This window comes from Aplidium turbinatum, chromosome 6, assembly GCF_918807975.1.
Source record: "Aplidium turbinatum chromosome 6, kaAplTurb1.1, whole genome shotgun sequence".
Classification (NCBI taxonomy): domain Eukaryota; kingdom Metazoa; phylum Chordata; class Ascidiacea; order Aplousobranchia; family Polyclinidae; genus Aplidium; species Aplidium turbinatum.
Genome location: NC_137477.1, coordinates 28,894,287 through 29,005,344, shown reverse-complemented (window position 1 = coordinate 29,005,344; position 111,058 = coordinate 28,894,287). Strand labels below are relative to the sequence as shown.

Genomic DNA, 111,058 nt, shown 5'->3' with positions numbered 1-111,058 from the left:
TTGTTGAAGTGACAAACTAACAAACGTTTCTCAAAAGTCGAGTTTAGCAACAATAGACAGCGATAAGTAGGCTACTTTTTTTGCTCATGGATCGACTCATTAGCGGTGTGATCTAATCTTTGCTTATTTCTTGTAATTTTGTGTAAACTTTATCTAAAATAAACGTTTGTTTTCCTTTTGGTGTGTATTTTAAAGCGCGGGAACATTCTATTTTTCGGTATCGTCCTGTTACATTTTTTTGCGTCTGAAGTGACAAAATTATCATTTCTGTAGGGTGGCAATCGATTAGTAGACCATTTGGTCATTTCGTTGTCTCCCTGTGCTATAGGCCTACAACTTGCATATTTCGACCATATAGGCCTACTGTTTCTGGCAAATAAATCAATCAATCAATCAATGTTTTATTTGTCAGTAACAGGAACATAGGTACCCTACATGTTTGAAATATGCAAATAATATACACACTGCAAAAGTTACACAAGTTCCCATATCGACAGGGAGACAACGAGACGACCATACCTCGGCAGCAATGGCCGAGTGGTTAGCGCGTTGGGCTCGCAGTCGAGAGCCTGCATGTTCGACTCCAGCCACCAGCACTTGCTGTTGTTTTTCTGGGCAAGAAACTTTACGATAATTGCCTCTACCCAGTGATCGATTTCGAGTTATGGGTAGTACCAAGTCAAGTCAAGTCAATTTATTTTGTTTTAACAGCGCCATATATTAACAAATAATCAGAGCAAAATGTAATTGTCAAAACAATGCATTGTACAACTGTTGGTTAGATTATGGCGCAATCAGGATGGTAGCGAAAGACCATAAGCAGTCATCTAGTCAGCCACCACCCCATCACAGTAAATCTAACTACACATTCATACACACTAGTGTGCAGAGGCAGGCACACTACTTCATTGAATAAAAAGAGTTCGCCACTGAGATTGAAAAACAACTACTGTTGGTTTGAATCTGCATTCTCAGACTGAGTAAGCCGAGGATGAAGATTCAAACCAACGAGCAACGACCAAGAATTGACCAACCACCAATAATTAGTGATTGTGTGCTATAATAGGATTATAAGTCATAAATAAAGTAGACAACCGGAAACAGACATTGCCGTCGGCTGCAGCGTGGATCAGGTGTACGTCGGAAGGCGTACACCGATGCATAGCGCTCAAGTCCGCTTTCCCGCAATGCAGGATAAATATAAAACAAACAAAACAAACAAACATACGGTCTACTAGTCAATTGCCACCCTACGGAAATTATTGATTGATTGTGTAATTGATTGAAATAATTTGAAATCATTGATTGATTGTGTAAGCGATCAAAAGCTTTGTGGCATGAATTAATGGTGTGTTACTGATAAGTCAATTTATTTTGTTTTAAGTCAATTTGTTTTGTTTTAACAGCGCCAGTGGCGGCTCGTGCCATGGGGCTGCAGGGCTGCAGCCCCCCCTGAAAGAAAGAGAAAAAAGGGAAGATATGTTTTCCTCTGTGTTTGTCCGACCCGATTACTTTTTTCACTTATGGATTGCGGATTGAAAATTAAAATATTTAAAAATTTGTTTGGAAACATGGCTTTGGGACAACATTCTTTGCAGCCCCAGATTTTGGATTTCAAGTGCTCTGATTGGCTAAAAAATATCCTTGAAGCTCCACCTCTTTTGGTATTTTACAGAATACATACGTAACAGCAATTTTTGAATCTGTTGGGGCTGCATGGAAAACAGCCCCCCCCCCTAACCGAATAATTCTACAGACTTTTTAAAGTTAAGTTTTGTTTCGCAGAGTAGCGATGAGACATGACTGTAAATGTGATAGCTGTAGGATTAGGGTATTCAACAGGTTATAGGATGTACCGGTACTAGGGCAAGAAAACAACAGTGCTAGGACAAGAAACAATAGTGCTAGGACAAGAAACAATAACTTACACTGGATCTCGAACCTCAATCGTCTTAGGCTACTGTGTGACTGTGATGTGCAGTCTGACCATAAAAAGAGCTCAACACCTGCTCTCCTGGGCCACATCGAAACCTGCTTTTGCCTGAGGATGGGTTTCTTTTATGTCCGGTTTTCTTTATCCATCCTATTATTGTTATTACAAAGTGGCTATTTTTACACACTTGTTGCCATAGTTACAATCAGGTGTTGCCAGAGTTAGGATTAAAGTTAGGTAGGGTTAATTAAGGTAAGGGTTAGAGTTAGGAATAAGGTTAGGGTTTTGATCTTTGCCCAGTTTTGATCTTTGCATGTGACTCCATGCTGCTGAGGGTTGGTATAGTATTTTCTAGGGCAAGGAACGATAATTGTTTCCACTCAGTGATCCGTCAGGAGTGATAGATAGTTAAGTTAGGTGCTTCACTAGTGTCTGCCCTCTAGGTCTAGTACCGGTATGCTACAGAAGTGCATCTACATGAATGATTTATCTTCTGAATTAAACGGTCTTTCTGTTGGCTGCTGCATTGGCAACTCCTGTCTTCAATCATTTAATGTATGCTGAAGGCTTGTGTTGTTTTGCATCAAGTGTCAAGGGACTCCAGAAACTCATCAATGTTTGTCAAATGTATGTAGTTTCTCATGACATTATATTTAATTGCAACAAAACTGTTGGTGTTTTATATAAAGCCTAGATGTTGAAATTTGGCTATAATCCGATCATATATAATACGGTATTTAAATAAAAATCGTATCTGCTTTGAGACCCTTGAAATATATTGGAGTAATAATTAACGCTTCTACCTGATGATAAAGACATGAAACGACAATTACGGTCATTGTATTGTTCTGAAAACATGTTAAAAGCAAGGTTTTCCAAACGTTTGATTGCTGTTAAAAATGTGTTGTTTCGTTCCTATTGTATGCCTTTATATGCCTGTCAACTATGGTGTAACTATCTTCTATCCAGTAGTAATCGCTTACGTGTTGGATACAATAATTGTTACAGAATGTTGTTTAATCTGCAGAGACGATGCAGCATCACCTCTGCATTCGTTGATAACAATATCACCATTTTTCAAGCTTTCATTTGTAAAAAATTATATCAGTTTGTAACCCGCTGTAACTTGTCTTCCAACCAATGGATATATGAACTAATGCGAACAGACTGTTACACTCAATCTTTGTATTTGGTACATTACGACTCAGCTCTTTGGAGTTGAGTATCTGCTTTGTTTCTACTTTCATCTTGAGTCTGATGCAAATAAATAAAAAAAAAATATCATATATATATGGATACTCTTATTTTGACTCTGAATCTACCTTCATTTAAAAAAATTGACAATGATTTCATTTGTCTTAACAGGTTTATGCTATAATAATTTACACTTTAATTGGAACATTTTGCGATTTATATACAATGGATAATTCTGTAATGTCATTGAAAAAAATTAGGTTTTCCCAGTTGTCTCTGCAAGAAAAACTTAGCATCAAAGCACAAGGAAGACCCACTCCAAACCTTGACATTTCCCAATCATCCACCAGTAGAGGTAACCCTTATGCAAGGAAGTTTAACAGAAATGTGTATGATGATCATGACTGGCTGTGTGGCTGCAACAGTGAAAATGCTTTCTTTTGCTTTCCCTGTTTACTGTTTGGTGGAGATCAAGAACATTCCTGGACCAAAGTAGGTGTGAAAGACCTGAAACATCTCAGTAGAAAGACAGAGAAGCATAGTAGATCAACTTTCCACATGAACAATACTTTGAGTCTTTCAGTGCTTGGCAGAGTTAATATTGCTACACTTATAGATTCTGGATATCAACTCTCCATTACTAAACATAATGAAGAAGTAACGAAGAACAGAACAGTATTGTCAAAGATTATAGATTGTATAAAATTTTGTGGCAGATTTGAATTGCCATTAAGGGGACATGATGAAAGTCAAGGCTCAAAAAATCCTGGTGTGTTCATGGGGTTAATTGATTTTGCTTCCAATCTTGACTCACGCTTCCAAAATCATTTTAATTCTGCAAAGGTATTCAAAGGTACATCCAAAACTATTCAAAATGAGCTTTTGGAAACGATTCTTGAGCTTTGCAAAAGCAAAATTAAAGAAGAAATATCACAGTCTGAATTTGTAGCAATCATGTGTGATGAAACTACTGACATCTCAGAGAAGACACAGATGGTGATTGTACTACGGTATGAAAGTCATGGGAAGCCTGTTGAAAGATTTTGGGGTTTTTTTAATCCTGCTAACCAGACAGCAGAAGCTCTGTCTTCAATCCTATTTCAGGAACTTAAAGTTTTGCTTGGGAGCAATACATCCAAACTTGTAGCACAAACTTATGATGGTGCTGCTGCTATGAGTGGTGCAAGAAATGGTGTGCAATCAAGAATCAAGCAAGTATATAGCAATGCACACTTTGTCCATTGTTATGCACACCAGCTAAACTTGGTTATACAAAAAGCCACTTCGCAGAATACCAGTGTCAGAGTCTTTTTTAACAGTCTTTCGGGAATCCCAAGTTTTTTCTCCAAATCTCCTCAAAGAATGGCTGCTTTGGACCAAGTTGCTCAAAGGCGTATTCCTCGCCCATCAGCAACACGATGGAATTTTAAAAGCAGGACGGTGAATGCTGTATCGGAGGTAAAAGACGCACTTATAGAATGCTGCTCAACTTTGGAACAAAGCAACTCTTCGGTGACTGGCTTTGCTGCTGCTGGTATAAAACGAATGCTCATAGATCCAAAATTTGTGTTTTGGTTAGATTTCTTTTCGAAAATCATGCCTCATGTTGACATACTGTTTGCTCAGCTGCAGTCTGTGGAGCTTGAGTCATTCAAAGTGCAGTGCTCTCTGGATAATTTTCTGTCAGCAATACAAAGAATAAGGGAAGGCATTGCTGCAGACAATGAGTCACCTTCACCCACACGGAGAATGCCTGAATCCCAAATCATTGATGCTAAAGAAGTATGTGATGTTGTCTTAATGCAGTGTCAAGAAAGGTTCAAGTTCACCAATCATCTTGAAGCAAGCACTTTATTTAATTTGAAAAATGCTTCACAATATGCAAGACAGTTTCCAGAAAAAGCTTTAGAAAAATGTTGTGAAGCATACCCTATGTTAATCAAAGACAAGCTCAAACCGGAGCTGTCTGTTCTCTATTCTAGAAATGACATGCATTCAGTGAGTGGACTTGTGCAGCTGCTTTCGTTGCTAAACCTGGAAGGAATGCAATCAACTTTTTCTGAAGTAATAAAGCTAGCTAAAATTCTACTTACCACTCCAATGTCAACAGCAGAACCAGAACGTTGCTTTTCATCACTGAAAAGGATTAAAACCTTTTCCCGCAGCACCATGTGTACAGAAAGACTTTCTGCATTAGCCATGGTGTCAATAGAAAATCGCTTAATAACTGAAACCAAAGATTTCAACGAGAGGGTAATTGACCATTTTGCCATGGCAAAAAGTCGCCGAATGGAATTCATCTATAAATAAAGGTCCGCTGTCCTTTATATGTGATGCTCAGTAATGTGTAGCAAAGAGTAAATGTGGCACCTATGGCTTGAGCGAGATCAATGGTTATAATTACAATATGTGTGTGTGTATTTGTTTGTTTTTGTAATGTTAGGTTCAGTCGTGTTCTCATTGCTTTAAGAATTGGCGCTCCAATTGTTTCTGGAATGAGGAGGCGACTGATTCTTAACTAATTCATCTACTTGTTTTAAAGTGTCAGGTTTGGTGGCCGTGCTTAACTATATTTATCGATGCATATACCGCAATATTAGATCCTTTCATGCACGTCTTAAACCATTAAGGTTTTGCCACCTTTTCCTTTTGTTGGTTTTGTTACTGTATTTCTTTTTTACAATATCATTTCTTTTGCATTCTGTCAAAGAAAAATAATTTGAATTGAACTGAATTATACTTGCCATCCAGTGGGCATTTATACTTGTGATAGAATTGAGATTTTGTCTTTGTCCTTCTGTATTGTGATACATGCAGGGTTGCTAGCTGGCTTCAGCTGGCAAAAGATCATTTTTGTAGGAAAGAATAAAAAATGTTATCTTCCAAGCATTTTTAGTTCTGGAGCAGTGGGTGCATACATGCAGGGTGCTCCAAAAAAGATGTAGCTACGGTTATACTACATGTATACTGCAATATACTGTGTGTGTGCGAAGATTATGTACTTTGTAATGAGATCGTTTTTAACTGCAAAAAGTCGTTTGCTATGTATTTTCTAACTAATCACTTAAAGTTAAATTTAAATCCAATTTCACGGCTCAACGGAAGTCAAATCAAATCTGTAGATAGCGTCAGATACTTGGGTGTATTTCTTGACACGGCAATGTGTGATGACAAGGATATAAACCGACAAGTACGATCATTATACTGTTTTACCAATAAATTAAAATTTTACAAGAGCTCCAGTGAAGTTAAAAATGTTCTCTTCCGTTCATATTGTACCCCAATGTATGCATGTCACCATGGGAAAATTATCACCAACGTGAATTAATCGCTTGCGTGTTGCATTCAATAATGCATTTAGAATTATTCACCATTTGCCCAAACATTATAGCGTAGGCTACGTGAACATCAAGTCTTGTGTAACATTGTATGTCATATAACATTTGATGCATTACAACGGAAAAGGGCCTTTTTTTTGTTGGGTAATGTGAATCATCGTCAAACTCTATTGTTGATTCCCTGATAAGGTATGACTGCTATCGTAACTCAAACTACCTCCTTCATTATAATACCACTATGTAGGCTATGCCGTTACCTAGCCTTGATGGCTGCTATGGCACAGCAGTGATATCAACATTCATCGATTGATAAAGTTTAAATTTCTTTTTATAGTTGGGTGTTTGAACAGATTAAGTATGATATTTCATTTTGAATATTGATTTTTGTTTCGCATGTTTAATTTGTGTGATATGGATCGCATGATCTGAAATGGACGATTGTTTAATAAATTTATTGCTTACTTCAGCGTCATTCCTGTGAATGTACTTCTGTTTGTCTTTTGTTTCTGTGTATTTTTTTGTGTGGATCGTATGTGGACAATCGTGTCCGATGCCGGCGATCGACAATAAATATTTGCAGACAACAAACTGAGCGAACTATTGAGAAAACGACGAAGTGCATAGAACATAGTTTGATTTGTATTTAGCACTGATTTTGAATATAAAAATTTGAAATATTAGTATTTTTCAAGCTCTACAGCAGCATTTTTGACTGTTATTCCACTCCCAAATTTCTTTTGAAAATGCTCTCAAAATGCACCAAATTAAATGTAATTGTAAAAAATTTTCTGGGGGAGGCCCCCCAGACCCCCCGCCGTGGGTGTCGCCTTTGGCGACACGCCCGCAAGGTTCGCCTGATATCGCCCTCCAACAATTCTTGGATATGCTGCCTTGCAGCCCCCCCAATTCAGGAGGCCACCAGCCGCCACTGAACAGCGCCATATATTAACAAACAAGCAGAGTACCTAAATGTAATTGTCAAAACAATGCATTGTACAACTGTTGGTTAGATTATGGCGCAATCAGGATGGTAGCGAAAGACCACAAGCAGTCATGTAGTCAGCCACCACAAATAATATTAGCCCAGATAAGCCCAGTGGTAAGATAAGCTCATAGTGTCATTGGCGAAACACGTGTCTTCGCTTTCAATTTTTAGTGGACTTGATTGCCGACAAATATTTGTTGTTTGGAAATGTCTTCATGGATATCATGGAGGCAACATTGGTATGGTTAGCAAATCACAATGCGTAATTTTGCAGTGAGTACGAATGTACGATACCGTACTTATCCTTGCCTATGTTAGGTAGATTGCTCCTTCTCCATAACCACCGTCATTCTGGCAGAAGAGTTTTTCCGCTTTCTGCCTAAAAGAGTAATCCGTGAATAAGTGCGAGGCACAAAGTGCGACATGACATACCTTCGAAAAATCTTAAATAAAACTATATTCGCAACACGTGCCACTTAAATTTTACATGCATCGGATTCAGTATTAAATTACCCTTTCAGGAATGTGCATCAATAGGTGGGCATTTGGGAGGAACGTCCAGCAGAACGGTTCAAAGATGGAGGATATTTTTACGATATTCAAAAAAATAATACGATTTTGCATAAAAAACATCTCTCCAAACATCTTCAAATAGAACTATATTCTGTAACACGTGCCACTTAAATTTTACATGAATCGGATTAAGTGTTAAATTACCTTTCCAGGGATATGCATCAATAGGTGGGCATTTGGGAAGAACGTCCAGCAGAACGGTTCAATGATGCTGGAGGATATTTTTACGATATTCAAGAAAATAATACTTTTGCATAAAAAACACCTCTCCAAACATCTTCAAATAGAATTATATTCCGCAACACGTGCCACTTAAATTTTACATGCATCGGATTCAGTATTAAATTACCTTTCCAGGGATGTGCATTAATAGGTGGGCATTTAGGAGGAACGTCCAGCAGAACGGTTCAAAGATGGAGAATATTCTTACGATATTCAAGAAAATAATACGATTTTGCATAAAAAACACCTCTCCAAACATCTTCAAATAAAATTATATTCCACAACACGTGCCACTTAAATTTTGCATGCATCGGATTTAGTATTAAATTACCTTTCCAAGGATGTGCATCAATAGGTGGGAATTTGGGAGGAACGTCCAGCAGAACGGTTCAAAGATGGAGGATATTTTTAGGATATTCAAGAAAATAATACTTTTGCATAAAAAACACCTCTCCAAACATCTTCAAATAAAATTATATTCTGCAACACGTGCCACTTAAATGTTGCATGTATCGGATTCAGTAATAAATTATTTTTCCAGGGATGTGCATCAATAGGTGGGCATTTAGGATGAACGTCCAGCAGAACGGTTCAAAGATGGAGGATATTTTTACGATATTCAAGAAAACAATACGACTTTTGTATAATTGACACTTCTCCAATAAATCTCGAATAAAAGTATATTATCGATGTGATGTAGCCTACAAGGTTTTCCTACCGCGCCATTGAGGCAACCTCATGCGGTCGCTAGGTTTTTTGTTGAGGCAGGACCTATCGGCAGTAGCCATATTCTACCTGCCGGGAGTGAATCTTTTACAGAACAATGACGACAACCATAGTCATAGATACGTGATACGTGAATTAATTGTCATAGATACGTGACAATTAATTGTGTCAGGATTTGCATTAAACTTGATTTTGGCGAGGTTGTATGCAAGTGTAGTTTCTACTAATGATCCTATATCGCTCTCATTTGCAGTTTTTACAACTTAGGCCAGGGGTGTTCAAACTTTGCCCCGCGATAAGTTTTTCTATGTTCGCGCCTGTTCTTTCACATGGTGTTATCTTTGGCCCACAGACCCACATTAATCATACCAATCCACCTTGCAGGGCTAAAAAAAATTAAGACAACGTTTTTTTCACAGACAATAAAAATGGGTTATAGGCGAATTCTTCGTGAACAATTCTTCGTAAAGCAATTCTTCGTAAGCAATTCTTCGTAAAACAATTGTTCGTAAACAGTTGTTGGTGAAATGAAATCCGTAAAAGAATTTTTCGTAAAGCATTTCTTCGTATACATTAAATCTCCATTGCATGCACGAATAAATGCTTTGGGAAGAATTGTTTTACAAAGAATTAACTTCACGAAGAATTGTTTTACGAAAAATTGCTTACGAAGAATTGCTTTACGAAGAACTGTTTACGAAGAAAACGTCGGACACCATAAAAATGCATGCGAAAACGATTAAAATCGATATTGCGTCATAATTTCGTATTCAATTATAATTGTTCCAAAGAGTATTGAGAATGGGTAGGAAGATTTTTTTTTGCAACCTAAAAAACTCAAAAAGGTGACTTTAATTTTGCGAAAAAGTATCCAAAAAATAACTTTATTCATCGAAAGCAAGAAAGCGAAAGAAATCTCAGCAATTCAATTTAGAAACGCCATAAGTCGGTTGTGGCAGCGTAAGTAAAATTGGTATCGCGAGCAAAAAAGTTTGGGAAGCCCTTCTCTAGACTAGACTACCGGTCCTCGCTTCAATACGCCTGTAATGTGCAAGCTCACATCAGTGGTGTGATGGCGGACTGGTAAACATGTTAAATTGGCACGCTTGAAATTCTTGCTTCGAATCTTCTCCAACGCGATTGTAGGTTTAGCGTTCTAATTACATTTTGTTCGCATTATTAATGGGGTTGGGATGTGAGGATTAAGGATTAGAGGTAAGGGAATAGACAGTAGCGTACCTAGGGTGTGGCAGGCATGGGTCGAGCCATGGGCGCCACATTGATAGGGGCGCAAAAATCGGTTGGTAAAAATCAAAATTTGTGGCAAACACTTTCTTTAAAATCTAATTTGCGCCCAATACAATGATCAAAAAGGAGTCTCTTTCTTTTACTGTAAAAAGATGAGTCCCATACTTGAATCCAAGCATCGGGGGATGAGATAAGGTTCTCATTATACTAATTTTAATAACATTAATACCTTCGGCACTAACGAGACAAGTTTAGTAAAGTCGCTAAGCAGCAATTAGTTGAAGCTTAGAAGTAGCAACAGAACTTACTTATTAATTTTTATAAGAATTTATAAATCTAATCTGATTGACTTCAATTTGGCCTGACCAGAGCACTCAGTCTGTTCTAGGAAGAAATTAGCAATAAAGTATTATTGAGCCTATAAGCATGATTATATGAAATTCTGAGGCCAAGAATTAGGCTAGGTATGACTTACTTTTACTTGCTATGCTGGCACTGCCTAGCAGTCTGAAGTTTTGAGGTTCATTCACAACTTCACAAGCTGTAGCCTACTTTATGAATATAGCCTACGCCGGTATCGTACTTTTACCTAACTTCCTTTCAATGGAATAGTGTCTTTCGAGCGCCAGTTACTATCATAATATACCACATGCAACAAGTAACTTAATGTAACATACCTTCCAAAGTAAATGTGCTTCATTTACAAAGAAATTACAGTTTTAATATGTTGTAGGCTATAGGCTATAATTTTCTTGTAAGATTGTCAATTTGGTTTGCCAATTCTACCGTATGATAATGTGCTTATTTGTAGATGTTATGGTCCTTATGAATATTTCATACAATGATTTTAGTTGCTGAGAAGTTTTCCTTATTTTGTTGTTTAGACGGAATACATTTTATTGCGGCCACGGTCAATCGAGGGTTAAACCATGGTTAAACCACGATAGGCTTCGACCCTTCGTTTGGGGCAAGTAGATTGACGCGCTTTAACTTAGTTGGTTTGTAGCGGTATGGCCTAATCTGTATTTAAAACAAGACCAGTATGAGACACTAGCAGAAAATTGACATTAACGATACATACGACAAGCCAACGATATTAGCAAACAGTAGTAGGCCTAACTAGAAGGTCATAGCAAACTTATGTCCAATAATTCACTTGGTAATAGACTACACTACAGTATACACAGCGTCAGATGAAAAATAATAATAATGTTATGGTTTTATTTATTGTTGCTCTACAACAGCTAAGGTCTTTTAGCGACAAGGCTCATATTTTAATTTTTAATATCAGGTTTACGATGTTATCACATTATTACCCGATTTATTCTCACTGTGTTATGCAAGAAAGAACACAATCGGTACCGTTTTTAAAGCCTTCGGTTTGACCCGACCTGGAATCGATCTCAGATCTACTAGCACCAGAGGGGAAGGCGAAACCACTCGGCCACTGAGCTGGTTAAATCAGATGAAAAAGAAAGGGGAAGCCTCGTTAGCTAGTTTTTATGTGGGAAATCACTTGGAAAGAAGGCACAAAGCGCAGCATTCTATCAAATTGATTGGCTCCGCAGAGAGAACAAAACTTGCACGACGAAACATTCTCACATGACTGCCTTTGAACAGGTTAGGCTATAGGTGAATTGTTCGTAAACAGTTTTTCGTAAAACAATTGTTCGTAAACAATTGTTCGTAAAAGCAATTCTTCGTAAAGCAATTCTTCGTATACATCAATTCTTCGTATAGGTGAATTGTTCGTAAACAGGTGATAGGTCAATTGTTCGTGAACAATTTTTCGCAACAGCAAGGTTTGTCTTGCAATTTCCGATGAAGGTGCATAATGCAAATTTTCCTGAATAACCAAGTTACGAGACATAAACAAATAAGCACAACGAAAAAGCGCATTTTTTGTTATTTATTGGAATACAACAATTGTCTGTGTTTAGAAATTCTTTGCTTACACTACCAATACTGTAACTTCGTACAAATTGTCCACAAGCCAAGTTTAGTATGAAGTATTGTGTGCAATTCCACGCAAGTAGGCTAATCACAAATTTCATCATCTTGAAAGTCTTGACGCCAGGTTCGGACGACTCTAGTTAGTCTTTCTGCACTGTCCTTGTACTTCTTCTTTGGAGGGAGTCCTGCCTGGCCACTGACATACTGTTCAATGCGAACCTCATTTAGGTTTTGCTCTCGCTTGATTGCAGATATGAACTTCCAAATATCTGGATGATTTGCAGATACCTGGAACATGAACCCTCTGTGCCATCCTTCAATGCTATTATGAGTTTTGGGAAGGCCACTGAGGACGCCATCATAGCAGTTCCACATTTGAATTGCAAACATTGGAGGACGGCGCCCTTGACGACGATCTGGGTGCCCAACCCAAGTGTCTTCAAAGTAGTCAATTACTGGCTGAGCAACATCTGGTAATACATTCCCATTATTTTTCTCCAAATGCACTGGCACAAATGGAAGAACCAGCCACGGTGAGTTGAAAGTGGGTACTCTCTGCTTACTGCATTGACCATGGCCATCTCAAAGTCAGTCATGATTGTCTCTGGAACAGCAACAGCAGGTAACATCTCCATGAATGTATGTCCCTCTCCTTTTGTCCCCCAGCAGGGCATACACCTGTTCCAGACGGTTGTTCGCCTGGTCAAACGTCATATAAAAACCGTTCAAGTCTACTGAATATTACGTCATGGAAATTCCTAAAACATGAGCCAAAATTGCGCCATCGTTCGTAAGACTGTGTCAAACCGGTTTAAACCTGTTTCAGTTTGAGACCTGTTTGGACATGAAATATTGCGTCACGAACTGCTCTCGTGCCTTTGAGTTATCACAAATTTTTCTGATTCATTCTCGAAGTTGTTTGTTGGAAGTCGGTCGCACATTTAACTGGTTTATTTGGTGCTTGCTAGCTGGACAAATTCTCCGTCTTTTATCCAAGTAATCTGTATCGTAGTGACAGTTTTAGAGGTGTATCGCGTTGCACCCCATTTCGATAGCCGCGGGCTAATTTTACAGAAATACACTGTTTGAAAAGAAGTTCAAGTGTGTGTTTCTTCGGTCATTATATACAGACGAACGGATTAGGGAACTTTATGTTACAATCTTCCCACGAAGAGATTATGGTTTACCGCTGTGACCATAAAAAATAAAAGACGAGTTCTTGTCAGTTGGTAGGTCAAGAAGAAATTAAAGCAAAGAAAAATAAAAAACGAATTTGTTAGCTGGTAGGCCAAGAAGCACTTGAAGGCATAAAAATAAACGACGTGTTTGTTGTCAGCTAGTGCAGAAGAACTACTTAGAAGTACAAGAAATAATAAAAGAAGATTTGTTGGTTGGTAGTCTACACTCTTACAGAAGCAAAGAAAAGTAAAGACATTTCTTCTCAGTTTGGTACAGAAGAAAAATAACTTTGACATTCATTGGCAAGAAAGAAGATTAAAAGACAATCCATCTGTGCTTGTAAATTCAAGTGGAAGAATCCAAGCAAGTTTTGTGGACTTTAGGACTTCATACCCGTACAGCTACGGTATCGTGCATTTAAATTCTTTTTTGTATTTTTACGGTCTTTGCAGTTAAGTTTTTTATAACTACTGTAGCCTAATAATTTGTGTGTTTGTGTAACTTAATTTTTTTTAATTGTTAAATTTAGCCCCAACATTTAATATGTCTACACTCGGTGGCGACAAGGACTCGACCGCCGTAGACTCGACTGAGTTTAAGCCTGATGATGTTCTTTGCGGTCGGGCAGGCCATTCTGGGGAGGGACCCATTAACGATGAGGCTAAGTCAGTTCGAGAGGCCCGGCATCTTAGACGGGATATTTTGACTCAAATTGGGAAACTTTCTGTAGCCCTAGGTTCTTTGAGTGATAAGCAGGAACTGTTAATTTTTAGATCTAAGTTATCTACTTTAGAAGAGGAATTACGGCATTTCCATGCTCTTTTGACTAAAATCTTTAACTCTACAATCTTGGCAGAACTTCGTGATAGGGTAGATCCCGAATTTAACTCGTTAAAAAATAACTTTGAACAAAAAGAAAGTGAGTTCTCAGATATGTTGGATGCTGACATACATCCTGAGGATAGCGCCTCAAATGTAAGCACTGGGATGTCTAGGACTTCGTCTCGGATAGTGGCACAAATTAACCTGCAGCTAAGACGAGAGGAGCTCCAGATACAAGCTGAGGCCATTCGAGCTGAGGCTGCCGCGAGAGCTGAGGCCAAAGCGAGAGCTGCTGAGGCTGCCGCGAGAGCTGAGGCCATTCGAGCTGAGGCTGCCGCGAGAGCTGAGGCCGAAGCGAGAGCTGCTGAGGCTGCCGCAAAAGCTGAAGCCATACGAACTGAGGCTGCCGCGAGAGCTGAGGCCATTCGAGCTGAGGCAGCCGCGAGAGCTGCTGAGTTCGCACTCAAAGACGCTCAGTTGAGGGCTGAACAACGTAAAGAGGTAGTTTTAGCTGAATATCGATCAGAGGTGGGCTCTCGGCGTAGCTCTAAGAAGGGCTCTTCTAGGCATTCCAGAAATGAACATCAATCGCAGTTTAATTTACATAACCTTTTCCAAACGCCCGTTCAACCTGTGAGTGGACCAGGGCAATCCACACGTTTTCCAGCTGTTTCAGGAGGTCTCGGGGCCGCGGCTAAGGGTCTTCCGAATGCTGTAGAGCCAAGGCCTGCGAATTACAACCGAACTACTCCCCCAGAGCGTACAGGTCACGGGGCCGCCATTAGTAGTAATGGTTTGCCCCCTTCACAGTTTTCTGCGCCGCTAGGTTTTGATCGCCCAGCTACACGTAATTTGGGTGGTTGTGAGAGGCGTATTGCGTCTCCTGATTTTAACGTGTGTGAGGATCGTGATCGGGCTGTGCATGTGACTCAGCCCCTTAAGGGATATAGCTTGTCTTCTCCCGCTAAATCGAGTTCTCAACAGCAGGATTGCTTTTTTGAATACCAAAATAGTAGGACGTTTTTCGATAAGGCGGCCTTGATTGGTTACGATGGTAATAATATGCCATTTATCTTCTTTAAAAATCGTGTTACGGCCTTGATGGCAGCTTCGCCCTTTAAGGGGACTTGTTTGACTTTGTTACAAGCAGCTTGTGTTAGAACAGCTGCGCAAACGATTGCTAATTTGGTTTCTGACACCCCTGGCTTGTCAGAGGAAGACAGGATAGAAATGTCGTTAGCTCGCTTGTCCCAGCGTTTTGGGGTTCGTGGAGGTCTTTTCGCAGAACCAGAAATTAGAAAGTATCGCTATGGTAGCAAATTGACTTCGACCTCTTCCAGTGATCTGAAAGAGTTTAAAGATGAATTGTCGCAGTGTTTGCTTTACGCGCAAGCTTATGGTCAGCGTGATAAATTAGAAGGACGTTTTGTTTTGGATTTGGCTAAGCGACTCCCGTTTGACGCTAAGCAGCGTTATCTTGACTTTTTAGGTGATCAGTATGGTGGCACTGATGAGCCTACTTTTCAAAGTTTGTTTGAATTTGTAGTACGGGAGGAAACGCGTAAGTCGACTGATTTTAGCATTATGCTAATGGGCGATTCTGGTGAGTCGCAGCAATTTAAAAAGTTTGGCAAAGGAAAATTGCCTTCATGTCCGGTTAGGCAGACGTCTGTAAAACCCCATGATGATGTGATGTCAGGGAGTTCGCAGTACTCGACTGTTGTTGGCGCACCGCGCGGTGGTGAGGCTAGACGTAAAGACCTGCCGGCATGCATTTGTTGTTCGTCACGTGGTCAAGTTGAATATCATTTTTTGTCTAATTGTAAAGAATTTTTGCGCTTGACACCTAAAGATCGGAGAGATGTCATTGTGAAAGCTGGCAAATGCTTGAATTGTTTGCGCCAACATATGGTTAGGGATTGCGTTCATGCAAATAACTGTCGTAAGTGTGGGCCTAACAACGATAGGAAACACTATTTTCTTCTGCATGATTTTTATGTGACGTCACGTGATTCTCTGGATTCGGTTGGGAAAGATGATGCTCGTGCCAGAGTTCCTGTGCGTAATGTTAAGATTGGAAATGTTAAAGCAGCTTTTAACGGCGTTACTGCTGCTCGTGTTTTGAATCCAATGACTGGCAAATCGAAGTTGGTGTATTGTCAGCATGATCCTGGTTCGCAGTTGACGTTTGTTTTGAGTGATTTGGTGTGTGAACTTGATCTTAAACCGTACGATAAAGCGTCGTTTAAAATGGATACCCTGGCTGGTCAGAAAGCTACTTGTGCTGACCTTGTCAAACTCAACATCCAGTCGTTAGAGACAGATGAACTGTTTTGTGATATAACTTCGGTGGTTAACCCAGCTTGGGCTGATGATGTTAAAACTTTACCGCATAAACAAGATTTAAATAGTTTCCGTCATTTTCATGACGTGAATATGTTTCATTTGAATGATTGTAGTACTGTAGATGTACTGATTGGCAACGACAACTGGTCACAGCGGTAAACCATAATCTCTTCGTGGGAAAATTTTAACATAAAGTTCCCGAATCCGTTCGTCTGTATATAATGACCGAAGAAACACACACTTGAACTTCTTATCAAACAGTGTATTTCTGTAAAATTAGCCCGCGGCTATCGAAATGACTGGTGCAATGCGATACACCTCTAAAACTGTCACTACGATACAGATTACTTGGATAAAAGACGGAGAATTTGTCCAGCTAGCAAGCACCAAATAAACCAGTTAAATGTGCGACCGACTTCCAACAAACAACTTCGAGAATGAATCAGAAAAATTTGTGATAACTCAAAGGCACGAGAGCAGTTCGTGACGCAATATTTCATGTCCAAACAGGTCTCAAACTGAAACAGGTTTAAACCGGTCTGACACGAGTCTTACGGACGATGGTGCAATTTTGGCTCATGTTTTAGGAATTTCCATGACGTAATATTCAGTAGACCCGAACGGTTTCTACATGACGTTTGACCAGGCGAACAACCGTCTGTAACATAGCGACCCCTAGTTATGACAGTCTGACATGGCATAACTAAAAAAGAATTGACGACAATTGTGAGCCAATGAATAAAAACACATGATACACAAATTGTTTGAATCACTCACGTTTAAGTTAATACGCAAATACAAAGGGCATGCAAAGAATGAACAGCAATAAGAATAAACACGACGATACATGAAATTGGTACCATAGGTAGTAGGTACACGCAAAAAATGACGCTATATACAATGGTTGCGATAATAACCGACTGTTGTGGGCTCAGACAAGTGTCGGCCACCGCAGACAAAACCAGGCTCAAACCCTAACACTTAGGTGTTCTTTACGGGGGCGAGGCACGAAATATCCCTCAACACATAGTCTACTTTCACTTTCCCCGTACTCTCATCATAGTTGCAGACTGCAACTTTAGCTCTACGAACCACAGGCTTCCCTTTCCTAATTTGTGGAACTACCTCATGCACCCTCCCAAGTTGATACTTCCCACGTTTACCAATGTCCTGGAGAGAACCTACCACTACAAGTTGACCAGGCTCCAAATTCTCGGCCATTTTTAGCCATGTTTTCCGGCCCTGAAGACCTGGCAAGTAAAAATCGATCCATTTACTCCAAAACTGCTGAGAAAGTGACAAATTGAACCGATAATCCCTTCTTAATTGGTCACGATCATGTGGTTGCCCAACAGCACAGTATGGGTCTAAGTATGGGGTCAAAAGTGAGGCAGGGGTGATGACAGTAAAATCCCTAGGGTCGTCACTCAAAGGTACCAAAGGGCGTTCGTTCACGATCCGAACGGCACTGCCTGTGTATGTAAGCAGTTCAATAAAATTGGGCTTACGAATTGAAGAGTCCAAAATGTGAAAAAATGCGATTTTAAATTGTTTAACCATTGCCTCCCAGGCGCCACCTTGCGCCGGAGCATACGGAGGTATAAATTCCCAGTTTATCTCTCTCTGTCTCAGGGCGTTGTGAAATTCAGCTGATTCTATCAACTTACTCGGGTAACTTTATTTGAAAGAAGCATCTAGTCACATCAGCCATGAGACCAAATCTACCAAGCCGAAATCTAGCCAAGACATCTACCAGAGGGTTTAACAAGTCAGGACCCGAAAACGTGTTAATGATGTAATGTTTTCGGGTCCTGACATCATTAACACAAGTTCCTCGAAATTCAGACTTGCCATCGTAAACAATGCGCTTTTTTAATTGTGACGTAACAAAGTATGGTAAATACCATTCAAATCCCTTGACATTTCCTGCTTCACCAGTACGCTCAATATAGCCATTTGATTTAAGATCTTTCATGGTGTCAGTAAGGAAATCACGAAGTTCAGGTTGTTTTAAAGCTTTCTTTCTTAAAGCAGCAGCTCTATCTGACGCCAACACAAAATTGTTAGGTAGATCAATATCTTCCTTCAACGGAACAGGTATCTCAAATCGACCATCTTTCAACTCAATATTCGGTTCAACAAGTTCTCTAGCCAACTTATCATTGCGAGACAATTCACAGGTTTCATTTTGCAACGTCAAATCCTGAATGACTTTATTCAGGTCTGCTATTTCCATATCACGAGACTCAATTTTACGCTGAAAGCCAGAGATGACATCCGACTCTGAAGACGTCTGCACTCTGCACACTTTAGCAACGCTTTCATCTAAGGGTGACTTACCACCACAAGCCAACCAACCGAGAGGAGTGAGCAAAGCATGTGGTTCACTACGATTTTCACCAACACGCTCTTTTTTTGCACACATCAAATAAGCGTTGTCGTTGCCAATCAGTACATCTACAGTACTACAATCATTCAAATGAAACATATTCACGTCATGAAAATGACGGAAACCATTTAAATCTTGTTTATGCGGTAAAGTTTTAACATCATCAGCCCAAGCTGGGTTAACCACCGAGGTTATATCACAAAACAGTTCATCTGTCTCTAACGACTGGATGTTGAGTTTGACAAGGTCAGCACAAGTAGCTTTCTGACCAGCCAGGGTATCCATTTTAAACGACGCTTTATCGTACGGTTTAAGATCAAGTTCACACACCAAATCACTCGAAACAAACGTCAACTGCAAACCAGGATCATGCTGACAATACACCAACTTCGATTTGCCAGTCATTGGATTCAAAACACGAGCAGCAGTAACGCGGTTAAAGGCTGCTTTAACATTTCCAATCTTAACATTACGCACAGGAACTCTGGCACGAGCATCATCTTTCCCAACCGAATCCAGAGAATCACGTGACGTCACATAAAAATCATGCAGAAGAAAATAGTGTTTCCTATCGTTGTTAGGCCCACACTTACGACAGTTATTTGCATGAACGCAATCCCTAACCATATGTTGGCGCAAACAATTCAAGCATTTGCCAGCTTTCACAATGACATCTCTCCGATCTTTAGGTGTCAAGCGCAAAAATTCTTTACAATTAGACAAAAAATGATATTCAACTTGACCACGTGACGAACAACAAATACATGCCGGTAGGTTTTTACGTCTGGCTTCACTACCGCGCGGTGCGCCAACAACAGTCGAGTACTGCGAACTCCCTGACATCACATCATCGTGGGGTTTTACGGACGTCTGCCTAACCGGACATGAAGGCAATTTTCCTTTGCCAAACTTTTTAAATTGCTGCGACTCACCAGAATCGCCCATTAGCATAATGCTAAAATCCGTCGACTTACGCGTTTCCTCCCGTACTACAAATTCAAACAAACTCTGAAAAGTAGGCTCATCAGTGCCACCATACTGATCACCTAAAAAGTCAAGATAACGCTGCTTAGCGTCAAACGGGAGTCGCTTAGCCAAATCCAAAACAAAACGTCCTTCTAATTTATCACGCTGACCATAAGCTTGCGCGTAAAGCAAACACTGCGACAATTCATCTTTAAACTCTTTCAGATCACTGGAAGAGGTCGAAGTCAATTTGCTACCATAGCGATACTTTCTAATTTCTGGTTCTGCGAAAAGACCTCCACGAACCCCAAAACGCTGGGACAAGCGAGCTAACGACATTTCTATCCTGTCTTCCTCTGACAAGCCAGGGGTGTCAGAAACCAAATTAGCAATCGTTTGCGCAGCTGTTCTAACACAAGCTGCTTGTAACAAAGTCAAACAAGTCCCCTTAAAGGGCGAAGCTGCCATTAAGGCCGTAACACGATTTTAAAAGAAGATAAATGGCATATTATTACCATCGTAACCAATCAAGGCCGCCTTATCGAAAAACGTCCTACTGTTTTGGTATTCAAAAAAGCAATCCTGCTGTTGAGAACTCGATTTAGCGGGAGAAGACAAGCTATATCCCTTAAGGGGCTGAGTGGGCTCAGTCACATGCACAGCCCGATCACGATCCTCACACACGTTAAAATCAGGAGACGCAATACGCCTCTCACAACCACCCAAATAAGTGTAGCTGGGCGATCAAAACCTAGCGACGCAGAAAACTGTGAAGGGGGCAAAGCATTACTGCTAATGGTGGCCCCGTGACCTGTACGCTCTGGGGGAGGAGTTCGGTTGTAGTTCACAGACCTTGGCTCTACAGCATTCGGAAGACCCTTAGCCGCGGCCCCAAGACCTCCTGAAACAGCTGGAAAACGTGTGGATTGCCCTGGTCCACTCACAGGTTGAACGGGCGTTTGGAAAAGGTTATGTAAATTAAACTGCGATTGATGTTCATTTCTGGAATGCCTAGAAGAGCTCTTCTTAGAGCTACGCCGGGAGCCCGCCTCTGATCGATATTCAGCTAAAACTACCTCTTTACGTTGTTCAGCCCTCAACTGAGCGTCTTTGAGTGCGAACTCAGCAGCTCTCGCTTCGGCTCTCGCGGCGGCCTCAGCTGCTCTCGCTTCGGCCTCAGCTCTCGCGGCGGCCTCTGCAGCTCTCGCAGCAGCCTCAGCTCGTATGGCCTCAGCTCTTGCTTCGGCCTCAGCTTGTATCTGGAGCTCCTCTCGTTTTAACTGTAGGTTAATTTGTGTAACTATCCGTGACGAGCTCTCAGACATCCTAGTGCTTACGTTTGAGGCGCTATCCTCAGGATGTATGTCAGCATCCAACATATCTGAGAACTCACTTTCTTTTTGTTCGAAGTTATGTTTTAAAGAGTTAAATTCGGGATCTACCCTGTCACGAAGTTCTGCCAAGATTGCAGAGTTAAAGATTTTAGTCAAAAGAGCATGGAAATGCCGTAATTCCTCTTCTAAAGTAGATAACTTAGATCTAAAAATTAACAGTTCCTGCTTATCACTCAAAGAACCTAGGGCTACAGAAAGTTTCCCAATTTGAGTCAAAATATCCCGTCTAAGATGCCGGGCCTCTCGAACTGACTTAGCCTCATCGTTAATGGGTCCTTCCCCAGAATGGCCTGCCCGACCGCAAAGAACATCATCAGGCTTAAACTCAGTCGAGTCTACGGCGGTCGAGTCCTTGTCGCCACCGAGTGTAGACATATTAAATGTTGGGGCTAAATTAACAATTAAAAAAATTAAGTTACACAAACACACAAATTTATTAGGCTACAGTAGTTATAAAAAACTTAACTGCAAAGACCGTAAAAATACAAAAAAGAATTTAAATGCACGATACCGTAGCTGTACGGGTATGAAGTCCTAAAGTCCACAAAACTTGCTTGGATTCTTCCACTTGAATCTACAAGCACAGATGGATTGTCTTTTAATCTTCTTTCTTGCCAATGAATGTCAAAGTTATTTTTCTTCTGTACCAAACTGAGAAGAATTGTCTTTACTTTTCTTTGCTTCTGTAAGAGTGTAGACTACCAACCAACAAATCTTCTTTTATTATTTCTTGTACTTCTAAGTAGTTCTTCTGCACTAGCTGACAACAAACACGTCGTTTATTTTTATGCCTTCAAGTGCTTCTTGGCCTACCAGCTAACAAAAATCGTCTTTTATTTTTTATGGTCACAGCGGTAAACCATAATCTCTTCGTGGGAAAATTTTAACATAAAGTTCCCGAATCCGTTCGTCTGTATATAATGACCGAAGAAACACACACTTGAACTTCTTTTCAAACAGTGTATTTCTGTAAAATTAGCCCGCGGCTATCGAAATGACTGGTGCAATGCCTACACCTCTAAAACTGTCACTACGATACAGATTACTTGGATAAAAGACGGAGAATTTGTCCAGCTAGCAAGCACCAAATAAACCAATTAAATGTGCGACCGACTTCCAACAAACAACTTCGAGAATGAATCAGAAAAATTTGTGATAACTCAAAGGCACGAGAGCAGTTCGTGACGCAATATTTCATGTCCAAACAGGTCTCAAACTGAAACAGGTTTAAACCGGTCTGACACGAGTCTTACGGACGATGGCGCAATTTTGGCTCATGTTTTAGGAATTTCCATGACGTAATATTCAGTAGACCCGAACGGTTTCTACATGACGTTTGACAAGGCGAACAACCGTCTGTAACAACAACGCTTATTTGATGTGTGCAAAAAAAGAGCGTGTTGGTGAAAATCGTAGTGAACCACATGCTTTGCTCACTCCTCTCGGCTGGTTGGCTTGTGGTGGTAAGTCACCCTTAGATGAAAGCGTTGCTAAAGTGTGCAGAGTGCAGACGTCTTCAGAGTCGGATGTCATCTCTGGCTTTCAGCGTAAAATTCAGTCTCGTGATATGGAAATAGCAGACCTGAATAAAGTCATTCAGGATTTGACGTTGCAAAATGAAACCTGTGAATTGTCTCGCAATGATAAGTTGGCTAGAGAACTTGTTGAACCGAATATTGAGTTGAAAGATGGTCGATTTGAGATACTTGTTCCGTTGAAGGAAGATATTGATCTACCTAACAATTTTGTGTTGGCGTCAGATAGAGTTGCTGCTTTAAGGAAGAAGGCTTTAAAACAACCTGAACTTCGTGATTTCCTTACTGACACCATGAAAGATCTTAAATCAAATGGCTATATTGAGCGTAGCCTACTGGTGAAGCAGGAAATGTCAAGGGATTTGAATGGTATTTACCATACTTTGTTACGTCACAATTAAAAAAGCGCATTGTTTACGATGGCAAGTCTGAATTTCGAGGAACTTGTGTTAATGATGTAATGTTTTCGGGTCCTGACTTGTTAAACCCTCTGGTAGATGTCTTGGCTAGATTTCGGCTTGGTAGATTTGGTCTTATGGCTGATGTGACTAAATGCTTCTTTCAAATAAAGTTACCTGAGTCGCAAAGGGATTTGTTTCGTATATTGTGGTTTGAAGATGATGACCTTGAAAATGGTAGGATGGTACCATTTCGTTTTTGTGTACACCCTTGGGGAATAAAGAGTAGCCCGTATATCGCTTGCTTGGCTATAAAGAAAATGATCGAGCAGAATCCCAGCAGTGCTGGTGAATTGACTCTCTGCAATATTGCAAATAATATGTACATGGATGATTTTATATTTTCGGCTGATAGCTTAGAGGAAGCTCAGCAAATCACTCATGAATCAATTGCTTTGTTTGATAGCCGTGGGTTTAAACTTGGTAAGTGGTGTGCTAACAAGGAAGCTATGATTGTCTTGTCAAATTTGGATAATGAGATGCTTTCACCTTTGATTCGTGACATTGACTTTCAGACTGAAAATATGACTTTGCCATCAGCGAAGACATTGGGTTGTGTGTGGCAAACCGAGTCTGACGAGATGCGTATCGCATGTTCCTTAAAGCCCTTAACTAAACACACGCGCCGAAGTATGCTCAGTCAGCTTGGACAAAATTTTGATCCGCTAGGCTTTGGAGCGCCATTTTTTCTAAAAGCACGCCTTATACTTCAGCAATTGGCGATAGACAAGTTTGATTGGGACACCGAGGTCCCTGATAGCTTTGTTAAAGAGTGGGAGTCGTGGCTTCGCTCTTTGGACCTGCTTAAGGATTTTTCGTTACCGAGATGGTATTTTGCAAACTCTGGTGTGTGCAGTCCGGATGATATTGTTTCATATCAATTGCATGGGTTTAGTGATGCTTCGAATCAAGCTTTCTCTTCTGTTGTTTACTTACGTAGACTGGTTAACGGAGTTCCGAGTGTGTCTTTCGTTCTGGGTAAATCTACCATTGTTGTAAAAAATCAGTTTTCTTGGCCGATAGCTAGGAAAGAGCTTGTTGCCGCTTTGAATACAGCCAGACTCGTGAAGCAGGCCTACGAGGCATTGAAGATGCCCGACTGCCTTAAGTATTTTTGGTGTGATTCTCGTAGGCTACTGTGTTGCAGTGGGTTAAAAACCCTGATTTACGTTTGAATAAGTTTATTACGCGTCGAGTTGAGCATATTTTATTGTTGTCTGGAGCCCAGGATTGGCGTTTTTGCCCTACCGATATGAACCCAGCTGATGTTGGCACAAGGCCAAATCTTATTACAAAGAAAGAATTTCGAGAGTTGTGGTTAAATGGTTCTAGTCTTCTCTACCAGTGTGAGGAAATTCCATCTGTAGAAAATGCCACTCCAGTACCTGTCCATAGCCTATATCTTCGTGACGAAGAGGAGTCGCTTGACGTTGGACAGGGTGGCCTTCACAGATTGATCGAGGCCGCACCTTCTTTGTATGTTATGAAAAAGAGAATCGCTTATTTGGTTGCTTTTGTTGAATTTTTGTGCTGTAAAACGAAAAAGCGTAGCTTTATGAAGCCAAAACTTGACGCCTCTTATCTTAATAGAGCCTTAGACTTAACTGTGAAGTTTGTTCAGAAAAGCGTGTATGGCGATGTGTTACATTTAATGACCAAACGATCGCCGGATGCACTTGAGGAAGTGATAAAGCGGGGTAGTGTTGGCGCTTCGCAACGTGAGAAGGAACGCTTGAAAGAATTACGTTCACTTAAAAAGTACAGACCTTGTGTAGATGACGCTGGTGTAATCCGCATTGAAGGGCGCTTAAGTAACTCTCCCGAGATCTCTTTTGAAGCAAAGCATCCGATTGTTTTGCCTTCGAAGCACCCCTTCACTATAGGCTTGTTGTACTGTCGCATCATAATGGAAATGCGCACTGTGGAGTACAGCACACTTTGTTGTCTACACGGCAGAAGTTTTGGATCGCTAATGGTAATGCCTCCGTGAAGAGGTATCTTAATGACTGTGGTGTATGCGCGATTGAGAAAGCTCGACCCATAAGGCAGCTCATGTCTGATTTACCTTTGTCTCGCACAACTGCGCATAGGAAACCCTTTTTTGATTGCGGCTTAGACTATCTTGGACCTTTAACTTTCGTTGAAGGTAGAAGTCACAAAAAAGCTTGGGGACTCTTGTTCACATGTATGGCATCTCGCGCTATTCATGTTGAGCTGGTTACGTCATTGTCGCTGAGTGATTTTTTACTTGCCTTTACAAGGTTTACAGATTTACATGGGCAGGTTAATGCTATCTATTCCGACAATGGAAGTACCTTTCAGGCAGCATTTAAGAAGTTACCCGAGTTGATAGGATCAGCTGAATTTCACAACGCCCTGAGACAGAGAGAGATAAACTGGGAATTTATACCTCCGTATGCTCCGGCGCAAGGTGGCGCCTGGGAGGCAATGGTCAAACAATTTAAAATTGCATTTTTTCACATTTTGGACTCTTCAATTCGTAAGCCCAATTTTATTGAACTGCTTACGTACACAGGCAGTGCCGTTCGGATCGTGAACGAACGCCCTTTGGTACCTTTGAGTGACGACCCTAGGGATTTTACTGTCATCACCCCTGCCTCACTTTTGACCCCATACTTAGACCCATACTGTGCTGTTGGGCAACCACATGATCGTGACCAACTAAGAAGGGATTATCGGTTCAATTTGTCACTTTCTCAGCAGTTTTGGAGTAAATGGATCGATTTTTACTTGCCAGGTCTTCAGGGCCGGAAAAAATGGCTAAAAATGGCCGAGATTTTGGAGCCTGGTCAACTTGTAGTGGTAGGTTCTCTCCAGGACATTGGTAAACGTGGGAAGTATCAACTTGGGAGGGTGCATGAGGTAGTTCCACAAATTAGGAAAGGGAAGCCTGTGGTTCGTAGAGCTAAAGTTGCAGTCTGCAACTATGATGAGAGTACGGGGAAAGTGAAAGTAGACTATGTGTTGAGGGATATTTCGTGCCTCGCCCCCGTAAAGAACACCTAAGTGTTAGGGTTTGAGCCTGGTTTTGTCTGCGGTGGCCGACACTTGTCTGAGCCCACAACAGTCGGTTATTATCGCAACCATTGTATATAGCGTCATTTTTTGCGTGTACCTACTACCTATGGTACCAATTTCATGTATCGTCGTGTTTATTCTTATTGCTGTTCATTCTTTGCATGCCCTTTGTATTTGCGTATTAACTTAAACGTGAGTGATTCAAACAATTTGTGTATCATGTGTTTTTATTCATTGGCTCACAATTGTCGTCAATTCTTTTTTAGTTATGCCATGTCAGACTGTCATAACTAGGGGCCGCTATGTCCCAGACGGTTGTTCGCCTGGTCAAACGTCATATAAAAACCGTTCAAGTCTACTGAATATTACGTCATGGAAATTCCTAAAACATGAGCCAAAATTGCACCATCGTTTGTAAGACTGTGTCAAACCGGTTTAAACCTGTTTCAGTTTGAGACCTGTTTGGACATGAAATATTGCGTCACGAACTGCTCTCGTGCCTTTGAGTTATCACAAATTTTTCTGATTCATTCTCGAAGTTGTTTGTTGGAAGTCGGTCGCACATTTAACTGGTTTATTTGGTGCTTGCTAGCTGGACAAATTCTCCGTCTTTTATCCAAGTAATCTGTATCGTAGTGACAGTTTTAGAGGTGTATCGCGTTGCACCCCATTTCGATAGCCGCGGGCTAATTTTACAGAAATACACTGTTTGAAAAGAAGTTCAAGTGTGTGTTTCTTCGGTCATTATATACAGACGAACGGATTAGGGAACTTTATGTTACAATTTTCCCACGAAGAGATTATGGTTTACCGCTGTGACCAACACCAGAGGCACTGAAGTGTTTTCCGTCAGTCCGTGTATTGTGTAAAGCTGTTCAAACAGTGAAAGCACTGTCTTGAAGGTGCCGTCAGCATACCAGCGCTTTGAACGGGCAAGGAGCTGCAGATTTCTTTCAGTGGCACAATTATGTGTTTAAGCACAATTAGCACATCTCTAGCATATAGGCTACCAGTGGCGGCTCGTCTATAGAAACTGCAGAACTGCAGCACCCCCTGCACATTTCAGAATTTATTTTTTCTATTAATTTTACGTTTTTTTTTATTTTCTCTATAGATCCTACCGACTAGAAGTTTCATAATTTCTGTATTTTAAAAATTATTATGATTTTTCAAGTTTTATATTTGGAAACTCTAAACTGCAAGCTCTGCAGTTGCGATCTTATAAAAAACAAACAAACGGGCAAGGTTGCCAGGTCCGCGGTTTTCCCGCGGAATTGGGCTAGTTTGGTTGAAGAGTTGCGGGAAAAATTGAGTAGTCGCGGGTTGCGGGTTTTTGGGCTTGTTTTTGTTTTTTACTGCGGGTTTTTGGGCTTGTTTTTGGAGCAATATTAAGCATAAAATAGCAAAAAATCACAACAGTTTTCAATGAAATTCTATAAATTTCGCTTTACAGTGAATGAATCAGAGTGAATTTTAGGTGAACTTTTTTCTGTTAAACTGGATTACGTAGCGCCTTAGCGGAAAAGTGACGAAAACGTCACGTAAAGGAGCAGTGCCGGATTAAACAAGCGCCGGGCCTGTAGCAGATTGATTTGATGTACAGATAATGACTGGGAAGTAATTGAATATTTTATAGATTTGATACTTTTTGATTATAGTGTAGCCGCTCTTGCCCCATCGTGTTTCGCAGATAGGCTAGTTTTTAATCAACTTCAATTTTGAAAATGATCTCTTTCCTGTAGCCTACAATTAGTATACCATCATACATAGATAAATGCATAACAAATTGTCAGTTAGGAAACGTGGTGTCAATGTTGTTTTCTTTAATCGAAGTGAAATACTGTAGTTAGATGTTGTATAGAAGGTTGATCAGAACAGGCAGTTGCCTCCAGCGGAAATTACCAGTTTTTAAAGTTTACAATAATTAGGAAGGGATAAGACGTTGGGACTAAGTAATTTAATCCTACAACTATAATATTCTCCCATGCCATTCCAGTTTGCAAGCCAAAAATTACTTACCAACTATGTTCGACAGCTTTTTTGCAAAAACAAATGTTTTGCTCACCAAGCGCGGGGCCCGTAGCACCTGCTACATCTGCTACTATAGTTAATCCGGCACTGTGAAGGAGGAATGGTATGGCTGCTTGTTTGATCTATTAATTATTACCTGCTCCCAGTGCTCTGTCTTACTGTCTACTACCAGAGTGGCACAATTTGTTCTCTCCCTGCTTCCATTGCCCTTCAGCAATGTAGCAGTTGAACGCATTGGGGTATTTGGGGTTATATGGCTCGTTGTGGTGTTTATTGCAACAAATTTCAACCGACACGAGCCATGTATTGTTTGTTTACCTTGGATATGTACACCATTGAAAGCGACTCCCAAGCTAACACTAGTGATTTAGAAACTAATGCAGACACTGTTTTTGAACTGCTGATGTGATTTCCAAAGTGTAACAATTTAATGTGTTAGTTTGAGTGTAAATCGTTGCATTTATGTGTACTTTTACAGTATTTAATACAAAGGTCGAAGACTCGAAGGTAGCATCAAACAACATAATATTCCAGCAACTAATCTGTTGAACAATCATTTAGTGGTACAAGCAATTAGGCAGAAGTAAACAGAATGAAAAAATAGTTTCAATGTTCCCTTCATCATTGTTTTTTTTGGGCAACGTTTTTGTTATTTCTTGATACAATTAATTTTAAATCCTTATTGTATATATCTTGCATTATTGCACATTTAGGACTGTGCCTTGCTGTTTAGGTGTTTTTTTAAGTGTGAGAAATAAGATCTTTGATGATTGATTGTGTTTCATCAATTTGGACTGATTTTGTGAACGAATTCTTCTAATTTTGGGATAGTTTATACAAGCAACAATATTGGGCTATTTTGGGCTAGTTTGAAATTGCTTTTGGGCTGGAAATTTTGAAAACATCTGGCAACCCTTCAAACGGGAATGGTGACGTTATATTTGGCTGAGGTTGCTTTAAAACTGCACAATTCCAAACTGCAAATTTTGCAGTTGCCTGTCAGGCTAGCTATTGTTGCAAGTATACTTGATCGTTTTCAAGGACAATGTTAGGTGGCTGCGACTGATGCTGTTACATGGTTAGACTAATGTGCTTTGCTTTCTGAACTAAACGATAAAGCTTAGACTAGGTTATCATTATCGTTCTTACTTAATTAAATTTAAGCTAGGTTCATTGTTTATTTGTGATATAAGTTAAGGTCAAAAATCTAGGGGTGTAACTGTAAGAACAACGCAACTTCTTAATTGGCTAGATTTTTTATCAGCATTTTGCTGAGCAGGGTCTGCTATATTTACATTAATTCCACATCGCATTGTTATTTTCAGGCTGTGTGTTGATTGTTTATTAGTGCTAGTCTACTTGTGCAGCAAGTTGTAGACTGGTAGAAGGATAGGTCATGACATGGGAGGCTGCAACGTGGTGCTGTCAATGTGAACTTTCATATATGAACAGTTAATAAAGTTTATGAACATTTGGAACCTTTAAAATTCTGCCTTGATGAAATACAGTCAACACTCAACATCAACCATTGATCATACCATTTCAGAAGCAACAGGTATTTTGCATTACCTTACCTACAAAAATTGCTGTGTTGGTTGCAGCTGTTTCATCAAATAATGCCTCATGTTGAAGTGATTTTCAACCAAATGCAATCTCGAGATATTGATGTGTTGAAAGTACATGAATATATAAGCAATTTCAAAAGTGCAATTTCTGTGATAAGAAACTCAAAAGTACTGTGAGAATTCTTCAAAAACACTTATGGCTGAAGCGAAGGAGGTGTGTGACTGCATATGCGTTGACATAATGGCTAGATATTCCTTCCCCAAACAATTAGTAGCTGCAAAATTGTTCAACAAGAGAAGCTTCAATAGCTTTAAGAATAAACTGCCCATACATGAGGTGGCAGTAACTGTTGAAGCATATCCCATCATTATAGAAAAAGAAAAGTTTGAAACTGAACTTGCGGTATTCTGCAGCAGGTCAGACATGCATGAATATTCCACGTTATTTGAATTGTTGACATTTATTCAGAAAAGTAATTTAAATGATGCTCTCAGTGAAATTTCCAAACTGGTAAAATTCCCCCTGACCATTCCTATGACCACAGCAGAGCCTGAACGCTGCTTTTCAACATTAAAAAGAATCAAAAGATTTTTGAGGAGTACCATCAATCAAGAAAGGCTCTAATCACTAAATGCTCTTGCCATCATTTCAACGGAGAAAATTTTTTTTATCTCCCAGACATTAATGACAAAGTCATTTACCTTTTTGCTCAAAAGAAAACAAGAAGAATGGATTTTGTCTATAAATAAGCTTGGTTCCAGTTGATATGGAGCAGTTTATTTCTAAGTAACTTATGTTTTGTAGTTTATCCCACTGTTTACCTAAGTTGTATCCACCCTAGTTATAGTGCATGTGCAGCATCCACTGTAGGAACTTTGTGTCTTTTGTTTATTTGTTATTCATAGTAATGAAATAACCCATCATAATAAAATTTGTCAGACAATCCACAAGAAATCTTGTATTTCAGCTAAAGAAAAACTTTGCTGGATCATCCATGGCCTTAACTGAGTAACTCACTACTTAGCGGAAAGCTCAACTTGTCAATGATGCAAAACACCAATTTGGGAAAAGAAATGTCCGGACAATCAATGGCAACAGTTTTGTATTTATATATTCACAGACACACATAATCAAATCTTCAGAAGACATCCTAAAGTTAAGTATGTACTGATTAATTAATCTTTTAATGTTTCGGGTTAGGCCTATTAATAGCCTATCTAATTTGTTAAAACTGGTAACTATTTACAAAACAGTGCTTATATGTATATATATTATATATATGATACGGCAAATAATTTTAACCAATGTATATTGTATAGGCTAGATTGTCACTCTCATGTTGGACACTTCCTTGTTACTTGTAAATTAGGAGAAAAAGTCTGCTTTGAATTCATCGTATTTTTTGTCTCAACAATGATAGTTGTAGCAAGATCTCGATATCAATTGAGCAATTGTGTTCAAACTGGAAATTGGTGTTTTTGTGTTTAAATTTCACAACAATTTACTACCAGATTGCTTCTCCAACCGTTTTAAATATGTCAAAGAGGTTTACAGCCTGTGTACAAGAAACCATGATAATGATTCTCTAAACATTCCTTACTTCTCAAAAACGCTTGTAACTCAGCATTCAATAGAATTCACAGGTGTAAAAACATGGAACGAATTTCCTTCTTCAATTAGAAAGAGTGATACAAAGTCACTTTTTGTCCACAAACTATAGCAATGTTCATTTAAGCAAACAAAACGGATACGCAATAGAAAGACAACGTAGAAAGGCTGTTTTTGCATTCTTGTAAAGATTCCAGTTGAAATCCAAATTACTTTACAAAAGATTAGGCCTACCTAACAATAATGTTGACTGCTTGTGCTGTACTTTTATGTTTGTAGATATTAACAGCAAACGCAACACTCCATAACTAACACGACACCAAAGGAGATGAGAGCTTCATCAACACCATCAGGACATCATCATCTACCAGCTCATTCATTCCATCACACACCAGGACAAGAAACAATAACTTAAACTGGATCTCAAACCTCAATCGTCGACTCGTCGTAGGCTACTGTGTGGTGTGCAGTTTGACCATAGAAAGAGCTCAACATCTGCTCTCCTGGGCCACATCGAAACGGGCTTTTGCCTGAGGAATGAGGATGGGTTTCTTTTATGTTCGGTTTTCTTTCTCCATCTTATTATTATTATGATTACTGCTGAGTGCTCATTCCACATCAATATTGGAACTGACAAATTCAATCCACAACACTTTTCATTAGGATGTCATTCATTACTACATTTGTGCTTGTTTATGTTTTATTTTTTACTGTTTGTTTTTTGGGTTTTGTGGCCGTGCTAACTAGACATAGCCTATACTACATGATTTTCTATTCAGGCACGTTTTAAACCTTTCAAGGTTTTGCTACCTTTTTCCGTTCATTAACGTGCTGGTAAGCCTATATCGACTATTGTAGTTGTACAGTAGTTAGTAGTATCTTTTTGGTCTCGGATGCGTTAATGACAAAAAATAAAATGATTTACTGATATTCATATTATGAGCAAAATGTTCTCATCTATTACTTCAGATTTCCTATTTTGCACTAACCTTTAAGAAAAAGCAATTTTTTTATTGCAAAGTTCTAAAAGTCCACATTTTCAACTGCTCAAAATTTTTATTTTTTGTCCTGAAAACACCAGGAATGGCATTTTAGAGCATATAAAAGTGCAAAATTTTCTGGGGGAGCATGCCCCCAGACCCCCCTAGGAAGCTCGCGCCTTCGGCGCTCGTCTGTTCCTGTTACATTGTGATGTCATACTTGCCATCTAAATTTGCAGCACCCCCATCACCAAAGCTCACGAGCCGCCACTGTAGGCTACCCTAATTGATTATTCGTAAACAAATGTAACTGTTTTTAAAAAAAAAAGTTGTAGCCTAACTTTTATGAACATTTGTTTACGAACAATTAGTATTACGGTCAATTGCATGCCCGAAGAATTGCTTTACGAAGAATTGCTTTTACGAAGAATTGCTTACGAACAATTGTTTTACGAAAACCTGTTTACGAAGAAAACGTCGGACACCCTTGGAACATTATAAAACGGCAATAATATACAGTGTTTATTTTCTTTCTAATTTGTTCATAAAAGACTGGTATGCAATATTTAGGCCTACCATATTTTCATCGCCTAAAAAGAGGACACGTTTCGCCAGGGAGTAAAATACAAGTAGAAAGTTACGTACGAAGATTCTTTTACATCCTTTTGGATAATTATATAGACGAATGCAGCAAAAGTTACAGCAAAAAAACAGACAAGTTTGTTTGTTTCTCGAAAGCCGATTTGTTAGATTTGTGTGACAAAATGAAAATGTGATGTGATAATGTCATAAAAATGTGACAAATCAGGCAGTATCTGCAGGTAGCCATGCCTTAACCTTTTTCAGAAAAAAAAGGATCAGCTTTAACGAAATCATAAAATTACTTGCACGCAATATAATTGAAGTTGTATACAGCTGTTAATGAGATGCAAAGAACAGACTCAACTAAAAGACTGTTTCTTTCCTTGTACTATTGTGGCTGCATCATAGATTAAAGTCATTCTACATTAACACTCGCATAAGTTGTAAGTATCCATGCCAGGATTTATTTTGAAATAGGCTGTATGTCATGCATAGTGCACTTTGGATTATTTTTCGATTTGCTTCCTTGACAAATTAGCCTAACTATTAAGTTGGTAACCAGCAACGTTTACAAGCGCTGAATCAATACAAAATAGATCTGGGTAAAATAATAATTTATTGTAAAAGTGTGAAAAACTCAAAATGTAAATATATCAAACTCTTTTGCAAGTTTTTGCGTTTTTTAATGTTTCATTTCTTTGTGATTTTCTCCATTTTTTAATTTTCTTATTTTTTTAATTTGTCTAATTTTTCATTTTCATAAATTGGTTGATGAAATCTCCTCAAGTAAGGAAATTTCATCCCAACTGGATTTGCAGTTCCACTCGCACTCATCGCTGACCATTATTTGGCTTTTAAGACAATCGCAAAGCAACCTAGTATGTTTCAATGAACGTCTAAGGTTGTTTAGAACACCAGATCAAATAGTACGTCAATGTTTTTTTGAAAATCTATAAATCAGAATGTTGCATTGGTAGGCTACAGAAATGGTTGGAAATTGCGAAAAAGTCACATAACAATGAAATCTTGTTGAAAATATGAGCAAGAAAACTGAAAATGTAAAAAAAGAGGACATTTGAACATTTTTGGGTGTCCTCGGAGGACAATTTATTTTTCTTCAAAAAAGAGGACAAATCCTCTTAAAAGAGGACATATGGTAGCCCTAGCAATATTTAACTTCAATTGTTAAAAAAGACAAACCTAACAACCAAAAGTGCACTTAAAGAGCACATCGCCTCTTGTGAAACTTGCACTGACAATTTAAAATCATTTCTCGAGGCAGATCTGATTTTCAGACTAAGATCATGGAAGCCTTAAGAATCAAACGTAACGATCCATCTCTCAACTGGCAGTTATTCGCATGTGGATCATCGTTCCTTTTGTGTGTGTTCTGATTGTCCAATGTCCAATGCCTGTAGTTTACACCTCATGTGATCTGTTTCCCACCGTATAATTTATTCGTAATCATTCTTGTACCAATTGTTCAGTTTGTGCTTTTCAGTCGAGAGTGTCGTTACAGTTATAGCATAGTCTTTAAACTGTGGTTATAGTGCAAAGTCAAATTTATCTTACAATTTTTTATTTTATGTACATTGCAGATTTAATTCGTGATGAGGACACACGTACGTGTCGAAAACGTTAGAGGCATTATGTTATATATTTTGCTTTGTGTGTAATACATTATGTTAAACCGACTATAAGGTTACTTTGTTTTGCTTGTCAATTGTTAAAAGGGGCGCAAATTTAAACTTTGCCATGGGCGCCATTTTGCATAGGTAGGCTACGCCACTGGGAATAGGACTAGAGTGCTAGGACGGGAGTTGAACTGGGAGCCGGGACAGTTTTGTAAACACACTGCCTTCAATCAAATGGTATAGCTCAGGGTTACTCAACTAATTAACCTTAACAAAAGGTCCAGTTTGACATGTCGAAAATTTTTAAAGGTTCGATGAATAAGTTATTTCACAAGCAACTACTAAAGTTAAATTATCTGTACCAAGCCACTTTGTAGGTAGCCTAAAATGTTACTCGAAAAGACGTATTATTTTCTTGAATATCGTAAAAATATCCTCCATTATTGAACCGTTCTGCTGGACGTTCCTCCCAAATGCCCACCTATTAATGCACATCCCTGGAAAGGTAATTTAATACTAAATCCGATGCATGTAAAATTTAAGTGGCACGTGTTGCGGAATATAGTTCTATTCGAAGATGTTTGGAGAGGTGTTTTTTATGCAAAATCGTATTATTTTCTTGAATATCGTAAAAACATCCTCCAGCATCATTGAACCGTTCTGCTGGACGTTCCTCCCAAATGCCCACCTATTGATGCATATCCCTGGAAACAGGCGCGAATCTAAGAGTTTTTTTCGGGGGGGGGGCAGAAAATTTGAAAATCAATTAAAAAGAAATAAAAAGCTAAACAGATATGAACAATGATACTGTAGCGATCCATTATTTCAACATATAAGTTTTCCTGCCTTTTACTAAAGTTTCTGTAATTTTCCATGCAACTGCTCCCAAAGAAAGTAGAAAAAAGGGCGCACACAATAAAATGGTTTGTTCGTCTTTTGACGAGAGCTCTATCAAATCGGACCAGCTCTATCAAATCGGACCAGCTCTATCAAATCGGACTAGCTCTATCACATCAAACCAGCTCAATTAGACAAAGAGCTCTATAAAATCGGACGAGCTCTATCACATCAAACCAGCTCAATTAGACAAAGAGCTCTATCAAATCGGACTAGCTCACATCAACCCAGCTCAGTTAGACCAGTTCAGCTCTTAGAAAAACATTAAATTGATTGTTTAATTAAAATGTAATAACTCGTGATAATGTTTCACTATCCTGTAATTTCATTATTCTGTACTGTTTGAATTCAAATTGTGTTATAGACCTACAACATTATACGAACACCTTCTGATAACTTAAAATTATAATTCGAATAACAATTGTGTGGAAATTATTTCATGGAGTCAGATAGCCAAACTAGATAAATTAGATAGATAGAGATTTCATCAGGCAGTTAGACAGCCTTCATCTTAATTCAACTTAGGCTATAAATATAAGCTTAAACCATTCTCATACTTAAACATATACTTAAATAAAATACAACCTAAATAAATGTAACCACATTGGTTACCCCGCACGTAAGTAGGTTTTTAAAAATAAAAGTAAGTTTCACAAGATAACCAAAATATGGAGACTCTGGTAAGTACATTATGCTACAAAACTTTTATTTCTACGTCAATAATAAAAAAAAAAAACACGAGCTCACAATTATTTTGTAAAGACATGTCACCTTTTATGATTTCACGCGTTGGTTTGCCAACAAATTTTCTGCAGTTCATTGCAGACTACTTTTTAAAGCACCATGCCGGCAATTTATTGCTTGTTAAACGTAACTGATTTTTCTTGTTCGCTCAATAAAGCGAATCATTCAACGGCAGACTACTCATTTCAGCAGCCGATGTCGACAAATTAATTTTATGCCGAAGCGCTACTCGCCAATTTTTGATCTTGGTTGTTAATGAATATGATGCAAGATTTCTGAAAAAGGTAAAGCAAATTGATTACAAGTTCAACTTTGAATAGACATTAAAACAACCATTTTCATCAATTGTGATGCCGAGGGACTAATATCAGCTGTTTAGAAGCATATCAAACCATTTGATACGGAAACATACAATTTTACACAAAATTTTGGGGGGGCCCGGGCGCGAAATATTTTTTCCCACGAGATTTTTGTCTCATTTACATATTTTGGTAAAAGTTTGTATTAAAACCGTGTGAATTCAGCGTTTTCTCGTTGGCACTGTTGGTTCAGTGGTTTCAACATTGCCTAGTGATCGTGAGAACGAGGGTTCGACGCCCGTCGAAGTCAAACTTTTTTTTTCTTTAAAATAATTTTTGCGGTGCACAAGAGCTTTTCAAAAAAGTAGGGTTAGGGAAAGCTTATATTTTATTATGATTGCAGAATTTCATTGGCAAATAGTTATTTCGCAATCTGAATCAACCAATCTCTCAAAACACTTTCGGAAAATCTTACTTTTAGAGTGACTAGAATCAATGAGACAAAAATCTCGTGAGAAAAAAAATTTCGCGGCCCGGGCCCCCTGGCCCCCCCCCATAAATCCGCGCCTGCCTGGAAAGGTAATTTAACATTGAATCCGATGCATGTAAAATTTAAGTGGCACGTGTTGCGGAATATGATTTTATTTGAAGATGTTTGAAGAGGTGTTTTGTATGCAAAATCGTATTATTTTCTTGAATATCGTAAAAATATCCTCCAGCACCTTTGAGCCGTTCTGCTGGACGTTCCTCCCAAATTCCCACCTATTGATACACATCCCTGGAAAGGTAATTTACCACTAAATCTGATGCATGCAAAATTTAAGTGGCACGTGTTGCGGAATATAGTTCTATTCGAAGATGTTTGGAGAGATGTTTTTTATACAAAAGTCGTATTATTTTCTTGAATATCCTAAAAATATCCTCCATCTTTGAACCGTTCTGCTGGACGTTCCTCCCAAATGCCCACCTATTAATGCACATCCCTGGAAAGGTAATTTAATACTGAATCCGATACATGCAAAATTTAAGTGGCACGTGTTGCGGAATATAATTCTATTTGAAGATGTTTGGAGAGGTGTTTTTTATGCAAAAGTCGTATTATTTTCTTGAATATCGTAAAAACATCCTCCAGCACCTTTGAGCCGTTCTGCTGGACGTTTCTCCCAAATACCCACCTATTGATGCACATGCCTAGAAAGGTAATTTAATACTAAATCCGATGCATGTAAAATTTAAGTGGCACGTGTTGCGGAATATAGTTATATTTGAAGATGTTTGAAGAGGTGTTTTTTTATGCAAAATCGTATTATTTTCTTGAATATCGTAAAAATATCCTCCAGCATCATTGAATCGTTCTGCTGGACGTTCCTCCCAAATGCCCACCTATTGATGCACATCCCTAGAAAGGTAATTTAACACTTAATCCGATGCATGCAAAATTTAAGTGGCACGTGTTGCGGAATATAAAGATGATGGAATATAAAGTTGCGGAATATAAAGATTGATGCACATCCCTAGAAAGGTAATTTAATACTAAATCCGATGCATGTAAAATTTAAGTGGCACGTGTTGCGGAATATAGTTATATTCGAAGATGTTTGGAGAGGTGTTTTTTTTATGCAAAATCGTATTATTTTCTTGAATATCGTAAAAATATCCTTCATCTTTGAACCGTTCTGCTGGACGTTCCTCCCAAATTCCCACCTATTGATGCACATCCCTGGAAAGGTAATTTAATATTGAATCCGATACATGCAAAATTTAAGTGGCACGTGTTGCGGAATATAATTCTATTTGAAGATGTTTGGAGAGGTGTTTTTTATGCAAAAGTATTATTTTCTTGAATATCGTAAAAATATCCTCCAGCATCATTGAACCGTTCTGCTGGACGTTCCTCCCAAATGCCCACCTATTGATGCACATTCCTGGAAAGGTAATTTAATACTGAATCCGATGCATGTAAAATTTAAGTAGCACGTGTTACGGAATATAGGCTAATTTTATTTAAAGGGCTAGGAACATGATTTTTTCGATTGAGGTTTTTTGTATTATTTTTGTAGGGAACAGTATCATGAACAGCCCCTATCAACAAAATTGGCTAAAACAAGCTGGAAGTGTGCGTTTTTATTTTTTGAAATCACGAATCCAACACATAAGGTTTTTGTAGCCCCTTTCCGAAAATGTCTTCGGGAAATTCCCTTTCTACGTCACACCGGTGAATTGACGAACGATTGTATTTTCACTATTCAGTTCAGTTCGGGTGTTTTTATTTCTAACCATCAAAGCAAAAGGAATACACGACAACATAAAGACATATACTGCAAGAAGACAGTTGAAAGCAACGTTTCATTTGCTTAGTTGAGGTGTAGGCTACAAAGTAAACCGTTAATTTGTTCATAAAAGTTATTTGTTGGAGCAAAAATGCCTGGAAGATGTGTGGTTTGGGGATGCAGCAATAATCCGAAACCTGGGATAAGTGTTCATCAGTTTCCCAAAGATTCAAACCTGTTTAAAAAATGGCAGAAATTTGTTCAACAAAACCGAAAGTACTGGAAGGCTAAAGCAAGCTCACAAATTTGTTCCGTACACTTTGATAATGACCAATTTGAAGAATCGAGTCTACAAGTACAATTGGGGTTTTCAGGCAGGTAAGTTTCTACAGCCTAGCCTGGGTTAGACTGCATTTCCAATAGTGCTCACTGCTGCATTGCTATACTAAACTACCATAGTGTTATTAAGCTAGACTACCACTGTCACACATTAATTGGGTTAGTCTGCTGTCGTAATTTCAAAGTTGACCTAATTGTTAAGATTTGCAGCAGGATAAGAAACTTTTTTTTTTTGAAATAATCTTGAGAGGTAACTGTAAGATAATTAAACTTTCAGTAAAAGGATTCTCAAGAAAAATGCAATTCCGTCGATTCTTAACCTGCGGCAAAACGTAGCTTGTGCGTCTAAGGCGGAACCACACGCAAAGACAGAGAGGAGTGCTGTCAGAAAGCGCCAAGTTCGACAAGTAAATAGGCTACCATAGCTACCGTAGCTTATTAATTGCGAACCTACCGGTACTAGTTATATTCTCTCATACTATTCAGGTTTTGTGTTTGTAGTACTTGAAGGTTAGTAAATTATCTCGTATATATATTATATAAAGGTGTTAATGATCAATTTTCTTTTACTCAAAAGACTGCCTTAAGTACCATACTTTTTCTTTAGTTAACACGTATGTTAAGTGCTGTACTAGCATGTTAAGTGCACTGCTATACCAGTCTACTCAGAGAGTATTTTACGTGGTGCTAATGCCAAAAAAAAATGTTTCAGCTCTTGCAAGATGAAGTCACTGCAGTGCATTCAAAAGAAGCCCAAAATATTGATAGCGGCCTTGTAGATCAACAAGTAGTGTCTGTGGAAACAGAGTTAACTGCTGGTCAAAACCCAACTTTTACAAAAGAAGCAATTGATGAACAGGAACAGCCTTTGATGATTTATGAAGCCATGTTTATAAATCCACAATGCAAAGTTGCAATGACCCAAACCGTTAATGTTTGCAATACCAGAAGTATAGGTAATAAACTTGTTAAATAGGTTACTAGATGCTAGCCTATCGATTTTAGTCGATTTCATAATCATGCTACACTCATACACTGCCCAAGGTTTAAAATAAATTCTTTTTTCCTTCATCAAGTTGTAAATAACTTATATTATAGTACTGCAGTGAAGTAGCCTATATTGTATGTAGGCTACTGGTAATGGTAAATTGTTCCACAATCCAGATGTGCTAAAAGTTTTCAATGATCCACTAAAGTTATTTTAGTGTTATCAAATAGTTAACATTGCATTAAAAGTGTCAATGATTAATGTGAGTGTTACAATGAAAAGAAGCAAATCCTTCATTGAGACAATGCCACAATCATAGTACCGTAAACATTATTTAACATAACATACATATATACTAGTTAACATAATTTCTGACTAGTTGTATCAGCCACCTTTGATTTCTGCAATGTTTTAGGTATTCAATGCAATGTACCGATAAGCTGCAGTGATGCAGCAACTCAATGTGTATAATAATACCGGTAATGGATTTTATTCAGTCTTCTACTCCCATCCATAGTGAAAGTGAAGAAGACATGCATGAATGTTTGGATGAGGATTACAATGAATCTTATGATTCCATTTCTTTCGAATGTAATGAGTAAGTGATACATAATATCATTTCTGGCTTGTGTTGACACTTGCAATGTCTAACTGGAGTTCATAACTGCCTATTGAGCTGAAGTAGGTCAGGTCTTTATCAGCAGAATACCTCAATTTGTCCAGCTACATCCACTTTGAAACATGTATTGATATTTTTTTTGTATTTTCCAGATCAGAAGCTAATCAAAAATCAATACCGGAAAAGAAATATGTGATTTTCCATAGCATGCTCATGAGTTTGTTTTTAATCTGTCAAATATGTGGTAAGGCAGGAGCAACAACTTCCAGTACATGCAAGGGAACCCTGTTGGCAGTTAAACAAATCTGCCATCACTGCCATCAGTCTTACAAATGGTTTAGTCAGCCATTTGTCGGTGGAATACCAGAAGGAAATATTTCGTTAAGTTCCTCTATTTTGTTCAGTGGAGCACTACCTACAAAAACTTTACGTTTTTTACGCTTTTGGGGTGTTCAGTGTTACGAAAAACATACCTTTTTTCGACATCAAAGAAAGTTTTTAATACCTACTGTCAACCATGTCTGGAGTATGAAGCAACAGAATGTACTGCAAGAAGCAAAGAAGGATGTTAATCTTATTTGTGGTGGTGATGCAAGGTGTGACTCTATGGGCCACTCTGCTAAATACGGAAGCTATACCCTGATGGATGTGAAGCAAAACCGTATTTTAAGCATGGAAATTGTCCAGGTAAGTTTACATGTTGTTACGATGCTACTTGCAACAAAATTGTGTCTTGAATTGTAACGTTACGTTGTATTTTCATCCATCAAATGGATATATATAATATTACATGGACTTACCCACAATTCTGGTATCGTAATTTTGCTATTTCCGCAAATCACAAATGTAGTGGAAAGCTCCCCAAAACTTACATGAACAATTGAACATTGTATATAAAGAATACATGTTTTCCCTCAGTAGTTACTACTGTTCTGCCTAATGTAAGATGTGTGTTTAGAGTAATGAGGTGAAGGGAAGTTACCACATGGAATTAGAGGGATTGAAGAGGTGTCTCCGTACCCTTTCTAGTGGTGGAGTCAACGTATGCACATTGATTACGGACAGACACCTGCAGATACAGAAGTGGATTAGGGAAGATCATGAAGAAATGACGCATTACTTTGATATATGGCATGTTGCAAAAGGTAAGCGCTAAACATTGAAGCAGAGAAAACCATAAAACTATTAACGATCTAAATGACAAGTTTAACTCTATTAGTCTACTCATTTTGTATGTAGTTTAGTTTGTGCCAAAAAAGATCTTGCCAAATGTAGTAGTTATTGCAATGGAGCATTTAGTAATCTAGTCATTTATAAATCATTTTAAACTGCAGGCAACTCGCTAATTCTGTAAATTTCCTTTGGTCTTTCGAAAAAACTTGTTGCTGTAGAAAAGAAGAAAGGATTTGAGCTTGTTTCGAAATGGCGACAAAGCATTATAAACCATCTGTATTGGTGTGGTTTGACAAGTGATGGAAATGGTGATTTAGCTTTAGCTAAATGGGACTCTCTGCCAAATCACATATGCGACATCCACACTGGACACAGTGAGTTGTTTCCTTCGTGCTTACATCCGCCACTTGCGAAAAGGAAGTACTTCACAGCAGGTTCGTACTGTACTTATTGTCTTTGTTTACCTCAATTGTGATTGCAGTGACATAAAAGAAGGCTGTTTCAGAAGCATGCTAACTGCTCATATTCGCTCAGTGTTGGATAAAGTACCTTGTCCAATTTTCGACTAGACTTTTAAGTGTTTTAAGTTGACATGTGCAATTTAGCAGCAAGACTCTTTATTTTCAGGGTCTGAATGTTATGAAGCTTTGACAGGATTGTTGGGAAGCAAGAATTTACGAAAAGATGTTACGAAATTGTCCCCGGAAGGGCAGACGTTTTCCATCGAGGCCTACCACAGTCTTGTCAATCAATTTGCACCCAAAATGTTTCACTTTGGTTATGCTGCCATGAAATGCAGGTAAGCAATTCAGCAAATATTCTGCCTATCCATTGTTAAACAGACTTTTAAGAATGTAATAAGCCCACAGAGTTATAATGCAATGAGGTTGCTAAAAAACAGCTTGTCATCATTAGTAATCAATGCTTATATTTAACTTTAGATTGTTACTTGCTGCCCTCCATTACAATGAAAATAGCAGAAAGGAGCAAGCTAAAACAAAAGATGGAAATTTGCAGTTTTCTCTTTCCTTTCCAAAAAGCAAAGGAGGTTCTCACACCCTAAAAAAGATAATGCAAGAATGTACCTTCAGTAAGGATATATGTCTGCTAAAATTGAAATATGTGCTAAAGTCTACTTAAACAACCTAATAGTGCGTTTATTCGTTTCTAAAACTCGTAAGCATTTGTTAGTCCCTTAACACTCAGTCAACTATTCCTCGACAGTTGCAGCTGCTTGCTTCGGTTAAATTACGCGATGAACCTTGCCTAGAAATATATTTTATGATCCTTGCTTTACAGGTTACGTTGCCGAACTTATTGCTGAAGTAACTTCAAGAGTTGAAGATGCTAGTAATGACATTCCAGAGGAGTTGTCATGGGATACCCCTCCTCCTTTATGTCACAATCTCAAGCGTCCAGATAAACAGAGTGTCGTCAGCAATCATATGTCGCGTTTTTTTACAAGCGCACCAGTTAATAACAGTGAAAGTTTGTAACCTTATAGATGTACTTCTGTGTTTTTTGAATGTACGCCGTACACTATAATATAGTATTTCATATTTCGCTTTCGTTTAGGATTGGCGGTCGTATTAGTTTATCTTTCATTGATTTCAGTTTTCACCATTGCCATTTCTTTGACTTATTGCTTTATATCATCGCGGACATACTTAACCGCTATAAAATAACTTACAATGCAACATAGCAGCCTATTGTACCATATTTGTATTAAACTAGATACCGGTAACACACATTGGTGCGCCTTGTAAAAGTACTTTATTAATGAGCGAAACATTGATAGTTGATATGGCTTCTTCAGGTATCTACAGTTTAAATCCAACGAAATCATCCTCATTGTTTTGGAGTGAGAAGTGGGTTCTTATGCAAGTCACTGCACATGCTGGAAGAACCACTCTAAGGTTTCGACCAAGGTACCCCCAACACCAACGGGCTAATTGCCTATATGCAATGTGCCTATGGCGCTTATGCTCAGGAGCCCCATCAACCCCATACTGCTGCTTGTATTGCAGCCAGGCAATTTCCAACACATCCACATTGAGACAGGCTGCCTGAAACCCAGGGTGCTCTGTTATGCACTTTATTTCGCAGCCATACGTCTCCCGTCCTTGTCTCACTTTTCGGGCAATACACTCTATCTCGGTGCAACACCTGCATTCGGCCACTGTTGGAAGGATGGCGCAGTTGTCGCACTTGCACCTGTAAGTTTTTGAAAAAAAATTCAAATTGCAGTAGCCACTTGTGTAGTGTGTACTGTAGTGTTAAAATAAACATTGTTTTGATATCGATGAAGTGGTGGTCTGCTTCAATCCAAAGTCTCAACCAGGGAAAAGCTGTGAGCCTTTTTTAAACAAAACATTCTCAACCAACAGTCTCATAATTTTTGAAGTAAGTTTTTCATTACCCTTTGTCTATTTAGGCTAAAAGACCTCTCGAAATGCACAATTTGACAACTGGTCATGACAAACCTGGTGGGTAACGTAGTCCACTACCGGTAGGCTACTTGTAGAATTGCTTGGGCTGAATACCGTACTGGCCGCATCGATTGAAAAGGAATATTTATAGAAGGCTACATGTTGTTAAATATTACCTTCAAAGTAAACTGAGTAGCCTATTGCGCAATGCTTCACAGCAAAAAAGTTGGTTTGGTTTTGGTTTGGTTTGGTTTTTGAATCTTTATCCTCGGACTGACAAAGCCTTGATAGGTTATTCCTGGTACTTGTTCGCATACTTGTAGAGGCTCTTGACGCAGGGCCGGTTACCGAGATTGGCAGAGTGAAGTTTTCTGATTGTTGAAGTGTTGTTGCAGCGGAATGGTTCCATTCACTAGGTGCCGCTGAATGGAGAGCAGTCCTGAAATGCGTTGCTCAAGCGCACACCCCGAGAGTCGAACCAGCGCCGCGTGATCTTGAGCCCGACGCGTAACCACTGAGCTAACGGGGCGGACACTGAGCTAACGGGGCTATTGCCTTTCCCACAGTTTACGCCATTTATAGGCTGCAGACAAATGTTTGTTTACAATTGGTATCCTAATTGTATATAGTCTGTAAAAATACAAACGCTGACAACATACCAGTTTAAGCTGCTCGTTCGAAGCTCAATATCAGAATCCATTGCTTCACACACTGCAATCTCCTCTTCTGAGCTGCTTGCCAAAGGCTCGAACATGTACGGTTGAACATGGTCGTAATCAGATTGCATCGGAAGATGTTCATTTCCAAAGTCACAAAATACTTCAGCATCTTCATCAGAACCGCTGCTAAAATCTTGCAATGCCTCCATACATACAACGTTGTTGAAACAAAATAACTTGACTTGCTGTTTGTCCGAATTACTATACTTATTTCTGCAGTGCGATCTGACATCTACGCGAGAGAATTCCCGGTGAAACGTCATCGCTCAACAGTCGCCTTTACGCAGTCACGCGTGTCGGATCGTCAACTCTCCGAAATTGAAAATAAAAGGCCCTCAAAGCACCCCAAATACAGCTCAAAAAAACTTTTTTTTTTCAGGCATTCTTATTGACCACGTATAAAATCAGAAAATCACTTTTGTAGAAAAATTTTTTTTTCATGTTCCTAGCCCTTTAAGATCTTTCGAAAGTATGTCATGTCGCACTTTGTGCCTCGCACTTATTCACGGATAACTTTTTTAGGCAGAAAGCGGAAAAACTCTTTTGCCAGAATGACGGTGGTTATTATTTTTGCATCGAAAAAATAACTCAACAACCACTATGTACAGTAGGCCTAACTATTATTTTTTTTATTGATCGACTTAAAATAACATTTGACATTTTTTCTTCTGGTTTGGCATTTTTTTTGAGGTACGTTAGGCTTTTTTTGAAATTTGGATCTGGCAATCTTTCCAGGGCCCAATGGTTATAAATAGGGGAGCTCTACATTTTTTGCTGTGGATAGATCGGTTCAGCAGTTGGTTTTCAAGCGACAAGACGCGGATGTTAAAACACAGCCCTGCGAATTACCGTACTGTCTATTATAGCCTATTTGATATAATTCACTCTGCTTAACATTGAACACTTTTTGTAGTGTTGATAGTATTGTTTAAAATGCTACTAGATAAAAGTCAGTTTTTGGCCTCATCCAAGATGTGCTCCATTTGGTCGGTATACTATTGTCTATGATCTATGAACATTTCACTAAATGTCTATGATCTGGTCTGTGATCTGTGCGGCCTACTTCAGTAGTACCGGTACCATGCAATAGTCAAATTAATCAATTTTCATTCATTAGGTTAAATATCAACAAGACAAACAATCATTCTAATTACGTATCGAAATAAGACAGTAGATTTATCTGTATTGTTTCACTTCTGGACGTGTTGGTGTGAGTTTCTTACACTGGAGTGTGAAAATGGTCCTGAATCGCATTCCTCTCCCAGAAGGCAGATATGAAAATGAACTATTAAATTTTCTCAAAACTTCTGTTCCCAAAGTGTTAATTTTGGACAATTCATGGACGGTTGGTGCTTTCAAGGACAATGATGTTTTGAATGGAATTTTGGACCAGGTCTCATGGTATGTTTTTACAGTACCGTAATCGGTTGATCTTCAAAAAATATGATTGTCTATTGAAAAGAGGATTTGATGCAGTATTGTGTATATTTGGTGCACAGAATTTTTGTGGTTGTTTGTACATTAAAAGCATAAACATTTGAAAGTCATTTTGTGTTTAAGAGTTAAGACTATAATTCCTGCTTGAAGAAAACATTTCCTGAGCTTCTCAACGCTCTTTAAGTATTAAAATCAGTGTGACATTATGCTATCACAAAACATAAATTAACAGCTGATCTAATATTATATTATTATTCATGATTTAGACTGATTTTGATCTCACAAGTAAGTATAGTATTCAAGATATTTAGCTCGTGCATTGATAAAAATGTACGATATGTGCTTGACGGCTTAATGCATGAAACAGGCCTAGCACATGAAGAAAAATTTTTGTACTACCGGTACTTAATTTTGTTCAGGTGGTTATTTGGCAATGATCAGGAAGCTGCACTTGTTGAGTTGGAGAAATTAAATGATCCCTCTAACATATGTGGCCATGTATTTAAGCCAGGAGAAGCGACATACACTTGCAGGTTAGTTGAATAAATCATTGTCATAAGAAATATATAGTGTCAAGAAAACGTAGTTGCAAAAAATGTGCAAATTCTTCATCATTATTATCCCTTGGGTAATGGGTATCGTTGTTATGGTCCTTCCAAGTATTCTTGGGCCTCATCAGCTTTGGTATTTTACATTTCTGCACCTCAGTGTCCTGTCGTAAATTGTTGGGAAAGGTTTTTGCCTGTTGACAGTTTTTGTTACTATCACAGAATAGTTTCTAAAAAAAAATGTTTAGGACTTTTCAACATTAAATTCTTAGCCACGGGTGAAGCCAGATGCTTCCTTTTCTTATGAATACACTATGATATATTCTATTCCATTCAATATGTTTCTTACATACAGGTACTTTGCTAACTTTTAGCTTCTGAGTTTATTTCATGTCAAATTTGGTGCTTTGAAGATAAATGCATCATCCAGTTAAACATTTTGGCACTAATGGAATAATTTTTACATTGATTCTTTGAAGTTGTTGGCATGGCAATTGGTGTAGTACTTTTTAACTGTACTGGTATTACCTTCCGAATATTTTATAGAGAGTGTGCTGTTGATCCAACCTGTGTTTTGTGTCAGGCTTGCTTTCGTAAAAGTCCACATCTTCATCATAAATATAAGGTAAGGATGTATGATCCTGTTGTGTAAACTAAAGTTAAGAGAAGATAGCTTTAACAGTTTATATTACTAACGCTTTTACAATCACACTGATTCACTTCATGACTTGTTGTTTAATGAAACATCTTTCATGTCATAAACCACAAGCACGAACTTTTTTTTTTATTCTCTCGGGGTAGTGGGGAAATGGTGCCAATGAGTGAGAAAACAATCATGACAAAATTTGAGATTCATAACAAATTGTCTTCAGCCTTTCATGGGGCCCAAAAATCAAAAAATGGGGTCAAAAACGCAATTTTTTTCAGAAATATTTTTAGTTTGGGTAGATACAATATTGTTTAGACATATCTAGAGAACCTAAAAAAAAAATTGAAATCATTTGAACTATTCTTTCAGCTTCCTCACAGCTTCTGAAAATTTTCATTTTGCTTAAAATTTTTAATTTTTGTTTGTGGTTACATAACTACAAACTGCGTCAGTGACGTAAATTCAAATAAAAGACGTCACTTTTTCCTACCATGTAACCACCCACAAAAATACGAAATTTTCAGCAAAATGGACATTTTCAGAAGCTGTGAAGAAGCTGAAGGAATAGTTCAAATGACTCCAATTTTTTTTCTTAGGCTAATTAGATATATCTAAACAATATTGTATCTACCCAAACTAAAAATATTTTTGAAAAAAATTGCGTTTTTGACCCCATTTTTCGATTTTTGAGCCCCATGAGGAGGCTGAAGACAATTTTTTACAAATCTCAAATTTTGTCATGAGCGTTTTCTCACTCATTGGCACCATTTCCCCGCTACCCCAAGAAAATTTAAAAAAAATTTCAAAAACGAGCCACCCTACTACAGAGTACAGAGTAGTCACTATAGGCACAGATTAGGGTAGACTACAGAGTAGGGGAAACTACGTCACCATAGGCCCTGCAAGCCTGCAGGGGTGTGGCGTACCCCCTGCTCTTATAGGTATTTTAATTTTTTTAATCTTATTCTTCAAAATATATCTGTTTCAAATTCACACTAATGTAGTTCGTTTTCTATGCAGCATGCTATAACAATGCCTGAGGTTTAGGGTCCATTAATAACTGTACACTGTACAGTGTTGTGATTGGAAGAACGCAACAATGTCGTTGAACTTCGTGAAGACGACACCTTACCAACCATGTTTCTGAATGTGGCAATTCTCATACGATTTTACTTGACTTTACCATGCACGTCTTGCAAGGCTGAACGTTTCTTCAGCACACTCAGACGGATCAAGACGTATTTGAGGTCAACAATGACCCAAACCAGGCCAAACCACGTGTGTGTGCTTAATGTACACAAAGAAAAAGTCGATCATCTCGACAAAGAAAAGCTGATTGCAGAATTTATTGCGAAAACATCAGTTTGAAAAAATAAGTTTTGTGGTTGAATTGTCGTATGTTAGTTTGTTTCGCTGTTTTCAGTTCTTTTGTTGGTTGTCATTTTATGATGTTTATGCTTTATGATTATTTGGTGTTTGATGATTATTTGATGTTTATGCATGTGATGTTCTGACATAACTGCACCCCCGGTGCCGGTAATTTCTAAAACTCTACACTTATGTACGTCACCTAATCTATTAATCAACTGATTTAACAAAATTTTACAGCAATAACACTTAAACTCAACAGTCAACAGCCTCAAGCCAAACAAACGAACCACATAAAACAATGACACACTGACTTTAACACCATTCGTCATAGCACCACATGACTAGGGAACTGTGTTCCAAAAGCTAGTGCATATCGCTATTACCACAGCGAACTCCCAGCATCAGGCTAAAACAAGTCGTTAATATCTACATTGTGAATTAAGTGGTTTACTTTTGTACTAAGCACATACGCTATTACTTCATGTTTGAAGGATGCACCAAATGCTTGTTGGCTGCAATACAGTCTTCATCGAGAGGTAAACTCAGTGTCAAATTAAGAAGTTTTTGTTTAAATTCTAGGAAATCTGTAGTTATAAAGTCCGCATGAACAAAGCTTTTTGTTTTTGAAGCTCCATTCATCAAATGGTGGGGGTTGCTGTGACTGTGGTGACCCTGAAGCATGGACTCAGCATCCGGCCTGCAATATCCATACTGTGGACATGAGCAACCCAATGGTAGAGGAGCAACTACAATTATATAAATACTTTTTCATGTTTTGGTGGATGAATTTAAAAGTGTAAAATGGGTTGTACAAGCCCAGGTTGAAATGATTGCACCAATAGCTTTCAAAGTATGATAACAACGTGACATAATGTAAGCATGTAAACAATCGTAATTGCATGCATTAGTATTCGCTGTTGTGTGTGGACATGTAATAGGCCAGCTTATTCTATTGCTGATCAATTCTTAAAAGAACAATTTGGTCGGCAGCTGCTAAAACACCAATAGGTGACTGAAGTATTACTGAAAAACTAAATTGTGTATTACAGCAGATAGATACAATACATGACGCAGTGCTTAAAAGAACTAAGAGAAATTTAATTATGTTCTAGTTGAGCTCACTTTAAGTAGCAAGACAAACGCTGTGGTTCAATCATTTTTGAACGCCTTTGCTAGTACAGTCAATGTTGCAGGTTGATGCTAGAACAAGGCTGCCCAAGGAGCTGCGGGAACGGGCAGAACACTTTTTTAGAATCCTCCTTGATTATGTTGTCGACTTACTAACTGTCGATAGATTACATCACAATGACCTACCCATTCAGCTTACTGGGTAAATAAATTGTTTTACACAATTAAAATAAATACATTGGGTTGTGATAATAATAATGATGGTAATGTTTATTTTTATTGTTGTTTTCTATAACAATCGAGATGTTCTAGTTACATCCTGTTGTGTTTTTGCATGCTTATTGTGTCCGGTTATTCCAAGTTATTGCTTGAGCAAACAATAAATCATTTATCCTTTGATCGATGAGATGTTTTATGATGAAAAATATGTTAAAATTCCCATAAATCGTCCAACTAAACCGACACTGTATACTGCAGAAGATACGATGACACTTACCTCACTGTGGTGTTCAACGATGAGTCGCATACCTTTGATTACGTCATCAGTGTCTTGCAACGGGCTGTGCAGTGTTCTCCAAGCACCGCTGCTGACTATGCGACAATCATTGATAGAGAGGTACTGTTCTGGTGTTTCATTGCTGTAACGTGGTCGTGTATATTGTTGTTATTTAACTATCTCTATGATTTAATGTCTCGTGTTATAAAAATGCTCAAATAGTAAATTTGTGTTTGAATATGCTTCACTTGTTCAACATGGTGCTCATGGACAGTATTACTGTACACTGGTTAAGACAGGTCAATGATTAGCTTCATAGGAGTTGGATTTAGAAGCAATGTGAGGAGCTATTTTTGCATCCTATAATAATAATAAAGTGGTATCTTATACAGGGAAGAACTGTGGTTTTGATTGGAACCGAGCAAGAATGCAAAGAATCAAAAGACATTCTCAGTGTAAGTTTCATATAGAAACGAATGCACTTTTCTGCCTGTGTGTTGTGGGATTGCATTATTTTATGCATCTCAAATAATTTGCCTTCGATGAATTCTGACCTGAGCTCATGAATAATATTACTTTTAAATATTATAGAAAAACAGTACCTTTCTTTTCTTTTTCCCAATATTTGGAATGAGTTTGTGATGACGTCCACAAATTGTTAAATTTTCAAATTTGAGCTTGTGTTTTTTGCACTTGAGGTTTGGGGTTTCATTGTGAAATCAGTTGTCATTTTCGCACCATAGTTTTCAGTCATGCATTATGATGGAGAAACATTTTGTAAGATTTTACTCATATAAGTACAAATTGTATTATTCTGTGAGTAAAAAAACCGAAGTTGGGAAGCATAATGTTCGACTTACGAACCTTCTTCCACCAGAGCACTTCCCCTCTAACAATATTAGCTGGCAACAGAAGAAGGAGGGCGCCACTAGTGACCAAAGTCATGCATTCGTCTGTGGTAGCCCACGAAGAGTTCGCGCTCGCTCTTCTAAACTGGATTTCCGACATAGCGAAAAGATCTGGTGCGTGCCAATTACTGAAAACAAACTAATTTCAACTTTTCTGCCTCAGTACTCTTGTAGTATAAATTACGAAAATTAATGGGAAAACCCCTTTTCTAAAACTTTACTGCGCTTGCAAAGCATTGAGAGCACTGCTTTGCCTTCGAACAAATATTTACATGTTTAAGCACGTGTGTTGGTTTGTATGCAAACTTGTTTTGACCATGCGGTAATATCTATTGACTTTCACTCAGCACAAGTGCTTGTTTTCTAGACGGCCTTCGACTGATGATCTCACATGCCTTACTTGCAAGCAAGCCCGATGAAATCGGTGACACGTCTCCCGCAACCAAGTTGATGTTAGCAGATACCACGTTATGGAAAGGTACGCTTATTTTGCACGTCTGCTTTGAGAATTTTGTACTTTTTTTTAAACTTATTTTTACATTTTTCAAACGTCAACTTTAATGGCTTTTTCCTTCCGCAAACCAGAACTAGCAGCACAAGCAATCACAATTATATAGCTTACACTTTGCAACTCTAGAAGATTAGAATATTGCTGTTGAATGCTCGAATACAGACAGGACTAGACACATGATCAACTCCTTTTCAGTCGCTCGAAGCTCGTACCAGCAACTCTTCATGTCTACGTTGCTTTTGCATCCTGACACAAAAAGGTCGTTTGGTGTTATTTATTCAAGAATATACAAAAAGTTGATAGACAACTACTTGCTTGACGACCACGATCACGGGGACTCGATCACCTCCATTTCAGTTCAGCTTTTCACTGTTCCAACCGTGGTGAGAATAGCATTTTTTGACACTATAGCTGTTGCATTTTGTTGCTGTACAATAAGTCAAACAAATGTAACGTGCATGCAATTGTACTCTATGTTAGCTTGATCAGTTCTTGAATTTTTTGTCTTGACAATGTCCGCATTTGACAAAGTCTACGCTAAAGCTAAATTTTCATTGTAGAACTGCTTTAGTGTTACAAGCTTTGAGCTCTCGGCGTTAGCTTACTCTGTTTTATGGGTGCATAGATTAACTTTACGTAACATTAAGATACAATGTAGTTTCGGAAATGGCAATATCCATTCTTCATGGAAGACATTCATGGTAACACTCAGGTATTAGTTACCTAAGACTCTTCCTAAATCTAGAGTATTTACAATCGGCTGCCAGCATGCATCATCGTGTTGTTCCCTAGGTGTGGTACTTGGTGGTCGAAGTGGATTTACTTTGCGTTGTCCTCGGTACAATCATTGATTCGATGTGCAACGAACTCAAGGAGCCTAATAAGGATCATTCCGATTACGAGATCGATGCAAGAAAGCTCAAGAAAAGCTTCCGTAGATTTGTTTTTGTCTTTTATGATTTGAAGTAAGTCTGCTTCGAAAAATGTCATTTCCAGCTCGGCAAAAGTTATTTTTTACATTGCTTCAGGTTCTTGTGACGTTGAAATGATGCAAAAAAACACTTTTTTGCATTTAATACAATTAAACACATTTTTATTGTCACAGCGAGGTACATTTCATTGCAGGTACGTCTTGACCAACGTCCCCAGCTCATGGGACGAGCATTTAAAAGTCTATTTCAAAGCGTTTTTTCGCATGTTCGTGTCGTACTTGGCTGCTCTTGAAGTAAGTGTTCGCAACGATTTCGTGTTTGACGATTGTTATCACTTTTAATGTTTTTTTCCAACGTCAAAAATATTATTCTGAGATTGTTATCAAACCACAGACACACCATTGAAATGAATTGCAAAGCAGAAATTTCTTTCAGTGTAATTTTTGTAAGATTGCTTACGGTAGTAACATACATTACGTAGATATAGTAGTGGCAGGTAAAATGCGAAATTACTCTACTGTACCAGCCTACTGATTTCCGAGCAACTAGAATACTACAACCTTGGGAGTAAAACAATATACAGCGATTACTGGAAGTTCCGGGCGGCTTCACAGACTGTGTGTTTGAACAAACATCGTGCGTTGTTTTTCCCAAAGGTCCGACAGAACGTTTGTTGTAAGTTATGTTATATTTGCGGAAAGAAAGCTCCTTGTGTTGGCTAAAAACGTATACTGTGTGAAGTTTTTTTTTTTTAATGCGAAATCACACTTAAGGTAACTGTTCGCTTTTTTGAAGGGAATGAACTCTGTCATCCGACAAACGAGTCAACATCTCGAGCATGAGCCCGAATGGGAGACAGGAGTCTCCCTCCAGTTACGGCTCATCCCGGTCATTGGGAAACTGCTCCTATGGTGTTCATCAGACGTACGTAGTTTTGTTTATGTCATTTTTTTTCTCTTGTCTCGGGTAGCTGAATCATTTTTGTATACTTTTTTATTTGAGAATGTTAGTGGACGTAGAAATATGTGTGGCCGTGGTCACTGAAATAACTGGTTTAGCGTATATTGAACATGAACATTTTAGAGCAGGGCACATTTTTACCATAAAAAATTTTATCTTCTTTTTTAATATAATTTTTTTCTCTTATTTTTTCACGTTGCTTTCAATGACAAAGTACCCAACCCCATCATGTCGTTCGCATTCCAGGAGGAAATGCTGATTTATTGTCTGGAAGAGGTCACCACGAAGCTGGAAAGTCTTCATAAGAAAGAAGGTTTCACTCGGATAGTCGAATGCTATCCCTTCAGAGAGACTGGCTTTGAATGCATTAACTATGACATCACAACTAAAGCTGTCTCTGTACACTATCCTTTAACCCGTCTCTCAGCTGCTCTTCTGGTCAAATTTGGAGTTCGCAACATCCCTTTCTCCCCCAAACTCACCAACTGTATCCTTGATGTTACTGAGCGTGCGTTTCGGGCTGTGTCTCTCTATGCCCAAGTGACAGCAGGCGCTTGGAGGCGCAACGGCTTAGCTCTTGCCAATCAGGCGTTTTATTTGAGAGACTATCAGTGCAGAACAGAATCATTCGACCGTGACATCCAGCTGATGCAAGCATGCGCGGCCGTGATAGACCCCGATCACTTCTGCATAGCATTGCAGCAAAAGATGAACTTGAAAGACTATGCAAGGTTTAATGAGGTAAGATACCACACACATCTATTGTGCATATGTGTGTTACTCGATGAAATCCGAGTGACTGGCACGCTTTCATCTTCGCTAATAACCTAAAAAAGTGCAGCTTTCAAATGCTGATTGAGAAATTTATATTGAGTGTCTTGTTGTCTGCGCTGCACGCCTATAATGCTTGAACAGGAGGAAATGTCAGTGCTGTCATTGAACCATCATTAGGGTGCTTTGAACCCCCCCCTAATGAAAAAAATTTCTCATGACAATATATTAATGTTGTACTACCCCTACAAAAATCAATTATGTAAAATATTCTAAAATTTGGATGAGCCTAAGGCATAATATGACATCTTTTCAGCAAAATCTGAGAGGTGTCGTTTTCGAGATATTTTTATCTTGGCTGTTCATGTGAAATGATCCTATTTTTCGTTTTTCTCAAGCTCGACGTGAACCCGGTAGAGTTCATCTAAGTTTTGTAATATTTTACACAATTGATTTTTTTAGGGGTAGTACAACTGTAATATACTGCCATGAGAAATTTTTTTCATGAGGGAGGTTTACTCTAACCATCATATTTCTTTGTTTGGTCAAAACAAAGAATTCCCACATTTTGGTCGCATTCGCTTTCTGTTCGTATTTTATATGTTTGTTTTTATAACTTTTGCCTTATGTGTTCGTCTGAAACAAGCTCCAATATTTGTATGGTTTTGTATCAGAGCAAATGGATTACATGGAAACAACTCTTTAATATGTTGCATTAAGTTTTGATATTGGGAACAACATAACCCACATACAACATAACCCTGACGTTAGATGGGATCGCCAGCAGAGATCGTGGTTTTTTACCACACTCTGTCTAAAACCCCCATTGATCTTTTCATCTCCAGGTTCCTTTTCATCCTCCCTTTGACCTTGCTCTCTCCCTCTTTTTATCCCAACATCTTTCATCTTTTCATCTCCAGGTTCCTTTTCATCCTCCCTTTGTCCTTGCTCTTTCCCTCTTTTGATCCCAACATCATTCATCTTTTCATCTCCAGGTTCCTTTTCGTCCTTCCTTTGACCTTGCTCTCTCCCTCTTTTGATCCCAACATCGTTCATCTTTTCACCTCCAGGTTCCTTTTTATCCTCCTTTTATCCTTGCTCTTTCCTTCTTTTAATCCCAACATCGTTCATCTTTTCATCTCCAGGTTCCTTTTCGTTCTTCCTTTCACCTTGCTCTCTCCCTCTTTTGATCCCAACATCGTACATATTTTCATCTCCAGGTTCCTTTTCATCCTCCCTTTGATCTTGCTCCTTCCCTCTTTTGATCACAACATCGTTCATTTGTAATAAACTACATATACACTTTTATGAAACTATGTTTCAGTACTTAGTGTCCTTCTACGAAGAATATCTATCACTGATCCTCTATGTTGCTGCTGAGCGTTATACAGAAGGTATTGGCCAAGTGTCGTATGAAGAGAGGGTCAAGAGAGAGGTCATTCACATACTGGCCAGTGGTCCGAAACCTCACTCAAAAATACAGAAGCTTTTGAGCGATGAGGTATTTGATGATTTGTATGCTTATGCTTTTTATTGGGATGGCACAACGGATAAGGCGTTGGCTTTACAATTATGCAAACCTGGTTCGACTCCCGGCTTCAGCTGGTTGTTGAAAGCAAACACCGCTCACCTCTACCCAGGTGTAATAAATTGGGTAGGCGTAGTTGCTGAAGTAAGGGCGGCCGAAGTAAAGGAACTGGCCACCCTACTCTCCTTAGTGCCAAAGGTTTTGTACAATGAGAACTTTATCTTCTCATACTCGACACTTGAACCAAGTATGGGACCCCCTTTACCTTTTTATATGGTTATATTTGATGATTTCTATGCTTGCATAATATGCTTATGGATAATATGTTTGTCGATAAAAGTTAATAGTAAATTTATCGTCCAGATATGCAGTTCATGGCTTGATGGGTAGTAAGGTGTTACCTTCAAACGAGGTGTTACCCAAAGGTCAATTTCAAGCTTAGCCTACGTCAAATCTATCACTCGTTTTTCCTTTCATGTATACTTTTTCATAAAGTGCAAGTTTAGTAAAATCTTAAGTGCAAATCTGATTGATATTCTGCCCAGATGTCCAGCAAGCCAGACTGGGAATCCGTTCTAAACGAAGTTGCCGACTATAGACCTTCCACAAGCATCAAAACCAGTGCCAAGTAAGAATTAGACATCGTAACAAAGTGATTGATGTTCATACAAAATGCTGCACGTTGTGCCTGTTTTGTGAGGGTTTGCTCTGATGGCCATTGGTCAGCTATACAATTATACATATAATGCTACTGTGCTAATAACAAAATCTTCGTTCTGGCAGTAGCAACGTTTTTGCTTGAGCATGACGAGTTAGTTTTCTTTTACATATTAAAAGTAAAGGTTTTTTATACAAAGCGGTATAAGCAGAAATGATTGAGGTTTTAATATTCTGTGTTTTCCGCAGGTACGAATTGAAAGCGGATTATTTGCAGAGTGTCTCTCCCTGCTTCTACCACTACAGGACCGTAACAGACCAAACTAACGCTCAGAACGAGGTCATCAGAAGGAAGAAAGCTAACCACCAAAGTTGTGGTATGTTGTTGATTGTTGATGTTGGAATAAAGTTTAAAATGTCTTTAAAAATTCAATCATTTGCACCTTGATATGATATAGTTAAACATTCGATTTGTATTTACAAAGCCATGAAAAAAAAAAATAGTGGAATGCTTTTCATGTTTTTGTTTAAGAATCATGTCAGGCGCAAACATGCACTTTTTTCGCATTCTGTTTCAGTGCTATCGTCTCAGGTTCTATTCGAGATTCCTGTCTTTTGAATTAAATCAAATTTCTTCCAGTTTTCACCCCTCGTCCATCTCCACCCTTCACAAAGCAATTCGTACAAGCGGCAGACATCCTCCAATGCACTTACTTCCTTTCCTTTTTAACGAGCACCATAAAGAGGTTGATGCCCAACGCAGACGAACGTCTAGAATGGTCCGATAAACTTTTTGAAAAGGTAATTTGCGGATGAGAGTTCTTTAAAAGTAACGTGATTTTAAAAATACTAGATGGTTACTTTAGTTTTGTATTATTCTGCGAGGTTAAATGTCAACATATAGACTGAATTGCGTGTTTTTTAACAAAACTTACCATTGATTTACCAAAGTTTTATTGCCCATGTTGTACAACCATTCAAGCAAGTGTCACTTTTTTCAGATTTTGTTTGTAATCGGATTCGGGATAGTGGAAGAAAGAGAAAGAGTCAAACAAGACCTCAACAGTCCGTTCAAATTTTGTGAAAGGGCAGATCAGTGTAAGAGAATGATTCATTGTATTTTCAACATACTTTGATGCCTGTAAAAAGGTACCAAAAATATCGAATTTTCAAAAAAAAGAAAAATTTGATTTTAGAAATGAAACATCAAAAATGTTGTAGCTTAGTTAACCAGTCATCGTTGCTGACCCTCCCCAAGTTTCATATTACGTCACTGCTGTTGTTTGTACAATGAGACTCCAACTACTAAAAAATGAGCGTCATTTTTGATTGATCTTATGCACTGTTGATGCAGTGAACTCATGATACTCCTCCACATATACCAAGGTCTTCAAATCAGTTACGTATTGGTCGACTCATGGCTGAGTGACGCGTCTGATGCTTCAACGGGCTTCCGTTCGAGGCCGAGCGGCTTGCTTATGTCTTAACAAGATATGCGTTGGAGTAACCACTAAGATTGGCTTTACTTTTCCATCTACTTCTCTAAACCTTTAGCCGCCATTGGTTAGCCTGAACATTGCTAGTATTGATACATTTGTGAATAAATAAAGATCGTGCTGCAAAAACGAAACTCAATCCATTGCATCACTATTAATGTCGGCTGCATTGCCGAGTGGTGAGAGCCCTGGAACGACACTCGAAAGGGCGCCGATTCGACACCCCTCACGAGCATGCAGCTGTGTCTTTGGCAGGACACTTAAAGGCACGCCTGAAGGTGGACACGAAGATTGGCTTCCTTGTCTTCCCGTCCACTTAATCAAAATCTTCAACCACCGGATGTAAGCCTGGATACGACAAACAAACTATTAATGTTAGTGATCACTTTCAGATGGCGTTCTGGAGCAGCTTCGAAAGTGTGCTGAGATCGAGACCGTGACCATCCACAGGGAGAACATATGCTGGATAGAGAATGCCGTCAGCGACGTCTTGAAGAGACGGTTGGGAATAATTAAAGAGGAAATCGATGGTCAATCCTCAGCTTCAGCCAATTCCAAAGTAATTTCATGTCTTTTGGTTCATAAAAGAAAATGTCACTGTATTATTACCAATCGACACCTTGATTGTTTCACCCTTGATGAGATCTTCAAAAGGTCAAATAGTATTTTGATGTATTTTTATGTTTCACGTATGTATATTGCAGATGAAAAGTAAGTCCTGATCAGGACACAAAGACGTGTCGAAAACGATTGAAACTTTATTTTAATTATGTTGTATGTTCTTTGTATGATAAAATATGTTAAACCCATTGAAGTTACTTTGTTTTGTATGTCTGTGGTTTCACGTAAAAATAGTATAAAACTATCTTGTATTGTTGTGCTCAAAGCAACTATGTACATTGTACAAGCTTTAACCCTACTCGATTGGTATCAACCTCACGTGACCTCCAGGTTGACAAGGCGCTAGCGGCCGAGCTGCACAAGAAGAAGAAAGATGAAGCTAACAAACGACGAGCGGACATGATGGAGCAGATGAAGGTAATGCAGCGGAAATTTTTAGAAAAGAATAACATGCAGATGGAGGAAGAGGAAGAAGAGATGAATTTATCACAAGAAGAAGAAGTTCCCGAAAAGTGAGTTGCAATCAACAACCAAGAAATAAAATTTCTTTGAAACGGTATGATCTATTTTTGCACGTATAAAAACTTGCATGGGTTTTGTTGCTGATCGCACTACATTGTTTGAATGATCAGTAACCTGAAGATATTGTTTTAGTAGACAAACAACTTTTACTGTCAGTGCACGTTTCACTGTGGTTTTTCCACTTCACAAGTAACGTCCCAAACAGTAAAATCTGTCGTTTTTACATTGATTCAACGTTGAATCAATGTAAAAATAACGGGTTTTGCTGTCTAAGATAATATGCCCCCCTAGCCTTGGTCGGTTGCATTGTAAAACGTTGACAAGCAGCCAGCCCTAAATTACTTCATCGCAGTCGGATTAACGCACTAACACATCGCAGTCGGATTAAACCAGAAACGCAAATGATGTTGAGATCAGAGAAAAATTTTCATAGATTTTTTCTTGTGTCAATGCATCATTTTTTACCAAAAATTCTTTCGTTTTCTGGAGTTATTTCATTACAAAGTATATGAAGAAACAATTGTAGCAATTCCATCTCCTGTCAATGTGAAGATGTTCCGTATACAAGATATCTTTTTGTAACGTACAAACTCTAAACGATTTATTCTGAAGTTTGGTTTACATCATCTGACCAAAATACACGGTTTATGTCAGCAAATTTCCAATTTTGGTGTGGTAGGAGTGGTAACGGAATGTTTAGCCTCATTTCAAACGCAAAAGTTAAAATTTTACTCAAAGTTTATAATTTCAGTAATTTTTTTCCAAAACTTAGTAAAGTACCAAAGGTAAAAGCAAGCATATAACTCACAAACTGTTTTAAAATTTAATCACGTTTCATGGAACTAAATGTGGAGCAAACACGAAATTGGCTTCTCTATGACCTAATCGTAATCTTTAAAACACCTGGTAGAAATGACGACATTACAATTTTAGAAGAAAAAAAAACAATGTTACTTTGCAGTCATAGCGAGATGCCAGTTTGTAGTTCGCTGGAGTGGCAGCTGCGTTCGCTGAAGCCAACAGAGGAGACTTCCGTGTGCCTGCTGTGCCAGGACGATAGCCGGGTGCATGAGGGCATGGTGTTTTCCGCGTTCGTGCAGATGTCCTCTGTCATGTCCAAGCGCCGCGTTCAATGTCAAGAAGATAGAGAAAATTCATGCGACATAAGCAACCCGGTTGGTAAGTAGTTGGGCTTCATCAGGTTCTGATGTTAAAGCGATGATTATAGACGTTACCATTGCATCGAATTGAGAGAAAAATGGAGATAGCAGTTGTGGCAAAGCATCCTATGAACTAGCCGTCAGTGCAGCACAAATGATAAAGCATACGTTTTCCAAAATCAATTAGAATCGATTTAACTCACATTTGTGTTAAATTGGTATTTAGAAACGTTGATAAATCGTAAAATATGATCAGTGTTTGATGCGAAGCTATCCTCCCATGCACAGTAGAATGGAGTGAAAACTATTTTTGGGGTTAAACTTCATAACCGCATGACTTAACAACCGTACCTGCTAGAAACTTGAAATTGGTCTTAAAAGATTCAAAAATTACATGTTTCCATCTGCTCTAAGAGCAATTTTAACCTTGTATGCAACAGACAATGATTTAAATGAAAAAACCTGATATTGTGCATTGCACAGGTATCCACATGAGCACATGCAGCCATGTCATGCACTTTGATTGCTGGACTCAATACTTTGAATCCGTCAAGGAGAGGGATGAGCGGAGACCTTATCGGATGCGACGATTCATCTCCAGCTTTTCTACATCCAAGAATGAGTACCTGTGTCCTCTGTGCAGGTACGTAAAGCAGAGGTGAACTCGCAATAAGAAAAGTCACAACTACATGATTCCGATGCAATGTCAACTCAGGAAGAGTGAAGATCTTTCAAATCTGTTGATCATCTTTGATCTCATTTGACAAATTATGAAATTGAAGCTTTGAAGGTCCAAAGGTTAAAAGGCTGAGAAAATGTTTTATTCACCTGTGGGTGTTTGATTTGGTTGAATCTTTGTTTATTCTTTATCCTCGGACTGACAAAACTTTGATAGGTTATTCCTGGTAGTTGACGCAGGGCCGGTTACCGAGATTGGCAGAGTGAAGTTTCCGATTGTTGAAGTGTTGTTGCCGGGAAATTATTCCATTCATTAGATGCCGCTGAATGGAGAACAGTCCTTAGAAAACGTTGCTCAAGCGCACGCCCCGAGAATCGAACCAGCGCCGCTTGATCTTGAAACTTCTTCGTTCACGAAGTCACGCGCTAACCAGCTGAGCTATCGGGGCGGGTGTGAAGCACAGCAACAGACACGAACTTCTGACGACTGTGACCATAAAATTTCTTTCACATAACAGCAAAAATATAGTTTCCCAAAACTTCAACTGTGCTTTATCCCGTGTCGATTTCTTTTTGTATAAATTTACCCCACTAGTTAGTTTCCGATGAGAACCTGCAAAAATGAAAACTCTTGCGTTTGTCTATTTGAGTTAAACGACTGAATAAATTGATCGTTTCATCACTTTTTCACAACAACATCTTTTGCAAACTTAATAATCATGAATACTTTTTAAAATAAATAATTTCTCCAACAAATTCAGCCGTTTGAGCAATTGCATCATCCCCCGTGTCTCACATGGAGCTGTTGCCAAGCATCGTGGTGTGTCCTCTTCTACTGACGAAGGAATGTCCACGACGGAGTGGTTGAAAATTATTACTGAGTTAGTTGATCCTCCGGAGCCAGTGAAACAGGAAGTTGTGATTAAACTCCATCTGGATGACCCACCAACATCGCCAGATCAGGAGGAATGGCACGATGCTCCTGACTCTCTTCCGGAAGGCATGTTATCTACTCCAGAGCTACGGACCTCCCAAGAGTACATGGAGACAGATGAAGATAACGCACAAGGAGCATATACAATTATGTTTGAAGTGAGTAATAGAAATATAATAGGGTGTCCCACTTTTAGGCGACTTTTCAGGAAAATTAGGTTCGGGTCAAATTCTGACTGGATTAAAAGTGGGACACCACCCTAATATACAGTATATTAGTTCTTTTTTTTCTTTTTTTTCTAGCGATAGTAAGATTCTGTGAGGAAAAAGGGTTTCAAGTTTGTGATTTGACGTGCGTGTGCAATTTTAAGTTTTCTCGTGTCTTCCTAACGACTTTGATCAAGTGTTATCTTTTTTATTACAAAATCGAGTCCTCATCAGCAAACACATTATCTACAAATAATAATGCAATTGGGATTTCCCGCTTTTTATTTGAAATCATCAATTGTCTTATCGTATTTGATTTCGATTAAAAATAAACTCTCTTGATCAGAGCATGAACAAAAACTGTCCGTTCGATGATACCATAGGCGACAGGTTATTATTGTGGCAAGCTGTGGTCACCACCTTCCAAGTGGCTGAAGCAGTGTCAAGGTTTCAAGAGACCCCGTTGCTAACCCCACCGTCGGTACGGATGAAAGAAACCCTTTCCAACGTGATCCGGGTGTCTTTCATGGTTCCAAAGTACACGCAGCAGGTAACGTTGCTTTCTTTCGCTTTTTAGATTAAAAACAGTGAAACAAGCGAGCATAAAGCTCTGTGCGTGTAATCCAATAACTTTATGGCCTTTGTTTCTTTCGTTGTTTTAATAAAAGCATTCGGTTAACAGATTCATAGGAAGACGCTGCCTTGTCGTTGCAAGGAATTTTGCTTGCTTGTATTTTCTTAAACTCTAGACAAGCAAAGGACTTTTCTAGACTAGACTTTTCTTAAACTCCCTTCGTAATCGTAACATAGACGAGACAGGCTGCACGCCTGTACGTTGTACAGGGATTGCCGTTTAAGTGGCTAACTCGTTAGTCAATGAGGTTTTATCTTGGACCCGGATTGTGTTGATGATCTTCACAGTGCTTATTTTTGTCGATAAAATTATCATCTCTTTAAATATCTTCCATTTTCAATATATTTTTAGGATGTAAAACTTTTATGACGTACGATACAAGAAACGGATGAAGGAATTTTGTAATGTCGCGTCACAAAACTATTCGTCGGAGCAAAATAACAAAAATATCTGTTCTCTCCAGGCCGCGGAGAACCAAATTTATGAAAACACGCTCCGGACTCTGCTTGGTATAGGAGGTCCGCCCTTGTTAAACATGAATATCTTCCATGTGTTTGTGAGGTTGATCTTCTCCTGTGAGGGTCTTCGGTCCACCACTAAAATCTCTGCTCCAGACAATGACCGGAATGTTCTGTTTCTTTGCGCCCTAGCACAGGTTGGTACCGTCACGATGTGTTAGGTCTCTGTGATTGTTGTAACTTGTATTGTTGTTCTGCTGTTTGTTGTATTGTTCTGCTGTTTGTTGTAAGGTACGTTTGCTTCTTCAAGCGGTGAATCATTAATTTTAAAAATAACATCAGCAAGCAATCGATCTTTGAGACGGACATGAATGAAATCGTTCACCATGCTTTTCTTGGCGTCTTAAATCTGAGATGAGCCGTTGGGTGTGACTCCCTGATCTGAGTTCAGGACAGCTGCACTTTTGTCCGCTCACAGATATTTTTGAGTTGTTTTCGCGGCTTTAGAGTTTTGTCTTACAGTTTAGTGTCAATGTAACGGAGTACTAATTCTCTTCTTTTTTGCATAGATCGTTCAAATAATCATCTACCTGGACATGAAGGAAGTGACATCTGACAAGAAGACTACAAATCCTAATTCACCCCTTATCCAACTGTTTAATCAAGTGCGGCGAAACTATGATTTTTGATAAATTTTGCTTTAGCTGCACGTAATTCAACCGCCATTAAACATCATTGTGAACCGCCATTGTCTCAAGCATTTTACATTTTCTTTTACTACGTTATGATATCATGCTCTTAATTAAAAACACATTTATGTTTCCGTGCAAAAAAGAATCTGTGATTTCGCTGGGATTGAACCTGGTGCCTTATCGACTCTGTTTTGAGAGCGATACCACTCGGCCACTAAATCATTTCGCGTTTCATTCCGCAGGTTCGATCTTACGCTAACCTTGTTCCATCTGAACATGTAGACGAGGAGAAACTGAAGGAAAACATCATCTTTGCGTTCTCACCTTTCATAAGGTTTGGTTTGACTTACGTTTATCACTTCATAAAACAAACATTTTGGGATCTACTTTATGCAGCACAAATCAGAAGACAGTTTGTACGCCAAGCATAGTTTCAAGTGGAATTGTATGGAGCTAGAAATGATAGAGATAATTATCGACACTCACTATAGAGATAATTATTGGGAACTTAAATATGAGCACTTTTTGTAATATTAATAGTTTTCATTCATCATCATCATAATCCATCGTCGGTTTGTTCCCCACTAGTGGGGGTGGCCGATTGTTTCCGCGCAGCAATTGTTTTAATTCCTTTTCTCCATTTCACCCTGTCCCTTGCATCTTCCTCCTTCAGTCCGACTTTTTTAAATTCATCCTTCATTTGTTGTTTCCACGTTCTTCTTGGACGACCGCGTTTCCTCTTTCCATCCACCTTTAGATCTAGTGCCTTTCTAAGAAAACTTCCTTCCTCTCTCCTTATCACATGTCCATACCATCTTACTCCATTTGCCCTTGCCAGTTGGTCTATGGTCTCTCTCATCTCTAGCATATCCAACAATTCTTCAGTCCTTTTTTCCCTTCTCGTTTTCACCCCACACATTGCTCTCACCATTGACCTTTCCGTTCTTCTCAGGATTGCCAGTTCACTCTCTCTCAATACCCATGTCTCGCTACCATATAGCATTGCAGGCCGCACACTGCTCTGATATACTTTTCCTTTCATCCTTAGTGAAAATTTTCTGCCATGCAACATTTCCCCACATTCCCTGAACTTTGCCCAGCCCAATCTTGCCCTTGTTGTCACCGCTGCTTTACATCCACCACTTCCATTTATCCGATCACCCAGATAACAGAAGTCTGTCACTGTTTCGATGCCATGGCAGAACTCATCATCATGGCCTTCCACTTCATTCCTTCCTTTACTGCATTTCCCACAAACAAAACACTTCGCCAATCTTGTTGCGGCTCTCTTGACATTAGCACATCTTGCATGTACCCACTTTCCGCATTCCTTGCATTGCATTGAATTTCTCATCACTCTCTTGCCACATATTCCACAGGGATCTACTTTGTTCTCAACAACTGTTCCTTCTGCTCCACTCACCGTCACTTTTGTTTTTTCAAGATTCACCTTCATACCCTTGGTTTCAAATGCTTCTTTCCATTTCTCAAACTTTCTCTCCAGTCCCTCCATACTATTACTTGTCAAGACCAGGTCGTCTGCATACAAAATTTCACTCAATAAGCCCTCTCTCACTCCTTCAGTTACAACGTCAACCACAATAGCAAATATCAGAGGTGACAAAACTGATCCTTGGTGTACACCAACCTTCACAAAAAACTCGTTTGAATAATTTGATCCAACTCTCACTTTTGTTCTTGCATCCTCATACATAGACATCACAGCTCTCACTAATACCTCCGGTATACCTCTTTTCCTCATTGCCCACTCCATCACTTTCCTTGGTACTCTGTCAAATGCCTTTTCTAAGTCGACGAAACACATATATAGTTTTCTCTGCTTCTCTCGGTATTCCTCCTGCATTCTTCTCAATATAAACAGAGCATCCGCTGTACCTTTTCCTGGCATAAATGCAAACTGCATAACATTTAATTTCACCAATGTTCTCAACCTCTTCTAGTATTCGCTCCACAATTTTCATTCCATGCTCTAGTAGTTTTACACCTCTATATGCACTGCAACTTCTCACGTCCCCTTTTCTCTTGAACAGTGCAACAACAGTACTATGCTTCCACTCCTCCGGCATTCCCTCTCCATCTAATACCCTTTGGCTAAGTTGTAGCATTACTTCAATTCCCAACTCTCCACTTGCTTTTATCATCTCTACGCTCACTTCTGATGGACTGGCTGCTTTATGCAGTTTCATTTGCCCCATTGCCTCCACCACTTCATCACGAGTAACCTTTCCCACTGGACCCTCCACCAGATCAACCTCTGTCACATGATCCCATACATTCTCCTTATTCATAACATTTTCCATATGTTCCTTCCACACTTCTCCTCTGCTTTCCGGGCTGAAATGCAACTTCCCATCTCCACTCCTTATACATCTTCCCCCTACAATATCTTTCCCATCCTTTTTCATTTGCTTTATGAGTCTGAATACTTTGTTTTGGCTTTCCCCCATTTTATTAAGTTCCTCCTCAGCACCATTCTTCATAGCTCTTGCAACAACCCTCTTTGCCTTCTTTTTCATACTCTTATACTTCTTTTTATTCTCTTCTGACCCATTTTTGCGCCACTGCTTGTATGCATCTCTTTTCTGTGAAATCGCATGCTTCACCTCTTCATCCCACCACCATGTGTCTTCACGATCCCTCCTCACTTTCTTTTTCCTACATACTTCATCACATGCTGCTAGGACACCTTTCTGAAATGAAGTCCACAAGTCCTGCGCACTCATGTTTACCAGCTCTTTTGGTAAACATGAGTGCGCAGGACTTGTGGGCTTCATTTCAGAAAGGTGTCCTAGCAGCATGTGATGAAGCGTTCATTGTTTTTACTATATAATATAATGCGTTAATTGGCTTTTTTCCTCACTTTGGAAAGTTTGGAAATTTATACAGTAGAATTCGCCTATAGTTTATAGACATTGTCTAAAGACACCTGAAAGGACTTTTGATAAAGTGTCACTATTGCCGAAGACAATAACCCAATTCCACCTGTAGTTTCAGAACAGTACTTCGCAACAGATGCCACTATAGCGGAATGTCGCTGTGGCTGAATTCTACTGTACTACTCTTTTAAATTAAACTTTTTATCATTGTTTGCGTCGCTCACTATTCTTACAGGTGCTGTCTCCTGTTCATGCGTCACTACACGAACGTCGCACCCCCGGAATCCCTTGAAACCCAAGACAACATCAATGACATGCTGGCATACCTGGGTCTGCCCAACGATATTTTAGCCTATTTTGATGCTTCCGGCACCACCAGCTTTGAACCGTATGTCCAAAGGTTGGTGACCTTCCTCGTAATGTGCAGTTAATGATTAGCTGCGGGCAATGTTAACATAACGTAACTGTGCATCGTTTCAATTGCAGGTGGTGTTCCCATCATTTGGTGGTGTCGACTTTGAACGATCCGACCAAACTCTTGACTTTTCCTGACTTGGCGAAAGTTAATACATTGATCGCTACAGACGATGACTACAGGTAAACCCTAACCATAACTGCATCTTGCAACTGGTGTAGTGATATATCGTTGAAACGTCAACACCCAGACGCAAAAGTTACAACTTTTAGCATCGTTTTAACGTCGATAGACGATTTAAATCTTGTAAAAATATCAACTTTTGTCAGCTGGCTACAATAAAAATAAGTCTAAAACTATCACTGGACAATACGTTTTGTTTCTTAGCAACGTGATAGCCCAAGCCTCCCAGTTCGTGTGTCCAAGGTTCGGGGGTGACGATGACTCTGTTTCCCCCGCGCTTTGTCTTATCTGTGGTGCCACGTTGTGTTCGCAGGTCGGTAGGAAGTTTGTATTTTTCAGATTTTCAAATCTACCTAATTGAATTTATTAGTCATATATCATATTTCGGTAGAGTTCGCTTTTTTCTACCACAGGCATGCAAGACGCAATAACACCTGGTAATCGGAAAGAGGTTAAACTTTTGGATATGGTTATTATTATTATGATTGGGTCGTATTTATCACAAAAAGTAATTTCTTCCTGTTGTGCATTATGCAACATCTGTTGTCAACTTTAACTTCTTATACCAGAAGGCGGTTTTGCCAACTCATTCCCAGTTAGAAACACGCATCAATAATTTGTTGTTTTGTGCAGAGTTATTGCTGCCAGCAGGAACTGGATGGAATCAAGGTTGGCGCATGCGCGTATCACGCCCAACAATGTAGTTATGGATTCGGGGTATTTCTCAGGTGGATTACGACACTATTGCTGGACGCTGATGCTGCTTAATGTGATATCAATCTAGAGATTGTTCTTAATATATGGCAACGTTATTTATATCGGCGTTTAGCTAATAAATATGTTTTCTCACGCGTTAAAAGCTAAAGTTAATGTGGTGATTAGATCAATGTGGTTGTGGATGCTTTCCCACAACTCGGAGTCATTACTTAATATTACATTACTTAATATTGTTTTAATTTTACCTTTTTTACCATCCGGCCATTTTTCAGCTTTGTAACAGAATCTTGCGTTTCTTTAACGTTGCTCGCTTGTGAGTCAACGCTAGTCCACATTTTTGACTTTAAAATTATCTTCACCCTCTTCTGTCAGGGGGAGAGCGTGTATGATCATCCTACATAACCAGACGAGGGGATCATATCAACCAGCTCCGTATGTGGACGAGTACGGAGAAACAGACCAGGGTCTGAGGTGCGGTTCATAATAATCGACTTATGTTGAAACTATGTAACATATAGCTTCTTTTTGTTTTTTACGTTTTTCTGGACCATCAATGTTTCAACCTAGTTCGATATATGTGCAGTTAGCCAGTTATGCATCTTGTTTAAAATGTTTATATTAAATCTGCTCCAAGCCTCAAAGTAGTATTGAATGTAAACTAGCAATAATTCTTGGTTTACATTCAATTATTGCACCTTGTCGCTGTGACGTCAATAAGGCCGATGTGTCAAATATTTAGTGTTTGCCTGTAGGGCCACGCTTTGTCAACGACGTAATTAGACATATGAGTAGCTTCACAATCTGTACCTCACCTGACAACACAATCGCGTTGAACTTGTTGTTATTATTTTGTAACAAAGGCGAGGAAACCCATTGACCTTGGATCGATTCCGAGTGAAAGAGCTCAATCTTTTATGGCTGAACCACTCAACAGCTGAAACCATCGTCAGAGAAATGGAATCCAATCGAGCTCTTATCAACATCGATTGGACTCATTACTAGATTGATTGGCTGGTTCGAGATTGCAAAGTGGCTGATAACATTATTGCAATGTTTACATAAAGTTATGGGGGAATGCAGAGGAACTACCCTTTACCTAAATGATTTTATCTTTTTTACTGACTTCGTTTCGTTATTCACTAAATAAGATATTCTGTCTCCTAACTGACTTCACATCATGAGGTGAGTCTTACATCCAGTTTCCATCAGGGACTGGTGCGAACTTTAATCCATTCTAAATGACCCAATCAGTAAAAACCGTTTCGATACTTCGGAGCTAGAAAATAGTTGTTGAAACGAACCTTTGTCGGAACAGTGCCATTTTATAACAGCTGAGAAGCTGCATTGGAAGATAACACAAGATATGAAATCATGTCCGCCCCATTAGCTCAATGATTACGCGCCTGGCTCAAGATCACGCGGCGCTGGTTCGACTCTCGGGGTGTGCGCCTGAGCAACACATTTCAGGACTGCTTTCCATTCAGCGGCACCTAGTGAATGGAATAATTCCCCGGCAACAACACTTCAACAATCGGAAAACTTCACTCTGCCAATCTCGATAACCTGCGTTAAGAGCCTCTTGTCTGCAAGTATGCGAAACTACCAGGAATAACCTATCAAGGCTTTGTCAGTCCAAGGATAAAGATTCAAAACCAAACCACTCGCTGTTTGGAGTGACAAACTTTATTTGCGTCTAGGACACCACTGTGTGTTGTTTTACATAAACTTTTGTTGTCAATTTACATTTCACCATAGATGTCGCCGACTTATAATTTGTTGCTTTTTTGTTGTTTACAACGTAACTAAAAAGTTCTGAGGATTTGCACATTTTGCAACTGCTTCTTTATACCAAACGGGTTGCTGTATATACTGTTTGTAAAAGCAGCTCTACTTGGAAGTACTGGGAGGAATCGGTAACTTATGAGCATCGCTTAACATTTAAACAAACAGGTTCGTTAAATTAATGAAGGCGACATTAATGTACTGCAAGACTCCGGCATGCCAAGCTTTTCTGCGAATATTACGTCTTTATTACTAGTTTTTTTTACTGTGCAGCTGGTTCCCGCGTTGAGGAATTAGCTTGTGTGATATTCACCCAGCAAATCAAACTTCATGGGCATTTATTGCATATCGCCGGAATACGTAATTTATTGAAGCAACTGACTGCATTTTTTGTAAGCAGTTGAATACGTTTTGGTGTCAAGATTGTGCGAATGTGCGTGTTTACTATATCCACAGTATAAATAAAACCTTTCTACGCATACAACACGGAAGGAGACTTTTCACTTACAGGAAGCTGCAAAGTGCAGTTAAATCAAAAGCATCCATAAACCATATAATTGAGATTGAATTTTATTGCGAATGTGATGTAGATGATGTATGTACAAAGATGGAACAAACGTTTGCGAGATTGCAGGATCGCCTGCGTTTTGCGGGCAAAATAAATAAGTTATTCAAAAGCTATTATAACGTATGGTATGAATAAACTGAAAGTTAATTAACTCGTTAAAAATAGTAAATTTGCCTAGATCGGTTGAGAAAAACACAATTGGCATCATCAAAACTTTAAAATTTCACAAATCATTGATGCACTGCAATTCATATTTTGAAGTTACTGCGGTCGAGCTCCAACAGCACAACTACTTCGTGTATTCGACATCACTGGACGGTAAAACTTGGTATAAATACCGCATTTCATCAGTAAAATATGAGTTCATCTCAAAGAACGCATGAAGTGAGGCAGAGGAGGTATGTTATAGCTCCCGGGCTGCTGGTACATCGATGGATAAAGGGGTACTGACGGGTGTGTGTAATACTGCCCACTAGGGGCAGGAACATGGTAGGGCATCATGACACGAGGAGGCAGCATTGGGTCCGGAGAAAAGTAATCGAATCTGTGACAAAATTGTAAATCAGCAGTTTATTTAAACCCAAACGTGCCTGAAACGCAAAGTTTTATCTGCTTCATTGCACAGTTAACTTTAAATAATCCAACCGCAAGTTACGAAACTAATTCAGTGATCAGAGCCAAAGACACGAAAATCTTATACCTTGTAGCAGGCAATAGGTGAGGTGGGGGTCTGGTGAGCTCTGTCATTAGTTGGGCGCCATCGTTACGACTCCCATTCAACAAGCTGTTATCCTCCTTCATGAGCCTGCTGGTACTCCTGCAACGACACAAAACATCTCAACAATGCGCGTTCCAAGACGTCTGCACAATTGTTCAGATGTTACTCTATTCTGAAAGCGATTTTGGGCGCCCGCGAAAGAAAGCCACACACGACTTTATTTAAAAGTAATTTTAACAATTTCAATATCAGCTTGATCAAATACTCAGGGTAGCTGAAGTGGGTAACCTGTCATTTCAATATCGTCTGGCCTATGACCTCCGAAAGAATACTGGTATTAGAAAGACAACTGGCTCATGGTAAGAAACATTCGGGAAAGTTAGAGGAAAATTGTTACCAGTAAATAAGTTTCTGCGCACCATGGTCTCAAAATGAAACTCCAAACAACCCTCGACAGTGAGTTTAAAAGAATTAACAAAAATAGTATCTTCTCACTTCTCCAAGGACAAAGAACTTAATTTATAAGTGAATAAAAAAATAACAGTTAACCTCTCAAGTACATGTAGCTCCACACAGAGTGAAATTTACATGCCTTTTGACTCTTTTTTATTTCTTTAAAAGTATTATTGACTCAAAAAGAATGTCTAAAAAGACATCACGAAAAGCAACTACGGACAAAGGCCAGTGTTTCGATCTTCCGATCTCTTCAGCGTAGTAAAGTGAAAGTAGAAAGTTGTCTTGAAGCGTTGGTTGAGATGATGGTTTGAAACTTGAGTGATTGTTGTGAGACAATGAGACTGGATTTAAGTTTTAATTTTGGACCTCAGCGAAACGTAGTTTTACAGCCTATTTGAAGATGTGATTTTTTTAAGAGAATTTGTGCTAAGAAATGGCAGGAATTTGTTAAAAATTTGGAATTTGTTAATTTTTAACTTAATTTATGTCTGTGTTTAGAAGACAAATATCAATGGATTAATTTGCTTACGCTTCCTCCAATCTTTTTCCGAACAGCATAGACATGTCGTTCCAACCTGTGTAAAAATTCATAACTTACGTCAAAAGAGATTTTACACGAAACTGCATAACAGCTAATACACAGGTCTGAAATATTCGTTTTGTACGTGTTTCATCTAAATTCTAAACGGAAAGAAACCAAATAAAATAATTTTCTGATTTTTCCACTAAATACACAAATGCGAACCACGACCAGCTTACACGCCGGTCGCTTGCGCAAAGATGATTCGAGTTCACAACATTATACGACACGTCTCTGTCACAAATGCATTAAACAGCTTAAAACGTGATCGCTCTGCTTTTTGATGCAGTGAGTTGGATATCACACTCGTTTCAACGCTAAAGTGAGATGTTATTCCCGAAGTGTGAAACTGACGAAGGCATTGATGCTCGGTTTAAAAGTTGGTGTCATAAATTATCCTCAGTGTTAATGGATGGTTTAAGATGGCGGTAAAGTATCCGCACCTGCCGTAGCACCACCTAATCCTCCAAAGGAGCTGCAAGATGTTGCATAGGATGGTTGCTCCAAGGGATGCGCAGGAGGAACACGGAAGGATCGCTCCGGTTTCAAAAATGCACCCTTGTGTTCTTTTTTCTGTAACAGAAACACTGAAGTTGAAACAGGTCTTCTCAAAAGCCACCATCATGTTTTGTGCTTCACCAATCCCAAACACATTGTCGCCTGTTGCTTCTTCCGATCAGACAACAGCCACAGAAAAGGCACATATCGTTGTTAAAAGTAAACAAATGATGCAGCCCTAGATGATACCATATGCGCTCTTCAAAAATTGAGAAAGTATCTTGGCAAGCTTAATCCTACTAGTTACGTAGGGTACTGGCCGAGGCTTCCGGTTACCCCAGATAAACTTCCGGTTATACAGACAGACGCAAAGACTAAGCATAGTTTAACATACGGCGAAGTCGCAGTTGAGCACCACACTTGAAGAGTATCTCTTTGTTTACCACCTATTGTGAATAGTTTACCAGAAACACACTTAGTGACAGTAGTTCTGCATTTTGAAAGCTTGTGGCTGATTACATAACCCATCTCATCACCAAAACAAACATATCTTCAAACATGAATACTGAATATATTTCTTCATGTGAAAGGCGTTGGTGGATAATTGCTGGAGTTTGCCGTTCGCATTATTACAGAATCAGATCTTCACAAGCAGCTTACCTTGACTTGGTGGTTGTAGATCAGCCAAGCGATCTTGACGTGGTGTGCGCACCATTTCCCTGGTTTCTGCAAGGTATGTGTGCTGATGTTATTTGATGAAAGTGAATGACATCACGTAAAGCTTGAATGTTAAAACTAGTGAAAAGATCATGCAGCTGATACGCACCAAGGAATCAAGACCTTGATTAAAATCGTCAAAAACAAATGTTTAAGATCGTTGACATCATCTATTCTACAGAGACTATTTTGGAATCAAATTCAAGCTTCGCTATTTAGAAACTTTATTTATTAAAAACAAATAAATTGTGGCGTCGTGAAGGAAACAAAATGCTACCACGTGCAACCGTAAGGAACTTCCATGCTCTCAACATCCGAGACACCCACAAACAAATTAGTCCTTTTTTACATTGTTTCAACGTCTGCAGGACTGGTTTGCTGGCAGGGTATATGAACTGTGTAAACTACAACTTTTCAGGAGGTGGCGACAATTGCCATCAAAAGATTTAACAAATTTCTCACATGGTGCTTCCGGTAGCTGGGTATGGAAGGTTGGGTATCTTTCCTGTAGGTGTTTTGTGAAACAACCCTAGGTTGGGTAGGATAAACGGGGTTCGTTTTGGGTTGAAAAGCACCATAATTATACATCATGTTGTAAGGATTAACCTAAAAACACAACATAAAGGTTACGTTAGACATATGCGGTGGACTTTGAAACGGCATTTTTAAAAGAAAATATTGGAGCTTTGTTGAAAAGTTTGGTTTGCTGTGTCACTTCTGTAAGTCTAAATTTACTCTATGAGCTAAGGGAGAACATAGTCTAACATGCGGAAGTTAAAACATGGTTTACTATGCTACGACTTTACTTCAAGAGAAAATTTCGTTACTAAAACGTTTCATTGCACTAACCCATTACCCAACCTTGAATTCATCAATGATCCTTGAATGAATACATGGAGCACTAACAGAAAGTAACACATTCAATTAATTCACTAAGTTTTTTGTAGAGCTTTCGTTACAGGTGTGTGGCTTTATCACTACATTTTCTTATTCAAATAGAATGAATTACCAAAATATTTGTACTAATGAAGCCACAGATGTGTGACAAGAACTTTACAATAAAACTGGTTGAATCAATTTTGATTTTAGCATCTGCTTTTTATGGTCCGTTTGTTTATCCGATTCATTTCAAAATATGTAACTAGGCATGTTATCTAGATATATGGAAATATAACGGCATGGTTTTATCCACGAAATCCAAAAACTGTACGCAAAACACACAGCGAATGCATAGCCCTTACGCAGAACAAACGTGATGTTATGTGACGCAGCCAGAATGCTACAGAAAAAAACACGTACAAAATATGGTCATTTATCACGATCCACTGACCACTACGAAAAACGACATCCTTTTACAGCACCATTTTACCGAATCGACTGTACCACGTGTTAATTGTTTTCGGCTGGAGAGAGCCTTTCCTAATCCAGGAAGTCTCACATGACCAACTTGCAGAGAGAGTTCTTATTGACAAAGCAGTTAAGTTATTGAATTAAAGATAAATGTGCTTTAGCTTTTGCCTTTCTTTAAAGTATGCGTAGGCGGTAAGCATCATCGATGGTCAAGAAACTCGTTTTTAGTTTTTTTATGGTATTTTTTCACACGTGCATGCGCAATTGGTCAAAAATAGCTACCATGTTGTTTTCATAAGGATTTGATATTGTGTGTTGGTGGGTGTGTTGATGCGTGTGTTGGTGATACTCAGTGCACTGTTGGCGGCGTGACGCAGCCAGAAGCTGGTTGTTCCATTCCGTGTGCAGGTAGCTCTGTTGACCTGAAAACGAAAAAGATTGAAAATTTTGTTGTGTTGATCCATAACTCTGCAGTGGAATATATGTATATGGTACAGTTGACGAAGCGCATGTCAAAGGCCATGAAAGCATTACGCAATTTTAAATCTGTGAATGAAATCCAAAATAACATAATGCGCAAAATTGGCAAGTAAAAACTTTTATTAGACCGTCTTATTAAACTAGCCGAAACAAATTAAGAGGGACATGTTTGCTTTGTGACTTGACAGACTAGAACTGGACAAAATGAGTTGTTAAAACTCTTAATTTTTTTTTGAAAAACAATCATTTTAGAACTAATCACTAATTTGTAACAGTTTTAGACCGACTCAATAGCCAATACTACCAGACAAAAATATCTCCCAAAACCCTTGCAAGACGTACCTAAGAAACTTTTATGTGGATTGATGGTTGGAGGGATGGCTGGTGAAACTAGAGAGGGATAACGACGCGAGGGTGGAGGATGGGGCTGTACTGGCGACATGCTTTTGTAGGGGGTGACAGCATCCTGACGAGACGTGGGCTTTACCACCTTTGCCATCGGCATAACAATGCTGCTGTTTCGAGGAGGGGCTTGGATGGTCACAGTTGGTTGAACGGAGACTTGCTTTTTCTCCCGAGGCAAGGGAGCTGAAAAAGTGTGAAACTTTTGATACTAACTGTAGTAAACCTGAAGTTGCAAGTGTCACTTTTCTTAACTGAAAACAATCAGGACAACAAAAAGTTGAAAAAATGTTCTTTCATTGTAAAGGCAATAGAAAGACAACTGGTGCTGCTTCATGTTGTAAAGAACCAAAAAATCAACTGACATTTACGGAAATAACTCAAAAACGTTTTCCACTTCCAAGGAGTCCACATTAAGAAGTACAGATAATATGCAATACATGTTAGAAAGTAAACCTCACTACATACTAGAACTTAAGTAAAATGAAAACTACAAACTAAACTTTTAAAAATTGACATTGTGTTGTTCTGAGGTATCGTTTGCAGTCATATACACTTATACAGTCTTCTAAGATTTAATTTCTGTCACTTCTCTTTTCAAGTTTTGACAAAATATCTGGAAGAAGTTTTCTGGTATCCAGTCCACCAAATTACACTTACACCTTGAGAAAAAGTGAATCTAAATGTTGCAGTAAATGTCACTATGAAATGTTCATTGCTCCTTAAGGTATATTAAGAAAGTTAGAAATCAACAGGGTCTTTTTGCATCACATATCCGCTTGGACAAGTAGGCCTACAACCAGTTGAATAAGCTTAGAAATTCCTACCAGTCTAATAGGCCAGCAACCACTTTGAAAGTTGAGGCGGTTTGAAGCATAAACTTATGATATTCAGTATTCACCCACCTGTTTTGGCAACTTGTATAGTTTTGGTACGTATTTCTTTTCCAACAGTGATGTTTGTATGAGTTCGAACAGCTCTAAAGAAGCTCTCACCACTTGATTTCTGCAAGAATACATTTAGGACTGCAGTGATCTCGTTCTGCCCTCTCAGAAAGGTTTGGATAAGCATTCACTCGCTGCATTTACGATAGTGAAAGCTCTATTTAAACACTCGTTGTGTGGCTGATTTCCTTTCTTTATCATTATGAAGCACTGCTTTTTTGTTTTGTACCACTGAAGATGAAGACAGTTTGTTTGCAACTCTTTGTTCGCATGAGTTTGTTTTGTTAACCATAGTTCAAAATAACTGTAATAAACTGAAAACCACTTACTGTATTATTATCCTCTCCATCGCTTTTTTCAGACTCACCCTGCAAATGCACAGATTCATCAAAAGCAAATTAACAAGTCACACAGCAAAGCATAGAATTTGATAAATCTCTGACGCTGAAAGCATATGGTACCTGCTGTGCCAACAAATAACAGAACAAGCAAAATTAATCATTCAAAATCAATAAGGTTAAAATAAATAACTGGTCAAAAATGGTTACACTTACCAGATAGCCACCACATGCTGTACTGACCGAACTTGCCTGTAACAAAGAAATGTGTCATTATGGGGTTCTTAAAGCTGGTAAACCTTACCAGCTGTGGCACAAGATTTAGCCTATTTTCTGCAAATGATGAATGAGACACTTATTTATAAGAGTGATACCTACCGTAGTTACTTTTGTAAGATAAAAATAATCTATCAAAATGCAATCTATCTTCACTATTTAATGTCTCCTGTTCCACGTGTTGTGAGGATTGGACGCCAATGAATGTCTGTTCTGTCTGACAGCATTTTTCAATGACACCTGATGCTGAGGGCCGACCGGATAAGATCTGTTGACCACAGATATTCATGGGTGTTGCCGAGCCAATGCTTCTCAGGATGTCTTTAAGGGTATTCCCATGGACTTCAATAAACTGAATTTTGTTTAGTCATGCCACTACTTCCATGCATTGCATGGGCCCTTATCAAGGCAGCCTTTTCCATCTTATGACATTTCATCTGCTCAAATGGCATGAGACAATTGTAAGTGTTGTCACACAATACTACACTAGTACAGTGTCCATTCGAAAGATTCTGCATCCACATTCACAAATCAAATCACAAATAAATAAACCTAAACTCACATCTGATTCTTCATGAGCATTTGTTGAACTGGTTTCTGTACTTTCTTCCTTTTTCTTTTTTGGTGGTTCTTCTGAGTTAACAATGTCATCACCACACTGCTTTGACTGCATGAGAAGTGGGTACGTCTTAAAACTTTTTATGCAAAAGCCATCGATAATGTCTTCGTTCACATCACTTTCTTTTTTACGGCGCTTCTTGCGAAGACGTCTCGGTCTATCCATATGCTCGTCATCGGACGTTACTAAAAAAATTGGAAGATTTAGTTATGGAACAATTATATATATCAATTAGATTATAAAACAAATAAAGAAATAACACTTATTAAGAGGTAAACTTAATTAAATTATTGAATTTTGCTATTATTAAAATTATAGCCTATACAGTACGGTATCAATAGAGATATAGCTAAATCACCACATTTCAAGCATTATTATTAATATGTCTGCCAAGACAAAATAATGGTACCAGCCACAACAAACCAGCATTGCAGAACACATAAAAACAATTAAATGTATAGGTATAATACAATTTAATTCTAACATGGATACAACAATTTCTTGAACAATAAAGATAAGCTTAGGCCTATATGCATATATCCAGAACTAGTAAATGTATAGTACTGTTTCTTGAAAACAGTTTGGGCACAAGCAAAATCCACTTAGGTGGACAAAAGTTTTTGTCTCAAAAATATGCCAGCTATTCTTACTATCCATATTCTTTACATTTTTATAGAATACTGTATTTAAAATATGAAAGCACTTAATTTCTTACAAAATAAAACTACTGACCTGGCACTGGTGTACGAGCTTCCCTTGCAGCCCGTCTTCTTTTTAAGATGTTTTTTCTATTATTTTTCATTTTTTCAAATTGTGAACAACTTTAACTATTTTTTTTACTTTATTAAGACTACAGTAGCCTATGGAACCTGAAACAAAACGTATCTTGACAATGTAAAATATACCAATATTTTCTTTTCAAGACATGAGAAAACAATTTAGTGGTGCCACGCTGATAGACATGTTAAGTTTATTACTTATTTGGTTTCACAGATAGTTGATAAATGGCATCACAGCAGTTTAATTGATAGCAATTGAATAGCTTAGCCTAAATTATTGCACACTGGTTTTGTTGAGTTTTTTTTTATTTCCGACCATCACAACGAAATTAAATACATGCCAAACATAGCAGAGGTCTAGAAAGTGATAGAGGTCTGCTTTTCAGACATAAGTCTGCTTTTGTTTGTTGTTAAAAAATGTGCAACTCACACAGCTAAACAAAGTCAATTGATCACAAAATTTATGAGCAAGTGACTATGAAAATATAGCCACAGAGGCTGTGGTTCCTGTTATGGTATCAATAGTCACAAAGTTAAATAAGTATGTAGCCTTGTGGTTTGACAACACAAAAGTAGTTGTGAACCAAAGCTATGGTAAACTCAAATCCCTATCACAAAAACTGAGAAAAACCCACAGAATCTATTCGTTTTTTACTGACCAATGAAAGAATGACAAGGTAACAGGATGCCTACCCTTCTTTTGACAAAAAAGAAGATCAATTATATACCGGTATACTCCAAAGAAAACGTACCGGTATTGAAGGCTAATTGGCAAACTCTTAGCAAGAAAGCACATGACATTGACAGTAATCTTACCAAATCATATTTTTGTGCAAAAAATGGATGACTTCTTGCAAAGTAGTCTACTAGTACATTCAGCTATTAGACTACAGTACCCAGGTCCTACATTATGATGTGCTGAGCTTCAACCATTTTACTATCATACGGTCATACCAATAATTCAAGTCTGACCACAACCACAACACCAGACGCGAATCGCGACAACTTGTGGGGCTTTTGCCAATCCCTTCCTTAATCCTTTTGTGTTTGCAGACAGTGATGCCATTGAAAAAAACTTAGGCTACTATTCAATTCAATTCAATTTATTTTTTGTTGCTGGCGCAAACATGTACAGAACGGCAAAGTAAACATACGAATTTGACACCAACAAAAGGGAAAGATGGCAAAACCTAAAGGTTTAAAATATACATCGATAAAACAGTGTTACCACTATCTTAAAATTGCACAGCCACCAAACCTAGAAGCGAGATAGAAAAAAAAACTTTTTTTTTGTGAAAATATAGCCTACTACAATTACAATAAACACTTGCAAGTGCAAGGGCAATTAAACTTTATGACACAAAGAAGAAATCTAAAAGCTGACAAGTTTCCTAAACTTTTGCTTTGAGAGTCTTAAACGCATTAAAAAAAAGTGATGGCATAAAAGACTCAGCAAGGCAAAAATTACAGGAAACCGGCTCAGTATGACCGCCGCACGAATTTAGAAAAAATTAATCAAAAGCAAGGATACGATAAAATAAAAAAAAAATGCATGCATAGCCTACTGCTCTTTTTTTCTCAGTTTCTCTCTGTTTTACAAAAAAAAAACGTGCGTACAATGTTATTACCACTTGCAATAAGGGCGATTAAAACTTTAGAAAATTCAAGACCTGAAAAGTTTCTCAAACTTTGAAATTAGGTACTACAGTACTGTAATCTTAAAGACAATAAGCAAAATTAAATTGTGATGTCATAAAGGAATAACTCATCAAGACAAAAAGTTTCATACAACCGGCTCAGTGTGACCATATATGAGTTCAGAAAAATAAAATAATAAAAAGTGAGATATATCTAAGTGTAATAAAAAAAAACTTAGGTGATATTTACTTTTTAGATAAAGTTTGATTAATCAATTTCAATTCAAAGTTTCAACAGCTTAACGAAAATCACAAATAAAACAAGTTTTAGCAATTTAAATGGATTTGCAATGTCGCCAAAAGGGAGGCTTAAGCGATAAAAAGTTAAAAAAAGAAGTATTTGAAAGCAAACAAAGAACAAGGATTATTAATGTAACAGTTGGCCTTAAAAATTAATGCTACAAAAAAAACAGTTTAGATGATGCGAGTTTCAGTACGGTACATTATAATTAATCTAAGCACGTCTGGCAACACTACTTTAAAAAAACACTGAGACTAGCACTAGCAGTCAACTTTAAGTTTAGTGACAATTTAATGATAAAAATTTAGTATAATTGAAAGTTCAATTTTAATCATCATCAATTGCAAATTAGTCTAAAACAGTTTACGTTTTATAAGAGTTAATTTCCATTCGTAAGCCGATCTGAGCCGACTTCTTGTTTCTTTCCACTTGTTGGTCCAAACATGTGCGGTATATGAAACTGATGAAAATGAAGTCGAATGCCTAATAAACAAACTAGATGTTAAAAAATCGGATGGACCAGATGACATCTCTTCTCGAATGTTAAAGTTATCAAAAATTATTATTGCACCTCATTTAACTAAACTTTTTAATGCATGCTTGAAACAAGGAATATTTCCTGACGCTCTAAAAATTGCAAAAGTTATTCCTATTTTCAAGAAAAACGCAAAAGCAGATCCAACTAATTACCGTCCTATTTCCTTGCTTTCAAATATCAGTAAACTTTTAGAAAAAATTATTTACAAACGCTTGATGAGCTTTCTTGACAAATTCAACGTGATTAATGATCAACAATTTGGATTTAGGGAAGGTCATTCTACTACGTTAGCAATAAGTAATCTTCATGAAAGACTAATTGAACTCAAAGAAAAAAATCATTACGTTTACCTGTTATTTCTTGATTTAGCAAAAGCGTTTGACACCGTTAACCACCAAATACTTCTAAAAAAGCTGGAGTTTTATGGCCTGAGAGGTTTAATGGGAGGCCTTATAAAATCTTACTTACACAAGCGCAAACAATATGTTTCTGCTGATGGCTTCAAATCAAAGCATGAAAATATCACATGTGGTGTTCCTCAAGGATCTGTACTTGGACCATTGCTTTTTCTGCTTTACATAAATGATTTGCCTCTTATAACAACTTTCGATTCTCAGCTATTTGCTGATGACACTGTTTTTTTTACTTCAGCAACATCTATTTTGCAATTGCAGCAAAGCACTGAAATTGAGATGCAGCGTATCACTGATTGGTTCAATGCAAACAAATTATGTATCAACTACTCCAAGACATTTTACATGTTACTTGAACGAAAAGGAGGGTCAACTTCAAAACTAAATGTAGTCTTAAACAACACAAAAATTCAAAAAACAAACAACATCAAATATCTTGGCATATTTCTTGATGACAAACTAAGTTGGAATTATCACATTGAAGATCTATCTGGGAGATTGGCAAAAATATCTGGAATATTTTATAAAATTAGAAACTACACAAACAAACAAAGCATGTTAACACTGTACTATGCTCTTGCACGATCAATAATACAATATGGCATTTTATGTTGGGGTTCAAGCACACAAAAACTGCTCAAGAAAATTTCGACAATGCAAAATCGAATCATTCGCACAATAACTGCACAAATGCCTGCAGTTAGCATGCTTCCTTGATTACTTCTGCACTCCTTTTGTCACGTGTACTCCGCGAGGCAGTACTCTGTTTTATTCGTATCATTTCATTCTGGCAGGCTAGCGAACAACAGCTTCTTTTGTTCTAGTTCTAGTGTTGAGTTTAACAATCTTACGTTGTGTATTTTGTTGCAGAAATTGCGATTCGATCATTTTTCTTTTGTTAATACATTTAAGAAAAATAACCGTCTTTGTTCATGATCGAATCGCAATAGGATAAGGTTAATTTAAAGAAATTTGTGGAATGGTGGTGATAACATGCGCCTTTCCCAACTGTAATTTTGAAACAGCCGACGTGCCCGAAGCGGTTGCTTGTGTGGTGCTGCAAAGTCACACGTACAGTCATGCTGCTACGACGCGCAACGCTCCAGCGCCCGTAAACCTTGGCCCGAAGCTAAATCGACCTACTGTAGATATTGGAGTTTCTCCAGAAGAATGGAGCGTGTTCACCAGAAGATGGAAGGCTTTTAAAGAAGGTTGCAGCATTCCTGATGAAGCAGCTTCAGTCCAGTTATTTCAATGTACCGGCCAAGCCCTAGGGGACAGCCTTCTCCAAGCTGACGCTGAGACAGTGAGCAAACCTGTAGATGAACTTTTGCTTGCAATGCGACAACTGGCCGTTATACCTGTCGCCACAGGGGTGTTACGGTCGGAGTTTATGGCGATGCACCAAATGCGCGACGAAAAATTTCGCGCTTTTGCAGCTCGTGCTCGAGGAAAAGCGGATATATGTGCGTTCACTACGAAATGTTCCTGCGGGCTGAAAGTTAGTTATACAGATCACATGATCCGCGACACACTACTCAGTGGAATTTCGGACAGTGAGATTCGTCGCGAAATGATGGGAATGGACAAAGTATTGTCGATTCCCATCAACGATATCATCGCCCTTGTCGAGATTAAAGAAATGGCTCGCAATGCGGTACCATCTCATGACGTTTCGGCAGTGTCGACGTTCAAGCGCAAGAAAAGCCAAAGCCCTATTCCAAGAGACCGTGGACACATCCAGGCAGCACCTTCCTCTCCCAATTGGTCACAAAAAACTCACTGCCCTAAATGCAATAGATTATTCAATCGTTACAGAGAAGGCCCCAGAGGTTGGAACACTACGCCTTATTCCCTTTGTCTCGAATGCTTTCGGTCATCTCGTCATAAAAACAAATGGGGCGCTCCTCCTAAAGATGCATCAGTCGGAGCACTCTGTGTAGCACCTACTGTACCTCAAATAGGCACATTTGCCTCAACACAAACTGACATCGCAGCCCGAGACCCAATGTTCTCAACAATTCGTGGTCCTCACCACACATTCCAAAAAGGGCATTGGACACCATCCCGCATGCGAGAACATCCCACAGTTCGGGTAGACATATCTATGGATGACTCATGTCATCAAGGCAGGTACACTAGCGTGATAGCACAAGTAACAGCAATCGCAGATACTGGTGCCCAAATAAATGTATGGTCACTGAAGAACTTTGTGCAATCCGGCTTTGGACAAGAGACCCTTGTACCCGCACCAAACCTAATAGCTGCAAATCGCTCTACTATTTCCATTACAGGAGCATTTCGTGCCATCATTCGGGGTACAGCGCACGGCTGCAATGTTGAACGTCGGTGCATGATTTACATCAGCCCAGACGTTGACAAGTTATACTTATCTCATGACACACTATTGCATTTAGGTGCCCTATCCCCGAAGTTCCCAACTCTAGGGGAACATCAGATCAAGCAAGAAATGGCGCACAATCTTATCGAACCAGAAATCAACGTCGTCAGACTTGTCAACGGTGGATGCACAGTACCCAGCAAGCAACTGGAGTCGTGCACTTGCCCTCAACGTGGTGCAGTTCCAGCTCCCCCAACCAAGCTTCCGTTCCCATGCACACCTGAAAACAATGACAAGATGGCAAACTGGCTACTCCAGAGGTACGCCGCATCCACTTTCAACACTTGCCCGCACCGCGCGCTACATTGTATGGCTGGTCCTCCCATAGAAATACATGTTGACCCCAACGCGAAACCAGTGGCCGTTCATACACCAGCGTCTATCCCCTTGCATTGGCAAGAAAAAGTACACGCTGATCTCCTCCGCGACGAGGCTCTGGGAATCCTTGAAAAAGTCCCCCACGGCGAACCCACCACATGGTGTCATCGCATGGTTATCACACGCAAAAATGATGGCTCACCACGCCGTACTGTCGACCTGTCCCCCTTAAACAAATTCTGCCAGAGAGAAACCTTCGCCTCCGAAGCTCCATTCCAGCTGTCCCGTCGTGTCCCCGGAAACACTTGGAAATCGGTGACTGACGCATGGAACGGCTATCACAGTGTTCCACTGCGTCCTTCTGATCGGCATCTCACAACTTTCATCACTCCCTTTGGAAGATGGCGCTACACTAGGGCACCGCAAGGATTCCTATCCTCTGGGGATGGCTACAATCGCCGTTTCAATACCATATTAACCGATTTTGTGCGCAAAGAACGCTGTGTCGACGACACAGTGTTCTATGATAGCCAACTGGAGGAACATTGGTGGCGAACCATAAAATTCCTCACCTTAGTGGGACGGGCGGGCATTGTCCTTAACCCGGACAAGTTTCAATTTGCCCAACGCACCGTAGATTTCGCTGGATTCCGTATCTCAGAAGCAATGGTCGAGCCCCTCCCTAAATACTTGCTCGCCATCCAAGAATTTCCAGTCCCGAATAATATCACAGACATACGCAGCTGGTTCGGATTAATCAACCAAGTAGGAAACTATGCTCAACTGCGTGACCTAATGGCACCGTTCAAGCCGTGCCTTAGCCCAAAGCATAAGTTCGAATGGTCTCAGGAGCTGGATTCCGCATTTGCCGCCTCCAAATCGGCAATCGTTGATGCTATTCGCCATGGGGTAGAAATCTTTGACCCCTGCCGTCGAACATGTTTGCGCCCTGACTGGTCCAACAAAGGCATCGGATATTTCCTTCTCCAAAAACATTGCGTATGTGCTTCCACTATACCGGACTGCTGCTCATCAGGTTGGAAAGTGACTCTTGCAGGATCCCGATTCCTCTCATCGGCCGAACGACGTTATGCTCCCATAGAAGGCGAAGCCCTAGCAGTTGCGTGGGGCCTAGAACAGACAAAGTATTTTACGCAAGGCTGTGATAATTTGGTTATTGTAACGGATCATAAGCCATTGGTAAAAATATTCGGTGACCGTACGTTGGACGAAATCACTAACACTCGCCTGTTTCGTTTAAAACAGCGTACACTAATGTGGCGCTTTGATATCGCACACTTACCTGGCACAACCAACTGCGCAGCCGATGCTGCCTCACGTCACCCAGTATCATGCGATCTCATTGCTGTAGCGTCGTGTGCAGAAAATAATGTAGCAGAAATGGCGCTGGTTACTGCCATACAGGCAGATGCCGCCCATGCCTTTTGCTTGCAATGGCCTGAAATCGTTCGGGAAACAGCCGCCGATCCAAACCTTAGCAAGTTAATGGTAGCTATTGAAACGGGATTCACCTTTCCCAACACCGGCGACATTCGCCCATATCTCCCCTATCGTGACGGGTTCTTTGTTGAAGACGACGTTATTCTATATCATGATCGTATTGTTGTACCACCATCGCTTAGGCCTAGAGTACTCTCAACGTTGCATGCTGGTCATCAAGGTGTGTCTGCCATGGAACGCCGGGCACGTGCTATAGTATTTTGGCCCGGTATGACTAATGATATCCATGCTATTCGTGACTCGTGTACTTCATGTAATCGTAATGCTCCATCTCAAGCAGCTCCTCCCCCGACGCCATGTGATCCCCCAGCTACACCATTTGAGAAAATTTTTGCAGATTATTTTGACTATGGGGGCCGTCACTTTTTGGTCATTGGGGACAGATTCTCTGGGTGGTCGGATGTATTTGCCACGCCATCAGGATCGAGTGCCGCAGGAGCAGCTGCTTTGACTCAACTCTTGCGCTCGTACTTTGCCACGTTTGGTGTTCCTGAGGAAATATCTACAGATGGGGGTCCCGAATTTACGGCTGCCGTCACTGAACTCTTTCTTAAAAATTGGGGTGTGCAGCACCGCATATCGTCATCTTACTTCCCTCAATCTAATGGTCGAGCTGAGGTGGCTGTCAAAACTGTAAAACGCTTGCTCATGACTAATGTGAGCCCAAACGGAGACCTGAACAACGATTCCTTCTTACGTGCATTGTTACAGTTGCGAAACACACCTGATCCTGACTGTGACATCTCTCCAGCAGAGATCGTGTTCGGTCACCCTCTGCGCGACGCATTCGGTTTTGTAAACCGCCTAGTCAAGTTCTCCAATCGTCACATTCGTCGTACATGGCGGGATACATGGAAGGCAAAGGAAGACGCCCTTCGCCTGCGAGCTGGTCGAACCGATAAGGCGCTGTCTCAGCATACTCGTCCTTTACGTACCTTACAATGTGGAAAACGCGTATTTATCCAAAACCAAAACGGCAACTATCCTCGAAAATGGGACAAAGTGGGAATGGTTGTCGAAACGTTGCCGCATGACAAATATGTAGTGAAAGTTGACGGGTCGGGCAGAATCACAAAACGGAATCGACGTTTCTTGCGAGTAATTCCACATACTAAAGCATGTGCCGATCCCATCCCTCCTCAACCAAACATCATTGCTCACCCACAGAGCCTCCCATCATCTTCTTTTGCCCAGCCTCCTGAAACGGACTACTGCCCTCCCCACCCTCCGCATCACGAAATAGGCCCTAGCCCAGAAATTGGAGAATCTCCGATGTTGCTTCTCGATGCAGATCACAGTCCGCCCGCACTCACCTGCCCGACACCAGCCTCAAGCCCGAAGCTTTGTGAGCCACAGCACTCACCTGAACCTCCAAAGCAGCCGCTACCTTTCGATTCAGTGGAACCAACCGAACCTACAAGTGGAGTCCCTCACATTGAAAAATCGCCTGTTTTGCGCCGTTCCACGCGGTCCCGACGGCCGGCATTGGATTTAGACGCATCCTCTGGTCAATGGGTAATCAAGGGGTCGAGCTCGTAAGTCTACAGTTTCGCCTTACGAGCTGGGGGGGATGCACAAATGCCTGCAGTTAGCATGCTTCCTTGATTACTTCTGCACTCCTTTTGTCACGTGTACTCCGCGAGGCAGTACTCTGTTTTATTCGTATCATTTCATTCTGGCAGGCTAGCGAACAACAGCTTCTTTTGTTCTAGTTCTAGTGTTGAGTTTAACAATCTTACGTTGTGTATTTTGTTGCAGAAATTGCGATTCGATCATTTTTCTTTTGTTAATACATTTAAGAAAAATAACCGTCTTTGTTCAATAACCTTTAGCAACAGAAGAGCAAAACTTTCACTACTGTTTTAGACCGATCCATCGCCTAGCAACGTTCAGCCAATCAGAGCGCATGAGAGCAAGCTATCTTCGCTGGCCAATTATGTAGCATTGATTTTATGCAGTTTCTGTCACATTTATGCTGTGATTTTTTAGAAGTAGAATTTTATTTTGCTGTACTTGCAGGTTTGACAGCAAATACCTATTTGAGATGTCTTAAAAAACTTAAAATCGGAAACTTGCTGCAAATAGGGCTTTCTAAGACACAATTTAACTGGGTTGTTAGAGCCACAGCCATGCAGTGTTATCAATGTTTTGAATAGCTGATCATATTTTTATAGAAGAAGTTACATAGCCTGGATGGTGTGCTGTGCTGCAACTGCTACCTTGTTTGTTTGATTTGTTACAATTCACTGGAGTGAAAAATTAAATCTATAATAAGCCAAATCTTTTAAATGAAACACATTTCTTAGCCTGCAAAGAGTCAAAAGTGGCTGATTTTACAAAGACAATTTCAAACATTTTTCTTTGCATTCTTTGTATTTAATGGCACTTGTGGCATTTTGCGTCAAAAAATCAAACAGGGTTTTAAATTGCACCTGACAGCGTGACTTAAACCAGTACAATATGCAAACAATTCATTAACAGGAGAATTTAAAATGGAACTTGCACTAAAAAATGACCCTTCTTGCAATTGTAGCAAAAGAAGAGATTGCGATTCATATTGCAATTTTAGAGCACAAAATTCTTCTTTCAAAGCTTGATTTTCAGTTACCAGCTTGCATGATTCTGCAATGAATAGCATATAGCCTGTAAACTATGGTTGTTTAAATTTAATGGTTGCATAAGATAAAAAAAAAGGAACCGAAACATAGCCTATAATACCAATAGCCTAGTACCGTAAGCTACCAGTAATTAATTCATACAAATCAAGAAATAAACCAATTAGCCTAACCCATTGCAAAATGACTAATTGAGATGTCATGGATAATCATAACCTATCATTGTTTTGTGCTTCTGAGAAATACTTTTTTGCTTCTTTTGTACATGGTCATGGTCATCTTGTTCACTGTTCATTGTCATGAGACATATCTGGCAGAACTCTTTTTCGGCTCTTTCGAGTTGTTCGTACTTTCATTCCATCAGCTGGAATTGGGTCTGGATGTAGGCTATGTCAGAAGGTTTTCCATCCACAAAATGCTAAAAATGGTAACACTTCATGTATTTATTGTATTTTAATACATTGCAAAACCACCACCACAAATAAACATTAAAATCAGTCTATCAGTAGGCTATATAGCCTACCCCCCAGCAGAGCTAGTAGCTTGTTTAGGCAATTGATGCAGCATTGTAAGACGGTTTCTGTTTTGATAAGATCGCAAACAATTTCAGATTCTACATAGTATAGTTACCACCTACCTTTGAACAAACGTATGAATGTTCAAAGGTTAATTCTTGACACGTTTAGCTGTACATGAAGCCGACCATATGCTTTGATCCAACGTAAACAGTCTTCCAATCTTGTTTTTGGTTTAGGAAAGCAAATGAAAGTGATATCTTTGCATTTGTCTGGATATTTGTCGTCAAAATTGCAAGTGCCATAACTAAATCTCTTATTTACCACCACGAAAACAGCATAAACGTGACAGAAACTGCACAAAATCAATGCTACATAATTGGCCAGCGAAGATAGCTTGCTCTCATGCGCTCTGATTGGCTGAACGTTGCTAGGCGATGGATCGGTCTATTAGAAATTTCTAAATTTGTCTTTAAATTTAAAAATATGCTATTGCCAAGCTACTTTGAACCTTACTTTAAGGAAATTACTGAAGTCCATTGCCATGGCACGAGAGCTTCTCAAAAAAATAACTTTCACTTACGTAGTGTCAGCTCAAGAAAAGGCCAAGGCAGTTTGAAATTCTTAGGCCCAAAAATATGGAATGATTTACCTTCAGAAGTAGTAGGGGCTACGAGTATAAAAACTTTCACAAAAAAACTTAAAATTTATTATATGAAAAAACTTTGTCTGTGACTGTTTTTATTGCCACAGCATTGACGAGTGATATCGCAAATTTTTCGGATTGAACATTGTTGATACTACGTAGACCTAGGCCTACTACTCACGAACTGGTGCTAAGTACTATTTATTAACGGCTGTCATCTTATTAACTGTATTCAAGTCGGCCTATAAACTGACTGATTTTGTTAAGGTTTAAAGTTATATACTATGATTAGGCCTACTTTTAGTGTTCATGCTTTGTCTTTTATGCTAGCAGTTAGAAGTTGTTGTTTATGCATAGTTTTTTTTTTTTTTTTTTCTTATAACTTACTACTTTTGTAGGGCATGATTTTTTTTTGATATTTGAATAAAACCACAGGAATTCACTTGACTGTCGCAGCAGTAAACAACTTTTTGTGTTCATTTTTTACGGAACGTAAGCTTATCCTGTTTTAACGCATATCTTGGTTTCAACGTGATGCCGATGTTTGACATTTGTCACATTAAAAACACGGGAAGCAGCTGACTCGATGACTATTATAGTCTTTCGCTGCTTCCTGTCTGTTGTAGATTCTAGTTATGGTGCTATTTTATTTGCATTGTCTATGTTTTGTACCGTATACTTTTCTCGCAACAGACAAAATAAAAGGTTTCTCTCTCTCTCTCTCTCTGTTGGTTTAGCAAATTTCTTCAAAACGCATTTTCTTCAACAATTCCACATCAATTTTGATAATTTTTTCTTTGCAATAACCACAAACAAATTCTTTTTTCAAATTTTTCCAACTTGACGTATCTCCAGGCCTTGATTTTTTATTAGTCTATTTTTAAAATTGGACCAGGAGAGCACAAATTTTGCTGCCGACTTAGAAAACCGCGGGAAAAAAAATACTACAAATCGGTATGACAAATATCAAGCAAATTAAAAAAGCAGAATGTGAGAGTTTTTTTAGGCACATGACACATTGACACCAGGGTTGCATTCCTGGGGGGGCTCGGAGGGCTCAGCCCCCCGAAATACGAAAAGGCTTGATGTAGGGGGGCTCAGGGGGGGCTCGTTCAAGCTTCCATTTTTCAGCTTTTCTGGCTGAACAACAACTTCTCGACTGAACAAGTAACACTTTAACAGTTTTCTCACAACAGAACTGCAAAAGAACACGAACATAAGTTGATAGCAATCGCCGTTTTCCCTGATTAGGTCTCATAAAAATGACCACCAAGGAATTCGTAGAAGATCTGGCGCTTTTAAAAGATTGTCTTCGGCAATTATCACTTTTGTTAGAAACTCTCCAGACTGGGAATATCAACTTCGTAGTAGCTAATCGTCATGTCAAATGGACTGTTAATTCTCTACTTCAAATAAAAAAAGCTATTCAAGAAGGAAAGTATTCGTTTGATGAAGTTGTTAACTTGAGTCCCGGAAGTACAAAAAACTACTCCTTTAAAGGCATCATTGGACCAGTTCAAAGCTCGACGTAGAGACTACCCTTCTTTTGATCGTAATCGGTTTATTCAAGCTTTGGTTGACAACATTGGAAACATGATGGTGGACACCAACAATGAAAATTCTGTGAAGAACTTAGAAATTATTGTACCAGAGTTATGGCCTGCTGCAGTCAAAGCTCCATGGCAAGAAGGGGAGCAGAGATTACGAAAAATAGAGAAGAGATTTCATGTCATCACTCCTATTTTCAATTGTATGTTGACAATCCTTTATACCAGATACGATAAAGTTGCTCAAGAACGTAGTACTACACATGATAGCTATAAGTTCTGCTGAAGCCGAACGTGGATTTTCACAAATGAACTTGGTCATCACACCGCTACGATCACGGCTGACCATACTCACTTGTTTCAGCATTGTTGTTCATCAGCATCAATGGACCACCTCCTCATTTATGGAATGGGACTGCGGCAACTCAGAAGTGGTTGAAGACTCATTGGTCGGCTGTGGATATTCAAGTTAAGCATTCTAAACTGCCCACATTGAATGAACTCAGATCTGTGCAAAAACTGTTTGCTGGCTAAAATCAAGGACTGTCGTGGTGCTTATAACTTAGCCCATAAAACCAAAGACCTGGCAGCAGGCTATTTGTTTTGTGTAATCTCGTTTGCACCAACTTGGAATATGCTTTTGCTGTAATTGGAGTTTTTTAAACTGTTCGTTAATAACTAAATAAGATTTTAGTGTAACTGTCACAATGGCAGCTTATTGGTTCTTACTAGCAAATCTGCAACCACAAGCGCTCATTTCAAGAATAGCATTTCCTTACTTTCCTATTGCAGTCAATGTTTTTGCAAGTGTGCTTAGGATTGGCTCATTCAAATAAGTTTACAATTGAGTTAAGAGATTGGTGGTCACAGCGGTAAACCATAATCTCTTCGTGGGAAAATTGTAACATAAAGTTCCCGAATCCGTTCGTCTGTATATAATGACCGAAGAAACACACACTTGAACTTCTTTTCAAACAGTGTATTTCTGTAAAATTGGCCCGCGGCTATCGAAATGACTGGTGCAACGCCTTACACCTCTAAAAAACTGTCACTACGATACAGATTACTTGGATAAAAGACGGAGAATTTGTCCAGCTAGCAAGCACCAAATAAACCAGTTAAATGTGCGACCGACTTCCAACAAACAACTTCGAGAATGAATCAGAAAAATTTGTGATAACTCAAAGGCACGAGAGCAGTTCGTGTGACGCAATATTTCATGTTTAAACCGGTTTCAACAGGTTTGACACAGGTCTTACGATCGATGGTGCAATTTTGGCTCATGTTTTAGGAATTTCCATGACGTAATATTCAGTAGACCCGAACGGTTTCTACATGACGTTTGACCAGGCGAACAACCGTCTGGAACATAGCGGCCCCTAGTTATGACAGTCTGACATGGCATAACTAAAAAAGAATTGACGACAATTGTGAGCCAATGAATAAAAACACATGATACACAAATTGTTTGAATCACTCACGTTTAAGTTAATACGCAAATACAAAGGGCATGCAAAGAATGAACAGCAATAAGAATAAACACGACGATACATGAAATTGGTACCATAGGTAGTAGGTACACGCAAAAAATGACGCTATCTACAATGGTTGCGATAATAACCGACTGTTCTGGGCTCAGACAAGTGTCGGCCACCGCAGACAAAACCAGGCTCAAACCCTAATACTTAGGTGTTCTTTACGGGGGCGAGGCACGAAATATCCCTCAACACATAGTCTACTTTCACTTTCCCCGTACTCTCATCATAGTTGCAGGCGGCAACTTTAGCTCTACGAACCACAGGCTTCCCTTTCCTAATTTGTGGAACTACCTCATGCACCCTCCCAAGTTGATACTTCCCACGTTTACCAATGTCCTGGAGAGAACCTACCACTACAAGTTGACCAGGCTCCAAATTCTCGGCCATTTTTAGCCATTTTTTCCGGCCCTGAAGACCTGGCAAGTAAAAATCGATCCATTTACTCCAAAACCGCTGAGAAAGTGACAAATTGAACCGATAATCCCTTCTTAATTGGTCACGATCATGTGGTTGCCCAACAGCACAGTATGGGTCTAAGTATGGGGTCAAAAGTGAGGCAGGGATGATGACAGTAAAATCCCTAGGGTCGTCACTCAAAGGTACCAAAGGGCGTTCGTTCACGATCCGAACGGCACTGCCTGTGTACGTAAGCAGTTCAATAAAATTGGGCTTACGACTTGAAGAGTCCAAAATGTGAAAAAATGCAATTTTAAATTGTTTAACCATTGCCTCCCAGGCGCCACCTTGCGCCGGAGCATACGGAGGTATAAATTCCCAGTTTATCTCTCTCTGTCTCAGGGCGTTGTGAAATTCAGCTGATCCTATCAACTCGGGTAACTTCTTAGATGCTGCCTGAAAGGTACTTCCATTGTCGGAATAGATAGCATTAACCTGCCCACGTAAATCTGTAAACCTTGTAAAGGCAAGTAAAAAATCACTCAGCGACAATGACGTAACCAGCTCAACATGAATAGCGCGAGATGCCATACATGTGAACAAGAGTCCCCAAGCTTTTTTGTGACTTCTACCTTCAACAAAGGTTAAAGGTCCAAGATAGTCTAAGCCGCAATCAAAAAAGGGTTTCCTATGCGCAGTTGTGCGAGACAAAGGTAAATCAGACATGAGCTGCCTTATAGGCCGTGCTTTCTCAATCGCACATACACCACAATCATTAAGATACCTCTTCACGGAGGCATTACCATTAGCGATCCAAAACTTCTGTCGCGTAGACAACAAAGTGTGCTGTACTCCACAGTGCGCATTTCCATTATGATGCGACAGTACAACAAGCCTAGTAAAGGGGTGCTTCGAAGGCAAAACAATCGGATGCTTTGCTTCAAGAGAGATCTCGGGAGAATTACTTAAGCGCCCTTCAATGCGGATTACACCAGCGTCATCTACACAAGGTCTGTACTTTTTAAGTGAACGTAATTCTTTCAAGCGTTCCTTCTCACGTTGCGAAGCGCCAACACTACCTCGCTTTATCACTTCCTCAAGGGCATCCGGCGATCGTTTGGTCATTAAATGTACCACATCGCCATACACGCTCTTCTGAACAAACTTCACAGCCAACTCTGAAGCACTGTTAAGATAAGATGCATCCAGTTTTGGCTTCACAAAGCTACGCTTTCTCGTTTTACAGCACAAAAATTCAACAAAAGCAACCAAATAAGCGATTCTCTTTTTCATAACATACAAAGAAGGTGCGGCCTCGATCAATCTGTGAAGGCCACCCTGTCCAACGTCAAGCGACTCCTCTTCGTCACGAAGATATAGGCTATGGACAGGTACTGGAGTGGCATTTTCTACAGATGGAATTTCCTCACACTGGTAGAGAAGACTAGAACCATTTAACCACAACTCTCGAAATTCTTTCTTTGTAATAAGATTTGGCCTTGTGCCAACATCAGCTGGGTTCATATCGGTAGGGCAAAAACGCCAATCCTGGGCTCCAGACAACAATAAAATATGCTCAACTCGACGCGTAATAAACTTATTCAAACGTAAATCAGGGTTTTTAACCCACTGCAACACAGTACGAGAATCACACCAAAAATACTTAAGGCAGTCGGGCATCTTCAATGCCTCGTAGGCCTGCTTCACGAGTCTTGCTGTATTCAAAGCGGCAACAAGCTCTTTCCTAGCTATCGGCCAAGAAAACTGATTTTTTACAACAATGGTAGATTTACCCAGAACGAAAGACACACTCGGAACTCCGTTAACCAGTCTACGTAAGTAAACAACAGAAGAGAAAGCTTGATTCGAAGCATCACTAAACCCATGCAATTGATATGAAACAATATCATCCGGACTGCACACACCAGAGTTTGCAAAATACCATCTCGGTAACGAAAAATCCTTAAGCAGGTCCAAAGAGCGAAGCCACGACTCCCACTCTTTAACAAAGCTATCAGGGACCTCGGTGTCCCAATCAAACTTGTCTATCGCCAATTGCTGAAGTATAAGGCGTGCTTTTAGAAAAAATGGCGCTCCAAAGCCTAGCGGGTCAAAATTTTGTCCAAGCTGACTGAGCATACTTCGGCGCGTGTGTTTAGCTAAGGGCTTTAAGGAACATGCGATACGCATCTCGTCAGACTCGGTTTGCCACACACAACCCAATGTCTTCGCTGATGGCAAAGTCATATTTTCAGTCTGAAAGTCAATGTCACGAATCAAAGGTGAAAGCATCTCATTATCCAAATTTGACAAGACAATCATAGCCTCCTTGTTAGCACTCCACTTACCAAGTTTAAACCCACGGCTATCAAACAAAGCAATTGATTCATGAGTGATTTGCTGAGCTTCCTCTAAGCTATCAGCCGAAAATATAAAATCATCCATGTACATATTATTTGCAATATTGCAGAGAGTCAATTCACCAGCACTGCTGGGATTCTGCTCGATCATTTTCTTTATAGCCAAGCAAGCAATATACGGGCTACTCTTTATTCCCCAAGGGTGTACACAAAAACGAAATGGTACCATCCTACCATTTTCAAGGTCATCATCTTCAAACCACAATATACGAAACAAATCCCTTTGCGACTCAGGTAACTTTATTTGAAAGAAGCATTTAGTCACATCAGCCATGAGACCAAATCTACCAAGCCGAAATCTAGCCAAGACATCTACCAGAGGGTTTAACAAGTCAGGACCCGAAAACATTACATCATTAACACAAGTTCCTCGAAATTCAGACTTGCCATCGTAAACAATGCGCTTTTTTAATTGTGACGTAACAAAGTATGGTAAATACCATTCAAATCCCTTGACATTTCCTGCTTCACCAGTACGCTCAATATAGCCATTTGATTTAAGATCTTTCATGGTGTCAGTAAGGAAATCACGAAGTTCAGGTTGTTTTAAAGCTTTCTTTCTTAAAGCAGCAGCTCTATCTGACGCCAACACAAAATTGTTAGGTAGATCAATATCTTCCTTCAACGGAACAGGTACCTCAAATCGACCATCTTTCAACTCAATATTCGGTTCGACAAGTTCTCTAACCAAAATATCATTGCGAGACAATTCACAGGTTTCATTTTGCAAAGTCAAATCCTGAATGACTTTATTCAGGTCTGCTATTTCCATATCACGAGACTCAATTTTACGCTGAAAGCCAGAGATGACATCCGACTCTGAAGACGTCTGCACTCTGCACACTTTAGCAACGCTTTCATCTAAGGGTGACTTACCACCACAAGCCAACCAACCGAGAGGAGTGAGTAAAGCATGTGGTTCACTACGATTTTCACCAACACGTTCTTCTTTTGCACACATCAAATAAGCGTTGTCGTTGCCAATCAGTACATCTACAGTACTACAATCATTCAAATGAAACATATTCACGTCATGAAAATGACGGAAACCATTTAAATCTTGTTTATGCGGTAAAGTTTTAACATCATCAGCCCAAGCTGGGTTAACCACCGAAGTTATATCACAAAACAGTTCATCTGTCTCTAACGACTGGATGTTGAGTTTGACAAGGTCAGCACAAGTAGCTTTCTGACCAGCCAGGGTATCCATTTTAAACGACGCTTTATCGTACGGTTTAAGATCAAGTTCACACACCAAGTCACTCGAAACAAACGTCAACTGCGAACCAGGATCATGCTGACAATACACCAACTTCGATTTGCCAGTCATTGGATTCAAAACACGAGCAGCAGTAACGCGGTTAAAGGCTGCTTTAACATTTCCAATCTTAACATTACGCACAGGAACTCTGGCACGAGCATCATCTTTCCCAACAGAATTCAGAGAATCATGTGACGTCACATAAAAATCATGCAGAAGAAAATAGTGTTTCCTATCGTTGTTAGGCCCACACTTACGACAGTTATTTGCATGAACGCAATCCCTAACCATATGCTGGCGCAAACAATTCAAGCATTTGCCAGCTTTCACAATGACATCTCTCCGATCTTTAGGTGTCAAGCGCAAAAATTCTTTACAATTAGACAAAAAATGATATTCAACTTGACCACGTGACGAACAACAAATGCATGCCGATAGGTTTTTACGTCTGGCTTCACCACCGCGCGGTGCACCAACAACAGTCGAGTACTGCGAACTCCCTGACATCACATCATCATGGGGTTTTACGGACGTCTGCCTAACCGGACATGAAGGCAATTTTCCTTTGCCAAACTTTTTATAATGCTGCGACTCACCAGAATCGCCCATTAGCATAATGCTAAAATCAGTCGACTTACGCGTTTCCTCCCGTACTACAAATTCAAACAAACTCTGAAAAGTAGGCTCATCAGTGCCACCATACTGATCACCTAAAAAGTCAAGATAACGCTGCTTAGCGTCAAACGGGAGTCGCTTAGCCAAATCCAAAACAAAACGTCCTTCCAATTTGTCACGCTGACCATAAGCTTGCGCGTAAAGCAAACACTGCGATAATTCATCTTTAAACTCTTTCAGATCACTGGAAGAGGTCGAAGTCAATTTGCTACCATAGCGATACTTTCTAATTTCCGGTTCTGCAAAAAGACCTCCACGAACCCCAAAACGCTGGGACAAGCGAGCTAACGACATTTCTATCCTGTCTTCCTCTGACAAGCCAGGGGTGTCAGAAACCAAATTAGCAATCGTTTGCGCAGCTGTCCTAACACAAGCTGCTTGTAACAAAGTTAAACGAGTCCCCTTAAAGGGCGAAGCTGCCATTAAGGCCGTAACACGATTTTTAAAGAAGATAAATGGCATATTATTACCATCGTAACCAATCAAGGCCGCCTTATCGAAAAACGTCCTACTATTTTGGTATTCAAAAAAGCAATCCTGCTGTTGAGAACTCGATTTAGCGGGAGAAGACAAGCTATATCCCTTAAGGGGCTGAGTGGGCTCAGTCACATGCACAGCCCGATCAGACGCGATACGCCTCTCACAACCACCCAAATTACGTGTAGCTGGGCGATCAAAACCTAGCGGCGCAGAGAACTGTGAAGGGGGCAAAGCATTACTAGTAATGGCGGCCCCGTGACCTGTACGCTCTGGGGGAGGAGTTCGGTTGTAATTCGCAGACCTTGGCTCTACAGCATTCGGAAGACCCTTAGCCGCGGCCCCGAGACCTCCTGAAACAGCTGGAAAACGTGTGGATTGCCCTGGTCCACTCACAGGTTGAACGGGCGTTTGGAAAAGGTTATGTAAATTAAACTGCGATTGATGTTCATTTCTGGAATGCCTAGAAGAGCCCTTCTTAGAGCTACGCCGAGAGCCCACCTCTGATCGATATTCAGCTAAAACTACCTCTTTACGTTGTTCAGCCCTCAACTGAGCGTCTTTGAGTGCGAACTCAGCAGCTCTCGCTTCGGCTCTCGCGGCGGCCTCAGCTGCTCTCGCTTCGGCCTCAGCTCTCGCGGCAGCCTCAGCTCTCGCGGCAGCCTCAGCTCGAATGGCCTCAGCTCTCGCGGCAGCCTCAGCAGCTCTCGCTTCGGCCTCAGCTCTCGCGGCAGCCTCAGCTCGAATGGCCTCAGCTCTCGCGGCAGCCTCAGCAGCTCTCGCTTCGGCCCCAGCTTGTATCTGGAGCTCCTCTCGTCTTAGCTGCAGGTTAATTTGTGCCACTATCCGAGACGAAGTCATAGACATCCTAGTGCTTACATTTGAGGCGCTATCCTCAGGATGTATGTCAGCATCCAACATATCTGAGAACTCACTTTCTTTTTGTTCAAAGTTATTTTTTAACGAGTTAAATTCGGGGTCTACCCTATCACGAAGTTCTGCCAAGATCGCAGAGTTAAAGATTTTAGTCAAAAGAGCATGGAAATGCCGTAATTCCTCTTCTAAAGTAGATAACTTAGATCTAAAAATTAACGGTTCCTGCTTATCACTCAAAGAACCTAGGGCTACAGAAAGTTTCCCAATTTGAGTCAAAATATCCCGTCTAAGATGCCGGGCCTCTCGAACTGACTTAGCCTCATCGTTAATGGGTCCCTCCCCAGAATGGCCTGCCCGACCGCAAAGAACATCATCAGGCTTAAACTCAGTCGAGTCTACGGCGGTCGAGTCCTTGTCGCCACCGAGTGTAGACATATTAAATGTTGGGGCTAAATTAACAATTAAAAAAATTAAGTTACACAAACACACAAAATTATTAGGCTACAGTAGTTATAAAAAACTTAACTGCAAAGACCGTAAAAATACAAAAAAGAATTTAGCAATTTAACAAAAAAGAATTTAAATGCACGATACCGTAGCTGTACGGGTATGAAGTCCTAAAGTCCACAAAACTTGCTTGGATTCTTCCACTTGAATCTACAAGCCCAGATGGATTGTCTTTTAATCTTCTTTCTTGCCAATGAATGTCAAAGTTATTTTTCTTCTGTACCAAACTGAGAAGAAATGTCTTTACTTTTCTTTGCTTCTGTAAGAGTGTAGACTACCAACCAACAAATCTTCTTTTATTATTTCTTGTACTTCTAATTAGTTCTTCTGCACTAGCTGACAACAAACACGTCGTTTATTTTTATGCCTTCAAGTGCTTCTTGGCCCACCAGCTAACAAGAACTCGTCTTTTATTTTTATTTTTTGCTTTAATTTCTTCTTGACCTACCAACTGACAAGAACTCGTCTTTTATTTTTTATGGTCACAGCGGTAAACCATAATCTCTTCGTGGGAAAATTGTAACATAAAGTTCCCGAATCCGTTCGTCTGTATATAATGACCGAAGAAACACACACTTGAACTTCTTTTCAAACAGTGTATTTCTGTAAAATTGGCCCGCGGCTATCGAAATGACTGGTGCAACGCCTTACACCTCTAAAAAACTGTCACTACGATACAGATTACTTGGATAAAAGACGGAGAATTTGTCCAGCTAGCAAGCACCAAATAAACCAGTTAAATGTGCGACCGACTTCCAACAAACAACTTCGAGAATGAATCAGAAAAATTTGTGATAACTCAAAGGCACGAGAGCAGTTCGTGTGACGCAATATTTCATGTTTAAACCGGTTTCAACAGGTTTGACACAGGTCTTACGATCGATGGTGCAATTTTGGCTCATGTTTTAGGAATTTCCATGACGTAATATTCAGTAGACCCGAACGGTTTCTACATGACGTTTGACCAGGCGAACAACCGTCTGGAACAATTGGAATTAGCTCATGCAAATCGAGTTTCAAGTGTAGGCCTACGCAGTAAAAAAAAAGCAAAGGAGATTGCAGTGTAGCAACCAAGCCAAATTTCAAACTTATAATTTTATATCGGATTCAACCACGTTTTCACGTTTTGTTGCTTCTACCTTTTTCTGTACTTCAAGCTATCTTTTAGCATGGGTTGTTTTTCGACATGATGTTCAGAAGTAAAAACAAACTGAACAGTGTTTCCTTTTAAAAAAGGTAAACATTGTTGGGTAACCTACACCGATTACTTATACATACTTTGTCTATAACAACACAGCTAAGTGTTAGAGCCCCCCCAAAAAATTTTTTGGAATGCACCCCTGATTGACACAACATAGAGCTAGTTTCGTGGAAAACTTTGCAACAGTTATCCGTCAAGATAGCTCTGTTAATTGAGCGCCCGACTTAGCTCTGTTAGTTGAGGTCCTATTGACTTAGCTCTGTTAATTGAGCGATAGAGCTAGTTTCGTGGAAAACTTTGCAACAGTTATCCGTTACGATAGCTCTGTTAATTGAGCGCCCGACTTTATGAACAAAACAAAAAAACGCAGATTAAGCGGCGCGAGTTCGACCCTCGGGGTGTGTGCTTGACTGCTTGAGCATTTCAAGAACACCTCTTCACTCAGCGGCACCCAGTGAATGAAATAATTCATAGACAAGACTCCAACAACAATAAAATCAAAAACTTCACTCGGTGATCGGGTCTGCGTCAATGATTCAAAGCCTCTGAGTAGGCTCCTGCGAAACTGCATAGGTTGAGTAATAGACTCCCAAAAATATCAACTTAAGCGTACGGTAGCCCTACTAGAATTTGATGTTGATCAGTTAACAATGTCTGCACTTTATGCAAGGCCATTATACTTAACAGCTACAAATATAGCCTACTGGTTCCACCTCTTTAACCTAAGCCCTAGGGTAGGCCTATTTGTTGTTTAATGAAATTTCTAGTTTTCTGCTTCTTCAGCAGCAATAGGCCTAACTAAAATGTGTTGAAAATCTTAATCCCACCAGTATCTTCCAAGAAAAGTATTCCGTTTATATCAACATCACTATACAGTATTCTGGAGCACTTTGACTTTAGCTCAAAAATTGTTTTGGTAGCCTACCTTACCATGTAGGTAGCCTAAAGACAGGGTGGGCCAAACCAAGCACAGCACAAACATGAATTATTTAATTGAAGTAGGCCTAGCCTACGGTATGAAAGTCCTTAAATATTATTTTGTCGATTTTGTTGCTTGTTTTATGTAGGCTAATAATGTAGGCCGTAGCGTAGCCTAGAGTCTCTCTGCAAGACTATTTTCATATGGGTTTGGTATCTTGGTTTACCTTTTAATTAAATAGGGTGCATCGGTGCATGGGTTCGTCACAACATTTTTAAGGGTGCGCCATAACAAAAAAGTTTGAAGAGCACTGGTCTAGACTATCTTTTTTCACATTTCTAGTTTAGAACACTGTAACTAGCCTAAGGGACCGTTCAAATATTACGTAACGCTATCGAGGAGGAGGGGGGGTTATGAAAAGCGTTACGTTAGCGTCACATCGGGGTTCAAGCAAAACGTTACGTAACGCTTACGAGTACGGTAGTTTATTTGTTCTGGCTGATATTGTCGTTTGGATACTAAATTAAGCTGAAATCATAGGCCTAAGGCCTATCCAACAGCACCTATTCAGCACCAACAATATCTCTATCAAGTATCAACTACGGTACTGTAATTCCATACAGGTTCTAGGTGCTTAAAACCTCGCATTGCGAAAGTGCAAGACAGCATTTTTACAGTATAGCAACTTACTACTATACTTACTCGTATACCGGTACCTCACAAATAGCAATGTTTAATTGTGCACAGGAAGTAAAAAAACTAATAACTTAATTAATTAATTGTTTGTTAAAGTGATTATAGTAGTCTTGAACTGGGCACAAGAAACTACGCGTGCAAAAGTGCAAAAAACGTCAAAATTAAAGTTGATTTAATGGCTAGCTTGTTGCTACATTGTTTCGGCAAGATGGACATAACGTAGTGTTAGCTCTTATTCTATTCTTCCCCGCATTAAAGGATCAATGTCAAGTATCGAGTTTTGCTTGTTTGACTTGATCTCAACAAGACTGGAAAATCCTTCTTCACACTAACAAGTGGTAGGCATCTGCACCAAGACATCAATGGCTTTTTGCTCGAGATTTTTGTATTCGAGAAATTCAAGAAGGGAAACCCAACATTCTGTGCAATCCACTTTTCGGAATGAGTATTTTTGATTTAAATCAGCCCGTAGTTCCAATAATTCCACATCCTCAGTTGGTTCTTCATTAAATGGTTGAATAATCCACGAGTTTGCTTCCAGACATTGGCCGTTATCTTCAGGAAAATACGTAGTCAAATTGTCGGCAGGTAATTTCAGGTGACCAACAATAAGGGCAGACAAGTTATCTTCAGTAGAAACGTCCTCAAACTCCCAGCTAGACTCTTTCATGTATTGACTTAATAACAGGAAAGTCATTGAAGTTCCTCGACAAAGCATTCTCTTTCCAGAGTGCAATTTTCATCTTCAGCGCATTGATCTTGCTAGTTGACCGAAATATATCACCCCCTCTCCCTTGAAGACTGATCTTCACTTGGTTTAAACGATCAAAAATCGACGCCAAGTAGGCTATGCCAATTTGCAATTCAGAATATGTCACGAAACTTGGAAGACCTTGGGTCTCCGTGCAGTGTAAAATGCCCCTAATTGTTCGCGAAGTATATTCGAGCGCAGTAGCGTAGCCAAGAATTTTGAAAGGGGGGGGTTGCCACCCAGCGGCGGGGGGTCTGGGGGGCCTCCCCAGAAAATTTTGAAAAATTACTTTGAATTTGGTGCATTCTGAGAGCATTTTCAACAAAAATGTGGGTACGAATATTCCTGTAAAATGGTGCTGTCTGGTAGCATAGCAAAAGGATAAGATCATGTTTTCTTCGGCATTTTTCGGAAATAAAGCTAAATCTCTGTGTTTTCTTGTTACTAATTCCTGGCTGAGATGTTTGAATGTTTGGTATTGGCAAAACTCGCACTTTTAATGCAATTTTGTTTAAAACTAGGCAATTTTTTTTCCGACTGAAAGCATCATTCTCAATATCGTGACGTCACACGCGTGTCAAAGGGGTGGTTGTAACCCCCAACCCCCCCCCCCCCCCCCCCTTGGTTACGCCACTGAGCGTATCTGTTTCAAAAGCACAAAGCAGGTTGGCGAACAGAGATGTACGTAGCCTAGGCTATACGCCGCATACCTGCGGCGTAGACTTTTTGTTTACGCTAACGCTTGCGGCCACATTTTTTTGTATAGTTTGCGCTTGAGGCTACGCCGTAAAGTTTTCGCGGTTTTTTAGCGCATAGCGTCAATTAAGCCGTTAACGCATGCATTTTTTTCGCTACAACACGCCAATACCTTCCAGCGCTGCAGTTGAAAAAATGTTTTCAATGGGCAAAGACATATTGGAACGAAAACACAGCAAAATGTCAGATGAACACTTTCAGACGCTTGTGTTTCTTCGTAGAAATTCAAAATAAAACTTGTTTGTTTCGAGTGATTTATACCGTGTGAATGCTTGGCACCTAGCAAACAAAATGAGTTTACGCTAGTGTATGCGCTGACGCTGTGACGCCGCCAACTTTTTTTACAAGTGGCGTTGACGCATACGGCGTATGGTTTTTCGAACGTTTGCGTTTACGCTGACGACGTCAATATTTTTTGCATGCGCGTACATCACTGTTGGCGAGTAATAACCGCACACCATAGTAGGTCCGGTTAAAAGTTTACAAATATGCCAATTGCTGTCTCTGTTGTGACTTCCACTATCATAGATCTAAGCTGTATAGCCTACCCTTCTCCAGCTGTATAGGCTACCTTAGTTTTGATCTGGTAGCCTATACACTTGGGTATACAGTCAGCTATACCCGGTTGAATAGCACTGGCCTAGGCCTACATATGTTCATTAAGAACCAAACGACTTTGACACAAACCTCTCAACAGGTAGAAGACATTGGTCACAGCGGTAAACCATAATCTCTTCGTGGGAAAATTGTAACGTAAGATTCCCGAATCCGTTCGTCTGTATGTAATGACCGAAAAAGAAACACTCCTTGAAACGTCTATTCAATAAGTGTATTCCTGTAAAATTAGCCCGCGGCTATCGAAATCGAGATGCAACGCCGTACACCTCTCAAAACTGTCACTACAATACAAACTACTTAGATAAAAGACGGAAAATTTGTCCAGCTAGCAAGCACCAAGCAAACAGTTAAACTTGCGACTGACTTCCAACAAACAATTTTACGAATGACTAGAATAATTTGCGATATCTCAAATGCACGTAGACAGTAACTGTGACGCAATAATGAAAGACAATTATGAAGTCATTCAAACAGGTGTTCAAGCGGCTAATGCAATATTTCATCAGGTCTTACGACCGATGGTGCAATATTTGGACATTTTCTAGCAATTTCCATGACGTAAGATGCCAGCTAGGTTAAGTAGACCATAACGGTTTTATATGACGTTTGATTTGGTGAAAATTGTCGGGAACAGACATTCATACGTGCGAGTCTGAAGAAGACAAATATGCATCAAGTTCGAACCACACTTAAGCGAGAGTACTGCTCCAATATATAGAAACATTTTTGAAGCATTGATGACCCCATTCGAAGATGCTTAACTTTCCTTGCGGTTTCTTTTGCGCTTTTGTGATGTTTCTTTCAATACATGACCAAACAATAAAAGGTTTGGATCGAAACATTTTGGACGGTGGGCTACTAAACGTTTTCAGTAGGTACATAACGTTTTAATTCCAAAAAAAGAATATAGCTAAAATTTCATATCTCAAACGTAAGCTTTAAGTGCATACAAACCAAGATATTATATCAGCACGTGTGTCCACATCATAATTTTGATATAAACTGGCAAAACGGGCTTTGTAATGGAAAAGCGTCACGTGGGGGAGGGGGGTTGACAAAAACGTTACGTTGGCGTCACATGGGGGAGGGGGGGGGGCAAAAATCCGGAAAAACAGCGTTACGTAATATTTGAACGCTCCCTAAGACGATGAAGAAAGTTAAGAGTTTATTTGAAGCTCGTGAGAATCATTTCCAGAAGGCTGTTAATATTAACGAAGTGATAAAGATTTTAAAAATGTCACATTTCAACAGAGATGAGAAGTAGCGCGCTGCTAATAGCGCCGGTATATTTTTGGTAACAGTAACGCCGCTACATTTCTGTTGGAGTAGTGGCGCTACTTTATTTCAATGTAGTAGTAGCGGAGAGGCGCTACATCCTCTCAATCACATTCCCGCTAGTTTCCAATTTAAAGTGAAAAAAACAGCTCGTTTTTGGAGATTTCTTATGGAAACAATGCGTGAAAAAAATCAAAGCAGAAACGTTGTAAACGAATCATATTATTCGTTTCTTAGGTTAATCTGGTTGGTTTTGAATCTTTATCTTCGAAAGTTCGGACTGACAAAAGCCATAATTTGCGAAATTACCAGGAATAACCTAACAGAGGCGAGAGTCGAATCAGCGTCGCTTGATCTTGACGTTTCTTCGTTTACGCAGTCACGCGCTAACTAGGCTAACTGAGCTATCGGGGCGGACAGTCACAAAGTGCTTCCTATGTCAGTTTAAGACAAAGTAGCGAATTGTGAAATTGTGATAACGAATTAATATTCATTAGGCTAACGGTCGCAAAAATTTTATTAACTTTTGATAAAATTTATAAAAAAACGTTAAATCAGCATAATATAGGCTACACAGTAGGCTACAAAATGTACACATACAGTAGATTACTAATTTTTGATCCTGTGTGCCAACAATGCCCGGGCCTTCCAATGCCCGGGCCAGGCAAATCCCCGGGCCTTGACCACCTATGCCCCGAACTAATACTCCAAGCTGCCCCCACTATGAGGTCCTGGTTAAAAGACTTCCTTTCCTGCTGCTTGCGTCACCTGCGCATCCTAAGAATCTGGAGAAGAACCCTAGTGGTTGCAGTCCCAAAGCCGAAGAAGCCCCGAGAGGATCCGAAGAGCTACCGTCTCATCTCTCTGCTCTGTATCCCCTTCAAGATACTCGAAAGACTTATCTACGCTCGTGTCGAACCGATAATAGACCCTCAGCTCCCTCGGGAACAAGCCGGCTTTCGCCACGGAAGATCAACCGTAGACAGTGATGGGCATTATCGGCGATAAATTTTTATCGCTTATCGTTATCGCTTAATTATTTTTTCAGTTATCGTTATCGCCAAAGGCAATATTTGATTATCGCCGATAATTAATCGCCGATAAATTTTATTTCGGATCAACACACAAGTGGAAAGAGAATATTTTTACTAGCCACCTAGTTAATGATACTAAAATTAAAACCAGTTCTTCTTCAGTGCCTGAAGTGTGTGTGCACAGTGCACAGGTCGTTGTCAGGGGAGGGGGAACGCCCCCCTGCAGCGACGGCCCTTCTTCTTCTTTCGTTTGAGACTAGATCAAATTTCAGGGCAGGTGGTGGAGAGCCAGGTGAGTGTAGCTTCGTCCAGCGTTGCTATACCATGCGTTCCATTTGGTGCCTTGTAGATGGGACATTCGAGAACGACATGGTCAGCAGTTTGTTCCTCCGCGCCGCATTCGCAGGCCGATGAGGGAGCCAGACCCCACTTGTGCATGTTGGAATGGAAGCGAGCGACTCCGGTTCGGATTCTATTGAGCTTGACTCAAGTCGGCCGAGGAAGGTCCATACCAGGGGGGCGCGCCACCGGGTGGGGCATAAAACCATGTAGTTTGGTGTCGGTGGCGCACCATGCTGCATTCCAAGTGTCTTCCATGAAGTGTGCTGCGCTGATGGCACGATCGCTGAATGGTTGTAGTAATTCAACAGCAGCTGGCACAAAGGGGTGTCTTGACTTTAGTTGCCGGGGAGATTCCTGAGGTGGGATGTTGAGTTTTGCATGGAGCAAGTGGTCAGGATCCCCCGCCCGGCGAGCCAGGTGTATAATGGCTCCCTTTCGGCGAAGCTCAGCAGGTTGGATGCCTGCAAGGATTGGTAAATACTCTGTTGGAGTTGGGCGCAGGCATCCAGTCACAATTCGCAATGCGTCGTTGATTGGGCTGTCGATGAGGCGGGTGTGGGCACCAGGCAGGGGCGCAGTATTCAGCAGTGGAGTGAACCAAAGCCAGGGTTGCAGTGCGCAAGGTGTCAGCACCTGCGCCCCAAGTTGTGCCTGCCAAACGTCTCAGCAGGGCGACGCGAGATGTCAGCTTTTTGCGTAGTGACTGTAAATGGTGACGGTATGTGAGTGACCTGTCAAGTGTAACCCCAAGGTATGTTGGTTCTGGGCAGGGCGGCAGAATTTTGCCGTTAACGGTCACTTTCAGATCACGTTTTGCCTCCCTGTTGTTGAGATGGAAGGCTGCCGTCACAGCCTTAATTGAAATGGCCCTAATTGCGACGGCCCTGACAACACAATAATTTTTAGAGTTGCAAATTGCAATGCAATGAAATGCATGCAACAAGTCTCTTGTTGTTTTGCTGCAATCGCGAGTGAATTTTACAATTAAAATGTAAGCGCACGGGCGGTACAGCTTCCTTTGAAGCGAAGCGAAAGGAATTGGCAAGTGGTTTGTGAAAGTGTCGCAATACGAGGCCGCTTTTACATCGGAAACATGATCTTTCGCGCCACCTCACGATCAACTATTTTATTCTTGTGTTTTTTTTTTCGTTGGAAGTGTTAGTTTTTAGTAATTGTCGTAAAAAAATAAAATCTCTTGCGTCAAAACATGAAACTTACTGTTTTAAGCGCATTAAATCTTTAGATGATGTAGCTGTTAGCTGTATCTTTAGATGAGTAGATTAACTAAAATTGTAAGAACTTGCCTTGAGACGTGCGGTTACGTCACAAACTTAGTTTAAAAGACAAAATTCATACACAATAACAACACAAGATCGGTTATAGACTGTAAGATCGATTTTTTTTTAGCTTGGCGATATAATTTTAATTCCAAAATAATAACCAAATGCGTAAGTGCCATTTAACTTAAAAAGTTAACCCATTTGTGCCGAAAGTGAAAGCAGGCCTACCGTATAGTAGGCTACTTAAAAAAATTTTCGGAAAATTTAAATATTGCATAATTTTGACCTAAAAAACATATCACAATTATTTTTTTCCTAATTATGTTTGTACTTTTTGAGAAAAAAGCCGTCCTATATATAAGACGCTAGGCAAATCCGTTATCAAATTTCACAAGTTTCTTGTGCGTAATGCTTAAGCGTTAGTACATTTTACTTATCGCTCAAAGTAATAAATGGGAAATGTCTTGTCATGTCATTATTGTCATCGAGCATTTTATTAAAATGAAAGTTCAAAAAATATGAAGATGAAAATTAGCAAAGTAACACATCACTGAAACAGGTCATTGCGGAATATGATATTGCTTGAAGCATTTTACATCCAGACCGACATCATATTTTTTGCATCTTGTAGGCCTAGTAGGTTTTGCATGACAATAGGCGCATCGAGTTGCGTGGTAAAATTATGCTAAATACAGTATTACCTTTCTCATTTACCTATGCGACATAGCCATACCTCAATCAAATATTTTTATTCCCACTAATACAGTGCCTATATTGTAATTCTTATCTCAACAACTCAGCGTTCTGCCATTGCTTTAATGATGGTGTTCACAAAGAAAACAAAAAAAATTATCTGAAATTATCAGTAAATTACGATAATTATGTTATTGTTCTAAAACAAACACGACTAATTTGACAAGCTTGATGGATTTCACAGTATGCACATTTTTACTACCAATAACGCTTAAGATTACTGATAAATTTTCAAGCATTTTGCGTTTTTTGGAATTTTTTCAATTGTTGCTGACTTTGCTGTAAACAGCCCTTTAAGCAGAAAGCAAAATACAAAGTTTGAAATTTTTTATGGTATTTTCATTTTATTTATTTATTTTGCCTACTGCACGTAAGCGGCAGTGTAACTCAATTGATAAAAGCATCCAACTAGTATCTGAAGGTATAATTATGAGCACGGCGGTTACCTCAGTGGTTTGATTCTGGATCAAGAGGTTGAAGATTCGATACCTACTGCCGCTGTTGCGATTCTATTCATGCATAACTTACAAAAAGTTTTGTCCCTTTACACTACAGTATATTATGTTCGATTTTTCGTCATGTTGATGAAAACAGTTCGTGCTGCATGGGATGGGGCAGCGCTAATCAAGAAATTTTTTTTATCGTTATCGGACATTATCGGCGATAATTTATCGTTTATCGCTTAACTTTTTTTTGATTTATCGTTATCGCTTTAGGCATTTTTCGTTTATCGATTATCGTTATCGCTTAACTGAAAAATGAGTTATCGCGCCCAACACTGACCGTAGACCAGGTCACTCTGATGACCCAAGACATCGAGGATAGCTTCTCAGCAAAAAAGAAGGCTGGCGCCGTGTTTGTCGATCTCACGGCTGCCTACGACACTGTATGGCACAGCGGCCTTACCTGCAAACTACTCCGTCTCTTTCCTGACAGGCACATGGTCCATATGATTATGGAACTTGTGCAAAACCGCAGCTTTACCCTTTTCACCGGTAGCGGCCGACGAAGTAGACTACGTCGACTCAGGAACGGCGTCCCACAGGGCTCTGTCCTGGCCCCCCTCCTCTTTAACACTTACATCTATGACCTGCCTGACACCATCTCCAGGAAGTATGCTTACGTAGACGACCTGGCTCTCCTACATCCAGCCGGAGATTGGCAGTCAATGGAGAGGAACCTAAGCCAGGACATGTCAACTATATTAACATATCTCCAGAAATGGAAGCTACAGCTCAGCAAGGCAAAGACAGTGTCGTCGGCCTTCCATCTAAAACAACAAGGAAGCAAAACGTGAGATCAACATTACCACCGATGACGAACGCCTGCCATACTGCGCCGAACCCACCTACCTCGGCGTAACCCTGGACAGATCACTCACGTAACAACGACACCTGGAGTCACTGCGCGAAAAACTATCTGCGCGTGTTGCACTTTTGAGGCGGCTGGCGGGTTCCGGCTGGGTAGCTGACGCGAAAACCCTTCGCCCAGCTACCTTGGCCCTCGTCCATTCTACCACTAGTGTGGTGCCGCAGCTCTCACACCCGCCACATTGACACCGCCATTCAACGACGCACTACGCACTGTGACTGGATGCTTGCGTCCCACTCCAACGGAATGCCTTCCCATCCTTGCAG

The 111,058-nt window shown here is 39.6% G+C and overlaps 4 protein-coding genes and 1 long non-coding RNA gene across 5 annotated transcripts; 3 read left to right on the top strand and 2 right to left on the bottom strand.

Moving 5' to 3' along the window:
• Positions 1-29,767: 29,767 nt before the first annotated feature.
• Positions 29,768-32,756, top strand: LOC145772841 (uncharacterized). Its single transcript, XR_014289337.1, has 3 exons — positions 29,768-29,886; positions 30,865-31,057; positions 31,785-32,756. It is a non-coding gene; the product is annotated as an uncharacterized LOC145772841 (long non-coding RNA).
• A 9,470-nt stretch (positions 32,757-42,226) lies between these two features.
• LOC145772819 (uncharacterized) lies at positions 42,227-44,327 on the top strand. The gene is made up of 4 exons (XM_082584699.1): positions 42,227-42,464; positions 42,658-42,829; positions 42,972-43,120; positions 43,330-44,327. Exons 2-4 carry the CDS (start codon positions 42,795-42,797, stop codon positions 43,524-43,526), a joined length of 381 nt encoding a protein of 126 aa, XP_082440825.1. The 5' UTR covers positions 42,227-42,464; positions 42,658-42,794; the 3' UTR covers positions 43,527-44,327.
• On the bottom strand, positions 43,851-45,327 carry LOC145772572 (uncharacterized). Its single transcript, XM_082584434.1, has 2 exons — positions 45,119-45,327; positions 43,851-44,244 (listed from the first exon to the last, which is right to left on the bottom strand). The coding sequence occupies exons 1-2, from the start codon at positions 45,325-45,327 to the stop codon at positions 43,851-43,853; spliced, it is 603 nt and encodes a 200-aa protein (XP_082440560.1).
• A 1,088-nt stretch (positions 45,328-46,415) lies between these two features.
• Positions 46,416-70,913, top strand: LOC145772571 (E3 ubiquitin-protein ligase UBR2-like). Its single transcript, XM_082584433.1, has 34 exons — positions 46,416-46,579; positions 47,035-47,148; positions 47,710-47,788; positions 49,813-49,917; positions 50,377-50,513; positions 50,789-50,927; positions 51,200-51,262; positions 51,685-51,829; positions 52,083-52,193; positions 52,422-52,609; positions 53,019-53,191; positions 53,352-53,451; positions 53,954-54,082; positions 54,365-54,859; positions 56,214-56,390; positions 56,963-57,045; positions 57,324-57,451; positions 57,715-57,875; positions 58,076-58,172; positions 58,963-59,129; positions 59,522-59,703; positions 60,675-60,892; positions 61,357-61,516; positions 62,313-62,643; positions 63,038-63,241; positions 63,789-63,980; positions 64,353-64,448; positions 64,718-64,809; positions 67,608-67,772; positions 67,859-67,969; positions 68,175-68,283; positions 68,604-68,698; positions 69,060-69,158; positions 69,548-70,913. Exons 1-34 carry the CDS (start codon positions 46,416-46,418, stop codon positions 69,687-69,689), a joined length of 5,151 nt encoding a protein of 1,716 aa, XP_082440559.1. The 3' UTR covers positions 69,690-70,913.
• A 105-nt stretch (positions 70,914-71,018) lies between these two features.
• On the bottom strand, positions 71,019-79,286 carry LOC145771615 (uncharacterized). Its single transcript, XM_082583330.1, has 13 exons — positions 79,148-79,286; positions 78,359-78,600; positions 77,737-77,772; positions 77,512-77,550; positions 77,144-77,243; positions 76,179-76,424; positions 75,639-75,778; positions 74,469-74,612; positions 73,950-74,015; positions 73,235-73,364; positions 72,741-72,786; positions 71,738-71,854; positions 71,019-71,581 (listed from the first exon to the last, which is right to left on the bottom strand). Exons 1-13 carry the CDS (start codon positions 79,215-79,217, stop codon positions 71,401-71,403), a joined length of 1,557 nt encoding a protein of 518 aa, XP_082439456.1. The 5' UTR covers positions 79,218-79,286; the 3' UTR covers positions 71,019-71,400.
• Between the last annotated feature and the right edge of the window lie 31,772 nt (positions 79,287-111,058).

Bases quoted from the DNA above. Each gene is read 5' to 3' on its own strand.
- LOC145772571 (XM_082584433.1), top strand. From the start codon at position 46,416: ATGGTCCTGAATCGCATTCCTCTCCCAGAAGGCAGATATGAAAATGAA. The intron at 54,860-56,213 runs GTAAGATACCAC...ACTATGTTTCAG, and splicing joins ACTATGCAAGGTTTAATGAG to TACTTAGTGTCCTTCTACGA. The intron at 60,893-61,356 runs GTAAGTAGTTGG...TGCATTGCACAG, and splicing joins CGACATAAGCAACCCGGTTG to GTATCCACATGAGCACATGC.
- LOC145772572 (XM_082584434.1), bottom strand. From the start codon at position 45,327: ATGGAGGCATTGCAAGATTTTAGCAGCGGTTCTGATGAAGATGCTGAA. The intron at 44,245-45,118 runs GTATGTTGTCAG...AAAAACTTACAG, and splicing joins CGAACGAGCAGCTTAAACTG to GTGCAAGTGCGACAACTGCG.
- LOC145772819 (XM_082584699.1), top strand. From the start codon at position 42,795: ATGTTTCACTTTGGTTATGCTGCCATGAAATGCAG. The intron at 42,830-42,971 runs GTAAGCAATTCA...ATTTAACTTTAG, and splicing joins TATGCTGCCATGAAATGCAG to ATTGTTACTTGCTGCCCTCC. The intron at 43,121-43,329 runs GTAAGGATATAT...CTTGCTTTACAG, and splicing joins AATGCAAGAATGTACCTTCA to GTTACGTTGCCGAACTTATT.
- LOC145771615 (XM_082583330.1), bottom strand. From the start codon at position 79,217: ATGAAAAATAATAGAAAAAACATCTTAAAAAGAAGACGGGCTGCAAGG. The intron at 76,425-77,143 runs GTGGGTGAATAC...ACACTTTTTCAG, and splicing joins TATACAAGTTGCCAAAACAG to CTCCCTTGCCTCGGGAGAAA. The intron at 71,582-71,737 runs GTATAAGATTTT...ATTTTGTCACAG, and splicing joins CACCTATTGCCTGCTACAAG to ATTCGATTACTTTTCTCCGG.